The sequence below is a fragment of the Excalfactoria chinensis genome, chromosome Z (assembly GCF_039878825.1).
Source record: "Excalfactoria chinensis isolate bCotChi1 chromosome Z, bCotChi1.hap2, whole genome shotgun sequence".
Classification (NCBI taxonomy): domain Eukaryota; kingdom Metazoa; phylum Chordata; class Aves; order Galliformes; family Phasianidae; genus Excalfactoria; species Excalfactoria chinensis.
The window spans coordinates 33,967,496-34,111,674 of NC_092857.1; the positions used below are offsets into that span (position 1 = coordinate 33,967,496).

The 144,179-nt window shown below is 36.2% G+C and overlaps 1 protein-coding gene across 1 annotated transcript; it reads right to left on the reverse strand.

Moving 5' to 3' along the window:
- Positions 1 to 14,474: 14,474 nt before the first annotated feature.
- ALDH1A1 (aldehyde dehydrogenase 1 family member A1) lies at positions 14,475 to 66,469 on the reverse strand. The gene is made up of 15 exons (XM_072359347.1): positions 66,345 to 66,469; positions 54,325 to 54,395; positions 53,909 to 54,031; positions 44,728 to 44,832; positions 40,590 to 40,730; positions 37,471 to 37,600; positions 36,260 to 36,321; positions 34,190 to 34,318; positions 32,693 to 32,806; positions 30,755 to 30,857; positions 29,405 to 29,589; positions 20,208 to 20,372; positions 18,096 to 18,253; positions 16,073 to 16,147; positions 14,475 to 15,073 (listed from the first exon to the last, which is right to left on the reverse strand). Exons 3-15 carry the CDS (start codon positions 53,996 to 53,998, stop codon positions 15,001 to 15,003), a joined length of 1,530 nt encoding a protein of 509 aa, XP_072215448.1. The 5' UTR covers positions 53,999 to 54,031; positions 54,325 to 54,395; positions 66,345 to 66,469; the 3' UTR covers positions 14,475 to 15,000.
- Positions 66,470 to 144,179: the final 77,710 nt, after the last annotated feature.

A 144,179-nucleotide genomic window follows, 5' to 3' on the forward strand; every position in this document is an offset into this window, starting at 1 on the left:
CCATGACCCCTAGGTCCATCTCCACAGAGCTTCTCTTCAGCAGGCGGGTATCCCTCTGTGGGAGATAGAGAGGCTAGCTCGGCCTTGTCGTTTACTGACTCACTAATAATGAGGCTTTGGAAAGGAGACAGAAGGTCTGAACAGACAGGGATGTCTTGTACCTAGGCATAAGATAAACTCTCGGCTGATTATTAAGACTTGCTATGGGATTTGTTTGCATGTTTAGAAAATCAGCATGCTACATTTGTTTAAAGGAATCATATTTAAAGCATTCAGGAAATTTTTTAAAACAGCTTTTTTGCCTGTAGACAACAACTACAAAAAGACTATACAACTTCCAAAATGATCTTAAGCTTCAATAGTAACTAGATGAAAATTATGAAAAGGAATTTTTTTGCTTATTTGTTTGCTTTTTAAATAAGAAGTGTGCTTTTGTCAAGATGATCTTCAGTCCAGGTTAGAACAACAAAGAACTGACAGCTTTGTCTGGACTGCTGCTTCTCTCGTCTGCTGGATTAATCTCATGTGGATGGATATCCTCAGATCATAAACCGTGCTCTCAATAATTTTGTCTCCTAGGTGCTCCTTAGTACTTACTATTTTCTGTCCCTAAGTGACATCTTCTGCGCAGTGGAAAGCAATTATTCTCTTTCATGCACATGGGAAAGTGATGTAATATATAATAAATGAGATACTCTGGGCTTGGAATTCACAGTTTTCAGAGAAAATGATTGCTCAAATAGAGTTACTGTAATCAAAAGACAATATGTAGGATAAAATTCATCTCCCACCCCCAAAAAAACAATCTTACAGAGTCCCGTGTTGGCTTAGAAAATGGAATTCTTCAAAACCTTTGCTTTGGTCCCACAACACATTCTCATCACTAAATTGGAGAGATGCAGATGTAAATAATTGACTACTGAGCCAATAAAGACTTGGTTGGATGTCAAGTTGTTGTTTACCTTTCAGCAAGCCTTTTGACACTGTCTCCCATAACATCCTCATAAGTAAACTTAGTGTGGGGTTAGATAAATGGACCCTAAGTTGGATTGAGAATTCTGACTGGCTGAATTCAGAGAGTTGTAATAAGTAGTGCAGAGGTCTGGGACTAATCTTGTTCAATATTTTCATCAGTGATCTGGATGAAGGGATAGAATTCATATTCAGCAAGTTTGCTGATGAGCAAAGCTGGGAGGAGTGGCTGGCACGCCAGTAGGTAATGATGCCATTCAACAAGATCTGGACAGTCTGGAGAGCTGAGTACAGAAAAACATTATGAGATCAGTTGTAGAATTCTACACCAGGGGAAGAATAACTACACATCCCTACAGGTTAGGGTTTGACCAGCTGGAAAGGAGCTCTCTGAAGAGGGATTTGAATGTTCTGGTGGCCAACAACTTGCCCGTGAGCCAGCAGTGTCCCCTTGTGGCCAAGAGCGATAATGGTATTATAGGGTGTGTTGAAGAGAGCATGGCCTGCAGGTTAAGCAAAGTGATCCTCTCCCTCTACTCTGCCCTGGTCAGGCTACATCTGGAATACTGTGTCTAGTGCTGGGTTCCCTTCTTCAAGAAAGACAGGGAACTTCTGGAGAGAGCCTATCAGAGGACTAAAAGGTTATTAGAGGCCTGGAGCATCTTCTATTTGAAGAAAAGATGAGAGACCTGGGCCTGTTTAGTACTGAGGAGAAAATACTGATGGGGATCTTGTCAATGGTTATGAATATCTAAAGGATGGATATCAAGAGGATGGGGTCAGGCTATTTTTGGTAGTACTTAGGGACAACACAAGTGACAACTGGAACACAGTACATTCCATCTGAACATGAGAAAGAACTTTTCTGTAGAGGGTGACAGAGAACTGAAACATGCTGTTCAGAGAAGTCATGCAGCCTTATTCACTATAGATATTCAAAAGCTACCTGGTTGCTTTCCTATGCAACCTGCTCTAGAGAACCTGCCTAAGCAAGGGAGTTGAACTAAATGAACTTCAGAAATCTTTTCCAACCCCTGAATTTGTGTAATTACATGATTCTGTGTGATTCTGACCAGAAGGTTGTGATCAATGGTTCTGTGTTCAGCTGGAGGCTGCAGGCAAATAGTATCCCTCAGGGCATGAGAAAGGTACTCTTTAATATCTTTATCAATGACATAGAAAGTGGAATCAAGTGCACTTTTTGCATGTGACTTTCAGCTGAGTGATACAGTTAGTAAGACAGAAGGAAGAGACACCATCTGAAGAGACCTGGATAGGCTTGAGAATTGGTTCTGTGTGAACTCAGTGAGGTTCCACAAGTCCAAGTGCAAAAAGTTGCACGTGTTTTGGAGCACTTCCCAGTATGGATGATGAATTGATTGACAGCAGTCCTCACAGAGAAGAGCTTGGGAGTCCCGGTGGAAAAAAGCTGGACATGAACCAACAGTGTGCTCTTGTGGCCCAGGAGGCCAACAGTGTCCTGGACTGCATGAAAAGAGAGGTAACCAGTAGGATGAAGAAACTCTGACTTTTTAAAATACCTTATTTTTAAGATTCAAATAATGTTTTCTTTCCCCATGACTGCATCCAAATCATTTCCAGAAGATACAGCATTTAGTTCCCGTTTTGATGAAAGGTGCCAATAGCAGCAGTGATCTTGTTACTTCTTTTCTGCTGTCTCAGGTTACAATTCACAACAGAAGTGAGCTGAGCCAAGGTATAGGATTATAGTTATTTATTCTATGTTCAGCTTTCCATCGCTTCCCATATTTAGTTCCATGGTGCAATTTTGCATTACCACTTGTATACACATAAAGCTGCTGGCTATAAGTAAAGTTATCCAGACAATATAGATTTATTTTTGTGGTCTAAAGACAGTGTTCAGAACAATTGTAATGTATACTGAAAATCATTAGTTCTTCATATGTCATCTTATTTTTATTAGGAGAAGCTTCAAACTAAATTATGCTAGCAGAATACACTTTGTGCTTCTGTATTCCGGAGTGTTTTAATTATTTGATATTTTATCTCAGTAGTTCACCAGCTTTCACTAAAGAAAGATAAATTAGTTACATTTTTATTGTCAATATCTGAACTTAGTGAATTTGCAACATGGAATAATTCCTTGTCTTACTTTCAGCTCTCTCCCGAAATCTTGCTCTTTCCTGTTCCTTCTTGCTAGCTGTGGACTCACTTGAAGTTTAGTTCCTGCACAGTTCTCTCTGTTGCTACAGTCTGTAGGTGCACAGATCACAATCTATCCCTTAGGTATGAATTTATTATATATTTTCAATAACTGCAGAAGGATGTCTTAGAATTTTTTACTAGGTTCAATAATTGCAGAATTGAAGTTAATGTTAACTCATGAATAAAATGACTATGTTATTACTTCTGGTTGAATTTGCCTCTTCATTCCCCTCTCAGCCATTTGTATGACTCCCACAGGAGAGCTGCTGCAAAGCTTACTGGGATATTTGAATCCTATTAAAGCAAACATCTAGGTGTGGGAGTAAATAGTCATTTGTTCTGCTTATAGAACTTGCTGTAATATCTTTTAACTAACCCTTTAATTCATATTTGCTTAAAACCAAAATGAAACAAAACCTTACGTAACTTGATCTTTCTCCAGCAGAGGTCAGAAAAGCATAACATATTGCTCTACATCCACGTGTGCTACTATCTTAGGAAAAGATCAAGCAGTATCATTTGTACCTCTACAGGCTGACAGGAATAAGCATGCTGGTGGAGTTTCAAGTCACTTGTGAATTTGTGGGAAGGCCATAAATTTGCTGATGAAATATTTGGACCAATGCCAATAGCATACTCTTTTCTGTGCTGGAGAAAAGATTTGAAAGGAGCTGAAATAAATAATTTGATTGGCAATCTGAAATAGGACATGGGAAATTGAAAATTGCAAATAATTTTATCAATTTCTGGTTTAAAAATACATTGTTGAATCATATACTCTGACCTATAGGTATTTTACAGGCCAAAATATTCTGTCATGACAAGATGTAATGCTCAGCTGTAATCACTGTTTATAGGTATGTATAGAAGCCAAACTGCAACTTCATCTGAGCTTTCAAGTCAGAAAGCTCTTACTGGAAAAGAAAAATAATACTCTCTGACTCACATGTTATGTGAAAAATGACTTACCAACAATTTGGGTTTTGCTTATGAAATGCATAGGTATATGGCAATATTCATTTAACAAATTGTTATCCCAGATCCCAGATAATTTTGAAAATGCTTTTGCAAAGCAAAAATGTTTATTCAAAATGCAAGCTGTTCTTACTGCCTCGGTGAAAACAGCAAATGCAAAGAGTTCAGCATTATTCTGTCTTATGGACCACCTGTAGCAGCCAAAATATCACAATAAAGTGAGATCACGGGCAGATATATAACAGAAGAGAAAGCCATAGCTTTTATAAAATATAAAAAGAATGCAGTGGAGGAAAGGGTGATTCAGCCTCACACAAGCTGCCCATGAAGGCAAGTCAAACACAGCTCTCAGGCTGAGAAATTGGTTGCAGGGGATTACAGGTACCTACAGGTATCTACAGAAGATTACAGGTATCTATTCCTTTTCTATATCATGAGTGAACCAGGAATACATTTCTGTTCTCCGGCATCCTTCCCTCTTCAAACACAAAATGTGAGGGGGAAGGGTCTTACTTGCACTTCTCACTACTGTCATAGTGAGACAGAAGTGCAGTCATTGTCCCTGCACATGAGGTAGACTTTACTTACACTCCAGCCAGACTGCAGAAGACTCTGCTGTGTGGAATTGTCTTTGTAGTCTAGTTTCTCTTTTCTGGCTTCACATGTAAATGAACACATGACCATTCAAAGTGATTCAGTTGAGATCACTCTGCAGCACAGCCAAGGAATAAGTGATACAAGGAATAAGAGATACAAGTTAGGGATCTGTATTCACAAAAACAGAAATTTAACTTCTACTCTGATTATAGAAAGATTCTCAGATTAAAATAATAATAATAATAATAATAAAAAAATATATCTCTTTCTGGTTGCCTTCTCAGAAGTTACCTAAAGTTTCTGTGAAAGCATCTTTCTATTAGGAAGTAACTCTGCTATGAGCAGACCTGACTAAGACATGATTGATATAAGTGACAAATACTGTGTCACCTAGTTTGTCCCAATTCCTGAATTATCTTGGAATTAATGAAGTCAGATCAAGGCTTAAATCACCTCACTTTTGAGCATCTGATTGTTGTAGAATATGACTTAGACTGTCTGAGTAGTTGGGCCAGAATTTATCCTGGGATTATGGCAGCAAATGGACTTTGTTTTGTGATACTCCAGATCCGAATATCTAGTACCACATTCTACACAGTGATTTCCTCTCTGCAAGAAGTGCTGTTATACCTGTTTACTCAGTAGATGGCACTTCTTCCATTTCTCCAGTTCTTCTCTTGTATTAGAACTGTTATGTCAAAGAATGAGACAGGATGACTCCAGACCCTGGTGACTACAGGGCCTTCTCCCTGGGAACTGTGGGAAGTTGATCCCAAGTCTTCCAGGTTTAGTTGCAATACAGCTCCTGACTATTCTGTAATTGTTGGCTAGGTGCTTGATTTATATTAATTTTTAATTTCTAGAGTGTTCCTACACCTATTTGGATACTGAGATCCCAGAGTACCTTCTGAAAGTGTTCACAGGCAGAATAGTACTTTCCAGTTAGGAGCAGCAGCTCTGAGTAGGACAACAACTATGCTATTTTGCCAGTCTCCTGGGATTTCACAGATGTGTTTGTGGAGAGATACAGTGAAGAGTAAATGGAAAAACAAAATATGTTTACTTTTTAAACTCAATTTTACACATAATTTCTATGATATTGTGGCATAAAAATCATGATTCTCTGACAGGTGAGGCAAGTTAAAGCAAAATTTTGCCATTACCTTCTTCAGGCTATGAACATTTCCCTTATGTAAATCCTTCAGCAGATATGCTTTTGACAGACGATTTTTCTTTGTATATGTATACATATGTATTTGTTGAGGAAGTGTTTGCATTGGATTATAGCAATGGAAATATACATATACTGTGAAAACAAGATCTGTGACAAATGTCAGAACAGTAGAGTCAGATTTCTTAGGTAAGCATTTGTCCAGTGCTTTCATGAAATCCTCATTAATATCTACATCAAAGATTCAGCTAACTGGCATCCTACTGATAAGCAGGGTATCTGTGAATGACTACTTTTCTGCAATCTGTTTCTTGATTATTAACAAAAATGAAGAACATACAAGATTCTGTAAAATAATTTAAATGTCAATAAATTCATTTCTCTAACCAGGCTACAGACATTCTCAAATACTTTTTTCTCCTTTGCTTAGTAGGGAACATCACTGTAAATACTACAGAAGTTTAGGAGTTGTACTCTGTCTTTTCTGCACTACATAATGGCATTTCTCTTAAATCTAGTCTTAACTATGAATTATCTGTCCATTATGCTGAGTTCGTTAGAAGGAATTTTTGTCCTGAATTTTAAATAACTGCACATGCAGGTCTCTAGCATTGTGGTACATATATTCCTTAAGTAAATACACAAAGAAGAGCCATAGAATTTAGGAACTTAGTATAATATTCTAAGTTAATTTACTTCACTGTATTTTACACAATTTGGGTTATTTTTTTCTACCTCTTTAAAAAGTCCAGTATATTTTTCTGCCTGAAATCTATTACCTTTCATGTCTTTTCTGCTAATGGATGTTTTATATCACTGCTTCTTTCCCCCTCCACCCTCAAATTTACCTCTTAAGAAATAACAAATATTTTGGGAAACAAAATCTTTTCCATTTTATTCACCCACAAAATACCTTTCTTTGATTACTATGAACAAGATTTGACCTTGACTTTTATTTGCTAGGTAGTTGTAATCTATGTGCAAACATACACTGACATACACACTTGCAGATTTGTGCATCAGTACTTCAGAAAAGCAAGCTTTCTCATAGAGAGCACAATGACTAAAAAGTAAACATATATTTTCTGTTTAATCATGTAATGTCTTATTTATACAATAAGAATTTTAGTTTTAAATATTTAACTTGTTTCTGGATTCTCTCAACTGGTGTGCTCTTTTTTCTGTCCTCACATTTGTTATACATTTCCCTGGCTGAATGTCATTATTAAAACTCTCACCTTCAAAATAATTTATTCTATGTAGCATTCAAGAGAAAGATTAATACTGAAGTTGTCCATTTGATTTGCTTAAAAATTAAAGAGCTAAAATGCACCTTACAGATAAAACATACTTTTGGAAGTCAAAGCAGTAATGTCATGCAAACAATCCAGAGGCAGTAAAGCAACAGACTACGAGGAATAACTAATTCTTCTGTTCAGAGAATAGTGATGCTCACAGAAGATGTTTACCTGAATTATATGGATATCTGCAGCTGCCAAAAGTCACCTTAGTGATAGATTACACCCACAGAAATCTTCAGTTTAAAAAGTCCCAACACAGATAGTAATGAAATTTTTATAAAGACAATAGAGTGTTTAGGTTGCTGTCCACTAGTCTTGTGGCCGGAGTAGAATACTTGATTTAAGCAGTCAAAACATGTAATTCTGCTGGATTTGATGGTTATAGAATATTTTGGTCTGATAGGAAACATTCATTTGAAACAATATTCAGCTAGCTTCTCCCATACCAATCTTCATATGTCATGTGAATCTTTTCTTTCCACTTGTGATGGTGACATAAAATTACTTAAAAATCAGAGTTAAATAGATTCAGTCTATTCACCTCCTAGGCAGATGACTGAGAGATAGAGTAGGTACAGAATTGGTTATTGAATCTGTTATGACCATCACTTGAATAGATATTGTTGGCGTGAGGGGCAAGGTATTTGTTAGGCAGATGTATTCTTATCTTTTTCAGTCCAACATGTAAAGGTTTTTTAATTTTCCTAATACCCCACTATGAGATAAAACTCTGTTGTGCTCTATATATGTAAATGTAATCCATGACATGTACATCACATAAAATAAAGAAAGTGATTCCTGAGATACAGACTTTCACTCTGACATGATCTATTTTGTAACAGTGAATAAAGTAATGTATGGGCATTTTGCCTTTTGTTAAAAGTAATTAAGACTTCTCCAAAGAGGAGTAGAATGACACAGTGCAGGGTGAGGGAACATATTGTGAGCGTAACACACAACCTACGGACAACTTACTTTGTTGATCAGGAGATATGGGTTTCTAAGGTACTTCCTTCAGGAGATTAACCTCTCTTTATTGTTAATGTTACCAGTTGTTTGTTCATGATTGTTCGCTGAGGTCTAGAAAAAAAACATAAAATACCCTAATCTTCCCACCTGTATATCAGCAGAATGCAGGATATAAATGCCGTATGAAAGACTGTGAAGTTTCTTCGTGTCTATAGAGAGGGCTGGTTGTTTTACTCATTTATATAATACCACAACAAATTTCCCACAGAAATAGCTGTAGTGCTCTCAGTCTTCTTAAAGTTATTTCTCATGGCATTCAGTATGGAAAGCTAATTTCACAATAAAAATCTCCTTTAGAGTGGTGTTAACAGAGAAAGTAGTCATGGTGCATGGGAAAATAAGTGCATCAAGTAAAGGAGGTTGAAGTAGGGGAAATCTAACTGCTTTTCCCTTTGCATATTTGGTGAGACACCAATAAAGAAGCAACATGTGTCTTTCTGAAAAGATGGAATTTAGGTGTGTGAGCTGGCAGTGCTTCTCTACCTTCTTACTGCTCTTTGAATTTTAATATCTCTCCTGATTGGTAGTCATCTGAGAACAGGCAGCAGAAGCTGACATGTAGAAGGAACTTTGCGCCCAAAAGTTCTCTTTGCCCCCGAAAGTTCTTTGTAGGTCTGTTCCTTAGCTTGGTCTTGTAAAACATTTGATCTCTTCCACCTACATATATATATTTTTTCCTGTCCATACCTACAAACACAACAGCATTGATAGTGAGTGAATGTGTCTTTTTCCTCTTTCAAGCTGATGTGAAAACACAAGACATTTATTGCTCAGGATATTCAGAAATAAGTACTTTATTTTATTTTAAACAATTTTGACATAGAAAGAAGTACTTTCTCTTGAAATTTCCCACTTAGAGTAAACAATAGTAAAGAATGTTGAAGAGTATATTAATACTGATCTATTTGTGTTGAGTGTTTACTCATCATTACCCGCTGGTGAAGAAATCTGTTGACATATTGTGATTTTCTTATGTTCCTTCAACATCCAAATACACATACTGGTAATTTTTCCTTGTAGTTAGGCCTTGACCAGGGTGCTAAATGAAAGCCCAAAAATTATGGGGGGGAAAAAAAAAAAAAAAAAAAAAAAGTGTTACCAGTGAAGACCAGTGAAGATTTATGTGAGATAACTTCTGTTAATTATCTTCTCCAAGGATTTCTGGAGACAGTGGAGTTTATAAGATCTTATGTGTTTTGAAAAGCATCGACACAGCAGATAAGCAGTGTTGATGATTCTTTGTCTCACACTCTTCTCTCTACCAAGTATGCATTTTAGCATTATGAACTGCTTGTTTATGGTCAGTATCTGATAGTTTTTGTCTATTCGTCTGTACACCAGATCTAATTATAATCCAAATACAATATTCACTAACATTTCTTCTTTCACATACTTATTTTTATTTTCTTGGTTTTTGAATTTTTTGAGAATTGTTTGTTCTCACTAGGTTCACTTACCTGCCTGTCAGACATCCTTAATTTCCAATGACAATAAATCTCTAATCTTGCTCAAATTTTGCCAGTCTCATTCTCACTGTCAACGTATGTTGCGCAGCTCAGTCCTCATCATGGTTGCTATGTCTAATAACAAGCTTCATTTAGAAAGAGTGTAGAACCTGGAGTCATCAGCAATCTTCTAGGAGATAATACTTAAAGCCTTGATATTTTGCACTGTTTGGCAATATAAATATGCCACCTAGGTTGCTACAGCTAGATTTCAGCAATATGGTTCATACTGTGTTATCAAGATTTCTTCGTTTTATATGACAAAAGTACCTATGGCCAAGGAATTTTTTCTGCAGTGACAGTAATAGTGTGGTGCTCTGTTACAGTGGTTTAATTGGAAAGTTAGCCAGAATCTGTCAGATTGGTAAGGAGCATATTAAGCTTTTTTAAAATGTCAAGAAATATTGCCATTACTTAGTCACCACGTTATACTCCACATAGAACAATAAGAATCGTGAGTTAAATAAAATAAAGTTTTCTGAAACAAGCAACAAAGATCCTTTTCCTGTTACTCTCTATTCTTCTCTCTTCTCCTTTGCTTGATTCTCAGTACCTGTTATCCTAATAATTTTCTTATTGAAAGAGTTTGCTACTTCCTTTCTGCTCCCATCCAGAACAACCTTCATGCATTTTGGTAGAAACATCCTTACCAATTTGGCTAACCCAAGTCTTTCTTCATTGTCTAATAGCAATATGCAGAAGCAGCTGTGACCTCTCACTCTTGCGTAGGCAGTTTATTACACTATTTGTTAATCATCTTTGTTGCTGCCCTTTGACCAAATTTCACAAGTCAGAATTTCAACAGTCAAATCACTCAATGCACAATTATGCTCACTGGGTCCTTATACCCATCCTTTTTCTTTCTTTTTCTTTTTCTTTTTCTTTTTCTCTTTTTTTTTTTTTTTTTTTTTTTTTCATACAACAGTTGATTTATGTCCTTCCTACAAGACTACACAGCATTTTATTTGACTGAGTCTGTTTATGTTGTGCTTCCAGATCTTCAGCTTTTGTTTCCAGAGCAGTATATTTGTCAAGCCACTGTTTTTCTCTCAGCATAGCAGAGGTTATAATTCAGCCCTTGAGAAGAGTCTAAAATCTCAGGCAGGCCTCCCACCAAGTTAACAAGGAACTATTATTCCCAAATTTTCGGAGACTGTTCTTTGCTTTATTTTAAACTGAACCTTTCCTAATAAGGATTTCTTTTAAATATGAGTTTTCAGTAGAAGGATAAATGAAAGGCAATTTTAACACTAACTCACATGAGGAGAACAGAAGAATCAGGCAGTGAAAACACAATTTGACAGTAAATACAGTGGCAGTGGGAGCAGGGTGAGGGGGGCACTTAATCTGTTAAAGCTCTTCACATGAACTATTACAGAATTCTTACAGAGTTCTTACAGAACCTCAAGGGGACCCTCAGCTTTGCTCTAACTCTTTCTTGCACCCCTAATTCTGCTATTGTTCCATTTCTTTCTTCCTATTTTTCCTGCACTTGACTTTTCTGCACTCATTTTATGTGTTCCAGACAGAATATCCTACTCCTTTCCCCCCAAACCCTTTTGCTTGCCAAGATCTCTCATCTTTCAAATTCCTCCCTAAAACCTCCTTCATCAGGGAATTTTCACTCCTTATCCAAGCCAGATGCCTCTCTTGCTCTAAATATTTTTTTTCCATATCTTCTCTTGTCTGTCTTAAGACCTGGATATCTGGTAGTCTGGGATTATCAGTAATTTTCTTTCTTGAGACAGAATGAGAATTCCTTATTGTTTCATTGTTTTGACTGAAACAACCTAAGAGTTCTTCTGTCTTATGGTTGCCATTCAGTAGTTTTCTTCCTCTTCAGAAATTACTGCATCGGTGTCAGGCAAAGTTGGGGATGCTTCTGCCATGGCATAACTTTAAGTACCTCAGATTTCTAGGACTAGTTTTTCTATATGGTGTAAAATAGTAAAAAAGAGACAACTTTCCAATAAGTATGCTAAAGTTAGTCCTTTGTCAACCTTTCAGGAAAGCTGAAGGTATGCGTCCAATAGTATTAAAAGTTAGAAATTTTTATCCATGCATGAAATTATCCCATTCAATTCGAATGGGATTTCATTGTACATCTTATTTATTTATTTATTTATTTATTTATTTATTTATTTATATATTTCTCCCTGCATCCCTACCCCTCAGGTACCCACTGATATATTAAAAAAGCACTATTTCAATCCAAACAGAAACCATATATTTAGTAATTACTACTGATTATACAAAACAGCTTTTAGGATATTTAAAAGGAAGTGTAGCAAGTTCACTTCTCTTTTTAAATTTTATTCTCTGTGAAATGTTGGGAGAAATTTGCTAGCATTATGAACGTGATGCATAGAGATCAACTACTGCTTTTCGCATGTTTCATCCTAGTAAATTTCAGTGGTGTAATGTGGCAGTAATTTAAGCCCAGAAAGAAGGGACTTCAATAATCACTGTGTAATATTTGGAGAGTTTAAGTCATTGTTTGTCCCTGCCCAGACCATGGGATCACAATTTACTGTACACATGTGCATATAAAATGCAATGACAGCAAAGAATGGTGTTATGAGGAGCAGCTGAGGGAGCTGGGAATGTTCAGCCTGGAGAAGAGGAGGCTCAGGGGAGACCTTATTGCTCTCTGTAAGTTCCTGAAGAGAGGTTGTAGTGAGCTGGGGGTCGGCCTCTTCTCTTGTGTAATCAGTGATAGAACTAGAGGCGATGTTTTCAAGCTGTGGCAGGGGAGATTCAGGCTGGACATTAGGAAATATTACTTCTCAGAAAGGGTTGTCAGGCACTGGAATGCACTGCCAAGGGAGGTGGTGGAGTTGCCGACCATGGGGGTGTTCAAGAAACATCTGGATGTTGTGTTGAGGGATATGATTTAGCTGGGAAGTACTGGTGATGGTTGGACTGGATGATCTTCTAGGTCTTTTCCAACCTTGATAATTATGTGATTCTGTGATTCTACTTTATTTTGCAAGCACAGTTATGAACACTCTCAGTTGTGAATGGACTCACCGGTAAAACAAATTTATACTTTTTGTGTGTGTATGTGTACTAACTATATCTGTGCTAGTACTAACAGTGCATCCATTACAGACAGAAATCCACTCCTGACCTTCACTCTGCATCAGAAATGAAGTGGTCGTGGAACAAATGGGACTGTATTTCTGATATTCCAGGTACATTTTTGACATGAACCATGAACTGATTTTCTCCTGTTGGGTAAACTGGACTTACTGAGACCATGGTGTGTCTTTCTCAATCATATGCCAAGTGCTTTAGGCAAACACATATATACTGGATTCTTTAAACTTATCAGATGCCAAAAGTGTACCTCTTCATGCTGGCATCTCTTTGGAACAACTTCAATGTATCATCAGATTAACCAAAAGATACACTTGGTTCTCATGGAAATGTTGGGTGTTTTACCTCAGTTGAATGACAGTTTTTGTTTTTGTTTGCTCTCTCTCACTCACACACACATACGTGCTATGCACACATTGACACATTTCTCTGACACAGGATTTTTGCAAAAATGACCAATTAATGTAATTACTGGATGTTACATTTTGATCACCTTGGATTGTTTAACTTGATGAAAAGAATATCTTCAATAAATAACAGTGCAACAGTGGCTGAACCAGATTTTGAATATTGCTGAGAACAATATTAATATTCTCGGAGAATTGTAAAATATAAAACAAACATGCATGCAAGGGTAAAGTTGGTACTATTTGCATTTTTTTTTTACTATTTGCTTTTTTTTTTATCTCTACTTGGTTGCATTTCAAAGTCATTCTTTACTTGTGCTTGCAATAGCAGCTAGCATAGCCCAGTAGGACTGGACTTGCAGTTATATACGGCCAAAATACCATTCTGGGATGTGAGAACCAAAGTCATGCATACTGCCTAAAATTTTTTGGTGTGCTTTGTTCTTACAAGTGGGAAGAACTTGTACATAAGGATGCAAGTAGGGTTTTATTTCAAACTAACAAATTGACTGTTGAGATGAATTAGGACTTTAGTGAAGCTTAGACAACTTATGATTCAACTAGCTGTGGGCTACACAAATCCTCCAGTTGATGTCTGCAGACATAGTTCTTCTGTTCTCTGATGATGGCCAGCAGCTGCCAGAGGACAATGATGGCTGAGCTAGAAGAGAATTATGAGATACTGGAGCCACACAGATGGAGTGAGACTTTATGTGATTACAGTCAGATTGGAACACGTGTCTACAGGGGACTTTATAAGAATATACATATAAACAAACAGACAAAGATTCTAGGTAGAGGAATGAAGGAAAACAGATGGACTGGAGGATGAAAGACGCAGGAAAACTTTGAAGTTTACTTACAGATATAGGAGTACAAGGAAAATGAAGCAGATATGGATCACAGAGAAAACTCTCACCTTCCCTTCTCTCATTGTTTCCCATTTGTCATCTGTTAAGAATTTTTGACATATTTATCACTACAAAGCTAAATACTGTCTCTTAGCAAATGGGACAGTGTTCTGTGTGTTCACGTCCTTCCATTTCTGCCACTCAAAGAATTAGGGAGTTTAGTCTCTATAAAACCAGTGTGATATACTTCCAATGACCTCAACATACCACTGAAACAGTAATGCATCTTCAAGGATGTAAAATATGTCTTACGTAATGCCCAGTAGAAAGACAGTGCAATATAAAAGACTAAAGGAAAGACAAGTTTAACTTTTGAAGTTGGGTTTTAGCATTCTTTAATAGTATCCAGATTACATTTGTGTAGTACTCAATATGATGAAAAAATTCAACAGTTGTAGAAAGTCATCTAGAAGTCTATTCTTTTTGAAAGACACAAAATAGTATCTACCTGCTAGTTACTCATAAGTGCTTTTGTTAAGGCCACAAAGAAAAGACAGCTTGCCATCTAACATTTAGAAGACCACATAAATTCAAACAGTACCTGCAAGATATAAAGGAAAGGGAACATTTCCATAACACTATGGAGAGTTTCCACTGAAAATAAAAATAATTCTTAACACAAATATTAAAGGAGTTAGTAATTTTCCATACATTAAATTTTCCCTTTCTCAGTTAATTACATTAAATTTTCTACTTTATTATTTATATTGTTAATGTAAGCAAGTTTTGCTTTTACAATTGGAAAGCAAAAAGGTTAATGAATAATTCAGGACATAAAGCATTTAAGAATTCAAAAAGCTTTTTCAGGTTCACTTGAAGAAGCTAAATTCTGCACATCAAGAAGAATTATGAGTTCTTCTGTGGGATTTTGATTGTGACAGTCTTAACTTCAGTGTATTCCTGAAGGCCATATTCTCCCCTAGACAAAAGAAAGCCATGAGCAATACAGAGGTTAATAGGTTAATACTTATACAAATTATTTCCTTGTTGATATTTTTAGTGGTGCTTTTCAATTGGGCAGACATGTAACAGGGTTAATAGACATATCTGTAATCACTGATATAAATCTGTTCCCTTTGAAGTCATTGTTACATAATTTGCTATCAGGAGCATATTGAATCCAATAATAAGGAAGCAAGAAAACCCTAGCTTTTATCTCTCCTAAAATAATAATAAAATATCTGATGCCTTTCTCTTGCATTTCATAACAAAAGGGTGCTGTGACTTATGTACCGAAAAGCCCCAAAGCAAAATGCTATGGTGGAGCAAAAGTGTAGGTTATCATATCTTTAATGGTATAGCATATGATGTGAATCTAATGCTAGTATGAATATCAGAATGAATGTGGATAAAAAAAAAAAAAAAAGACGAGTCAATCTGAAACTGGATTAAATCTTTAGTCTGAAAAAAATTTGATTAACTTTTCATTTCTATAAACTGTTCCACTTCTTTTCCTGCTTCTATGGGAAAAGAGCAAAACTCTGGCAACTATACAGTTATATTTGACAATACATTTGATCAAGTTGGATAATAAATTCAAGGATTTTTAAATGTCTTGTGTTCTTAAAAAAGGGAAACTTAGAGGGCGTTCTATAGACTATACATGATTTCTGTGTACTTAGATGCATGTCAATGACACTTTCTATATATATGCAAAAAACTGTACACCATAAAGACAATGATCAGTCTTTCATTTCATTAGACTGCAAACTACTGCAAGCAGTTATTGTGAAAATTAGCTTTATAAAGGAATTATTTGCTTGACATTATGCCCGACAACATGAGGTTTCTGAATATTACAGAGTAGTTTGACAAAATCTCAGGCTAGGCATCCTAGCTGTCAATGTTAATAGCTGGAATTTGGAATTTCATTTTCTATTTTCTATGACTCTACAGTATTAAGTTCTTGTTTACTTACAGTTCTCTCCCATTTCCTGACATCTTAAATCCTCCAAAAGGACACTGAGCTGACAACGCACTATAGCAATTAACCCTGAGAGAAGACGGGGAAAAAAAAAAGAGAAGAAATTATGAACAAACCTTTTTCACTTCTGACAGGCCAGTGTTGTGCCATCAGCTATAATTTGTCTGTGGTGATATTTGTAAAATACATATGAGTAATGCATTTGCAAGAAATATGCTACTGTGACGAAGGATCTAATTGATCAAAGGTCTTCAAGCTGAGTGAAAGTCTCATCTTTCCCCTGATAGTAACAATGAATCTCCTTCCTAATTAATGAATCTCAAACCAAAGAATAAGCGTAGATGATTCTTCTACATGCATACTTCCAATAGGTAAATTCAGATCAATTAAAAATCTGTTTAGGAAGTTGTTTCTTTTTTTAATTCTTCTCATTGTTAAGCTATTCTGTTGTGGCTGAAAACAAAATGCAAGGTAATGAGTAAGGATGGAATGGAAATTCATAATAGCAAGAGTTTGGGCAGAATATGCATCCTACTTCATAGCTAAGATGCAATTTTTATTTTGCAACATTATCAAATCAGATATTCTCTAATTTACACATCTTATATTTTTTTCCCACTGCCAGACTAATGTATTATTAGGAGAAGTACTGGATATTAGGAAAAGGTTCTTTACCTAAGGCACTAGAGAAGACTCCTCAGAGAAGCAGCCAAACCTATTGGAGTGGCATTTGGATAATGTCCTCAGACATAGAGTTTAACTTTGGGTAGTCCTGTGTAAACCCAGAGTTGGACTCTATGATCCTGGTGGGTTCCTTCCCACTCAGCATATTCTATAACTCAGTAAAAAAGGTTCTTTTCACTGTTAAGAATTCCTAGACAGATCAACAATTGCATAAAAAGTTTTTTTTTTTTTTAATTTTTATTTTTTTTTTTAACCTTTCATCCTCATCCTTTTGGAGGAATGTTACCTCTTAGATCAAACTTGTTATCTTTTATAAAAGATATGTTTTTAGGTCACAGGACATCAGCAGAAATTTGTACTGATGGAAAGACCTTTGAGATAAAAAATACTAAGTATACATGCTTCGAGTTCAAGTGAAATTAATTGCTCACTTTCTAACAGGAAAATGTAGGACTCTTTGTCAGTTATTAGATAGTCTGCTGTTCCTTAAGGTTTCCACTTTTCCTTCTCCCAGACTTTGCCTTTTTATTTCCATGTAGGTAGCCTTTTTCTTTTCCATTTCTACATGACAGTTTTTTTTTTTTTTTTTCTGCCTTATAGTCCCCCTTAGTATCTTTTCCTTCCTACTTGTAACAGTCCTTAGAATTATAGAAATATAGAATCCTTAGAGTTGGAAGGGATCTTTAAAGACCATCTAGTCTATTTCCCCGGTAATGAACAGGGACATCCACAGCTAGATTCAGGTTGCCCAGGGCCTGATTCAGCTTCACCCTGATAGTCTCCAGGGACAGGTCATCAGCCACATCTCTAGGCAAGCTGTTCCAGTGTTCCAGTGCCTCACCACCCTCTCTGTAAAAGACTTTTTCCTTCTATCCAACATAAATCTACCCTCTTTAAGCTTGAGTCCATTTCCCCTTGTTCTATCACCACAGACTATGCTTCTTCCATCCCCTTCTGATTCTTATAATTTTTTGAATCACATTTTAGCAATCTTTTCCTTCACAGGAAGATTTTCTGCACAGGTCAAGCAACTTCAAATAATGGATTTATTTGCACAGAAAATGATCCCTGCAAACTGAGTATGTATTGAGTTATCCCCAAATTCTGAATGGATAAGAAAGCAGCACCTTTACTGTATTTCCTTTTGTTTTCTTTCCCTTTTAGTAAGTACATTTAATTTTTTTCATAATAAGTTCACAGGCAATTGTGTGAAGACCAAGAAGACATATTAATGTAATATCTCAGTAGGTAAGAGTTGAAATACAAAAGCATACAAGCAAAAGCAGTCTTCACCTGCATTTCTGAGGGAAGATTTAAACGAGTCACGACTTACCACACTGTCCCAGCCTGAAGAGCAGCTGCAAATGTCAGTGCTTTATCAATGTCTTTGGTAAAAACTGCTGCTGCTAAGCCATAGGTAGTGTTATTTGCCCTCTTGATGACTTCATCAATTGTTTTAAACTTCATTATTTGTTGAACAGGTCCAAATATCTGTTTTAGGCATATACAAACACGTGAAGTGGACTAATGTATCTCATTATTACAAATAATTTATACATAATAAAAAATGCTTCTTTCAGACAGTCTTGTTCCTAAGTTCATTCCGATAAGGGTACACATGTTGATAAAATGGATTATAAATTAATGTGGAGGTAAGATTTTTATATTATGGAGCAAATCAAGTTGGCCTCTTGTAAAAAGAAAAAAGAAACATGAAGAAAACAGTAAAACAATAAAACAATAAACACATGATGAAAATAAATAAATAAGATGAAGAGACACCTGGCATAACAGGTATCTAGCATGGAGTCACATTTTGTTACAGACTTATACTTGTGACCAGCCAACTGATATTTCTTCAGGAAACTCCAATTTTAAAGTTGAAAAAGATATTCAATGTATCTCTCTCCTAAACTTCAATTAGACTTCCTTTTCTGCAGATACTGGCACAATTAAACATACACACCAAGCATATGTATTCTGCTGTCTTTCTGGGTTCAATGTGAGAAAATATTCTATTAGACTTCTCTTTCTCACTGCTGTCTCTCTGGGTCTGCAGCTGTATATGAACATGACCTGCCACTTCATGCTAATACTGTGTAGGGCAGGGGGGCATTACTTCATCTAATTACTTTAGTTCCCATTGTTTATGAGACTTCCATTTGTTTGTATTGGAAAATATTTATTTCTAATTAATAATTAGTTACTAATTGGTGTTGCATGGAATCATTTACACTGATTACAAAAACAGTGAACGTTTCTTCAGTGTTCAAGCCTCAGATTCAAAATCCAAGCATTCTTTAAATTGCCTTTTCTCTGTGGGGTTAAGTTACTCAAATGATTCAAAATATTGTGAGAGGGTCAGTTCTGATTGTTCTGCTGAACTAAAGGAAACAAAAAAACCTGTGAGGAAATGTCTCTGTGATGACTCCTGCCTCTTTTACAGATCAGAAGAAACACTTCAGATTACTTTTTGGGCAGCTTCATCCTGTGCTTTGGTTTTTGTTATTTATTTATTTTTCCCCCACATTTGTAATTAGCTGTAAGTGCCCTGGTGTTTATTTGAACCAAGCCTTTTCAAATTTTGCTAAACATACATGCAGCAGAATGCATTAGCAGTCTTGCTCACAAAAAAAAAAAAAAAAAAAAAAAAAAAAAAAAAAAAAAAAAGTAACTCTTAGATTTCTAACAATTTTGAAGGAGCTTTCTAGCATGAAGAAATATAACAGAAAGTAATTGCACCAGTTATTAATCCAGACAAATGAAAACAAAACAAAACAACACAGAGAGTGAAGAGGTCATAACTTCACTTTGAGACTGTGCTTGCAGGACAGCTCTGTGTGCTTAACCATTTTCCTTCCAGCTCATCATTGCTGACCTATCACTGCCCCCTTAGTTGGTTCAGTACAAGCCCTTCAACACTGTGTGGGTACTTCTGCAAAGGAATTTTGGTTAAGCAACCCTGCAGAGGAAAAATTCACTGTAAATGTCACCAAGCAAAACGCCCGTGGAAGCACAACTCATTGCAAAATAGCTGTTTGGTGCTTATTGTGTCAAAACTGCAACTTGAGCCACCCTTTTAGGAGTGCAGAGTTCACAAGTTATGTTTTCAAAGTTTGTTTCTCTGTTACAGTTGCCATAGCTGATATGTGAGACATGGGCAGTATGAGGTGATGTAATTAACAGACCCAGCTTTAACATTTCTTATCTCTTATCTGCTTAAGGTGGTGCCTTTGCTGGCAGGCCAGCCTTGCACTCCTCTAACTGACCTCTAATGGGCTGGTGAAAGGGGCATAAGGAACCAAGAAAAGGACTTTAAACACGAAGTTGGAACAACAGATTTACTTGGAACATTTTCATACGGTCACTTGACCTTCTGAATGGATATTTTGTACACACATTTAAACAGAAAATCTCCAGTATTGACTGCCAAGAATTTATTTACCTCTTCTTTGGCGATGCGCATATCATCCGTAACATTAGAAAAAACTGTGGGCTGGATGAAGTAACCCTTGTTTCCCCATGGACCTCCTCCACATTCCAGTTTGGCTCCTTCTTTTTTCCCACTCTCAATTAGATCCAGGATTTTTTGAAACTGCTCCTTATCAATCTAAGTGAAAAGATATACAGGGATTAAAACAGTGTCTAACTCACAACTTAACAATGTACCAGCTTTGTTCAACTGCATGTGTTGGAGAAAAGCATCTGGAGAGCCCGGCAAACATTCTTGTCAATAACTTCTGAAAAACTATTCACATAAATCAGTAATCAGAAATTTTCACATGGAAGAATCAGTTGTACAGGGAGTGATAGTGGTGTATCTTCAATATAACTGGAAGAAAATCTATAAGATAAACATTACTGATACTTTTTTTCCAGCTGTTTTCAGTTGCAAGTGCTTCATCCAAATGAGAACTGACGAGCTTATTTCTGAAGTTATAACAGAGGGATTGATTTACCCTGCAGGATTCTTCTGTACTTCACTGAGGCTGGTAGATTGGCCCTGCTGTTTTCCTAAATCATTAAACAAAGTTAAGAAGAAATGGTATGATAGAACTGAAATTCAATACTATTTTTAAGTCCTTATGAGTTGTTAGTAGAATAAATGCTCTTAGCTTTTGTGGTTTAGGAAACATAGATTGCAGCTTTTATTTTTTTATTTTTATTTTTAATTACTGGATGAAGCCAATCTCTGTTCTTCTTCCCCAATTTCACCAAGAAAGACAGCATATGCCAAACATCTTATGATTTAGCTACAAAAGAGATAAAAGCAAATATTGAAAACTGGATAAGAAATAGCTCACATTGCTTTTTTCTTCTTCCCCCTTTAAATCTACTAATCAGCACTTTGTGCATTAGGGAGATCATCTACAAAGTAACATTTATTTCAAGAAAAATTCAATGGTATGGCCTGTTAGATTGAGGCATACAATACAACACCTCTATTTTTATTTATTTATTTAAATGTTTAGGGTCTGTATTGGTTTTTAATGTACAGATGGAAACAAAATGTACAGAAGGTATATAAGTGAATAAGTAAAGGAAAAACTCACCAATGGTGGTGCCTTGACTGAAGCAGCTGGGGCAGTCCTCCCTGGTGAGCGATCTCCAAGAGATACTGCTCCAGTGGGAGTCAGCCCTTAAATGAGGTCTCAGAGGGGATGGAGTCAAACCCCTCCCGGGAGCACAGCTACATCACTCTCACCTGTGCTCCCACAGCTGACCCCATACTTGCCTCAGCTGATTAATCAGAGGTTCAGGCTGTGATTACCAATCTCCCATACACTCCACCCCTTCACAGCGTGAACCAATGATTAGGTGAGTTTTCCCTTATCACAGAGACCCAACGCGACGCTGATACAATTTCCCGTCGCACCGAATGCTGATGTTATTCAAATGATGATTGGATGGGTATTCACGATCTTCCGTGGGCCAGTGCTTGATAGATGTTACTGGAGACAAGCCATCTCGAGGTGCAGGTCCATTTGCGTTTCATCAGTCCACACAAATTGTTCTCTGATGGTCCTAGAGGCTTAGAATCTTAGGGAGAGTAATACAGATGTTTCAAGGGTACCAGGAGAGGAAGGTCTGCCCTCCAGGGCAAGATACAGGCCGTATTCTTGTCTTGGGTTAATACTTCTGCTCGCACCGGATTATGTCCCGGCCTCCGATACCATACCCTCTGGCCAGATATCTGTGGCTGTATAACTATATCTGGCACCAGAGGAGGAGTCCTGATCTGCCATAGGGACATGATGGGTGTCCCTTTAGCAATAAAGACCGGAGTATTGACCACGATGTCAGTAGGCCATGTACCTATCACCGAGGGGGTAACTGAACCTCCCACCTCCAATAGTCTCCCCCAAGGTGCAAGTAGGCCACACCACTTGGGTCCTACTTGCACCTTCCAGGGCCAATTTATCTTATGGATTCCTGGTTTTAGATTCTCAGGGGCAGGGAGCAGAAGATTATTGTCATTACCAACCTGCGGTTTTACCTCATTATCAGCACCTGTAATTTGAATCCTAAGAGGGGAGGCCCATATAGTGTGTAACATTTTCAGAGCACTGGGTCTGCCATCCCGAGGTCTTTCGTTCAAGTCCCGCAGGGTTTCGTATAATCTTTTTGTCCACCCCTGCAGGGACTGGGAGTCTGTCTTCAGGGCAGCCTTAAGAATACCATTGTAGCGTTCAATAAGGCCTGCCCCTGTTGGATTATATGGCAGATGGAATCGCCATTCAATGTTGTTCTCTTCTGCCCAGCGCTGTATCATCGCTCCAGTAAAGTGAGTCCCTTGGTCGCTCTCGATGACTTGAGGTGTCCCATATGCAGACATCAGTTTAGTGAGTGCCTTAATTGTATATGCTTGATTTGCCTTTGGTACGGGATAGGCTTGCAGCAGTCCACTTACAGTATCAACGCAGGTCAGGGCATATCTCGCCCCCTCAGACCGAGGGAGGGGCCCAATGTAATCAACCTGCCATCTCTGAAGAGGACTATATCCTCTAGCAATGTGGGATGTTGTTTCAGGCAACGGTCTTGGTCTCATCTTCGAGCAAGCGTCACAGTCCTGACATGCTTGGACGATATCAGATAGCTGTACAGGCAGCCCCCATGCTTTAGCAGCTGCCCACATTATCTTTTGTCCAGCATGCCGTAGCTTCTGATGTAACCATCGGGCAATATTTTCGGATTGTGAATTCCCAATCCATCGAACTCGGGCCAGTGTGTCCGCTTCATCGTTTCCTGGTGACTGCAGGGGTTGATGACCAGAGACATGGTAGACACATACCGTCCTGTGTTTGACTGTATTCCAAATGTCTACCCACATGTCTTTCCCCCAGATCGGTCGGGCGTGGATAGTCCATTCCTGGGTAGCCCACTGCGTAATCCACAGAGTAAGCCCCCGGTACACGGCCCAACTATCCGTACAGATGTTCAGGATGCCATCACCAGGTTCTTTAGTTATAACCATCCACACGGCTCGTAATTCTGCCCATTGGCTGCTCTGACCATCCCCCTCATCAAACCAGATTGTCTCAGTAGAGGGATGGTATGCTATAGCTCGCCACTTGCTCGGGTTGCCTCTGCTGGACCCATCCGTATACCAGGCATCTTCAGGAATAGGATATCTTCCTTCCTGAACAGGGCTCTTCTCTGGTGGAGCGACCATTGGTTCTTTCGGCGTATCACTGCGATATGTCACTGGGCCTAGGATCTTCTGTAATTCCTCCTTGAGTGGAGACGAAGACAGGCTGCTTCTTTGACTTAGATAGGCGACCCATCGTGCTACCGTCTGTGCTTGGGCCACCCCTGTCTTAGGAAGGTGAGTTAGATCTCTTACCCACCCCTGGATCGGTAATGTAGTTTTAACTATAACCTCTGCTGTTTGCGTTATTGGCTCTACCGCTTGTAACGCTGAATAGGCAGCCAATAACTGTTTTTCAATCATGCTGTATCTTTCTTCTGCTCCGTGCCAAACCTGAGACCAGAATCCAATGGGGGTTCGAACAGAACTCTGGCGTTGCCACAGGCCCCAGCCAAAACCATCCTGGGTAACATGAACGTCTAGTTCAGCTGGGAGGGTCGGATCAAATATACCCAATGCCTGGGCTTGTTTAACTGCCAGCTTTGCCTGTTGGAAAGCATCTTGTTCTACCTTCCCCCAGTTCCACGATTGACCCTTCTTGGTAAGCTTATACAATGGCCTCAACAACTGAGCTAAGTGAGGTATAAAGGAGCGCCAATACCCCAATATACCTAAGAACTCTTGTAGCTGTTTCGATGTTGTAGGGACTGGGAACGCTTGGACTTTATCCACTACTGCACTGGGTAGTACTTTGGTTTTTCCGGACCAAATTACTCCCAGGAATTTTACAGATAGCCCCGGACCTTGCACCTTCTGTGGGTTTATAGCCCACCCTCTCTTTTGCAGATAAGTTATCAATAAATCTGCTGCTTGTCTCACCGCCTCTAATGAATCGGATGTTAACAGGAGGTCATCAATATAATGATATAAATTTACATTATGTGGCTTCTGCCACTTAGCCAGATCACGCGCCACCAAATTATGACAAAAAGTAGGTGAATGCACATACCCTTGCGGCAGAACCTGAAAAGTCCACTGCCTGCCTTCCCATGTGAATGCAAACTGGTCTTGTGATTCTTCACTAATTGGAATACTGAAGAATGCATTCGCTAAGTCTAGGACACAGTGATACGTTTTAATTTCTCTACTTAGTGTGTCCATTAGGGAGGCAATATTGGGTACAGCTGCATGAACAGGCGGCGTGACCTTATTTAATTCCCTATAATCCACTGTCATCCTCCATGTTCCATCCGATTTTCACACTGGCCATATTGGGGAGTTGTACGGGCTATGTGCAGGCCTTATAATACCCACTTTTTCTAATTCCTGCACTGTTTTTGTTATTTCATCCTGCCCACCTGGGAGTCTGTACTGTTTTACATTAGTAATCCGACGTGGCTTGGGCAGACAAATAGGCTCATGTTTTGCATGGCCTCTCAATATTGTCTGAATTGCCCGGATACTAATGCATCTTTGCCGCAACCGGAACTCTCCCACTGTTGTGTGGAGAGCCAGACCCCACAAGATATCAATTCCCAATATGTATTCCGGAATTGGAGCAATAGATACCTTGTACTCCCGTGGTGGGAGGCGCCCGACCCCCAATTTTACCCAGGTTTGGGTGACTGGAACGGTCTGTCCCCCAAAGCCTCCAATCATTACTTTATTCCCTCTGAATTTTGTTGGGTCCCCATATATTATAGATGTTTCTGCCCCAGTATCAACGAGGGCCATAACCTTCTGCACATTCTCTCGGGACCAATATATTGTCAATTCCACATAGGGCCTCTGGTCCCGTCTAGAGGCCCTAGGGTGACTGACGTCCCTCATCACGCCATAAACTGGGCCAGATTCAAGTCTTTTACCTCTGATGCCTCTGGTATTGTGACCCGAGGTACCTGAGGTGGCCTCTTTTTCCTATTTGGCACGACAAAGTCTTCTAGATTCCAAACTGTTGTTGGTCGTCGTTCTATAAGCCTTATCCCCGGTCTTTTGGGGCGGTTTTGAAATTTTTGTTCATCCTTCAGCTGTTTCCACAACTGAAGCAGAACGTGATTGGGCTGCCCATCAATTTTGGCAAATTGAACACCTGCTCGGAGTAGATCATTAAACATTTGTTTTCGGGACACCCTAATGGGTCCCGCCCGAGGGGTTCGTGGAGCCGATCTCCTGGCTCGGGCTATTGGAAAAACTTCAGAATCTTCAATTACTCTGATATTGCGCTTGGTTCTCAGGCGCTCAGTTTCTCCCAGGTCCGCTACCAATTGGGCAGCATGCTGGACTGCTGCCTCTGCGGCCACTAAAGGATTTAATATAGAAACCAATGTTCCATACATATGTGAGGGAGCCTGCTGTAAGATTAGGTCCCTCATTCCTGCGGAAAACTTCACCATGTCTGGACTAACAGATGCATCTTCATAGACAGCCTCTCGCATGCCTAGTTCCCGGATATAATTCTGTAGGTCTTCCATAGAAGACCACATTCCTGTATGTATTGGCATGTCTGTTTTATTTGACCATACCATACGGCAGGCAGCCATTATCCAGTCTACGATTGAATGATTCTCTTCAGGGAACTGGGACCCTGAGTACAATCTCTGCCTCAGGGCAGGATGGACTGTTATTGTTGCTAGTTTAGATACCTCGGGGCCGCTAACTATTACACTTTCTGCTCCCGAGTCCCATAATCGTAGCAGCCAGGCTGGGACACTTTCCCTCGGCCTTTGCCTGAAGCGCTGTACTAGATCCATAAGTTCGGTGGGTGTGTATGGACGTGCTGTTACGTGTAAATATGAGTCAGCAGGGGTCCATTGATCAGGAGGCACCCCTGCTGGTCACTCCTGGACTTTTTTTGTTTTTTGAGTTACCATAGGACGGACTTCTAATAAGTCCGTCTTAAGTGGCTCTTCTAGGTCAGATTTAGTGACCTTAGTTTGATCCGATGTTTCAGGATCCCTACTATCATCCATTGTAATATATCTAATTTGGGGGGTATTTGAAAAAAATGATGAATTTTTCCCCGTTAACAGACTAATTTCGCCCTCTAATTTTTCAATGCGGGCTTTTAATAATTGATTTTCATGCTCAATCTTATTTGATTTAATCTCTGCCTGATTTAAAGCATTCAATAAAGGCCAAGCTGCCATGGATGCAGCCATTTGCCTTTCCTTGGTTGTCAAAATATCTTTTTGCAATCCCTGAAAGTATTCGGTTAGATAGTAAGGGGACATATTGCCCGTTACCCGTAAGGGCCCCCATTGTTCGATAATCGTCGCTAATTGAAAATATGGGGACGCCTCAAACCCTGGTATTTGTCCAGGGAGGGTTTTCCCTAAGGGGGTGATCTTCTCCCCCTTGAACCAGCTAAACACATTCCATAGGAAAGACATTTTTTTTTTTTCCGATATTTGCAGGCTCCTGGCTGGCTCGCCAAATGTATTGGTTTTTAATGTACAGATGGAAACAAAATGTACAGAAGGTATATAAGTGAATAAGTAAAGGAAAAACTCACCAATGGTGGTGCCTTGACTGAAGCAGCTGGGGCAGTCCTCCCTGGTGAGCGATCTCCAAGAGATACTGCTCCAGTGGGAGTCAGCCCTTAAATGAGGTCTCAGAGGGGATGGAGTCAAACCCCTCCCGGGAGCACAGCTACATCACTCTCACCTGTGCTCCCACAGCTGACCCCATACTTGCCTCAGCTGATTAATCAGAGGTTCAGGCTGTGATTACCAATCTCCCATACAGGGTCGTAGAATTCTTAAGAGATGGAAGGGACTTTAAAGGTCATGTAGTCTAGCTTTCCTGCAATGAACAGGGACACCCACAGCTAGATCAGGCTGCTCAGATCCTGGCAGAGCCTGGCCTTGACTGTTTCCTGGGACAAGGTTTCCACCACCTCTATGGGCAACCAGAGAAAAGGATTCTTTTTAACAATTTCATGACTCTTCAATCTGTCAGAGTTCAGCCTTTCAATGACTAGCTAATGAGGACAATAAAATTACTTCTAGGGGAGCCCTTGCACAGAAGTTGCTTCTCTATGTCCAAACTCATCACTCAGTGAAGTAGATGTAGACATACATCTTATTCTCTTATTCATGCAATTAGGAAGGTGGCATTTCAATTAAACAACAAATACTGCTATTTCAGTCATAGAACAACACAGCATTTTACAAGGTCTGGGGGATTCCTGGATGTATATTAGACTAAACAGTTACTCAACTAAAGCTATGATAAAAGCTTATAATTTTAGGGATATTTATTTCTAAGGATATTTATAAGGAGGTGATTTTTAGTTCCATGTGCTCCCCTTGTCATTACACTTTCAAACAATTGCCTTAGTGCATGCTGAAGACATAAAGTTTCTGCTACCCTGGTGGCCAAATATCTCTTGTGTATAAACATCATGAAGAGAACATGTTTAGATGACACAGCTCAATTTTCTTTTTCAGTCATTCCTTTGTTATTGTTATCATCATAATTTTTCTTAATAATCTGTGAATTAACATATGTGTGTTATTTTACATTTCAGCATGGGCTTTATATTTTCTTTCATGCCTGCTGGGCAAAGCACTACCCAAACTTGTGGCCTGAGGGAGGTGCTCTCCAAGAATGCCTATGAACTGCTGGAAAAATGTGGCTTTCAATGAAGCTATGTAACACATGAATACAGTGAATCAGTTCACATTTTGAAAGAGAATTGGGCAAAAACCAGCATGGAATGTAAGACAGATATTTGAAGCAACTGCCATAAAATAAATTAATCTAAACAGCTTTGATGTATTTTTTTCCATTAAAGTGGGACCATAAGAACAACACAGATAAAACAAGAACATACAATTTTAGCAGGAGAAACTTTGCTAACCTGTGAAAATCTTAAGATTTCTACTAAAGCTTGCTAAGAAAAAAAAGGAGATCAAGAAAGGCAAATGTATTCACTAATTCCTTCTTTTCAAATAACTTCAAATAAATCTGCTTTTAAGTAAAAGATTACTTTTCTTTTGCATTTAAATTAACACTCTGAATTTCATACTCAGTAAACTAGCAATCGTATGAAACTGGATCCCTGTTAGCTGCTAGCTGTACAACGGATAATAGATACAGATCTGAAATCCTGAAGTTTCCTTGTTAGAAGCTTCCCATCATTTGACATTTAGATTTATTTAGCTTAGTATATTAGTTCAATAGCTAGACACTTTGCAGATTATGAAAATACTGCTTTTTACAGTTTTTACATTCTCCAAAAATTTTAAGGCTTAGAATGCTATTTTCCAATTTAATTCATTTTTCTGATTACATAAAATGACTATGAAAAACAATGAACAACATATAGCATTATCAAATGTGTGGAACTTTCTTTCAATCTTTTGCTTTGTCTCAATCATTTGCTTTGTCTCTATTACAGCTCCTTTGTTCTGTGATGATCAAATCCTGTAGTGTAAATATGGGTACAAGACTCAGGATGAAACTGAAATTAGCAGTATTCTAATGTGACCAAACAAATTCACAGAATCCAAAGCACTATGACAATAATGGTTTTTAATGATGCATTTTGGCCTTCATTTAATGGGGAATCTGCATGAATAATTTCTTAACAGTGATAGAAAAAAATACAAAATGGTGAATTTGATTGTGTGATATTCTAAAACTGAGATCAGTGTAACCTAGCACCTTGAAAAAGGGTAGGAAATGCTCTCAGCTTTAATTTCCTCAAATTATTCATTTATTGAGGAACCAGTTGAATACAATGCAAGCACTCTAATATGAGTGATCAGCTTGCACTTTTACAGCTGTTGCACTGGAACTTTCTCAAGGCATAGAAGTTCTGTATCATTGCCCCCTTTCCACACCAAATGGATCTGGAAAAGAGAATGACATCATACTCCTGTCTTACTGATTCTCTTATGGTAACTCACTCCAGTTTTTCTTCCTGATTCACCAGTCTAGTCACTAGTCAGCAGTTCTCAGTGTTAACACTAACATAAGAGCAGACTTAAGAGTACATTAATGTATGAAATTCTGCCAAAATTAAATGAGAGACATATCATATTACTCACTTGAGGGCCTTGCTGTACACCAGGTGACAGAGGATCCCCAAGAGTATACTTCTTTGCTCGTTCAATGCTCCGGCGAACGAACTCATCATAAATAGGCTCTTCCACAAAAATTCTGGATCCTGCTATACAACACTGTCCTTGGTGATAGAACAGACCAACATGTGCAAATTCCACAGCTTCATCCACTGCAAAGAAATACAGAGTTCATAAGTCATGAGCCTGACTGGCTACCTCATAAATTACTTGTAGACTTTTGTCATGTCATCTCATTTCTCTTTTTACCATTTTTTATATCCATGGTCATTTAAATTAAAAGAATTCATTTTATCAATGTCCAAAGATACTCATACATAGTAGCACAGTATTCTGAAAGAAAACACACTCAAATACTTTAAGTCAAATAAAGAATGGTGTGGTGAGCAGGACTAAGGAAGTCATCCTGCCCCTGTACTCAGCATTGGTGAGGCCTCACCTCGAGTACTGTGTCCAGTTTTGGGCACCTCAGCACAAGAAGGACATGGAGGTACTGGAGCAGGTCCAGAGAAGGGCAACGAGGCTCGTTAAGGGCTTGGAGAATCAGCCCTACGAGGAGAGGCTAAGGAAGCTGGGGCTGTTTAGTCTGAGGAAGAGGAGGCTGAGGGGAGACCTTATTGCCGTCTTCCAGTACCTGAAAGGTTCTTACAGTGAGAGTGGGGCAGGTCTCTTCTCACTACTGACTTGTGACAGGACGAGGGGAAATGGCCTCAAGTTGCGCCAGGGCAAGTTTAGGTTGGATATTAGAAAGAACTTCTTTACAGAAAGAGTGGTTAGGTACTGGAATGGGCTCCCCAAGGAGGTGGTTGAATCGCCATCCCTGGATGTGTTTAAGAGCCGTTTGGATGTGGTACTCAGGGATATGATTTAGCAGAGGTTTGTTGTTGTGGTATTGTTTTGTGGTTGTTTTTTAAGAGATAGGCTACTGGTTAGTCTGCGGTTGGACTTGATGATCTTCAAGGTCTTTTCCAACCTGAGTAATTCTATGATTCTATGATTCTAAATATTGGTTCAACATTGCCATGAGAAGTCCAAGTTAAAAAGGAGGAAGTTAAAAAAACATCTATCTAGTTTTGGTTCTGATTTCCTCTTGCATTAGAATCATAGTTATAATAAGTAAGTGTTGGCAGACTGTCAGATATTTCAGTCCAGCCAAATGTCCAGCAACTGCCTGTGACAATCTACTTTAAAAGTACGGCATTACCAGAAACAAACAAAAACACATGAAAACTCTTCTTTAAGCAGACATGAGTCATTATTTACAAAAAAAAAATAAAATAAAAAGTAATCAAGTTATGTAATGAAAATGCTACTAACAGTCTGCATCTGCAAATATAATGTTAGGACTTTTTCCTCCAAGTTCCAGTGTAACTCTCTTCAGATTGGTTTTCCCTGCTGCTTCTTTGATCAATTTGCCAACCTAAAAGTTAGAAAAAGGATGTTACTTTAATATTATTAATATGACCCAGCAACATTCAGAAATCATAACCGCAGTTCATAGCTGAACACCCAGTAGTTGCATAAATAATTAAATGCAGAATTAAAAATAAGAAGAAAAAATGAAAAAGTAGAATTGGAAGTGTGGAAGTGTGCCCCGGTGGTGCACGTGGTAGAAGTGACACTTGCAATGCCAGAGGCCCGGGGTTCAAGTCCCCCCTGTGTAGAAGTGCTGCTATGCTACGCAGAGGGCTCGAATCCTGGGAGTTGGACTCGATGATCTCTAAGGTCCCTTCCAACTCGCACGATACTGTGATACTGTCATACTGTGATACTGTGAAGGGAAGTGTCAATATGTAGATGACTTTCAGTCTAGAAACCAACAATAGAGCAGCTTTCCAGAGTATGTTTCCCTGGAAATGTTATTGCTAGCTACCAAAGATATATGGCTTGTACCCGTAATCTGAAGAAATTTCTATTTTGTACTTTGCCAGGCTCTCAATAAAGTGAATTTCCCCTGTTTCATTTATGGGAAAGAATTTTGATGGATAACTTGTATGAGAAAAGATGTAGATATCCACAGTGCCAATTTTTACTCATAGTAGTTTCTCCCTTATCTGTAATAAGGAGTTCTGAATGAAGAAGAGGAAATGGGCATAGCTAGACAGAAATCCTATGCTGTTCCTTTCAACCAAAGGCATAAGTAAAGGAAATCTTTGAATATGAAAAAATGGTAGGGAAATTTCAGAGAGAAAATATTGAAGCACTTGCAGCTTTGGCCTAAAACTGCTAGTGTGTAGCAGCCATCCCTGCTGTGACATTCTTTCTGTCTTTGGGAACAGCACTTCTTCCTGCTAAATTACATTGCCAGAAGTAAATGACAGGAATGAAAGTCTGGAAACATGTTCCACTGTCCACTTGACTATGGAGGTATACTGGGCACTAGGAATTTTAGCTGTAACAAATGGGAACATCTGTAGAATGTTTCTCAGATCTCTTTGCTTTGGGTTCCTTCTCGTTTCCCACAACTTTTGTGCTCAAAGTTTCTGAGTTTTCTCGGTGTGTACTGACTGTTGTTATGAGGCAGTGATATTTATCTGTGGAATGCACATTCAAGAAGTTAAAAGACCAAGTGGCAGTATTTCCATTAAGTATGTATACAGCTAGATAACGTAAAGTACTCAAGTAAGGATAAAGTTTTATAGTGACAGCAAGGACAAATCTTCAGTCATATCAATAACTGCTCCTGGAGTAAAGAGTAGGGAAAATTAACAGTGACCATCTTATCAATTGTTGAACTGACACACACTCAAATAAACTTCTAAGACCACCCCTGTGATCATCCATACAAACACAAAAATGCCATTGCCTCACCTAAATGAGTGCAGGACTAGGGATGAGATTTCCGAACTAAATACCTACCATCATGTTTTTATTAAAGACAATACAGGACAGCTTCTTTCAGTTTTTTGCACTTTTTTGGAACATATTTTTACTAAGAACTGAACAAGAAAAAATCTATAAAAAAGTTTTGTCTTTAAGGGACAAGCCTTAAAATAGCATTAATACACCAGAACCTATTGTATGCCATGAAGTGCCTTTGTTTGAAGGGTTTTTCTGCCATACAAACATTGTTTAAATACATTTAAAGTTAATAGTAACCAACAAATCATTAAACAGACTTTGTTTAACAAACCAGCAGCCAAAAGAAAGAAAAGAAGTTAAAACAGTTACAGAGAAAATGTTAGACATTAAATCATTACTGAGAATCAGTGGGGCACAGTTCCTGCTTATATTTTCTTGCATTCGCTATAATACCTCAGTAGAGCCTGTGAAGGACACTTTGTCTATGTCCATGTGGTGAGAAATTGCTGCTCCAGCAGTGGGTCCAAATCCTGGCACGATATTCACAACTCCAGGTGGAAATCCTGCCTGAATTAGAAGAGAGAACCCCATAAAACCAGAGAAATGATAATGACTAGGAGACTGCCTCCTATAGTCTGACTTCCATTTTCAGTTCTCAAGCCACCTTTTCCTTATTGTACGTTTTGTTTCAGCCTGAGAAACCCAGACACATTTATTTCTTACACAACTTTCCCACCCATCCCCACAGATTTCTTTTTTTGGCCACTGAACTTGCTCCTTCTTAACACCACCCTCCCCCTCCCCCCCCCGCAAAACATAAGAAAACAGTATATTATTTTAGTATATTATTTTATTCATTTTTCAACACCACTGGCAAGAAATATATACTTTTTCTCCTTCAGTCGGGCATATAAAGAAAAAGGCTGCAGAACTCAGTTACATTCTATGTAAACTTGCCTTTCCACATAAATAATTTTTCTAATATTGTTATAGAATAATAGAAAGTGTGTATTAGATCTTTTATTAAGTTATCCCCCTGTCCCACTAAAAGGGCATTTTCTATGAGATACAATGACATCAGGGTTTAGTTTACTCTTAGTACTCATTTAGTTTGTATGAAACAGCAAAAAGGCCCAGGTGCTTTGCTGAATCATAGCTCTGAAGCAGAATAATAAAATGTGCTAAGTCATTGCCACTAACATGCTGCAAGGTTACTGATCTAGCAATGATTGAAGTCCGTGCCAACTTTTCAAACATTTTAGATTACAATTGTTGATCTTATTGGGAAACAAGATAGCTAAACTATTTAACTGCTCTTCTTTGGGTGTTTACTGGGCTGAGTACAATCGCCAACGTTACTTTGGAGCCACTGGATAAACTACAACACTCCTTGTGTTCAGAAGCACAAAGTGTACTCTGCCATTTTCAGTGTGAGGAGAGTTCACAAGTTTGGCATCAGTCGAGCAACACAGATTTACAGCTCTCTGTTAATTATAAACCCAGGTGGGTGAAAGGTTTGTTCAGTTAAAAAATAATAATAATTACGTGTACAAACAGGTTCTTTTCTGTGATAACTATGCTAATAAAGTCCTTGCCATTTACTTCTAAATACTCCGCTCCTGACTTAATGTTTACTTTTGACTTTGAAAGGCACTGTGCAAATACGTTTGCCAAAGAATGGAATGCAGTTTACTAAATCTGTATTGTCTTTTTTTTTTTTTTTTTTCATACTCTGTTTGTGGATGTGTATGAGGCTGTGCACATGCATGCTTTTGCCCTGGATTTACTTAACTGGTTTACAGTAGGGTAAGCTCCATAGTACAAGGCTAGACATGTAATGAGAAGTACTTGCAAAGGACAGCTTAGCTTATATTACCTTTATGGCATTTCAGCTGCAGTGTTCTATTACATTTCTGAAAAGAGCAAAAAGCTATGCTGTTACCAACTTACCTCTTTAATTAAGGATCCCATGTAAAGGGCACTCAGAGGTGTTTGTTCTGCTGGTTTGACAACCACCGTGTTTCCACAACAAAGTGCAGGGGCGATCTTCCAGACAAACATAACCAATGGGAAGTTCCACTAAAATACAGATGAGAATGTGTATCCGATTACTAATATATAGCCAAAGCATCTTTGTTTTTTTCTATGATTATAGTGCAAATTGCCAAGTGAATGGTTCAATTTTTTATTGAACTCTTTTCAGTGTGAAGATATTTTGAGAAGGCAACTAGAAAGTCACATTGTACAAAGACCAGTGATTTTGGTATATGTGAGTCCAGGGGGTAGGAAACTACAGCTCTAACAAAGCCTGACAGAAAGTTGCTGGATTAGTGGTAAAGTTGGCAGTTTTGTTATCTTGTTTCTTGAATGATCTATCATCAACTCAGTTTTCAAAGAGAGACAAAGTAATAAAGCATAATACTGCCCCTGCACTCTTTTGTGGTGGTTTCACTGTCATCTCTCTACTGTTCTTAGTTCAGCTGCAGTGCAGAGCAGCTGACTCCTCTGGACCCCATATTCAGCAGAGGGACAAAAAAGATGGGGGAAAGATCTCTGCCCCTTTGAAAATAATTTCTATTGGCTTAGGATGCATTGAGCCTGTGAGACTCAGAAGAAGAGACGTGAGAGAAAGTGGAGGAAAAGGCAGTTAACAGTTACCTATTATCTCGGAAATGCTTGTAGAAATATAAATACATCTGTTCTTTATCTCTCTGCTTATCTCCTTTAAACTCACCCCACCCCCAGAAATAACAGGAGCACAAATAACTCAGAGTAAGGGATTACAAAGCTTTCTGAATCTTCCTTATTGAAGCAGAACTGAGTAAGTGGAAGGGAAATGCTGACCAGGCAAAAGTATTTTGCAGTGTTCACGTAATCCTCAAAGGTTTCTTTATGTAAAGACCTTGAGCTTGGCTTTAAATTTCAGTTCAGAGAAAACAGAGGTATACTTAGAAGTCCTTGAACATTTTGTATAGGAAGATAGCATATGTACCTACTGCCCATAGTTCTAGGCTGCAATTTTACATATAAATTTGTCTAGTTCTTTAACATGTCTCGACTTTTCTTTGCATGAAATATCTCGTGCCTGACCTACAAAATAAACGAGAACAATGGTTCCTCAAGTTCTGCAAGAAGCTGGATCCAGATGATGTTTTTCTGAGATGCTCTGTAAACCAGTGTAGTGGTCTAAAGATACAGCAAGTCTGCCAGGTCAACAGAAAGATATCAGGAACAAGAATGGGAGTCACATGTCTGAACAAGCCTAACAGACAACCCGACTATTTTAAAATCTAGTAAGCTGTCAAGCAGGTCAGAGCAGACTTCCCAAACCTTGCATGTATGAAAAGAGATGGGTGGATGTGGATCAGGAGCGTCTAGTGCATGTAACTACTGTCACAGCTACTTATCAAAATTATGTAAACCTCAACAAAGAACTTGATTTCCTCAGTACTTTGGATGTTCAGACTCAGGTAGGTCTTCTCAAACTTCACTTAGAATAAATAAATAAATAAATAAATAAAAAACAACAAAAAACACTGAGCAAGAGCTTGGGAACTTCTGCCTTAGCATTCACCAAAGATACTCTTCACACTGTTGCTTGCACTGTCACCAAAGTAACTAAGTCATAATTAAAGACTGCTGTAGTCCAGACGCTATACTAAACAGAATATAGATATTCCAGGTCCCACGGAGCTTATTGCTTATTGGCTATAAATCTTACCCTCTCCGCCTAGTTTATTTCCAATTCTTCCTGTTCCAACAGAACACAGTTTTGTGTTTCAAACTAATTCAATCTTTTGAGATTGAAGTCCTCTGTAATACAGGGAGGAGAGAACCAAGGCTTAGCTAGACTGATTCTACAAAACTCAACATTAAGGAGTCTGAAGTGTACTCAATAATAATAATCTCTACTTTGGGAGCAGAAAGTTTCTCATTGGTAATGTATGCACAACCTATAAAAGTTCAAAAACATGTTCATTTACAACATCCATGTTTTTTTCAGAAAAGACTCCAACTTACAGGAATAATTTGTCCACACACACCAACAGGCTCATGTCTTGTAAATGTGAAAAAGTTTCCATCTAGAGAAAGCAATAAGTTAGACATTCAGTAAACAAGTTTGTGAGAAAGAGTTAAATCAAAGGAAGATAAAGTTGGATATCAAACAGTTAAATACAATTTTACTTATAAATGATATTTTCAAAACCTTAACTGTGTAACAATCATGAACTACATCTGGATTCAATCTCTGCATTCTTTATAGCTCCAGCATTTGACTCTGTCATTATGACTGACTTTTTGCAGTGATAACTCTGCTTCTCAAAGTGGTATGCACAGCATACCAACAAATATTCTTTGCTTCTTTTTTCTCTTGTCACCTTTTTCTTTTTTTGGAAAATGCTTTTCTAAAAGGTACTTGCAGTCCTAGGTACATATCAGATATATATATATATATATATATTTAATGTTATTATTATTATTTTAATATTAGATCTTCTTTTAAATGAAAACCATTAAGTAAAATAAATTCTCTTTGATTCAAATAAGCATGTGTTCCATTAAGCCTGGTATAGGGATCTACGTCTTGCCAGAATTTGGTAGTATTTATCACTGCAGTTTTCCTTAATTCCTTCTTTATTACCATTCCTTGTCCTTCTGAGAGAAGTCAGCTAGAAACAATGTTATTGTAGAGCTGCTTAGTTGGAGAGGAATCAGTAGGAAAATTCAGGAAAACAAGAGAAAGTTTCCTCATTCTTATATCTTTGTATTTTTCCTAATAAACTATCTGATAACTGAAACAAATATTATTGCTTCTGCTAATCATAGCCTTAATAAGCAAATACTTACTTTCATTACTGTACCATTGCATAAATAACCCACTGTTGCACAGAGTACCCAGTGAGGCTTTCTAGATATATATATAGGCTTAATTTTTCCTAGTCATTAAAACATACTTTGTAGTTGTATATAGAAAAAGAATATAACAATAGCAATAACTACGGTGAATGCTTATAATTAGCATTATGATAGATGTTAAATAAGGTATATTAAAAACATTCTAAAATATATTCCATTAATAATATATATATATATACACATATATATTTGGTACTGCACAACTTCTAGAAAAATATTGTGTTTTTTTTTGTTTGTTTGTTTGTTGTTTTTTTTTTTTACAGGTTACACTACTTATGTGTGTTATATACTTTTGTTATCTCAAAGCTACTCACCCATTGGAACAGTTCGACCATGAATTTTATCAGCCCAGCCTGCACAGTAGCGTATTGTTTTAATACAGGCACCTAAATCCATTAGGTAGGCAGTAGAAAAGAGTTTACCTCCATCAATAGCTTCCATTGTCTGTAGACAACAACAAATACAAATTTAATGTCAAATATTGATAAGCTTTCCAATATATGTACTTTGTCATTTAGCACGTGTTTGTTAGTTCAGAGGTTTTTAGCAAGTACTAGTATATAGAAGATTAATTTCCGTCTAGAAGAAAAACCCAAGTTTTAATCTACAAACAAGGAAAGTTAATGATAGTTTATTCTTAGTTATCAGGATCATTTTACATTTGAAGCGCTTGCATGTTATGAAAAAGAATAACATTTTTCCCATCTGAAATCAGATAAAACATTATAGCTTATACTAAGTTTTCTACAAGTGCAGATGGAAAAATCTACAGCCTGGAGTCTGTGGGTTAACTAATGCAAACAATGTGAGTGACCAGCACCTCTCAGCCTATGAATATTGACAACCAAGATAGACGGTACTTTCCTGGCAATATCTGTCACTGTCACCACTGCTAAAATGCACCTTGTTCATTGTACTCACATCAACAGTTTGGTCTCCACAAATGTTTAGCAAATGTCAACAAAATTCATCAGATGCAATTTTTTGCTATGTGGAGAAATTTATTTCCACACCTTTGCTTCACACGCACTTTCATGTCAGATGTAAATCTGCCAGACTGCCCCTCAGCTGCCATCTATTGCATGGCAACAAAATTGCCAGAATATTGGTGGAAGGTTAATCTCTGTGTCCATGTCACCAATACTCACCTCTGATGTTGTGGGATATAATGAAATAGGAGGCATTACTTTCAGAGATAGCCTTGTTTATGAAAAATTATACTCATAGCATGGAATACAAGCCCCAGACAAAAGCTGAGTCTCCTCATGTGCAGAGGGAAGGTTTGAGCTATTGGGAACTCAAGAGAGAATAGTTCAACACAAAAAATAAAGATAGAGAAGGCACTGTTTTTGTTTGTTTGTTTCTAGCTAATGATCGTGTAAAAAAACTGGTCTTATTTGAAGACCAGCCAACAGTCCATTCCATGACTCTCCATGCTAGGAAAATGCACTTTCTAAATCTTTAAAACAATAGTCATTAGGCTTCTATTATTTCTCAGTTGATTAACTTTGTGATTTGATGATCCCTTAGGGACACTAACACTAAATATGGCTGATATCAAATCTAGGGAGTACATCTTGGATTAATGTCATTTTAATAGCCCTAAATTTTATGACATTTTGTTAAAGACTATGTGAAGTCCTTAAATATTATCAACATGCTTACACTGATAAATTGTTTTCTCAAGTTTCCTAGTACAAAGACAGAGGGAACCTTCAGCTTTTTGAAGAATCTTATTAGGATGTTCAGGATAAAGTATTCAAACAATAGTTTCAAGAACTAATCACATCTTAGAAATATTATTTTCTTTTCTAAATTTGTTACTTAATTGGTCCAGAGTTCCTTCAGTCCTTTACTACTGGCTCTGTTATTAGATAACTTGAGTGGAGAAAACCTCTTCATTTTGATAGTCTGGAAAGCACTTTACTCAAGTACACCTTATCAAAAAGGGAAAGGTTTTCTTATTTCTCATTAATGTGGGAAATATGTGGAACATAAAAACGAAGTCAGCAAAATAGAAGCTTGGGAGGGAGAAAAGGTATGCTTTCATACTACAAAAATGGCTAGTAGGAACAAAAACTAAGTGCTCTGACTTTCCTGTGGAAAAAAGATTATTTCTCTATCCTCTTTGCATGTGTAATGCCTTAGGCTATATAACAAAGAAGTAAATGCCACTTTATCTGGTATTTAACTGACAAGGGGCCATACCATTCCTACTAAAAAATGTAGCTCTCTTAAAATTTACTCTCTCACAGCTCCAACAGATTTAACACTATCAAGGATACAAATTATATCTACCCAAGTTTACTCAAGGTTATCACTCCATATCAAGATGGCAAGATTAATTTGTGAAAGAGTGTTGCTGAAGAGAGTGTAAATCTGAGGGTAGTAATCTTTCGAGTTTAAGGAAGTAGCCACAGCTCTTTCGAATTTTTCATTTCTCTTTTAAAAATGTGTTTGAGATGCATGCAAATGTCTTCCTAAAAAAGGAACAATAATGATGCTAGAATGGCTAATAGATACTTTGCAGGTTTTTATATTTTGGAGGTTTGAATTTTATTAACTTGTGGTTTGTAATTAATGGTTAAATACTTAAAACTCTGATTAGGTCAGTCTGAGTGATGATCCTGAGCACTGGATGTTCCTGATACTTTTTGTTTTCTTTGACACTGCAGGTACCAAAGCAGTGTTCATCTTCAGGTCAATATAAGCACTTAACATGCTTAGTCTTTTATCCCAGATTGTGCTTAAACTTGATGGTAACAACAAGCAAGTAACATCCTATACAAAACAACTCTGGGATACCACACTTACCAAATAATTACACCTCTGTTTTAAAAGATCTTTCTTGCATTAGTACACAGATAATAGACAGTGATAACACTTAAGTGTCTGTAGATGAGCAGAAACATGGTCAAAAAGCAGAAGTTATTAAGACAGGAAATCAACACCCACCATCCCTGTTCTTCCTAATGTCAGATAACTTACTGTTGTCTTTGGTTCTGGTAAAGGTTTTTCACTGATTGCTAGCTGCAAACTGGAGTTAGTGATAACAAAATATATACCCACAAAATTTAAAATTTCTTCAAGTTCTAACCTGCCCTACTTATAAACTTTGAGCCTGGCTTTGAGGTTAGGCCTTGATTCAGGCTTTAGTTTAGACAAGTATTGATCATGGGGAATCAGCTACTGAAGCTGCATGGACTGTAGGCAGCTTAAGCATTACCTTAAAGCGAACTAAATACCAAAAAACTTTGTGGATTTGGGGTGTGAGTAGACCTGAATTTTTATATGGTCCATTTTGAACAGAGTAAAAACAGTTACTGGAACAGACTGACTTCCCAAAGGTTTAGTTTGTCACTTTTGTTCATATCTTCCTTTAAAATTTCAAATACTGGCTTTTTTCACCTTTTTGTTCACATATTATACTCACAGCTAAAGTCAGTCGATCTCTTTCAACTAAATCAGCTAGTTTATTCAAGAGCCTTCCTCGTTCTGAAGCATCCATGGTACGCCAGGGTGATCCAAGCTCAAAAGCTTTTCTAGCTGCTTTAACAGCCTTGTCTATATCTGCCTGTAAGGAAAACAGAAAAACATTTTAAATCTGTCATCCATGTTAGTTTCTAAACAAGCAAGGTGCTTTGCATCCCAATCTTATCACAGTTGGTAAGTACATTAATGTTAGATCTCTTATTTCCCTTTAAACACTTTTATTATTGTTTCAGCAATGTGAAGTTCAATGAGAAACAGATGCATTTTCAAAACTTCTAAATTTAAAAAAAAAAAAAAAAAAGGAAAAATAATATATATATATATGAAGAAACTCCATCTCTAAACATTCTGCCTTTTAATATCTCTGAAGAGGGATTCATATACAAATTGCAATACTAAATAAAATACTAAATACTATATACTATATATAGAGATGCCAAAATCTGTAAGTTAATATTTTAGATACTGAACACTATCTAAAAATATCTAGGGGTGTGGTGAATACCAGCTTAGAAAAATCTGTTCTTTAAAATGTTACGTAAGATGAACACAAATTTACTATAGAGGAAAATAAATAAATGCATTCATTTATAAAAGTTTTAAGGGTTATTTTTATTTAGTATAATAATAGCAAAGGACAAATTTACCAGGTTTAGAATGTTAAGCTTGAGCCCTCTTTATTCTAGGCAGTGTCTAAGCATTACAGAAGCTCATTTGTCCACTCATTAATGTTTTTATTTGTTTTTATTTATCATTTGTCTTTCACTGCTGTGAGATAATGTACCACAAATTCTGTGAAACTCTTTTGTGTGCAAATGTGTTCCAGGATACACACATATATAAAATAATTAAAAAGAAATATCTTGAGAAATAGCTTTCATTACTTGGAAGATTTCCATAATTTATGAATCATGTAAAACGTTTTCCAAGAAAAACAACTAAAATGAAGGTTTACTATGTTTTTCTTTTTCTTTTTTCTTTATTTTCTTAATAAAATAAAATAAAAAAGGAATAATATATGACATGTTTTTCCAGTCAATTGCTTTCATGTACTGTTTGAGGGATTATTTTTCCCCCTTCTCATTGCTAGAACCTCATCTGTGTAAATCACTTTAAGGCTGACTAAGCCAATAAAAAGTTGAATAAATCAGTACTCATATCAATTTTTCTACATGTAGACCAGTTTCAGAAACTTTAACCAATGTCAAAACCAGATAACTAATTCTCCTTAGAAGGGGAAAACGTAGAACCAAAATATAATCTGTTTTTGAAAGACTGCTGCAGGCCTACTAGACAGGAGACCCACAGAACTTCCTGGAAAGAAATTTGGGAATATGATGGGAAGGATTTTACAGTCATTACTGTAGAGTAGTAATGACTCATCATCTACATTAGGTAGCTGAAATCTACAAAATTAAAAAAAGAAAAAAGATTTTTACTGATTTTTGTTTTGTTTTTAGAATTTTTATGGAGGTATGTACACCTTTCATCCTACTGACCACTCAAGATGTTTTATTAGTACTACGGACCTTTAAGATTAGTGAATGTAGATTGAAAAAGTCAACAAACTTACAGAAGAAGAGCTCCAATCCACATGTATATTTTGTAGTTTCTTATTTTTATTTTTTTTTCCTTAAACACCACTTTCATAAAACATTTTGTCAATCCTTTTGTGTACACACAAATACAATTCTTACAAACTCCTAAGTATCTAAAATCTTAGGCTCTAGAGTATTAGGTTCACAGTGATTGTGCAGTTCACTACATTTGTACGTTTTACTTGGTGAGTTAGTTAACAGCAGTTGTCATTGGTCATGGTTTTGCAAAACCATGACATCATTACACATTAGTTTGCAAAATTATTGGAGAAAAAGTAAGTGTGTGTGTCAAACAATATCTCTCTATTCAATGAGTTGTGGGATTGCTTGTAAAGAATGAAAGCTACAAAAATTATGAATGTTAAGTAAATAGTTGCAGATCATGAGTATTGTAAATTAAGGATGTTCAGATATTAAGCAATCTTCATTTCCTATGCAATTTGATTTTCAAACACTGAATTAGACAAGAGCAAGAGCAGAGTTTGACATCACAAGAATGTGTAATGCTTGCAGTATACAATATGGAGGATAATGGCATGCTTACAGAATTTTTTGCTTGAGGACAAAATGACCTATAAAAAATCTCAGTGACACAGAGCGCCATTTGCATGTAACATGGACAGAAGAAAAACAAGAACAAGGCATCTCAAGAGCACCTGATCAGAATCATGCTATCACGAAAAGCCAGGTTCATGAAGATTTTTCCAACTGTCTTTGTCAAAAAAAAAAAGAAAAGAAGAGAAGAAGAGAAGAAAAGAGAAGAAAAGAGAAGAGAAGAGAAGAGAAGAGAAGAGAAGAGAAGAGAAGAGAAAAGAAGAGAAGAGAAGAGAAGAGAAAAGAAAAGAAAAGAAGAGAAAAGAAAAGAAAAGAAAAGAAAGGAAAAGAAAAGAAAAGAAAAGAAAAGAAAAGAAAAGAAAAGAAAAGAAAAGAAAAGAAAAGAAAAGAAAAGAAAAGAAAAGAAAAGAAAAGAAAAGAAAAGAAAAGAAAAGAAAAGAAAAGAAAAGAAAAGAAAAGAAAAGAAAAGAAAAGAAAGGAAAAGAAAAGAAGAGAAAAGAAGAGAAAAGAAAAGAAAAGAAAAGAAAAGAAAAGAAAAGAAAAGAAAAGAAAAGAAAAGAAAAGAAAAGAAAAGAAAAGAAAAGAAAAGAAAAGAAAAGAAAAGAAAAGAAAAGAAAAGAAAAGAAAAGAAAAGAAAGGAAAAGAAAAGAAAAGAAAGGAAAAGAAAAGAAAAGAAGGAAAGAAAGGAAGAAAGAGAAAAGTTTAAAATGTATCTTTATATATGTCTTCTGTAAGGTTATTAATGTTCTGTAATGACTGTACTGGACAGACAGCACTTGAACACAGGAAGCTCTATGAACTCATTTCCTATACATTTCTCGAGAATATTTTATCTCTGCACAATAAAGTAACTATTGCTAAAGAGATCTTACTTATTATATTGATAGATTGTTAGTGAACATCCAGCACAAATAATCTGCTAAGTATCCTACTATATCTCATGGATAAAATGGTGTTCAGTGAACATTCTAGTGCATTTTTTTATATAGTTGTCAGCTGAAAATAGAACATTTATTTCTCATACTGACTTTCTCAGACTTTATCCAAAAATTTCTCTGCTTATCAGTTTTAAAACTGTTGAAGTAAAATTGTCTTCTATCTAAACAAATAACTAGTCTACTCAATAACATACATTTAAGCTCTATGGTGAAACTAAGCTGAAAATACCTAGTACAATGAGATATAGAGCTGCATGTATGAGGATATAGATGTTCATTATATCTTTGATTAGATGGCATTTATCTGTAATATTTCGAGGAATAAATCTCATATATGTAAAATTGTTTGTTTATAAGTGTCAGAGATGCTTTCACTCCTCTGCTTAAATACATCAATTCAACATGCAGAACAGAAATCAGTTTTGGTAGAGTTAGTGTCCATTTTTTAGATGACCTTCATCTTCAGGGTCCATTTCTGGACCATTTTCCTTTGTGTTCTTGACAAAACAAACAAACAAACAAACAAACAAACAAACAAACAAACAAACATATTTTTCAAGATGATACTACCAAGAAGTCAAAGTCTCAATTGAAAATGCTGATAGCAATGAATAATTTTTCAGAGTCTGCATGGAAAAACATCAATATTTTTCCACTTTATGGTATCTCTAATGAAAAGCTTTCAATAAATATGTAATGAACAGATTACATCATTGTATAGGGAAGAGCTGGAGAATGAACAACAGAATAGCACAAAAGTTATTAGATACCACTGATCAAAGACAGTAGAAAGAATTAGCATTGTTAACAAGAAAGTTAGCAAAAACCATTTCAATAGATCTTTCTTGGACTGAAGCAGAAGAAGGTATAGGATAGCATAAATATTTGAGGTACTATTTTACATCAACAGAGATGGATGTTCATCTTCCTACTTCTAACATAAAATTGAATTGATAGCTAAGAATAAAAGCATGAAAGAAAATCCTACCTTGTCACCTTCTGCAACCTCGCAGATTTTCTCTTCATTTGCAGGGTTAAAGACTTCAAATGTTTTACCGCTGACTGAATCATGCCATTCATTGTTTATAAATATCTGAAAACAAAGAAAGTTCAGTACTACTAATAAAATTTATACTATTGACTCTTCTCTAAATTTAAGAATATATGCAAAGCTCTCTGATGAATTATAGCTGGACTTGACCTCTTTAAGGTCCAACCAGAGCAATTCTATGATTCTATGCTTCTATAACAAGTACTGGGGAAAAAAAAATAAATAGAATAGATATTACTACATAACTTTGTTGAGAACAGTGAACATATATGAAGTTAAACACACTGTAAAAATTACCTTCTTCGGGGGAGAAACCACTTTCTTTCTCCATGTGATATTTTTGGCAATGTTTCATATTATAAAAGATACCATTACACAGAAATACCTCCTCCTTCAAACCAAACTCTGATGTACAGCAGAGGTACATTCCTAAATGATCAGCCTCAAACTACTTCTCTTTCTTGATTTGACAGTATTGGTAAATATATATATATATATATAAGTAGTACATGCAGTTTACTGGGGACCACCATTTAATTTGGCTTTACTTTGATTTCTCTTCACCTTCTCCTGCCACAATCCCACAAAAGAAAATCTAATAACACTTTTTTTTTTTTTTTTTTTCTGAAAGTCAAGACTAAACTAGTTCCACTGTCAACTGAAAACAGAAATAACCTCTTAAGCAGAGTAAAAAGTAAGCAGGTGTATTTCTCTACTTCCATGCTACAGGAGAAAAATAATCAGGGATAAGTTTTCTCTTATTATTCACAAAAACTCTACAGCTTTGTGGATTTGTTCCTCATCTAATGTGTTTCAAATCAAGACTTGAATGCAGAAAGGTAATTATCCCAATATTCTGCAGAAACACAGCATTTATTTCATTAAACAAATGTAGAAAACAAAAATCAAGAGGAATTAACTATAATTGTAATGAATAATTGTATTCAACATAAGTTAACTGCTAACAGTCATAGGAGAAACCTAGTCTGTTCTTTCTTATAGCAGCTAGTACATTTCGTAGTGACACTCTCTTGTAAAAACACTTAGTTGCATGTACTGGAAGAAGAGCTCTGATCTTGTGACCATAACGTTGCATTCCGTACATGATTATAATCACAATAAACACTTAGCAAATGTTGCTGCTGACAGTGCAGGCGACCACACTGATTTGACAGGATTACAACTGATGGTTGTGAGTATAAGGGGTTCTTCTGTCTCTCCTCCCTGAATGCCATTCACGCCTTTCTGGTTTTGGTTTTCAATATGTGTTGCAATTCCTGCTTTTAAATAGAGAAACTACTTTGTATAACTTCAGGCTTTAGTGAGATGGTCCTTTGGTAAAAGATTTAGTCGTCATTGCTTTACAATCAGTATGACTATCTTTTGTTTAAAATGGTCCTAATTACTTAGTGCCATTCATTTTTTATTCAGCACTTTCTATCAATATTCTGAAATCTCTAGTTTAGATTTATAAGGTTTATTATAAGGTTTCAGCCTTGTAGTCTTTTGTTATCCTGATGTTAGTGCCAATTCTCCTTCTTCAGGTAATAGACATAAAATGCTAATGCTCCATTTACTCTGACTATTGTCAACAATATGTCTATTTTTGTTTGAACTGTGAGGGGTATTACAGCAAATTAACCCTACTTGTCCCGCTTGGTATTCTTCAACCTTCATTCCAACTTTAAGGAGCCTCAACACAGATACCTCTCAGCAGACACCACTTCTCTTGATTTTCCACCAGGAAAATCATATTTTTACCCTGAAAGGGTTTTGAATATGTCTGATAACAATAAAATAAATTTTCCTCATTCTTCCTATGTTATTCTGTCTTTGTATTTAATATCTCTCTATTTCATCTACTTCATAAAAGAACAAAACACACAGTTAGCAACTAGGAATCATGTAACACTGAAAATTGTGTAACAGCTGGCCTACATGAAAGTTAATTACAATTGATTACTCAACAGCAGTGAAAATGATATCCAAAGCTCATTTAATTAATTACAGTAACTGTGTCCCTACTCAAAGATTAAGCTTTTATAAATACTGAGTGAAATTAATATCCAAAATTCATGCAATGAATAGTAGTAACGGAGTTTCTACTCAAAGATTAGGTTCTTACATAGGCTGAAAAGCACAGTGTGTACTAAATTTACACTGTAACATTTGATTGTAATATTTGTGACACATTCAGAACAACAAGTAAACAAGGGTGTTGATTTTTATCCCACTGAACATTTTTTAAGAACTTTTGTGATATTGAACTAAGAATTCAAAACTAGACACCTTTATATGTAAAAAGGTAATCATCAAATACATCATTACAACTGAAGGAAAAATTAAAGCACTTTTTCTTCAGTTTTTTCTGTTATGTTAAAGATGATATCAAAATTATCACAGAATCACAGGAGGGTTAATTATGGAAGGGACCTCAGGAGGCCATCTGGTCCTGCTCAAAGGGCATCAAGCAAGTTTCCCAGGTCAATGTCAAAGTGACTTTTGAAGATCTCTGAGGAGGTGACTCTAAATCTCTGGGCAAACTTTGTCAGTGGTCTTTCTCCCATGCAAGTGTTGCCTGATATTTACACAGAGCCTTGTTCCAGTTTGTGCCCATTGCTTTTTGTTGTGGGCTCATTCATTAATTGCTGAATGGCAGAGAATAAAATGATCTACTAAAAATGGCACTAATATGCAGTTTTTGAGAAGTTACATAACAATATGAAGTTGTGAAAATTTATTAGTCAGCTAAATGAAGACCCATGGAAGGAATGTGAGTTATTCTCTTCCATTTCTATATGCAAAATTGAACCTGAGCCTGATCTATAGGCCAGGTTTGTGCTGCTCCAGAGCCAGAAATCTTTGAATCTACACAGGTGAAATTGTCGAAGAGAGTTATCTTTTACTTTCAGATTCTGCAAGTTAGTCTCTGAAGAGAAAGGAAACATCTCTGGGAAGGCCTGATACACCACACAGTATGAAAAGAGAAAAATATGTGTGTCATGGAGTTACCTCTAGATTGATCTGCATTTGTGACAGGCAGACAGCAGGCCCACAGGTCCAAGAAAGAGAGGTGGGGAGAGAGAAGGCGCCAACAGTTTATGGGCCACTTTGTCCCTGTTCTGTGACTAATGAGGCAGGGAGACCCATGAGCCCACACCCCAGGAAAGAGGAAGGGGAAAAGGGAATATGAGTAATACACTCAATGCCATGTTGCCATAGGACTTGTTTCTCATGACCTAACATGGTTTTAGGTGGTAGTACAATTGCAAAAAAGAGATTTTGCACATGCTCATCATTAAAAATGTTGCAGATTGTGATTATACTGGGTATTTTTTGTTCAACCTCTGTCAGTTTTTGAGGATCCTGACTGACAGAAACACCTTGCCCTGCATCTATTCACTGATTATAACCATGCAGGCAGAAGCCTGAGGACCTGAGTTTAAAATCAGCTGTCTAATGAACTAGTGGAAAATATGTGATTTCCATTTTCTTTCAATCAGTGCGAAGCACCCACTACTGCTTCTCACAGCATCAGGAGTTTCTAACTCCAGATAGAAAACCAGATTTTTAATAGAAAACCAGAACATAATTTGGGGTAGCCAAATCAAAGCAAATGACACTTGATGCAAGGCAGGAAGCAGGTAAGGTGCTATAACTGCAGGATAAATGTGTTTTGTCTCACGGCACTGATATAAATCTTAGAAACACATATGCTATCAATACATGACAGATTTCAAGGAATGTATTTTTTGCATACTATTGACATTACTTACATTTTTTTCTCTGGGTGGTTCTCAGTTTGTGAGTAGGATGGTAATACTTTAATGACTGACAAAAATTTCTTTAAACATATATGGTAACAATTTCCTATTACTATATTCCTATTACTATATCCTTTTTCTCTTTGATTATATATGATGGCATCTTCTATGCAGTCTCATCACTGCCTCTAGCCATCAGGGCAGATCAGCAAACTCCTGATTTAAGAAAAGCTGTCAGGGAAATTAAAATGCAGGTTCCAGAAAGTTTTGAATGATAGAAGTGATGAAGCTGACCATAGCAGTATCCACCCAAGATGCTGGCTATTATGAAGGGGCAAAGCAGCAGTTAAGTAGTTAAAATGAACAAGCCATCTTTAGTTACATTGCCAAGAAAAGAGACAAAGTAAAAGGTAAATATTAACATAACACTGCTATGATGTTACAGCATGCCAAATTCATATCTGTCTGTGAAAGGAATAATAGTAAAACATACCATTTTTGGAAGTTCTGAAAGTATTTGTTTAAAAACTGTATTTATTGCACCAAATAGTATTATCCATGATATTACTTTAGAATATTTTTCTTATTAATGTACCTAATACCATTACCATTTCAAACATAACATCATTACTTTAAATATATACACAACATTGTATCAGGATTGTATAAATCAAACTATTCAGATGTCTTTTTCAAAGTAGACAGCAGTCTTATGAAGGTATGACAGACAGAACAGAGGAGGAAAAAGTCAAAATTTCCATGTATACTATGTTATATACATTGCAAGCAACTGTGCTGAAATGTGCATGCAGAGATTTCTATATTTTCAGTAAAACACCCAACCAACCAACCAAAAAATTCAGCAGAAACCAACCACCACAGACAAGATGAGGCTCTGTAAATGCAGAGAACAATTGTGCAATCCAAAAGTATTCTCCGTCATTCTCCGTCAGCTCCCCCATCTTACTAAGAAGTGAATCCCTGCAAAATTGGGATCATCTTGCAACAGGTCACACTCTTTTGTCTCTCAAGTAGAACTCCTTCAGCAGCTTGTATTTTTTTTTTTTTTTTTTTTTCTTCCCTTGTTTGTCAGGTGAAAACATAAAAGACTAATTTTTTTTACTGTGCATGCAATGTAAAGAGAGTTGTTTGGAAAACTATTTTGCGAAGATAGATGTTTTAGAGGTACGGTTGCTGTCTCTTTGCTACTTCATTGGTATTTTTAAGTGGTAAAAGCTTTTATTTCAATAACCTGAACAACTGATGACTTCCACACGTTGCACTGGACCTGGAAATACACATACATACTCTAACACACCTTTTCATTTAAACTAAGGCTACTGTAGTCAAAAGCCTTTGACTGGCTTTATTTCCCAATGTCAGAGTGCAATAAAATCTTGATTCACTGAAAGGACTGATTTCAGTTCAGAGATTCAGAAGCTGCTCTAATAGTAAGAGCAGAAGTTACACAGACAGCTTCAGTTTTTCTGTTTTGGTTTATACAGTTGATTTGACCACTCAAGTGATCTGAGCAGAGAACTGGGAGAGAGGACCTGTTCTTTGTCTGCTATCTTTTGTTTGTTTTTTTGTCATCCTTGCATGTTGTTTTTTGTTTTTTATTTTATTTCCATCCTTGAGTATTTTGGAATGACTGTGAGTTCATCTTATAACATAACTGTTAGAAAGGAAGTGCCATACTAGTGTCTGTACTTCATGAAAACTGAACTTGAGTAAGGACATCTTTGTCTTAAATTAACTGATCATACAATGGCTCTGTTGAAATAGCTGTTAAGAGCTGAAACAGCTCTGTTGAAAAATCTCTATGCCAGATGCCAGTACCTTATGAAATATAACTTCTTATGCATCTTCCCTGGAATGAGAAACATCTTTTAATGGACTCTTTATTGTACAGTATTTGTGATTCTTTTTGCAACAGTGAATTAAAAGTGTACATTAGGGAAGAAAATGCTACAATTTTCTTGCTAAAAGTATCCTATACACAATTCAGGATCTGCCTATAAACTTATTCTCTTCTTTAGGAAATAATTTTCATGTAATTCACTATTGCTGTTATAAACTATACTCTGCACTACAGAGATGAAGTCAGGAAAAGTTTCTATATTTTCTAAAATGGGGACAATCCCAAAGTGACATGAGGGTCAGCCTTCTTTACATAGAGTGAAATGTCTAAGCTGTCTTCTCTTTAGCCACTATAAACTCTTCCAAAGTTACACAGATACATGAAAAACGGCAACTTCTTCCCACAATACGAGCTCCCAGACAGCTCTTCCTCTGATAAAGTTTTCTTGATGGTGCTCTTTAAATGAGCACAGTTACCTGTTATACTGTGCTGAAAGCAATCACTGTTTTGAAAACTGTTCAGCTGACCACTCACTACCTCTCTAGTGCAGACAGTAAACCATTAAATGACATTACTAGCTTTTTGGGGTGGCCAGCAATAGTGAAGAGCTGTGGCTAGGCTCCTGCTGCTTGCTGGAGGATGGAATTCAGCATCACTCAGGTGAGGGGAAGTACAGTGCTGAAAAAATGTCCCCTGCTCACACATGCTCTTGTAGAATATGAGTGCCAGTTAGATGAATGGCAGTAAGTTGGCACTAAGTCTTACATTCACATCCAAGTCTGGCAGAGATCTGTGGCCCCAAAACATTTAATATAAGATCTTTTTCTCATTAGAATTTTGTGTTAAAAGAAATGCATGTATAAAGCAACTTTATCTTACTGCTGAAACAAACTAATGATTAGAGAAGATACCCATTCTATTCATTGTTTATTTAAACTTTTGGATGCATCAGTTAGTGCCTTTGTATTTACTAACTCATTCAAGTTTAAACAAAGAAGATTTCTATAGTTGCTTTCTTGCCAGTGGCCTCTCCCCAGGTATTCTATATCATTTTTTGCACTTTTATCCCTCGACTTTGTGTAAGTAGTAATTATACCATAAAGGATACATAGCTATGATTTTTCCTCAATCAGGGTGGTTTACTCTTTCACACCATTTCACACACAGTTTAGCAAAATAATCTGATGCAGTTTTCTTACCCTTTTGTAATTCAACAATCGAACAATCAACTAATCTGAGTTCCTGTGATTAAAGGAATGTTATAAGGCTTAGTATATTTGAAAATATTAGAAAAAATCATGGGAGACATCTTTTTTTTTTTTTTTTTTTTTTTTTTTTTTTTTTCCCCAATCAGTGTCTAAGTCCCAGTGATAACTAAGTAAAATATTTACCAGTACATTTGTAACCATCTACCAACACTCATTCAGCACATTTTACAGCTAAAGTGAACAGAGCAATCTGAAATGCCAACATATACATCCATAGAATAGAACAGAGTAAGCAAATTCTTGAGGGTATTATCCCCTGCATCTTGAACACAAGCTATCACCCATCTCTGAAGGCAGCCTATTCCAGTGTTTGACCACACCCCTGGAAATGCTTTCTAGTTAAATAATCTGCAAAAAAATCCTAAACTGATCCTTCTTGTAGGAAACAAAATAGTGTGTATTAAGTTTAGAGCAAAGCCCTTGGAATAACTCCTGTAGACTTTCCTCCAGAAGCTTGTGTGATGACAGTTTTTACACTGTCATTGTAGATAATGAGAAGTGGGAGTCTTTTGAAGAGATGAATCTTCTGGTGTCCATGGTATGTCAGGCAGAAAGTTAAATACCACAGTAGTAATTAATGCTTCTCTCATTCTGACTCCTTCAAGGTACATAGTCACAGCAGTCTCACACTCCATGTGCTAATTTGCATAGGAAAGGATGGATAGGAGAGGGTGAGAAAGAAGGAAAGAGTACAAAGGTAGCATTAAATTCTAGGAGGACAGCTGGATATAGATAAATTTATATTATGTCAGTTCCCTGCCCCTCAGTTCACTCTTACGGTTTCCAGACAGTATTTTGTGATATTTGAAGAGAGGAGAAATGCATCACAAAAAGAAAGCATGTGTTTGACTTCATCACTTGTATGCACATAGTTTTGCAAACAAGTGTATTGATTTCCTGCAGAGATATATTGTATATTGTGTTTAAGGAAATAGAATTTGTATTCTGGGCAAAAAAAAACACCAAACAACAACAAAAAGCACCACATGAATTTGCTAAGTGCCACTGTCCTTAATTAGATACTCAGGAAACTTTAAACATACTATCTCATTAATTTCTTTTTGTGTTACTAGTATAAGGTTTTGCTCATTGACAGAAATATGCATACATTCTCTATGTATTGATATATTCCTAAATTAATCTTTTTTTTTTTTTTTTTTTTTTTTTTTTTTTTTCCCTTTGAGACAGGAAGAGCTATCACATGGCAGAGCTAGCTACATAGCTTTCCTAGCCTGTTAAATATTTACAAAGTAAGGTCCTGCATGATTTATTCAAGAAAGATATGCACTGAAATCTGGGCAGGTTTTCCTTGGAAAAACAAGATAAAACAGAATTCAAAAGGACTAATCTAGATAATTGCAAAACATCCTTGTGTTAGAAAATAAGTAGCATTTCTAGGAAAGGAAATAATTATTTATTTTGCAGTGGTAATGAGAAAAAATACACCATATGAGAGAAGTCCTTTCTGATCAATTGCTCCACCTGAACATTTCAGTGGGCAGAGTTTCTATCTATTTCTGTGAATGGTGTCTGCAAAATTCTTGCAGATATCTGTGTACTACAACCAAAGGATCCTTCTAGCTGTGAACAAAAATCTGGATTCAGACTTTCTTTGCTGGTGTGTTTCTAGCTGCATACACAAATAATCTGCCATTACAGAAATGTTTTCAAAACCATGTTCATTAAAAGTATGGTAGACTTGATCTCTTTTATTGATAGCTGCTTACTTAATGTGATCAACTGATTCATTTTGTCTAATAAAAAATAGGTGAGTGGAGTGAACTTTAGTTTCATTTTTACATGTCCTTTTCCACAGAAATGTATTTGGCATAACTATGTAAATCTGCTTGTAATAGAATGTGACATTCTAACACTTTAACTTGTTCTCCTTGTTCTGAAAATTACTGTAGCAACAGAAAACTCTCCTTATATGTTACATTTATAATTTTTTTTTAGGAACTTATAACTGCAAAATTTTGATTTTAGGAGGAAAACAACACCCAACTCATATGAATTATGAAGTGAGTCTCTGACTCTTGAACACTTCCTAAAATATTTATAGTAAAAAGATAACTAAACATTAATTACAAATACGTACAATATCAGAAACAGGACAGGATAAGCATTTTAAGTACTGAGTTCAAGTTGCTTCCGTGGTACAAATAACTTGAAATTAGCAGTCATTGAATGCATAAGAAAAGTTAACAAACACAAACACTACTAACCTTAGTGTATTTAATTTTCAGATCTTTGAGTGGTTCTGGCAGAGCTGGCAAAACTGGAGCAGGGTTGCTGTGTGAGCCTTGCTTCTTCATGCTGTCAGGTGAGGAGTTTGAGTACGTACGTTCCTGAAACACAGGTGAAATGAGGTATCAGGGAAGCGCAGTGATTTTTGTCCTGCCTGAGCCCTTAGCTTTATTTGTGCCTTTTTTTATATGTACCAGCTACGGTATATTTGCATACAAGAATATGATTGGATGAAAGAATTCCTTGCAATGGGAAAACAACACTACATATTTTTAAGACCAAAAGTCACAATCTTTTCATTCAGCTTGATATATAATTTCTGCTGAAACGATCTGCATAGCCAGGCACTCTGTGTTTCATACTGAAGAATACTTTTAAAGCCTTCTATTCTTACCTGTAAAATTACTTTCTCTCAGAAGGCAGGTCACCAGGTTTAATTGAGGTTCTTCACTTACTGGAAGGCAGCTATGAAAATAAACACACACTTATTAGCTCTGGAAACAAACTGAGCACTTCTCACAGGACAGCTAATAAGAATAACTGCCAGACCATGACAGTGTTCATCAGGAAACAAGCCACTCCAGATTGTGCCCTAGAATGTTCAATGTAAATTCTTGTAATTGATGTTTTTGTAATTCTTGTAATTACCTATGTTTATCACATAGGTAAGGGATGATTATCTTGGTAGACTGTCCTTAATATGCTTTTCAAAAATGTGAAAGTTGGAAAAAATCATTCAGAAAAATGAACAAAAAATCCCACACTTTTCTGGGTACAGCCAATCAAAATATTATTATTTTTCCAGGTAGTGGCATACATTGTAAGGACAAAATTTTTATTGTAATGCCTGCCAGAAAATCAAATCTGAGTTTTTGTCTTTCTAAAATAATTATTTGACAGTCAGAAAATTCTTACCTAGGGTGGAAATTACCAGGGTACATATGTTTCATTCTGGTTATTCAATGACAGTCATATCTCTGGTACAAAGACTTAAGAAACTGGCCTTTAGAAGAGTACAAGTAATTTATAGATAACTGAAAATCTCAGGAAAGTCTTCTCCCGATAAAGACCAGTGTGGACCTGGAGGGGTCTAAGACATCTACTCTCTCTTTTGATCAAGGTAGTCCCCTACTAATTGTTCAGATTTAAATACCTTAAACAGAATTCAATGGCAGTTGTAACAAAAGCCCACCTTTGTGCTAAAACCACCTCCTCTCCCAGGTGAGAATGTCCTGAATACATTTTTATATTTATGTACCATTGTATTCCTGCTTTTTTTTTTTTTTTTTTTTTTTTTTTTTTTTTTAATCAGTTTACAAAACAATTGTCATAAATTCTTTGAAACAATGGCCTTTTTCCTCTTCCCATATCTTTCTATAGCCTGAAATCTGCTTAAAAAAGTTCTGATTTTTCCAAACACACCAGTCAAAACTGCTATATATTTTCAGCATCACTCATTCATTTGGCACAAGCTTTACCACGTTTTTCTTCCTTTATGTTTCACTCTTTTACTCCTGGATTGCATGAATCGCCTTCACTACCACAGATTCTGAGAGTCCTTTCTTTTCTGTTAAATCTTCGTGTGCTGTTGAAAACATCTCATCTCTTAAAAAGATTACCTGCTATCTTGAGTTCTTTGCCTGTCCTCTCATCTAGTCTTATTTACTGAATGACATTTTCTCTAAGCATTAACATTAATACCATTAATTCCTTTAAATACTCCAAGTTCCCACATATGTGAATGGCAGACTCTTCTCCCCCCTTTCAGGAAATTCCAGGTACTGTTAAGATTAGATGATCACTCCTATGATTTCCTACTTCCCATAAATTTTCTATTCCCTTCCAACCTAAGATTCATGCTAAGATAGTAATTATTTCCTTTTCTTCACTTTACACATTCTTGCTTATTGCAGTTTCTTACTTCACATGCTCTTTTTTTTTTTTTTTTTTCTTCTGATACTGCATCATTATTCTGAGACAATTTGCCTAAATAAAGATAATAAAAATGTGCATTTCAATAGCTGTACCTTTAGTGGACTGCTTTATTATTTAAAAATGGGTTAAGTAACAGTCAGATACTAAACTTGGAAATTTACTTAGTTTTATTGCTATTTCCCTTCTAACAATGTAAAAATTAGATTTTATTTAGCTGTTTTTTTTTTTCCTTTTCTTTTAGTCACTGTTTTGATTGTTATTGTCATCTTTACATCTTTGCCACTATAAATATTAAAGAAATAAATGATGTACTATGTTACTATGTGATAGTGAGTCCTACGTTTTAATGCATAACTTTTCTCTTGATAAAAACTACTGAGTTTCCCTACTCAATAAAAGAACAAAGAGGATCAAAGGTAAGTTAGTGGTTCATCATATAAGTTGTAATTAAGCTATGAGATACTTTGCTGAATGATATCACTGGTAATAAAGTGCAGGACTTAGGGCGACATGGACTTTAGCTCAGTCTTAAGTGATTACATCATGTCACTATGTATGCTGCTTAGCTGAAAGAAGCTGTAAATCATTTGTACGCGTGTTTCAAAAGTCACGAAGTTTTAAAAAATGAGTAACTAGCCAAACAGTGTTCCACAGAAAAAAATTACCTTTCTCTTCAGATGCAGTTATACAGTGAGATATCACCAACATTGTTGTTCTTTTGATAAGGCTCATTGCAATTTTGGTGGGAACACTATTTGTTCTATACTCTTAAGATTTATTGTACCGATGTATTCTCTATGTGAGATGGCACAGAATAGCTGGAGCTTTTAGTTGGGTTTGCTGTCAATCTGGTCAGAGAAGCCAGTGTATGACAAGAAGCAGCTAAGTAACATGTGACTGGATTTAGTAAACACAATAGTAGTATAACCTGAAAAGCTCAGGAGTATACTAGCTTCCTTGAGATGGCAGTCCAGAAGAGTGCTATAGATTTTATGTCACCTTACCAATTTTTATCACTGTCATCTATACCCTCATCCAGCTCAAATGACACCAGATATCATTTGCTAAAGAAATGGCTTCACAAGAAGTGATGACTTAAGGTTTATGACTGTATTTACTATTTGTATACAAGCTTATGCCAGGCTGCCACCATCTGCAAACTGTATGTTTGCTAGAGAAATTCCCCTCTCAGCTTTTGTTTTTTATTTTTTTTTCTTTGCATGTTTCCATTTTAATTATAGCATAGAATATTATTCCAAGAATATGGGTTTCTGTTGGCTTGAAATTACTTTGATTTTTAAAGGATCAGAAATTATTATGCTGGTTTTTCTGTCTCCCCCCTGTTTCTCTCATCTTCTTAGATGATCTTCATTATGAAACTATTATGACGGGGAAAAAAAGTGCACATTTTTCTTTTTTTAAAATCACTGCCAAACTGTCTTCCCAATTCCCACTGTCTTAGTGTCTCCATTCCCAAGCAATAGGGGACAGGTGACTTCGTTTTTGTGTTAAATCAGATTACAATCAGAGCAGTAAGACATTTTGGCCTTTAAGTTTCTATAGAGGGACACTATGTCCTTCAAAATACTTAAACTTTATCATTAAAGAAATTTGGCAATTATCTTGGACTAGAAAAAAAACAACAAAGCTCAGTAGATCTGACAACACTGCTTATATTTAGCTTACCTACCTCTAATGTAGGACAGTGAAAGGATTCCATCAAAGCTAAACAGTCAGTAGAAGTTTTCTACTTTCAGATTTTGTCATTTGTAGTTCTGTGAATGTTCCAAATTGAATATCTTTATCATTTGATCTATCAAAGTTACTCCTTTGACTGCATCAAAATTATGTTTTCTAAAAAGTTTAATTATGGTCTAAGTAAGCTGAGAAAAAAATATTTACTAAAATTCAAAACATGCTGAGTAATCTTTTGTAGTGATATAGGATTGTTGTCAAAACTACTCTGGAAGAGGAAATGAACAAAATCATATGCTGTACTTCACAATTTTGTTTTGGTATGGTAACACTTGTACTGACTGAAACCAGAGTTGTTAGTGCTTAAAAATATTTACATTTTATAATGTAAATTTTTATAAAACCATGTCTTAAAAAATCACTTGAAAAATCTCTGTTGAAACAAAATGGTTGTGACAACAAATCTTTAGTAGATTAACCACTTCCAAACTCAAATAACACTCGGAGCTAAGGAATTCATGTGAAGATACTACTGGTACTGACAGAAACTGCTATTAATTTAGGAGTGGAAAGTGAGTTTCAAGAACACCAAAATAGGTTAAGGAAGGGTGAAGTCACTGAGATTATTAAAATGACTGGACCTTCAATCAGAATTCATTTTTTGACACTGTTAATCTTTCTAACGACATTCCATTAATGGCTTCACAGCAGAAACAGAGGTCATCATTTAGCACAACTTGGAAACAAAGCCACATCAGAATGAACTGATCTGAATGATGCACAATCTTCCCACTTTGAACTGGGAGTAGAGGGATGGGCAATATGAAGATCTGAAAATTCTAATCATGGAAAATGAAGTATTCAAGTAAAAATGAAATGATATTCAAGACTACTGATAAATTCTTTTGATTTTGAACTATCACAGATTTCTGACAATAAAAACATTCTTTTTATTTAAATAGAAGTATTTCTGAGTACAATTAATTATTCTTTAGTCATAATAGCACTTCTGTGAGGTATAAACTCATGGAGTGAGGCAGCTGACAGATACCTAAGTATTTAGTTGAGTTTGAAATTTGAACCCAGATTAAAATATTTCATTTTTGCTACATGGACAGTAACAGCATATGAAGAAAAGTCCCAGAAGATATTTCTCCATAATGACTCCACAGACAAGTCTGAACACATATCTTAATACCAGCCACTGTTTGTCTGATTCACGCAAACACCTTTGCTCCAATAATAGCCAGGTTTAACTTGCTTTGGTTCAACACAATAAGAACAGAGGCAGAGCAAGAAGTAGAAAAACTAGTGCTACCTATTTCATCATCACATTATCAAAAGATTCTGAGTAGTTTCTTGATGTATGTGCATGGGTTGCTCAAGAGGATGCTGCCATGGGGTCTATTTTCTGTTAAATCCATAGTGACACTTTTGGCCCTAGACACTTTCTGCAGGGGTGGAAAAGATTAAGTGCGTGCTCTGTTCCTACAGAAAAACAACATCAACAGAGTATCCCCACCTAATACTAGAGCATTACCATTTCTACTGATTCCATGCACTGACCAGGAATCCTCTGCTGGACTGTATGCAGAAAGAGATTTGAAACAAATTTAATGAAAATTTCATTTTTTCATCTGAAGTACCTTCATAACAGCCAGCAAAGTATGGGAAGAGACCATGACAGAGAAGAGTATCTAGAAAGCAACACTGAAACTCAGAGGGAAAAATACACACAAAGCATAAGCAGCGTGCGGCATTTCAGAAATCCTGATCAGATGGGGATCAAGGCTGCCTTGTGCAGTTATGATTGCGCAAAACATCTAACTTGCTGCTGAAAAACAGTAAAAACCTACATTTAGGAAAACAAAACAAAACAAATCAAAACAAGTTTGTTTTTTTCCCCCCCAATCTCTCAGGCTTTCCTGGATGAAGATGATGTATTTTGATTAGCTCAATGACATGGGACATTCTTCAACAAATTTACATCACTTCTGTACAGCTATTTGCTTGTGAGCTAATTGTAGAACAACTCTTTATAAACAGTGGAGAAAGACAGGATATTTTACAGCACAAATCCTCTCACATCAAAGCAAGTATTTAATATAGGTCAACTGAGTAGCATCCCAGAGGTGAATAGCTATCATTGGTGACTGTGGAAGAATTTTTATTTTTTATTTATTTATTTTTATTTTTATTTTATTTTTCATCTGGATTCTAATCATTTATGAAAAACTGTATTGCTTTTTTTGGACAGCAAATAAAGCTTAACTATATCCTTCCTTGAATAGCAGGCCCTCAGGAGAAGATAAACATATCCTCTCTGTTGAAGAGCCTTCGCACTTTGAAAGATTGGCTGGGAGCCCAGGAATATTTATTTAAAATTTAGCTGGGTTTATCCAGAGCAAAATGTTTTATTAGAAGCATGTACATCAGTCTAAACACATTTTCAAAATCCTCACCTCTCTTCCCTTTACATCTCTTCATTGTCTCTAGTTACTATATATTTCTCAGTGTGCATTGTTTTTATGGTCAAATAGTCTTTTATGAATGGCAATTTGGTTATAAAACAATAAGTTCAATATAATCATAAAAACAATATCAAAGAAATAAAGAAAAATATTAAGGGAAATAGGTATGTTGTGGATTATTTTTTTATCATGCTGTTATTTTTATTCCAAACTAAACTGAAGAAATCTAAAATGAAGTCATTTTGCAGGTGTCAGAATGACAAAGCTACTCCTGTTGAAAATAACTTTATTTCCTTTCAGATTTCTTTCTTTTTCTTTTTTCTCTTTTTCTTTTTTTTCAATATCCAGGTCAGATGAAAGCAAGAAATAAATAATTAAATGACTTAAAGTTTCCTCAAGTAATTGTTTATGAATAATGAGGCAGATTTTATGCAATAGGTCACAGATAAAAGAACTTATCAGTGAACAAAATGAATTTGATTCAAATCAATAGCATTCGTGCAAGTGCAAAACTAGTCAGTTAGATCAGAATCAAGTCCAACACTAGTTATTAACCTGCATTGTTAGCAACAATTGCTGCCAAGTAGTTTTCATTTTTTTCTTCATGAACCTTTGTTTTAAGGCCAAGATTTAGACAGCTTCAATTGGTTTTGCATAATTGCTATGTGTGCTTTATAAGCCTGTGTATAGTGAATGTGTCCTTCATTTATGAAAGTCTCACATGTGGAAATATCTCTACTTTTAGAGAGCTTCTTAAAAAAGTTATTGTACAACTACAAAAAGAAGAAAATGGAATGGGTGCATCTAATACAACTTTTAAATTTCATTAAATATATTTTTTCAAATGTATACCCCCTTATTTCCATGTATTACTTTTATTTTTCCTAATGTTTTATATTAATTACCAGTGTGACTATAATTTGCAGTGTTTCTGAAAGATTTACTCTTTCAAATCTGTTCATGTACAATGTAATGGGCTCTGGGGTTTGTATTTTAGAAATGAGAAAATTCTTCTTGCTCACAAGCTAGGGTATATTTTTCACACGAGTCACGGTAAACAGGTAGGTTGTGACATGGAAATTCCTATTTGCAGATGAAATCAAAGGGAAGTCTACTGATGCTTCAACATCAGTAGTAGTTTTGATTTTAAACTGATACTGAATCAGTAATTGTGTACATTTCCCCCACACCAAAATTCCGATTACTGTGACTGTTCCCAGAAAAGTCCTTCAGATTTTTCTCGAAACCACCCATGTCAGTAAGAAATCTTGAGATCAGAACTCAGGTTTATGATGTTTGAATTAGAATGATGAATGCCAGGATAGTGCCATACTTGCATTAGGAATACAAGTTATAAGAAATAAAAGTTAACTTGATATAGTGATTAATCAGTCGTACAGTGTTTATGAATTAACTGTGACACTGAACCATTTTTGTTGAGTCATAACACCAATGGAGGATTTCCAGCTCCTCTATTTCCCAACTGTTTAGTTTATCTTAAACAAACAAACAACTTCATGAAGCAAGACCTCTCCTTGGTTACAGAGTTCAGGGAGGTTTCTCTGGATGCTGTCAGAGGGCAGTGTTTCTACTGAAAACTAGACTTTAATAACCAGATTGCATATCTGTGCATACATATGCTCTAGGGGATTTACAATCCAAATCCCACTATAGAATAAAACCTTTGCATCACTTCATAGTTGTCTCTGTTTTCCTGTTACAGCCTGCTCTCCTTCTGAGGTAATTAGTAAGACCTTATCCTGTAGTTTACACCTTAATTTCAAGTTTAAGTATAGTGAGTTAACTGTATTATATTGGCATTTGTAATTCCCATTTTTCCCATACTTTGTCATGTTTATGACCAATTTTTAATATATTTGTTTTTAGGAAGTCTGTCCAAATGTACATATGCTACTTATTACCATCACTAGTAAGTGAGAATTGACAATTAAAATCATTAAGACTATGATTTTTGGAAAGATGATGTAATTAGTCTTGCTCACTCTGAATGCTGTGGAACACTTTCTCTTCCAAGTAACGATGTTAAATCTTGTACACAGTTTAGTTAATATTAAATATTTAATAAAAAGGGTTGCAAGGTACTTGAAAGTGTCCACAGGAAGTCAACAAATCCATTAAAAGGACTGGAATGCATGTACTATGAGGAGACACTGATGATGCTTGGGCTGCCTAGTCTGGAGAAAAGGAGGCACAGATAAATTTCATCAATCCTTACAATTGTCTGAACAGGGAAACCATGAAGTGCTGATGTCTTCTCCCTGTCACTGAGGAGAGGACAAATGGGAGTAGCACAGACTGGTACCAGGGGAGGTTCAGATTGGATTTAAGGATAATTTATTTACCATGAAGGTAATCAAACAGCAGGATAGGCTTTCTAGAGAAGTGGTTGATGCCCCATGCCTGTCAGTGTTTAAGAAGAATCTGAACAATCTTATCAATATTATGCTTCAATTTTTCTTTATTCTTAAAGTGGTCAGGCAGTTGAACAAGGTGATCCAACTAAACCATTCCATTATTAATGGTTGCATTTAAGGAGGAATTTTATTTTGGAGCACTTTTGAAGTATGCCAGTAATTTAGGCAAGATTCCTTCAAATCGCAAATGAAAATGATGATAGCCTTGGACAAGAATCAGACAACATGTTCCTTGGGAACTAATTTCCTTCTTTGTTACAGAAAATGTTACAGAAACACTTTAGCCAGCTGATTTGCAAATGCATGTTCAATTACATTATAATAAATAATACATTTATTGTATTAGCAGTGTATTGAAGATACAAAAAAAAAAAAAAATCCTTTTTTTTTTTTTGTTTGTTTTTCCTGATTGATTCAATAAATGCTTCATGTTTCCATTGAGAAAATAACAAGCAAAAGAAAAGAAAACAGAAAAGCAACCCTTTATCTACAAAATGATATGATGTGGCCCAGGAACGGTGTAGTCCAACAAAATATACTGGTACATAGTTATTTTGCTGTAACTATGAGAAAAAAAATACTGCTATTGGTTATATTCAAGTTGTTAAGTGTTTTATCAGCAAACTAGGAGGAAAAAATATATATGCTCTTTTAGCTCTTTTTTTTTTTTTTTTTTTTTTTTTGTTTGTTTCTGCACTTCTTTCCATATTCAGATTTAACAGTGACCCATACCTTTTAATCTCAGTGTGTATTTCATCCTGCTTGACTTCATTTTATTTAGGCTACTTTCCTGAAGCTGGTGTGGATCATCTGTGGATCCAGGATGCTAGGAATCTGTATAATTAAGGCTGTAAATAAATTTTCTTTTTTAACGTCATTTGTGTGTAGCATCTGCTTGATGATGCCAAAGGGTCCTAAAAAGCAAACTCAAATCTCTGAGAAACACACTATCTTTACAGAATTTTAAAATAAAATGAAATCTGTTGTTGTTTGACTGCACCTTTTTATAGCTTAATAGAATAGTTCACTTTGGGTAAAGAGATTACAAATGTTGAGAACATTAAGGTTTCTTGCTCCCAAGTACAACCAACATGTTTCTAGCACTTCAGTGCACTTTTCAGCATGCTGTTGAGGTGTCTCAAGCACATGTACTTTGACTTACTGTTTCGTAAGAGAGTGTTAATATTAAGCATTATGCACGATAATTGCATTCAACAAAAAGTTCTAAGAACTGTGCATTACCTGGATGATAACTCAAAGTTTTATTCTGTGTTTGTGATAACAAGAGCAATAAACTGCAATTTTCCTTTAGCAGATGCTGGAGAGTCAAAACTATGTTAAAGGTCTTAGACAGGGACCAAAAACCGAGTTACTATTTAGACCTTTAGTTTGTTGTTGTTGTTGTTGTTGTTTTCTTTAAAAAAGAAATTGCTTGTAGCTAAATATGTAAACTGGGCTTCAAATTAAAATATTGCCATCCTTTATTGTTAATTTGCCAGACTGCATGGATATAGAAGTTGTGCGGTCTGTCAGAGACAGAATCTAATATTTCACAACTAACATAATTTCACAGCATAACATTTGCATGAAAAGACTCCTTTCTCATCATTCCCAAGAAAATTCTGTTACTTTGAGATTTCACTTTGACTTTTGTATTAGTTCTTTACATTGAAGTATAAAAAATTTACCAAACCAGAAGTTAAAAATCAGACTGACAGTCATGGGAGTAAAAGATGAAAAATGAGAGATTATCAAACTACATGTGGTTTAAGCTGCTGCCTGCGGCACTGGAGGGCCCGGGTTCGAATCCCCCCTGTGGCGCAGGGGTAGAAGTGCCACTTCGCTACACAGAGGGCTCGAAACCTGGGAGTTGGACTCGATGATCTCTAAGGTCCCTTCCAACTCGCACGATACTATGATACTATGATACTATGATGATACTATGATACATGCAAGCTAAAACATAGAACACTGAAACTGATAGTTTGATAAGGTAAAGGCTCAGCTACTGTGAACTGAGATATTCATTAAAATACAAAAGAACTGTTTTAAAGAAAGTTTTAAGTAAAAAGAAAGAAAAGAAAGTTTTAAAGTAAACTAAGAAAACATAAGCAAAATTCATTAGAAACGACTAATGGGGTACTTTGGTTTCATTTACTCTGATATTTTCTCTTTATAGTTTAAGGATGGTCAAATCCTTTCAGCAAAAGCAGTGAGAACACACGTAGATAATTCACCTTCTTTTTAGCATGTGTCAGTACCTTTGTGAATGGTGTAAAACTGATCAGTTGCCTGGGAGCTGAGGCACAAATTGTAGCAATCAGTTTTTTTCCGTTTTCTTCATAACTGTTAATAGCCATGGTTTGTTTATCAAGACCCCTTTGACCATGATTCAAAGGTGATTTATGATTCATGATTTAAAGGTGACAGACAGAATATGCCTTTTACTGAAGTACACTCCAATTTACTCTTTTCTCTCAAGTCACTCTATGTAACATTGTAACTAAACAATTGGGCTGGAGTTGGTTGTGCATCTTTACACTTTGTAGTTCATTTTTGACAATTTTCTTCCTTTTTTTTTATTCTTGCATCACTACCAGCTATTTTGTACCTCAGTCCACTAACAAAGCAGTACTGATAATAATAAATAAATAAATAAATAAAAAGTAGAAAAAAAAAGGTATAATTTTTGTGTGGTAGCTGTGCAACACCTGTCTAATATCTCACTAACATTTCAAGTTCACAGAAGCCTCTTTGCCCATTCATTTCTTTCTAAAGCATTCTTTGCCAAGAATACTTAACAAATAGTGAAACAGAATAATTCCATATTTCTGAAAAAAGAAAAAGAAAAAAAAAAAAAGAAAAGATATTTGCTACTCAAGATCATTCTTAGAAAAACTGCAGAATATCTGTTCTCTGAGAGGAAATCAGATAAAATTCTAGTGTGGTAATTCGCAGAGTGAAGAGGAAAATGAGAGCAAGGTTATCTAAGAGTTTAATGCAAGTTCATATTAAGTCAAGCAGGACTATTAGAACATCACTTAGTATCCAAGTAAATTTATTTATATGGAAGCATAAGCAATGCAAGAAGCTCTGAAAGACCAAGTGCATGAGTTATTATGACTATATTAGGCTTAAGATTTGTTTTCCCATTTCTCCTCCTTGTGATGGTGCATAAAATAACATCATAAGAACATTTTATTACATTGTGCAATAGTGCAATCTCTCTGTTTTTAATGTAAGTACAGCTGTAAAGTAATGCGTTTACATTAAGGGAACAACAAATCTATTAAGTTTTTAATGCTTGTTTATGAGGATAGAGGATAGAGAGCTGCCTCACCACACTACCTCTGTGGAAGCTGCAACACTGAACTTAAAAGCAATGATGTTTTGATAAAACATTTCAAAACCATTCTATCATCTGTGTGATATTCATTCCATAAATTTTCCTTGAAGTACAGGTACAGTCAAAGAATACCCAATGAAAGCACATTCTTAGGGCTATGTATTTTTTGCATGACATTTCACTGCTTGGTTTATAAAAAGACCACAAAGAATGTATCTTAGAATGAGCCAAAGCAATTTGTTTTGGAAACAGCTGTAAAATTCCAAACATGTGAGAATGTCATAACGTCACAAAAAGCTCCAAATAAAAGTTCTCGGAGTTCTTTTCTATTTTTCCCCAGTTCTGACCACAAAATAAGAAAAGTTTCTACTTTGCTTGCTTCGATAAAAGGTCTCTAAACTTTCTTTACTAGTTGTTAAATAATGACTAATGCTTGCGTAATTTAGAAACAAACAAACAAAAAAACAACTGTAATTTATTTACTCAAATTCAGGCTTAAGTAATATGCTAACAATCAAAATAAGATACTAACCTGAGAATTATGCACAGACATTTTGTCAAATAGGTTTGTGCCTACAGCCAGTACAGAAAGTTCGGTATGAATATTCACAGCAGAAAGTGCTTTATCTGACAGGGAGCACTTGCTGAAGCAGAGACTCTATGTAATGACATGCAGTGGATTAAAAAGGGAGTGTTTGCATAAAGGGACGTTCAGATTACAAAAAAGGAATGGTTATTTCAGAGGGAGCATTCCATTACAGGAATAACTTTACTCCATTTTGCCCTAATAATTTCAGATATCTCTCTGCATGATTGGCATTTAAAAGTAATCACGTTTCTATTGATAAAAGATGGAAATATTTTCTTAGAAGATTTTTCTGTTGCTCTATGAAGGAAGAAAAATACTGTCATCTGAGACACAGACACCAACCAATATTTAATGACTTAACTACATCTAGAAATGTATGGTTCTTTTTTCTGTCAAAAGATGAGTAAAAACAGACAAAAAAAAAAAAAAAAAAAAAAAAAAGAAGAAATATAATAAAATTCATAGAACAGTAAAAACAAACAAACAAAAAAATGGCATCATGTATCATCAGATTTTACTTTACAGAAGCAAAACACTGTTCAGGAGACAGGACCATGCCTCGGGTCACTGTCAGTAAGGTAAATAGTCACTGTCACCCTTTATCTAAGGGTGTGGGTGGTTCCCTTACCTGTAGGGACTTTGCAGTTCCTGGAGTTCTCTGTTTTGTTTGTGTCATTGCTCTCTCAGAGATTATGTAAATAATCTGTTCAGATTTAAATCCTGAGAAAGGCAACACTAAGAGATCTGGAATAACCACTACTGAAGGAATATACCCCACAACTGCTGCATTATTTGAGCACACAACAAACTGTTCTTAAAGCCTTCATCCTTTGTCAGCACCCCTTTTAATATCTTGCCATCAAAGTTTTCTGCTGCATTCCAGGCTTCTGAGGAAATTAACAACCAGATTAACTTTCTGCATATTCTTCAGCACATTATAAGCATCTGATCATAGTTAAACTTCTGGGGTTAACATGAGCAAAATCGTTGAGATCATTAATTGTAACACTGCAGCTTGAACTCCATGAGCTTTTCTGCTTTCAGCAGCTTTTTCTTCATTTTTTTTTGTTTGTTTGTTTTGTTTTGTTTTTTTTTTCTTTTCTGGTTTTCTTTATCTAGGTAGAAGTATTTTTAATAAAATGCCTATGCATATGCAACGTATTTTAAAATATTTCTTAATCTGAATTTTGGTTCTGAGGTGAATTTGAGTGTATTATCAAGTGCAAAAATACCGTTGTTTCAGCTATCAAAATACTAACGGTTTTCACCCTATCTGTGCAGTTTGCTTTATAAATCTATCTAGAAGTCTCCACATATGGGTAAAATCAGCTGCAGCACAAGCATAAACATTGATGCCAGTGTGCCAGAATATAAAAATAACTCAGTTTTCAGTACCAAAGTTATTAATCTGCTTGAAGCAGTGTATCCTAAAGGGCAGTTTCTAAAATTGTTGTTTTTATGCATTTGTAATGTTTTCAGTTATAGAAACGTTTGCCACTGACTGCCACAGGACACAAGATGACATGTGCTACTTTGCATATTCTTGATTTACTTTGCATTATCTTGAATTTTTTCTTGATTCTGCAGCTGTTTATTTGATGCTTTCTGTCAGTTCCTGCATTCTCTAGCTTTGACAAGATTTCATACACTGTGCAGGTGGAGCTCAGTCTGATGTGAAATCTCTACCCAGATTAAATGTCATGAATGACACTGAATCAAAAACATTCAGCAATGTGGATTCTTCTTTATATTACATTTATATTACATCAGATTTTCTAGCATAATTCCATTTATGTTGTTACAATATTCCTTCCCTAGTTTGTTACATATTGAAGTGGTTCCCCTATGATAGTAGCACTTTCTTGTACCCTTGCCATTCCCACATAGGTTGCTGGAAGCTGTGGGTTTTTTGTGCAATACTCTGAAACATGTGCTCGTATAGGCACGGTGCATTTTTGAGGCATACCCAGTTTTACATGGGAAAAGCAATGAGGAATGACAAAAACTATGGTTCTAGTCTGCTGCTTTCAGGCAGATAACTATGTTTACTCTTATAAGCCACCAGTTTATTAATTATATGTGCAGTAAAGTGGTAATTATTTTCTACCCTTCTAATGGTATTTATTGCTAGATTTCTGTTAGAAAGATGGTAGATCAACTGATTTTTATTACTTTTTCTACTATTTTCGCTGGTTTTATGTGTGAATTTATATTTTTCTAATGACTTCTCAATGACACATCTTTAGGCATGTATAATTTGTACTGATGTAACCTCAGACATCATAAATTAAATTATTAATAGCACCTACAAGTTAATAATGTCCTGAATTATGGTTAAATCACAAATTTATACCTTTGTTTTAAGGAATTCTCACATTGTGATCACATTGTAGTTGTGGTTATATAAAAATACATAGTCTTAATTATTCACGCAACATTGGAGGTTTTACTGTAAGTTCTTTTAACTCCATAGAGATAGAAAGATATTTTTTATTTGTGGTGTGAAATAGATCAATGCATTTTTGTGTTCTTATATAACACAAAAATCAAACAGGGTCATTATAAGGACCTTTCTCTTTTTTTCTTTCTTTCTTTCTTACTGAATCTAATAGAGTTTGATCCTAATTGCTGCATTATTTTGCAAAGTATATAGCAAACATATTAATAACAGTAAAAAACATAAATTTCATATGGCATCTCCTTATTTGATCTTATGTGGATTGTGCTCAGCCAGAAACTCCCTCACAAATCATGAAAAGAAACTGTAAGGCTGTCTTTCCGAATGGATATCTTCTTTAATGCTCAAACATTCTTGTATCTTCTGTTAATCAAGCATATACTTCATCTTTCACTGCATGTTCATTTCATACCCCTTTAATCTGTGGTAGTCTTCTCCAAAATAAAGAGATGTCTTTGTAGAGAGGCAATTGATTTTTTTGCACACATAACAATATTTTGTTTGCAGTACTTTCAAAATGACCCTTTCTTTACTCTTTTAAAAACAGAATTTCATTCTGTTTCCCAGATTTCAGAATACAAACAAAACAAAACAAAATAAAAAAACAACTGGAATTCTTTTATTTTGAAGTGTACATGCATTAACACAGCTAGTTGATGGTTAGCATTTTAGTAATAATTATACATATCTTCATGTGTATGCAGAAACTTGGATACAAAATTAGCAACTAAATCTTGCCACTGCCCTATATCTGTTGCTTGTTCATCAGTGTCATATCAGTGTCTTTGAAGACAAATTTTATGCATTTATGTCTCACACAGATTTGTATATATATACAAGCACACACAGATATATGTTTTACACAGGCATGTATGTTTGTATTAGGTGCACAATTCTCTTTTCTGCGCATGCATTTCAACCAAACAGTACCATATGTAGTCAATCAAAAAGGCCTTACCTTTACAATCAAGGCTTGATTTCCTAGGTCTGTAATATTTCACTTCCACTGCACACTCTGCCCTAAGGTCTGCGATCAGCACTACAGTCAGAGTACCAGTCATGACCTCTATATATACACGATTCAGTAACAGCAACAAATGAATACTTAGATTCTTACTTCAGTTCCACGTTTATCAAGTGATATTACTCACAGAAAAAGATCCTTCAAGCAAACACTTAATGAGTATTGAATTGAGAGTGATCTTGATGATATACTTTGAAAAAAAGAGCTTATTGTACAACACAGCAGATGAAAATACCCACAGCCACTGCACGTACCACTCATTCTGTTAACCATGTAATATACATTGTCATTTTGACGTGTAGACTGTTTCTCTTCCTCTATCACCTCCATGTCAATCCAATTCACTCATTCTTGCCAATGATGAAATGAAGAAAAAAAAAAAAAAAAAAAAAAAGGAAAGAAAAGCAAGGAAAAGAAAAGAAAAAGAAAAGGAAACACGATCGAAAGATTGTTATCCTAGATCTGCATTTGTGGAACATTTTAAAGACAGTTAGATTAACCACTGGGGAGATGTTAGCCTTGATAAGAGAATCCCCACTGGTTTTCTGTCTCCTTTAGACAATGAAATCACATAGTTGTGTCTGTGTCTCTCTGTTTTGGATTGTTCTGTTTTAACACATAACAGATTGAGGGCTGCCTACTTTTCCTAATTAACTCAAGTTAAACTAATGAGAGAGAGAGAGAGGGTGGAGGGAGTGCCAAAACAAGAAAAGAGATCATGAGTTGGAAGAGACTGAATTACAACTTAAATGGGATGGAGAAAGGAAAAGAAAAATGGGGGAAGGAGAGGAAGTGCAGATACTGCTAGGCTACAAAGAGGGTGAGAAAAGAGCCCTGTGAATGGATTTGCCTTTAGTTTCCAAGACACAGGTTCCCTGCAGAAAAAATTGGGGAAATATACTCAATCCAATGTTGTACTGAACTCAGACTTTTGCTTTTTGTTAAGAAATACTTCAGCACCCAATGGAGAACAGCTCAGATAACTATTGCAATGCTATCAACAGCCTTTTCCACAATTTATTGGTTCAGTTAATTCTGTCAGCAAAATACCATGTGAACTACTCATGGAAGAAAGTGGTTTGTTCTTTTCCTTCTTCCAGAGCTTAAAAAAAAAAAAAAAAAAAGTAAGGGAAACATCAGGTTTTGTTAGATTGTACTATGCAAAACTAAATGCAGTTTTCCTAGTGCTAGGAATTAGAAACACACAAAATAGGTGGAAGAGAACGATCCCATTGTGAAAGAAATGTACTGCTTTCTGAACCTTGAATAATATCTAGATTTTATGCTTGTTTACAAAGATCTTTACATCTAAATTTTCATGTTATAATTTATTTTGTGCATAGACATGTATATATTGAAGGTATTATAACAGTTTTTTGAGTACTGTTTTTTGACAGAGCTTCTTTGGAAGATTCCTATGCAAAAACATGAACTTGATGTGATCTTAAATACGTTCAGTGCTGAGCTGACTCTGACCTTACTTCAAAACTACACTTATATAATTTGTTGGGTTAGATAATACAGTGCTTAATAGAACAACAGTAACCAAATTTAACAGACCAAGGATGAAGTAAAAGCCAGGTTTCAGGTGTGTGCACGATGTAGGTAATTTAGTGTTTAGGCTCTAGTGCCGGAAGACCTAGCTAACAATCCCACATTTCTGAGGCTTGGGCTCTCCTCTCTCCATACCCAGAGATGAGAAGCACATGAGGATGGGTGTGTAGTTGAGGCTGCAGGATCCACCACAGGCAAGATGTCTCCACTCCATATTCAGGTTGGGGGGGAGACAGTGGCAGTAAGTGTTGGGGAAGGGATGGGAGAAGAGGTGGCAGCACTTCCTATGGCTAAGGCATAAAGGAAAGAAGGCAGGGTGTCACAGGGAGTTGGGCTAGGGAAAGAGTGTGGTAAAGAAAATGTGCTTTCAGATGGAGTAAGGGCAGGAGGAGGAAGAAGCCAGACTGAGCCAGACCTTCACATTGGGGAAATGTGGGGAATAAAATGTGGAGAGATGGGAGAGGCTGAACACAGAGCACGGCTGAGCAAGGAAGAGCTTCAGCAGGCAGACAGGGAGCAAGCAGTGATAAGAGGGGCTGAGGCAGGACTGCAGCCTGGCCCCAGCTACCTGTGCTTTCTCAATGAGTTCTTGCAGGGCTCCCTGCCCATCTGGCTGCATGCACAGGCTTGTGCATGTCTATGTCTATACTGGGGCCTGGCTTCAGGTTAATGAAGGCAGTGGCTGGTTTAAGAAAAGCCAAGAGGATGTGACAGGTAAGCAGTAAGGAAACTGCTGGCTCCTTCTGGCTGGCTGTAGTTGTTCCCCTCTAAAAAGGCCAGCTCGTCTCCAGGCTCTGTGCAAATGAAATGAAGCAACGGGTTGCAGCAGGGCAAAGGAGGCGCCGCGTCCTGACAGGCTGAGGTGTGACCTGACAAATCCTAACCACTGCAGACGTCCTTGGGCACATGAGGGGAGGGCTGGTGGGAACGTGGGGTGCAAGGGAAGCCAGGCCTGGGAGGGAGGGCGGGAAAGGGGAGCTCTGAAGCACCTCATTCCAGGTTGAGGGCAGAAAAGGGGGCTTTAATTAGGAACCCAGCTGCCAGGATGCATATTTTCCTAAGGAGAATGCTTGCTTGGTTCAGCTTCCCAAGGACATTTTCCAGGCCATAAAGCTTTTTAAATTCTCGCATCTTCATTCTGTTATCAACAGAGGTTTTCTTTTCTTCTTTTCTTCTTTTTTATTTTTTTTTTTTTATTTTTATTTATTTATTTATTTATTTTTCTTCAGATAGGGAGGGTGCATGCTGCTGGAGGAGATGGAAGCAATTTCCTTTCAAATATATTTAGAGATGTGGCCAATTGCTAAACAACCTGACTTCTAGGTCCTAAGTATACAAGCGCTTGTATCTTGGTACTTACTTTCTAACTTCGAGCATACAAATTATTAACATAGAACACTGACAGGAAAGTATGGCTGCAGTGGATCATCACCTGAAGGTGTTTATTGTGTTTTTGCAGTTATAGGAATACTCTTTCTTTAATATCTGTATAACTTTACTGACAGAGAAACATACCTTTCTAAGAAACTTTTACAAGAGACTGTTGAAGATAACTGAAGAGGTTTAACAGGTGTATAATTTTATGATTTTGATTAAAAAAGAGAATGTGAATCATAAATTGAAAATCGTAAGTATTGAGATCCTGAATGCCTTCATGCTATTCTCTTGAGAAGTACCAAATATCCACTGTTAGGATTTAGAAGCAAGCAAAGACAGATTGGGAGGAATACATACACAACTATGAGATACTTGTATTTTGCTTCTCTGTGTATTGTAATTCCTCCCCCCCCTCCTTCACCCCCCCCAAAATCAAACAATAAAAAGATGTCTGAAAAATAAAAATAAAAAATAAAAATATGCCATATTTACTATTCCCAGTAATTCAAAATCAGTAGAACCCACTGAGTAGTCTTAATTTTACATTCACCTCATGGTGATGTTTCAAAAACAAAAGGCTATGCTGCAACATCGGGTAGGTTTAAGCAGCTTAATTTTACTGTTCAAACTTGGACTAGGAATTAGTATGTTACAGAAGTCATGTTATGATTAACATACAATGCTGCTTGGAGGGAAAGACATCTGGGTGCAAGATGCCAGAAAGCCATTTTACCACTTTTTTACTGGATTACTGAGAACAGAACACATCTTTGTTCTTTCCAACATTCTGTTTCTGCTCTGGAAAACACAAAAATTGTAGCACATTGTTTCCCAATAAATATTAGGAGAATACTGAAAATTTTAAATGCATATGTATGAAAAAATTAACCTTTCTTTTTACTAGTTTCAATTGAAGAATCCTATTATTCTGCACCTTCTTTGTATGCAGAGCTAAATGAGAAAGATTAAATCTAAAAAACTGGAAATTAGCTTCTCTCCAAATTCTGCAGTATATATTCACTTTTTTTCTGATTATACATGGAGAACTTTGCATTTTGCATATGACATGAAAAACTGCTTTCCTCGGAATACAGAAGGAATATAAGAAAGTGATAATACTTTGGCTGCAGTCCCAGCAGAATAAGGCAAAACACTTAAGACCTGACTTATATCTGTTATATGCACACACTGGATTACATATTTACATATTTACAAAAGTAATGCAGACAGTCTTTTCTCACATAAAGGTAGGCTGAGTATCACTCCTCTTTGATACAAAGAGGCTGTGGTGCAGTTCTCAGACTGCAAGTACCACAGCACAATAAGCTGCCAGCAATGTGGATATTTAAGTCCCATGAGACTTTGGAACACTGAGTGCCATGGGATTAGTCACTGAATGTTTGATCTCTCTAGTTCTAAGGCAGTCTGTAGGTCTGGTAGCATCTGTGTCAAGGACAGGGAAGAAAGAAGGCTGAGAACTTGTAAAGAAGGGAAGAAGGGAAAAAAACTCAGGTTACCGTTCTCCATTCTAGAATAGCTTGCTTAATTAGATTTGCATCTGCCTTCCAAAATGGCGAAATAACAAGAATGATTGCAGAAACAAAAATCGTCTTGAAGAATTAAATATTTCCAAAATATGTAGAAGTAATAGCCCAGTATTACCTCAAACAAAACAAAAGAGAAAGATCTTCACTTCTGGAAAAACAGTCCAGATGGAGGGAAGAAAATAAAAAACAAAATCAAATCAAAACAAAAACAAAACAAAAAACCAAACAAGTTTTCTTATTATCACTCAGTGTAAATAACATGAAACTACATTCATGTACTGGTATATGTGGGAATCAAGTTATGCTAGCTAAACCTTTCTGTCACAGTTAATATTGTCACTTCTACTTCTAGCAGTCTTTCACTGCAGCTTGAATTAGAATCATAGTTTCATTTCGAAGGGACCTTGGATACCATCTAGTTCCAACCCCCTGCTGTGGGCAAAGCTGCCCTCCAGCAGCTCAGGCTGCCCAGAGCCCCATCCAACCTAGCCTAGGGCATCTCCAGGGATGGGGCACCCACACCTTCTCTAGGCAGGCTCTGCCAGTGCCTCACCGCCCTCCAAGTTAAGGTTTCTTCTGAACATTCAATCTAAATCTACTTTATTTAGTTCATAGTTTTAATTCCGTTGGTTAATATAGAATTCTTCATCTCTCCATGTTAAATCAAGATGATTTTTTTTAAAAAATGGTGTAATTATCTTCACATTATTCAAAAACTGTGTTTTGACAAAGGTGCAGAAGCATCAGTGTTATTTCTTGCAGAATACTTGTCACATGCTTCTTGTGAAAATCATTAAAGAATTAGATTTTGCATTCAAATTAGATTTTGCATTCAAAGGACAATACGTATTCTTACTAATAATATGTTTGTATGGAAATATGTGATAAAAAAAAAAAAATCCCACAAACATCATAACCACAAAAAATTCACTTTCAATTTGTACACTAAATCTGTGTAAGCAAAGACCCACAGATAATGTCATCACTCAGCAAACAAATCTATGTTCTATTTCACATTTTTCCCTTTGCTTAAAAAAAGCTACACTTAGAAAAACCTGGATCAAGATTCCTATTGAGTCTCCGCAAATGGGCCATTGCTAGCAACTTCAGAGAGCATGAAAAGAAATCACTTTAAAAATTGTTTACTACCTAATTTTTATTTTATTTTAATTTTTTTTAATAATTATTGAGGCTTTAACATCTAATAACATCTAATATTTTATTATCTAATATAATATCTAATATTTTAAAAAATGAAGACACTGTAGAATTAAATGTCTTTAATTTGAATTACTTATTGGATTGCAAAGAATTCCATTTTATAGCAGCAGGTCATATTTTGTTTTTTACCACTATGTACCAGCAAGAATTTTCTAAGGATGTTGGTTTAAATTCAGGGATTCCCAAAGATTTTCATGTGAGAATAACAGAATTGCCATACTCACAGAAAAAAAATGCTTTGGAACCATTAATTCATGCAGCTCTATAGCAGCCAGCACACTGGGAGCAGACTCAAGGTAATGGGCTTATGTGACTTGCATGAACATGAATACACTCTCTCCCAAGTATCTTGATGAATGCTTATGCCCCGAGTGACCAGCCATCTTAGCAGGGCACTTTTGAGTTATCATTTAAGCCCTTTACTATTCTTCTATCTGTCCTATAAATTATGCCTGTACTTGCCTACTCACTGACACAGATGCTGCTACGCTTCTGTATGTGCCTTGATTACCTGCATGGTGCTGCATTGCAATGCAGGACATTTGGCAACCCAGCAACATGTTTTAAATATATTTGTTGCACATAAGCCCTTTCTTTATCTTTGTTTTCTTTCTAGCCTTGCAGCATGGCAAGCACTAAAATAGTTATCAGCACTCAGTCTAGACTGATCCCTGGAGCTAATATCACACCAGCTTTACATAATTCAGTGCATTTAGTCAAGTTACTGTTAAATTGCTCCAGCAGTAGAAAAAGGTCAGATCTTCATAACAAGAGATGATTTACATTTTAGGCATGCTTTTTAAATTTGGTTTGCACATATTTTCATAGTTTGCAAATATTTTAACACCTTTTGTGTTTTCATTCATTCTATTATAGATTCCTGAGAAACATAAATGTGGTGTAATATTATGCTCAGAAAAGCTGAATATCTCCCTGCAGACAGTAATACATTCTGAAGAAGGAAAGCAATAAATTACATATGGAGGAGTTGCCTATTACTCATCACCTTTTGACTCAGTCATTTGCAGATCAGTGGAGGATGGAGGACGGCTGAGCACTTGTCCATCAATTTTGATTTTCATTCTGATGTGAAATGTGATGTCAGTCAAAAAATCAAACTAACAGGAACTTAAGGAATTCTGACAAGTCCATCCACTAAACGATGTCAGGCATGGCTGAAGCAACATTTGTGTCATTTATCATGGTTTTATTTCAGGCATAATTATGCCCATGGCAGTAAAGCAATGTATTTTATTTTGGAGGGGATGAAACAGTGGTGCAATATAGTATAATACTGCTATTACACTTTTACAGGGCTAAGCAACCTCTTGAACTGAACTCTATTTTTTGTTGCACATTTTAGTCTCACATTTCATAAGATAAAAACATACATTTTATTGTGCAACATAAAGATTAATGTTTATTTTAAATGTATCTTTGCTGGCAGTTATTTAAGTAGCAATCACTGCTCAGTTGTTCGTGTTTCTGTGCCACTCTGAAGTATGCTTACTAAACAGTCAGGTAATACAAATGTTTAACATATGCCACTTTTTGTAATGCATGCAATTGAAGGCGAATACAACTGTAGGATCAGAGAAAAAAAAAATTAATCCAAATTCTTTGAAAGTGAGATATTGAAGAAATTCAGGGTGAAGCTCCTGGAATGCAGCGGTGTTCAGACTATAGCTGTAGTTGAGCAGAAAAGAAATCTCTGATGTGCTTTTTTTTTTCTAGGATGCACAGATTTGCTCAGGACAGATGAAATCTATTAAGTTTTCTGTGGAAGAATTCTTGTCTTAAAGATGCTTTGGAGTTTGAAGTTTTTTTTTAGGGTTTCCTTTTTCTTTCTCTTTTCCTTTTTCTCTTTCTTTTTCTTTTTCTTTTTCTTTTTCTTTTTCTTTTTCTTTTTCTTTTTCTTTTTCTTTTTCTTTTTCTTTTTCTTTTTCTTTTTCTTTTTCTTTTTCTTTTTCTTTTTCTTTTTCTTTTTCTTTTTCTTTTTCTGTTCTTTTTTTCATTTTTCTTTTTTTCCCCATTAATTTATTGTTAAGGAAACATGAGTTAATTGTGAAGGTAGCTTTCAACAGTATGCATGGTTGAACTGGAGGTAACTGAGTTTTAAAGAACCTGTCACATGAAGATTTCTTTTTTTTTTTTTTTTTTCACATGAAGGAACTCTTGATTTTTTGAAGGGCTACCTTTTTACTACCTGCTGTAAAATAAATAAATAAATAACAAAAAACAAACAAAAAAGCAGTTATTGTTGTTTCTCCCCCCCCACCCCCCCCGTAAATGACTAAGTGAAAGTCATAGAATCATAGAATCATATAACATAGCTAAAGAAGAGCTTTTACTTGACGAAAGGATTTCCTTTAAGTGGCTGTTTAGTTACTCTTTAGGGTGCATTTTTATTACCTTTTACTTTCAAGAGACTTTTGAGACTTTTCTGAAGATAGCTGCTTTACTAGAAAAGCATTGTTTGCTTTTGATCATTCAAATCAGCTGCTCTCTATATTAAAACAATTTCTGTATTGAAAGGTTTGCTGTGCCAGGTGAACATCTGAACTAAGTTCACAAAGAGTAAATTAAAATATATATATATATTAAAACTCTGTACTCAGCTAACATGCATTGCTACCTGATTTGAATTTAAACATTCTTTGTAACTAAATGCCATTAGAAGTACAATAGAGAATCTATAATATCATGTCATTGGTAATTGATGTATCAACTACAGCAATGTTCTTGCAAAATTTTCAGTAACTACATCATTGATTCTCCATATTACTGTTATGTTTTCTTTCAAAATGCATTCACAAATTACTTCAAAATTAGATTTACAAATTGTTAAAATAAATTATTTTGCAGCCTATTTTTAATGTCAATGCATTTATTCACCAACATCAGAAAACTGAATAAAAACAAACAGAAAACTTGAATTCAGGATCTAACATTATGACTCAACTCATGCAAATCTACTAATGTTACTTGAATGAGTCCATTAGTAAACAGTCATATAGTGCCATTTCATTACTGTTCATGCTGTTAGACTGTTTGAAACGTTATGCAGATGTCAGGCAGTAACCTCTATAGTATAAGAGAAAACAAAGTGTGAGAGCTTTGCTGAAAGTAATATATCCTGTTCTGTTATGCTGGTCCACAACATCAGAGATGGATGTTGGAGTTTTGGCAGAAGAGGATTAACTTTCTACCAATATTCTATTACATTTTGTTACCGTGTGACAGATGGCAGCAGAAGGGCAATCTGACAAAATGGCATCTGACCTAGAAGTGGGTATGAAGCAAGGGTGTGTCCTTGAATTCCTCCATGTAGTAAAAAAAGCACCCACTGTTGTTCACTGATGCTTGCTGAACATTTCTGGAGACTAAGGAGTGGATGTGAGAACAGTGAGACAGTGGATGGTATGTTTCAGCAGTGGTGAAACATGAAATACAAGGCATGTTCTGGATGGCCATGCAGATTTTTATGAGCATAGAATGTAGGCTCTGGTTCTTTACTGGTGAAAGTGCATGCCTAATCGTGGTGAATATGTTGATAAATAGAGTTTGTAGCTTAGAATTTGCTCCATCAAAAAGTGTTATTTTGCTCTCTGAATCCATTCTAGTTTCTATGGAAACAAACAAACAAAAAAAAAAAGGCATTACTTTTGGAGCAACCTATATCATTTAGGTATCAGTTCTTGTTTAATTTTCATCCATACATAGTAAATCCACACTAACAGTGGTGTTCTTTAAGTTTATATAATGATCAACTAAGATTTAGGCCTTAGGTTTTTAGGTAGTGAAAACAGTTGTTTGGATTTTGTGCTACATTATCACAAGTGTTTTGATTGGATTCCCATTTTTTAACAATTAACTGTTGTTTTTTTTGTTGTTGTTGTTGTTGTTTGTTTGTTTTTTCCGTTTTATACGAGAAATCTCTTGCAGTTTAACATTGTATTAGTAGTTATTGGTGTGAATTTTCAAATGATATCCAAAAAGCTATCTTAATCCCATGGATATTGTCACTATTTATTTTATAAATATTTTTTTAATTAATATTTTATATATAGTTGCTCAATAGTTGCAGTTGTTTTTCTGAGGTTACATCTGTCACAACATTCTTCTACTTTCCTCCTTCAGGTACTGTTGCTCTCATTAATGATCTATAGGTTCCAGCAGCAACTCAAGCAAAGAAGATTCAGCAATGTTTCCTATTGTTTTCTTTTGCTTTCTACTTCAGGAAAAAATGCAGTGGCAGACATGGCAGAAAAGAAAGTGCCATTACAACCTCTACTACCTTTACACTGTTCAGTTTCAGTGTTGTAAACAGGGTTCTAAATGAGCTGCAAATAAACCATAAGAGAAGAGGGTTAGTGTCAAAGTGAAAGAAACTTGCAGTTTCTCTGCAAGTTACTCCTTGCAGTTATGAGGTAACTTATGTTTACCAAATGAGAAAATAAGAGTCCAGTCTTAAGTTCTAGTTTTTCTTTTGATGCCCTTAGAAAACACAGTAAAGAACTGTTAGCCTGTGACCAATTTTGCAGCTTGTCTGTAGGCATTAAAAAAAAAAAAAAAGATGATTAAAATTTCAAGGGAATAAAATGTTATCTTTGTTTTAGAATTGCAAATATGAAATAAAAACATGTTACAATATTAAATCATAATTCAGCAAATAAATTAACATTTTCCAATGAATACAAACATGTTTTTCTTTAAATCCCGTGTCAGGAGGAGTGAGAGATCAGTTAACGATTTTGTAGAATATAGTTTTGAGTCATGATTTCATACAGAAAAATTAAGAATGCTTGATGTACTATGGGGATTAATATGATTTCCAGTTAATTGACTGTGAATGTTGCTTAAGCAAGGCTCACACTTGCCTACTTTTCCTTGGAAGAGACTGGTGAAGGCTTGAAAACAACTGACCAAAAATAAACTTTATTTGGATTTTTATTTTTTAATCATAGTCAAGGCCTTAACAAAAATGTGTGCCTTAGGTTATTTTGCTTGCTTGTTTTCTGTGCACAATGAATCAGAAGCAGTTGAAATTAGTTTTTAGAGAGAACATATTTCTCAAACTTTTTATATAACCTAAAATTCTTTACTACTTTACTGTGGAGCTTGCACCACTGGAGTCTTGTTTACTTTCTCTCTATTGTAACACTCTCATCTGGTAAGCAATTGCAGAGTTTAACTACTTCAGCTGAAAGATTTCCCCCATTATTTCATATATTATTATAATACTGTGTGCCTTTTTTCATTATTATTTCTTCTTGCACACATTTGGGGCTATTTTTATATATATAATAAAAATGCTAATATGACTTTTCATTCATTCTGTCAAATTCATAAATTCAAATAAAGTTTTAAGCTGTGGTATTTTCTTTTGAAATTAATGAGTTTTCTGTATATTGATATCTTTGTCCATTGTTTCCTTGAAACTGCTGTTTTAATGGAGAATTCATTTTAAAAGTGCCCTTCCTTCTTCCTACAGAAATGTTCTATGTTCTTACAGAAAAAAATAAAAAGTGGAAGATTTAAAATAAAAATATGTTCAGACATAACCTGATTTATTCTATAGTACTTCACTTACTTCAGCTGTAGTGTGTATTGAAACTGATTAGCTGTATTTTGCTTTAAAGACTCTATTTCTTTATCTCATTGGATTTTCCTGTCAGTTTGTCCCTTCCATTTTCTCAATAAATTTTCTGAACTTTCACTGTTTTCTTGGCTGTTGTTAAAGTTAATGCTCACTAATGTGAACAGATTAATACAGCAAATGGACACGTGAACTTTTCTAATATGAACAAGGTACTTTCTATAATTCTATTTTTTTCATTCCTATGAGAATTGGTTTCTTAATGAACATATGTTTAATTAAAAAAAAAATTAAAATAGTTTGCAAAACACTGTAGACACTGGTCAGGCACTTGCCACTCTCAATTCATAAAATAAGCAAACAAGCATGCAAAAATGCAACAAAACCCTATTGAACTGTGAGCTGCAAAAACTGAAATTTTCTGAATGTATGTAATGTAAACAGAAAGCTGACTTTGGCTTATCTGACTGAAAGACGGCAATAGATATCGATACACAAAATAAGATACTTCTTCCTGTTTTGCAACTCAACTCAAACACCCGCTTCTATAATTTGGAGAATAAAATGTTCTCAGTTCTAACCCCATGACCCTGTGGTCCCAGAGAAAATAAATTTTAATGGATCTCCTATTCTTTCCCAGTACTGACTATTGCTACTGAAGCCCTTCAATACAGGGTACTAAAACTTCTCAACTGCGTGTGAATACTTCTCTTTCACTGTCTCAGATTCCCAAATGCCTGCAATTTAAGGAAGATACTTCTGAGGGTCTTAAAGGTCATTTGATTTCTGGCTACTCAGTACTAATTTACTCAGAAAAGAGTAAACCTTGCAAAGAGTTAAATGGTTGATGTGTAACATTTTCCTTATGATTTTGAGCATTATGATGCATTATTGGGGGGATGGGGGGGATGGGGGGGGGCAGAAAGAAGTGCAGATAATTAGGTTATTAAGTGAGAATTACTTTACACAGTGGCAATTCTTTTGAAATGTTTTTGTTTGTTTGTTTATTTTTGTTTTTGTTTTTTTCCAAATAATTCTACCTTAAAGAACAACAACAAAAAAACCCACAAAACAAACATAGAAAACCTCATTCACCGTTCAACATGAAAGACCATCTTTAAACTGGAAAGCTATTATTTGTCAACGTGTCTGATGAGAAATAAATGACAAACTGGGGATGACAAGTTATAGTTTCAAATGGTCTTACAGTCTTTCCAGTGTTCCTACTGTGTTTTACTTCATGGTTTGCAGACATGCTTCCAAATCCTTCTAACCCTTAGAATCCACTGTCATGCAGGGGGGAGGGGGGACTGTCTTATGGTGAAAAGAGGTTCTACCACTGACCAAGGAGTTTTCATCAGCTTCATTTTGCTCTGCTTTTAAGGACCTTATTTTATTCCTAGTCTCCCAGAAAAATATCATAGGAATTCAGAATGAAAGATAAGCAAGTTAGCAGCTATTCAAAATACTTTTTATCTTTATCCTGTCTGCAGAAGTGTACATTTTACTGTATATATTTTCAGGTTTCTTCTGAATATTGGTGTCTAGTCGTTTATAGTTGCATATTCTGCTTGTTTTTATTATGTTTCAGAGACATCTAGACTGTATTTGAGATTGTACAGAGACAACAGAACTGTAAAGCTACCTGTCTGCTTAAATTTAGCTTAAATGCTGCTTATATTTATTAGCAGCATCTGGAAATCATGCTGTAAGCCAGATCTTTACATAAATGATACACCGTAGGAGTGACATTGATGTAGTGGTGTGATGAGTTTAGCTACAGTTTAAGCTCTGGTGCTAGTATAAATAAAACTGAACTTTGTTCTGCATAGTGAAATGGTATCGCTGCTTTATCTGAACAACATCTGGGAGTTCCTTAATCTTCTCGCAGAGTAATTTCATGTTCACAGGCCGTTAATGATTTACTTGCCTAATTGGACTGTCTTCTGCATCTGCTTTTTGTTACACCACCAAAGGCTATACTGTTTTACTCTGATTTCAGCTTACAATGTGGTACATTTTTAAACTTTAAGTGTTGTTTGTATGGTTTTTCTCTACGTCTGTTAAATGACTGGGTAATGCTACTATTCAACAGTTTTAAAATGAAAAATTGATTTAAAAGATGAGAACCATGCTCTATTACTCTGATTTTCTAAGCAGAGTTATGCATTCAGTATAAAAGTAGTGTAATGCTGTAATGAATCAGAAATGTTAGTGTTGATTTGTGGCAGACCAAAGTAAATAAGAAACTAGATTATGCGATACATACAAGTCAACAGAAACTAGCACTGCTGCAACACCTTCTCCTCAAAGGAATTGTCGGAGATTTAAAGTAATCTGTGATTAATTGCTGAAGTTAAAAATCCACTACTGCATAACTTGCAGACACACAACCAGGGGCTCTGCTCTATGAAGATCCCAAAAACAGAGCTCCTCAGGGAAAATGAGACTTTGAGTGAATAATTTCAAAGGAGAAAAAATGACTGTTGCACTATTTCTTTTTTGAGGACTCTGAGAATAAAGAATTTCTTCAGGAATTAAAAGGAATCTTTTATACTTTATCTCATGGTGGTTAGTTGTGAACAGAATGGATTTCATTTGAGCAGTTTGCATTGCACTGCTATGAAGAATAATTACAGTATGACTATGCATATTTGATCTGTATAGAGAATGAAACACCTTGGATTACATCCAATGAGGGTGTGGTACAGTTTGTTTCAGTTAAGGCTGAGTAATGCAATGCACTGTGACCCTTCTACCAGAATGACTGAAGAACTAGTTTGACCATTAGTTTGCATTTTCAGCATGGATACATCATTTGAAAAAGCACCACAAAAATTTCAGTTTCCAAACGTTGAAAAGGGACTACTAGAATACACAAAAAGAATGCCACAACTGTGGAAGCATTAGACTTGCTTTTTTAGTTTGTGGGGATACATTATCTTGAGGCAAGATTCCTCCGAGAAGTTCTCTCTCTATCCCTTTGTCAAATGAAAAAAGCTCAGTCAAAATGTTTCTATACCAAGACAAAAGGAAGAAAAAATTCTGCCTGGATTGCTGATAACTGGCTTGCTGGAGTGCTTAATCTTCCATAGCCTCTGTAAAATGAGGATTTATAAACCTGAAAGCCCTGGTCACTGAAACTTCAGTCCAATGCTTTGTTTAGTATGGTCTATATTTTTTATTTAAGTAACCTACTGTGTAGAAAAAGATTTCCTCTCCTTCCTCTGTTTTTCCTGCCATCTGTCATTCCACAGCTTACTCTTACTGAAGGTAGGTTGGAGCTTTCCATATTAATTTTTTTGATAATATCATCTTCCAACCTCATTTTCCTCATCACCAACTTATGTCATGACACTTTAAGTAATCTATTCCAGAGAAACCTTGACCCTTAAGCACAGTTTTTTTACAACACTACATGAAACTAATCTTTGAAGTCCAGAGGGGCTACAAGCATGTTGGGGATGGGTCACCTGTGAACTTCAGCTTCTGTTTTCCATGTGTACAGTTTTAATCCAGCTTTCTGAAATAATGTGAGTTTGTCTTTCACTTCTCCAACAGTATATATATATATATATCAGCATATATATATATATATAGGATATTTCCTTTGAAGGTGTATTCTAGATCACACCTGGATTTTGTGTCAGAAGAAGCTCAGGATTTTGCTCCAGAAGGGAGGCAGAAAGCAAACTAACAACTGAAGTAGCTGAGGATCAACCAATGCAGCAGAGAGCTCTTTGGTAGTACAATTGTACCTGAATATATTGCTTCTGATATTCCCAAACTGAGTTTACTTTAATATATACTTCCTATCTCTTCTTCCTCAAAACATCTGTATTTTTCAGTATATATATATATATATACATACATATATTTCATATGATAAAGAAGTACTTATTTCCAAATATTAAACGTTTGCCTCAGATGTATGAAATTTGAGGACTGAACTGTACATGCAATGGTTCATCTCTCTGATTTCTCACTGCTATTTCATTCATTAAGAACATTAAGGCAAAAAGTACCATTTATTTTATGTGCTGAAAAATGATCATATTATAACTGCAATCAAGAAGATAAAACTTCCACATATAGTTCTCCATCTTTGTTCAATGCTTATATGAACACAAGAGATAATGGGAGCCACTGACAAAGACAGAGGTACCTCCCCTGGTAATTGCAGCACTTAGCTCCACATAGGCAGAAGTGTTACTGGAGTGATATCCAGCAAGCATCAGCTCCTAGCTGTGTTAGAATGCCATCTCTGCCATGTCTGACTTAGAGTGAGTGGTGCTTTTGTTTATTTTAGAGCGAGGGAAATGCAAGCAGGTCCCTGTAAGAAAATACTAATGGTTCTGATTTGCTTTGGTTATCCAGTTGTTCCAGTTTTCAGATGTGGAGAGCACACACAAGTTCATCTTCAGCTTCCTGCAGACATACTGTTTTCTTTTAGGGTAGCAAAATAGATACTGGTACAGACCTGTTGAGATGGCTTTTCTCTACAGGCAAAATGTTCAGTTTAGCAATTAATGGTTGCCACTGTCAGGGAGAATTCGTGATTTGCACTAACTTCTGAAATATATTAATTAACTTCAAGTTGTGTTACAAGAAGAGTAGGTATTGAAGACAGATCCACTATTACCACATTGGTAAGGTGCTGCACCTCTGAGCAGCAAAACAGGAGACACCATGCACCAATGTGATTCTACAAGTGATTGTTTATTCCACTGTTTCTTTAGCTTTCATTACATCCAAGCAGCATGTGTTGTTCAATGATTGATTACCCGATCTATTTGTTCCTTCTTGATTGGATATACATATTTAGCATATTAGGCTAACTACAAGTGGACTGTTTATATTATTTGCTTCCTTGCTCTGCAAGCTCAGATCTCTGACTCCTCCTCATGCTTCACCACATCTCAGGTCACGCAGTGGCACTATACTATGTGATACCTATATCCCAGTATGCCTGGCATCTCCCCTTCTTTTATTTCAAAGGACCATAGGCATATTGCATCTATGTAAGAAGATTTTTTTTTTTGCAAATAACATAGATGTAGATCTTGTAATCACGGCCTTACGTATTGCAAACAGCATGGAATGAAAAGCATCAAGCAAAGAAAAAACAGGAGCAGCAATCTTGTACATTTGACAATCTCTTGAAATCATCCTCCTAGTCCCAAACTCCACAGCTACTTATCAAAAGCATTTGTTTCAATGTCTGTGTGTTTCATATTGTCAGATAGCTGTGCCAACTGCTTATGAATGGACACAGAGTGATCTGATAGATTCATACAACACATATCTTCGAAATCCTCACATCTGTGCCCTTGTGATGAGAAGGAAATCTATAGCAGCCCAATTCTGTGATACCGCATGTTGAATGCTATTGACATTGGTTAACAACTCTGAAATCATGTTGGAAGTTAAGCTGGAACTGCTTCTGAGCCCAGAAGGCCATTTCTCATATATTGGCTGTGTTCTTTGCAGTTGCCAACCCTGACATTAGCAAAGTTGCAAACACCTGAGCAGGGATATCCCATACTTGAAATTCATTGTTACACTGGCTAGTAAAGCAGAACAGATCTTTGTTCTTGACTTCATTGACTTGTTACAAATTTTCTGCACCTGTACAGAGCTAGGTGTAAACATAGTGAGGTGCCCTAAATGGCATGGTCCTTCATATATGTTTCTGGGAATGCCATGCCAGGCTCAATTGCCACAAATCAGAAAATACTCTGGTGGGAGATCAAACCCTACCAGAAAGCTGTTAGGAGCTGATGTAGAGGAGCAGGGTGAAATGCTATGACCTGTTATACTCTGAAAATGAGGGCCAAAATATTTTGTTATCCCAACTGGCTACTAGTTGTCCCCATGCTCCTCCAAAGGAAATGCATCCAGTGCCATTAATAAATTATCCCATACCTTTGCCGTAAAAATAGGTAGCATTTGGGGTATAGTGGCAGTACAGTGAGTACAAAGGGTTGTTCTTATTTATGTTACTACAGTTTAACCATGTTGCCCCTAACAAATTAAGCTCCTGTGGGGGACGCTTAGAGACATTCCACAGGTTTTGGACTCAGCATAATTGCTCGTAAGTGGTGTTGTAGCTAGAAAACTGTGTAACAAAGTTAGCTATGTGTGCTTTGACAGCAGACAAGTTAGCCAAATGGCTAAAATTGATTCCATTCAAAAAGGGAATGCCAATAAGGCAAGTATGAAATGGATCGCTGGGGGTGGCCATAGATAAGCAGAAGGCAGACTGGCCTGTTTGGTTGGCCCAGGTGACCCAGGTATTCTGCTGAGGATTGATGTTAAAGATAGTGGAAATTAAAGGGAGGATCATTCCAATTAAAAAAAAAACAAAAAACAGGTTTGCCACAGCATTTCTTGTACTGGCATTTTTTAAAGCAGTCCCCACAGTATGACTGAGTTACATGTATTCAATAAACAATAGATTGTAAAGCTACGTATTGCAATAGCTGCACGGTTGGTACCAAGAGCACAAGGTGTGCCTGGTTTTCAAAAAGCAGTGCTAGGGGTAGTGAGGTACTCCCTCCCTCCTGACCAACTCTAGTCCACTGGCTCTCATCAAGTAGGTCAGCCGGCTTCCTGAGAAAACCCCTCCATTGAGCAAAATGATCCCTGACTCGTGCCACATCTCAGGTCATGCAGTAGCGCCATACCATGTACTGGGATCCCAATGTGCCTGGCAGTATGGAACAAATAGATGGTAATGATAATGAATGCCTCTGGAGCAGTACATATCATGGAGGGACAGGGAACAAGGTACTACATCAAAAAAAGGGTTGCAAGTTCTTGTGTTCACCAGATAAAGCTTTTTGTTTGTTCGTTTTTGTTGTTTGTATGTCCAGGCTCATTAAATTCCTCTGTGAAAATATGAATAAGAACACATATTTCTTTTAAGCTTATTTTTGCTTTTTCAGTACATGTAAAGGAAAAATGCAATGAATTTTATTTAGTTTTGTTTGTGAGTTTTAGGGTTTTGTTTTTGTTTTTTTTTTGCTTTTTTGTTTAGTTTGGAGATTTTTATTGATTCTTATGCAAAAGGTGAAAGTGAAATCGGGGAAAATAAAACTAAGTTAAAGCATTTCTATGTGAGTTTGATTTCATTTTTCTTATGAAACCCATCAGAGAAAGATGAAAAAGCAAACTTATGTACTCAAATGTTAAGAACAAAGTTTCAAAATCAACCAAATAAATTTGAAAACAATAGAAACAATAAATATTGTTTCTGTCAGGAAAGAGTGAATTTATTAATGTCAGGAATTTTAGAAATAAGCAAATTTTGATGTGCAAGGAACAAAAGTGTGTATAGCCTTGCATTCTCTATTGCATAGAGAAGCTGAGTGAAAAGTAACTGGGCAACGTAATCATGTGTTTTCAGACAGGGTAAATAGAAGAAACAGTAAAGCTGAGTTTTGAGAACAGATAGCTGAAACAATGAAAACCAACAACTACCAAGTATGCGGAGAGGTGTGAGAGGAAAGTGAGTAATGTGGTCAAAGTAATGTAATAGCTAAAGCACTATTTAGTTGAGCTTTGGAACAAAGATATCCCTATCTCAGATTAGTCTTGTTAGTGTATCTTTCAAAGGAAGAGCAAAGAGAGATTTGGGATAAAGGACTGACTGAAAGAAGCACAAAGCTGAGGACAAAAGTAAAATTACTCAAATTCTAAGCAAAATGGCACATATTTGAAGCTTTTGTAGATATGCTAAATGGTTTTGTTGAAGTCCCTCCTTCTGACTTCAGGTTTTCTATCTGCTGTAAAAGGTGAACAAGATAAAAGATGGTAGCTGAATCCTGAAGATTGGTTAACTGTACAGATCTGAAGAGGAAAGTATAATAGGAGAAGAGAAATAGGAAGTGAGCTGAACAATGAAGATTCTTGGGAGTCAGCAGACTGAACTTGAAAAATAGCAACTGTGTATTATTATGAAAAATCTTCTGTCCCATCCTGTAACAGAACTATGTGTTTTCCGTGCTCCTTGTCTTCAGTTCTATGAGTGTTTCAGTCTACAGCAGATATTTCAGTGCATCATGTTTTCAACTTCTGTGTCTTCTGTGAAATTAATTACTAGTGTCTTCTGTGAAATCAATTACAGTTGATTGCTCTTACAGAAAGTTTACATTAACTATGACCAGGATGGGATGGTGAGTACACTTGTACAAAATCAAAGAGCAAGATTATGACAACTGGTAAAAAAGTAATGTAGATTTTTATTGATGAATTCAACAGATTGACAACCACAAATGTTCTTTGCGCTTACCTTGCAATGCTGAATTGTCTCATGATCCTTATTCTTTACCGTAATTATTTCCACTTAGTGTGATTTCCACATTTTGTACAAGCCAAAAAATTTCAGAACAGTGGTTTGGATGTTTCCGTGAGATCCATTTTTTCTTTCCGTATGTATACCAGCAGGGAGCGGGATGTGAGATTAGAAAGAAAACCGAAACACTGATGAGAAAAAAAAAAAAAAAAAGAAAAAAGTGGATGTGATTACACAAAGAAGAAGTCACAGTTACACAGCTAAGATCAAAAGAAAAGGAACTTAGACCTTCAGTCTAGGGTAAAAAAGGAAATATCAAAGAAAAGTATGAAAATTTGCGGAATATGAATAAGCATTAAAGGTGTGGAAAGACCACTGCCCTTCTTCCTCCCCCCCCCCCAAAAAAAAAACAAAACAACAAAACAAAACAAAACAAAAAACAAGCCAAGCCAACAACAAAATTAAAATCACAAGAATAAGGCAAATATTTATTAGAGAAGACCAATTGCACCTCCTCGTGGTGTAAAGAGGAACAGTGATTAGCCTTTGTCATTGTTTTCTCTTGTATTGATACAAAGACAGCAATTCTTTTACAATAGAGATGTTACACACAAACACAAAGTCTGAATACATCTATTTTTTATTCTTATTTTATGTATCACAGATCCTGATGCAGATTATTGCAAAAATGACAATGAATGGAGATGCATAATTTCTTGGCTTTCTGTACAGATGTTTTGCTGCAGGAGGACATTGCTGGTCAGTGCCAATGTATCAAAATCAACAATCAAGTGTTTCCATTATTGCATAAAATTATGTCCCAAAAGTTGCTCACAGCCCTAATCTTCTTATGAAAGAATCTTTTGCTGGTGGGCATTCATACTATGCTGACCACCACAGTGGAACTTGCAACATTACAGGTTATAATGTGGGCTGCATACCATACCCACAGGATGTTCAAGGATCCAGTCCTATTCATACCATTCCCTGTGGTCAGGGTTTTATTACTGACTTGCCTTCCAAGCTGCGGACAAAACCAAGATGTAGAAGATGTCTCTAGACAAATTATTTCCCTCCTGTGCAGCACAAATCCTGAGCAATATTTAACAAAATAGGTTTGTGTTTCTCTGGAGTTCTGTATAGGAATCTATTTTAAATGAAGCTCGCTTTAGAAGATAAACATCAAAACTTCATAAACTTACCCAAAATACCCCCTGATGGAATTCCAGAAACTAATTAAAAAAAAAACAACAAAGCAAAACAACACAATGAAAATAGAGAACAAAATCTACAAAATACGCCAATTGCTCCAAAGAGAGAAAGATTAAAAGAAAAAAGATAAATAAAAGAGGAAGCAAATGAGCTTTGAGCATCAATTTATGTATTTTTGGAAGTGGACTCCCTTTTAAGATTATCTCTATTTGAGTTCATGTCTATGCAAAATAGAGATTTTACTCTAATGTTTACAACAGCGCTCCAGAATATTGCATTATCTTGGAATTCACTGACACAGAGGGAGAAAATAGGTTATCAACAAATGTTCCAGCACACCTTGTTTATCAGAACAGCACACCTTAAAGATATGCTTATTATTTTGTTCACCAGTACTTCATCTTGAGATCTTCACCTTTATAAGCAGTCATGGTAGAACAGCCCTTCAATAGGGAACATCACAATACTTCGAAGAAAAAGTTCAGCCTGTGTTTTGAATTCATAGGCAGTGGATCCAGATACTCTACAAAAACATGCCCTACCTAAGGATTTCTCATCAGCTTCATTTAGCTCTGCCTTTTAAGGAGATTGTTTTATTCCTACTCTCCCAGAAAACTATCATAGAAATTCAGAATGAAAGATGAGCAAGTTAGCAGCTATTCAAAATACTTTTTATCTTTATCCTGTCTGCAGAAGTGTCCATTTTACTGTATATGTTTTCAGATTCCTTCTGAATGTGTTATGTGCTTGTAACCAAGGAAGACAACTGTGTCCTGGATTCCATCAAAAGAAGGAAACATGGAAAGTAGGATGAAGGAAGTGAGTCTCTCCTACTTCATTCTCATAAGATCCCACCTGGAATACCAGAACCCCCAAACTCAAAAAGAATGGCATAGATCTATTTTAGTGAGTCCAAAATATGGCCACGATAACCAGAGGGCTGGAGCACTACTCATACAAAGAAATACGTAGATATTAGAGGTTGTTCAACCTAGAGAAAAGAAAGTTCAGAGCTGGCCTTATAGTGGCCTTCCAGTATCTAAAATGGACCTATAATAAAAATGAGGAGGGACTGTTTAACACAGAATATAGTAGGAGGAGGTGGTTTTTAACTACAAGAATTCAAATTTTGTTTAGACATTAGAAACTCTTCACTATGAGGGTGGTGAGGTACCAGAATAGGCTGCTAGAAAAGTTGTGGATGACCTATCCCTGGAAGTGCTCAAGGCCAGCCTGGATGATGCTTTGAGCAACCTGGTCTAGTGGAAACTATTCCTGCCCCTGGCAAGGGTGTCAGAACTAGCCAATATTTAAAGTCCTTTTCAAGTCAAACCACTCTATGATTCTATTTCAGATACTGTGGTTGTATGAAGACCAAAAATGTCTAAACGGTGAAGTTGTGTTTTCAAATTAGATCTTTTCCACAGTAGATGACACTTTTGAGGCAGATGTGCTTACTTTTAATAAAGCCGGGATGAATTTTTCTTTCTAAGAATACTGATATTTTTATTTTCATCATTTGAAAACATTTTCACCATTAGTCAGTGGATTTTTTCCCTAAGATTTCTATAACATTTCCAAATAATTTTATGTTTGTTATTCTGTGATAAGATACAGTAAATGAGCTGAAGGGAAAGAAAATCATTTTTTCAGCTTTCAGTTTTCGTTTTGTAACAACACTACTTTGTGAAATTTGACATAATTTAGTATTCTTAAAATGCTGAAGTGCATATTGGAAAGGAAGAAGTAAAAATGAATTTGAATTAAAATTATTATTTTGAAAAGCTTTAATAATTTGAGAATTGGAAATAAATTAAATATTATTTACATGGGAAATTTAATTGCTTTAGTTTAATTAATTTTAAAAAGTAACCCAGTAATGATGCTTCACCTTCCCAGAACACAAATGGAAGTTTGACTGAGTTAAACATGAGTACCTCATTCTGTTGCTTCCATGCATCCTCTGTACTACTGAAGACATTGAATTAGGCAGATAGTTTTTTGCCAAAGACATGTGTGTTTTCATCAGTCTCCCATCTATGAATGTAAGCTGAATTTTCTTCAGTATTACATTTATATGCTATAGGCTCTTGGTACTGACTGTACTGAATATTTACAAATATTCAGAATCTCTTGTTTTTCTTTTGTAGTTGTACTATTCTTCTTTTTAAATCCAAAGTAAAAAAAGTAACACAATTTCCATTGTTGTGTAGTCTATCAGTATATTTGCAAGAAATCTGAGATGAAATTATTGCAACACACCATTAAGAATGATGAAACTCTCAAATCTGTGCTTCTCCTGGCATTCTCAGTATCAGATATGCTATGGTTATTTTTTGTCTACTTTCCTGTTCTTTTGTATTTGGAACCTTTCCTATGTTAGAAGACTGAAACTAAAAACATTTCCATTTCTTTTTGTTAAAGAAAATAATAAGATAAAATCTGTAAAGATAAAAACAGATGCCTCCTTACTTAGATTCACCCATCATCTACAACTCCTATTTCAGTTTTTAAGCCTGTACTTTCTTAGTAATTGCAATCAGTGGGGGGGGGGGGGGGGGGGGGGGGGGGGAAAGAGTAATTTCCTACTACTTTTAGATTTCATTGTGGCATACACAGATTATGAATCAGTAAGCATTTCCTAAGTAGTAAAAAAATGTTTTCCACAACTAACAGACAGATAATAGATCCTATCATAGGAATAGAAATTTAGAAAGTTAAACACTGTTTTGTGATTTTTTATTTTATTTTAATTTTTTAGAACATTATTTTAGAATATTTTAGAACATTATTTTTAGAACATTTTAAGAACATTTTAGAACATTATTTTTAGATTTCTCAGTGACAACTGTCAAATAATCGACGATCTGGCTGAAAAATGAATAAACTCTGGGCAGGGCATAAAAAATGTTTGGGAGACAGCTTTGTTCATGTCAAAATATTTGTCTCAATGGTATTACTGTGACAACTAACAACAGTTCAGAAAGCCAGAATTTAATTTTTTTCTATGAGTTTTGAACTAGCAATGAAAGTTAAGCAGCTCAAAATATCATTTTCATTGAGAACATTAATTTCAATGCATTTTGACCCAAGTACTACCCAGGCTCATTTGACCCAAGTACTACCCAGGCTCAGGCATGTTTGCAGAACTGACTATGAGAAACAGAAGGTATTTAAACTTTGTATCAAATGACCTTTTTCTTTTGTTCTGAGCAAATGTGTCTTACTTGGAATTTTAGTTTTGCTGTACAGTTCAAGGATTTGATAAATGTAGTACTGTAGATCACATTAAATTTTCTCCTAACACTTTTTTCAGTTCAACTTTTGCATTGAATAAGAGCTTATTTTTGTGCACTACAACAGAAATTGCAGTTCATAAGCAGAAATGTAGAAAAAAAAATAAAAACCTTTATTCTAAACTCACTATTTAAAGTAACACAAAACAGACATTAGTGAGATCTTAGAATTTGTCTGTGGCCTATAGGCCTTGTTCAAATAAGACGATGAAAACAAAGGAAAAATGAGGTATGAAATACATATTCTGTATATGGTAGTATGGATTTGGTCAAATGATATCTATCAGTATGTTTGAATCTAGGTACTAATTGATGCAGCAAAGTGGAAAGAGAAACTCCTTTAGAGAAATATTATATAAAAGAGAGATAAAAGCAAAAAGACAGCAAAAATGTAACTTTTAAAGTTACATTTAACTTTAAATGTAAACAGCTTTAAAAAACAGCTTATATTTGCTGAAGAAGCATGATGCCATCATTCCTATGGCTAAACAAACAAGTACGTGTACTGTCATTTGCTCATGGGTTCACTCAGCTTGGAGTATCTGCTCGAGAGTGAATCATTTACTTTTAATACTGAACAGAATAGTACCAATGGATTACAATGAATTCATTCAAATATAAAGAAAAGATTTCAAATTTCAAACAAACTCAGTTTAATGTTATTAATAGTTATGTATTACATTTTAGAGTGTCCTTTGTAAAGAAAGGATAAGCAATTGTATCTTGCACACAGCATATGCATATGAATGAAAACATCCTTAGCAAAGGGAAACTTCAGTTTGACTGGCATAAAATTTCCAAATTTGAGTCTGTCAGATGAGTACTTACTTTCGATATCTCATCTTCTGACTCACAAGAGAACAAAAGCATGCACAACCAGATGGGAATCCCATTACGGCTTTTAAAGAATAATAATTTCTGAAGTTTTTTTTTTTAATTATTATTATTATTATTATTATTTTATTTATTTCCCCCCCCACCAAATTATTTGTCAACATAACATTGCATTTGGCTATCTTATAGAAAGCAGAAATGCTTTTAACCTTCTTTTTTGCCTTCTGTTTGGATCATGATCATACCTGTTACAAAGCAACAGTATTTGAGAAAATACAACAGTTGTCCTTTCTTGGCATTAATTAAAAGTAGCTGTATTCAGACTCCTAGCCTCCCAAGAAATGCTGGCTGTGATCACTGAACCAAATCTACCACAATCTCTCCAGTAAAAGGACTTGTCACAGCAAGAGGCCCGTAATTTCTCTGGCACTGCAAGCACATTATAGACATGAGGTATGCTTTCCCTTGGAGTATCCAAACAGTTTCACAAAGAGTGCTCTGTCACATGGTGAAGCTTGTTTGCCTTGCAGAGCATGCCATTAGTGTCCTGAATTGTTTGTAAGACCAGGGACAGAAATTAATTGCCTTCTGCCTGTAGCCAACTTTAAATTATCTAGTAAAGTTCTGTGTATTTCAATGAGTTAAAAATGATTCCCTTTGTTAAATGTGCAGTTGTGACTTTTGCCAAAGGGTGCTGAAATGGAGGAACAAAGGATTTCAGTGAGTGGTGGAAATGAAATGCAGTTGACAGCAGGAACTTGGTGAGTAGAGAAGGCAAAGTAATGAGCCACTGATGTAATGAGACAGAGACAGAAAAGGTAATGGTGGGAGAAGTGACCTCCAGCAAATCTGGATTAGTTAAATTCATTGCAAGGGTGAAGGCTAGGAGAACACTCCTCTGGTAATGCTTTTGAGCTCACCATAATGCAAACAGCAAGGCTACAGAGACTTCAGGCAGCTTTAGTGCTTTGTTTGCCCAGGGAACAGGACTGACCCCATGGCCATGTCACAGTCTGTTTCTGAAGGGGAGGGAGGAAGCTCAGGTAAACCTCATCTCTGCCTCAAGTACATAGGAATAGCAGCAGGCAGCTTTGTTTGGTAAGGCTGAGACTGATACCAGAGGTGCTGTAGGAGCAGCTGGAGTACACATCTCCCGACCATCACTGCTTGAGACCACAAAATGAAGAGAAAATTCCCATTTGCTTCAGATTTATATTTGTATTAAGGGACACAATGCATCTAATATTTGGAAAAGATAATTTGTCTGATGCTCATTTTCAGCTATAAGCTACTGTAGCATATGAAATTGTAGATGTACATATGTCACAAATCTGTATGTGTGTTTCTGTAACCAAACTTTTTAAGAAAATCTCACTGAAGGATATCTTAAAAGCCTTGAGTTACCTGAATCCCACATACTTGCATCTCTTTGCTTCTGAAATTACATTGTGCTGAACTGGGACCTCAGGCTACGTAAAAGATTATATTAAATTGAGCAAAATGCCTAAGCAGTTATTAAATGCCTCTCATGAAGTAGCTGGTTCACCAAGGGACAAGTGCACTCTCACTGTACAGACTCAAAACAAAAATGTACCCGATTTTTATCAAGAGCAATCTTTTCTGATTGCCATCTTCTTTTCACTGTGCATTTGGTGGATATTTATATACTCTGAGCTCCTCCTTTTCTGTGACTCTGTGCAGCTCAGCTTATTGATAGAAATATTTTCCTTTATTTTCCTCCTTTCTTTTTCTTCTTCTTTTCCTTCATTTTCTCCCTTTTCCTTTTCTTTTTCCTTTTCCTTTTCCTTTTTCCTTTCCCTTTCCCTTTCCCTTTCCCTTTTGTATGTAATGAGTGACTTGTGTCTTTAATTGTCAGAACTGCTTCTTATGCCTGTCATACTTGTTTTATCTGGGATTCTGCTTTATGAAAGTTTATGAAACACTATGTATTAAAATGGAATATGACTTTTAGTCATACTGGAAGTGTTACCCATGACTTTGTGGAGAACAACTTGAACATTTTTTCTTTCTGAGTTGTTGTCTATGGAAATACCGTTTCAGGGTTTTATGATGCTATTCTTTATAGACATTTGTTTGTTTGTTTGTTTGTTTTGCTTACTCGTCATACAATAAATACATATTTGTTCCCAGAACTCCTGTGTACATCTGTCTTCTAGTAATACCACTTCTTGATTTCATACTATTAAGCAAGATGTACCTGCACAGGAAATGCACAGGTTTTATTTCATAACTTCTAACCTAGAAATGTTCAAAGTAATGTAAAACTAATCAAAGCCTCTTTTATTCTTTAGATATTCAAAACACAATAAACTAGCTTTCATTTGTGTTTCTGCAGATATGTCCTGTGTTAGAAAGGTCACATCCACGCTGAACTAGTAACATTTTTATGTACACGGAGTCATAGGAAGTCTAACAAAGTAAGCCTAGGAAAAAAAAAAAAAGGGGTGTGACTTCTCATATAAACAAGTTCTTTGTAGTCTTGTACAACAAAATCTACATGAATCAAATGATTAAAAAATGTCCAGGCAGATTAAATTGCCTACAACTTCCAGCTCTGACCAAATGTTGTTACTAGTCTATTTCTTTTAGTAAGAAGCATTTCAAAGAGTGATTGACATAAGGATACTAAGATTTGATCCATAATATAACATAGTAAAAACTAATGTATATAATAATCTTTTGTTTCCACACATTCAATGAGTTTATATTCATTTCTATGCTGTAGTAATTACTGTGAGTCAGGGCATATTCTAAAAAACGTTAATTGATCTTGCAGGAATAACTGTAGCAGATAAGTAGAAGGTACATGCAGTTTTAGAGATCTCATGTTTCTCAGATTGCTGCAAAGGTTATTACAGGTGACAGAATGCCATGCAGAGGTTTTTGGACTTTTTTTTTTTTTTTTCCCCCCCATTGCTGGGAACTTGTTTGTTTGTTTGTTTGTTTTTTCATACACACCTGCTTTTTGCCATTCAACCTCATTGCCAGATATTAATCATGTGCTTACATTCTGTTACTTTTACCTTGTATTTTGCCACCAATTTATTTATTTTTGTCCAGAATCTAATATTTTACTTAAAAATGGCTAGCAAATGTTTACCAGATGTCTACATGCAATTTCATCGATGAAACATAAATATGTATTTAAAGTATTCATTTTTTTATGAATTGGATTCAATATTTCTGTTTGATTTCTTCTGTGTTAAGAAAATTAGACATATAAATCATTTGCAACTCTAAGGATTCTATGTTCTCTGATTCTTTTCAAAAGAAAACAGAACTTACATTATTTTCATATTCTTAATTATTTATTTATGGATTATTGGTTGATATAATTAAAAGTATGTAACAGTTATATAAGATACTATTTTGTGAAGCTGTAACATTAAAATTAATACTGATGTTAAAAATAAGTGAAAACTATTGTCTTATAAAGAAACTACTTCTACATTTGTGCATAATTATGAATATATGTAAAAGCTATCACAAAATTGATTCTGTAATCTTGCAGAGATATGGATAAAGCAAAGGCAAGATTAAATCTGAGATTTATAGTCAGACATTCATACAATTTATAAAAAGAAGAGGAATCCTGCAAACCTTCACTGTTACAAGAGATCTTTCTTTAATGAAGCTAACCAAGTTAATTAAAAAGTTATTTCTATTTGTAGAGTTATATATTTACTATATATATATATACATATATATACATGTGTGTGTTGTTGTTGTTTTAATATTTAAAAGTATTTTATTTTATTTGCTTCATTTTGTTTTACTCTGCTATATGTATATAAGTTGTCTGAAAGTTTTATTTCCATGGAAATTGCAACAGGTAAAAGTGGCACAGTAACACTATTTGATGGAGTAAATTCTCAGCTACAAAATGCTGTTTTTCAACATAGTCACCACTATTAGTTGTGTATTTTTCCAGTGATGATCAAGAACCTGCAAGCTGCACTCTAAAAACCTGTACCAGCAGAGATGACCCACTGTCACTGCTGCCACTGCTGAAATGTACCACTTGCCACCTTGCTATGCTAACATCCACTGTATGTGCTAACATAAACATTCAACACGTGCTGATGACTGTCAGTGGCTGCCATTTTTTCCTGCATGGCAGAATTCATTTATACCCCTTTCCTTCATATGCACTTTCATGTGAGACACCATTTTGTCAGACTGCCCCTCTGCTGCCTTCTGTTACACGGCAATAAAATGTAATGGGAAATTGGTGGGAAGGTTTGGATTCTACTGCCATACAACCAACATCCACCTCTGATGGGGCAAAGTAATAATATAGGAGGCATTACTTTCAAAGAAGACCTTGTATAATATTTGTCTGCCTTACACTGGATAGATCAGTAGCTGTAGACTGCTAAAAAAGCTTCTTGGACTCATAACACATCTCCAGCTTACTTCAAGACTTCAGTTCTTTAAAGGTAATTTGAAACTGCTATTAAGTATCTCATCAAGATTGTAACTGCTGCAGCAAACCAATTGGTGATTTTTATGTACATCCCGTCTGAAATTAGCATATAGTTTTTTGCAAATATTTACTGTTTTGTTTTGTTTTATTTATTTATTTATTTTAATTATTTTTTTGATCCCCTAGTGGTGGATTGGCATTGGGCTAGTCTCGTCTAATTCTTGGTCTGGTGGTCAGTGGTGCTGTATCCTGACGAGTGATGTGTTCATCATGTTGCACTCAAAATTACCCTTTTTACCACCTACACCAACTGGTTTTCACTTGAGTATCATCACCATAATGTATCTAAGTTTTAGTGAAATTTACATCCTTGTTTCTTTTCTTTAGCATTCCATCCCAATGGTCTTACTGCAGAAAAGCAAACAAACAGCTCAGTTGAAATAGGCCATAATTATATTAATGGCACTTGGGAGCAGACATTGTGTTCCAAGCATTATATATTTACAATACACTTATCAAATTGTTTGCATAAAAACACTGTCATTGGCATGCTTCTGCTGTAGAGTGTTCTTTTTAGAGTAAGTATTTCAGATTAGAAGAAGCACATAATGAACAGACATACAGTTATAACGGAATATAAGTTTTAGTGCACAACTTTTGGAATGACAGATCAGTACTTTAATAAAACTGGTATTCAATTTAGTGTATAGGCAGTATCACTAGGGAGTTGGCTCAGCTGACTAGTACAAACAAACCACACAGGTACCTACATTTGACAGCTTTTTTGATTCTCTGATTGACTGTGATTAAACAGTATTTCAGAGCTGTCATTTCTTTATTTATTTTTAATAACTAGAACTTTTTCAATTTGTCAGTGTTTCAATTCAGTCAAAATAATGACCGAATGATGTTTTGAGCTCTGATGGAGAGAAGTTTATTTTGGAACCTTTTCTTGCCTTCAGATTTATTTATTTATTTATTTATTTTGGAATATACAATTCTCACCAGCTTTGTCTCTAAAGTTCCTGGTTTTGTAACAGTCATCTCTGTAGAGAATCTGTAAAATTAATGTCAGCAGTATTTTGAACAGTGTAAAGGAAATGATAGTTCTTTGTTCAAAACTCAGGAGTAGGAATACTTTCCTATGAATGATTTAAGAAATGTATTTTCCCTACTGTGTTTGATATAATGTAATTTTGTACAAAAGCTTTGACATTTAATTAACACCTGTTGATTATTTTTTGTGATATTTGACATTTCTCACCTTTTTGATGAAATCAGTGCATTTTTATACTAATTGGCTTCATTTGCCTGGAAAATGCACTTGCGAGGAAAGAGCAGGGTATGAATAGAAACCTGAACAAGGTAATAATCAGGCAACTGAAGTATTTTCAGAACAGTGGGCTACATTCTTGTCTGAGGCAGAACAGCAAAAAAGATGCCATGATTTGCACGTACAGTAATTCCTGAACTCACATTCACTTTCTCTCACAAAGATACCAGATATAAGTTTTGGGCCAACAAATCTATGTAGAGCTTCATCAGATCTGTGTGTAGTGTGGAGCACTGGACACTTTCTGAAAAGTCGAAAATAACAGGTATCATTCATGAAAATGTTCCCTAGAATCTGGAATGAAGAGTTGCCTAAGTGGGAGCAGGATAGAGCTGGTTGATCTGCTTACTTCAAAACATGTCACAAGTGAAAATGGAACTGTAAAAGTAACTAATTTCTTCAAGATTTATACCATGGAGGAGGAGGTAATACTATCCATAATAGTTAATAATAATATGTAATAATACAATCCATATAGTTGCAGTCACTGAGGATTTTCTTTAGGAAAGACAATTTTGTTTATCTGGCTAGAAGATGACAGCTTTCTCTTGAGCATGTTTTTATAATATACCAGATTGTGTTACTGCGTGCATATAGTTGATAGAAATGAATTTCAAGAGTATGTGGCCACTTTCATCTACTGGGTGCTGTTAAGTCTTTACTTATAATTACTTCCCCACAAGTTGTAAAGCTCTTGAAGTGAACAATATTTCAGTAAGTAAATTGACTATGAGTTATGTTATGTAAGTCTGTAATGGCTCAAGCTATAATGGAGAGAACCAGCATATGAAATGATATATAATGAAAAAAAACATATTTCACTAGTGCAGTGTAAGAATGACATTTGATTAAGAAGAGACTAGCATTGTAGGAACACTTCAGAGTATTCAGAATACTTTAGAGTAATTCAAATAATGTATTCAATCTAAGACATACTTAGAATTTGTACTTTTTCTGTGCTGTTTTGGAGCTAGGAAAACAGGCCAGGGAGGCAGGAAAGTGCATGGCTCAGCAAGGACCTGTTGGTCAAACTGAAGGAAAAGAAGGGCATGCACAGGCAGCAGAAACGTGGATGTGTCATCTGGGAGGAATACAGGGATGCTGTCCAGACATGCATAGATAGAATTAGGAAAGCAAAGGCACAGATGGAACTGAACCTGCTGGGAGCTGATAAAAACACCAAGAAGGGGTTGTATATGTACACTGATCATAAACTGAACCTGCTGGGAGCTGATAAAAACACCAAGAAGGGGTTGTATATGTACACTGATCATAAGGGACAGACCAAAGTATGTGTACCTCCTCTGCTAAACAAGAAAGAAGAACTGTCTACAACAGATATGGAAAAGGCTGAGGTACTCAGTGAGTTCTTTGCTTCAGTTTTAACTGGCATCCAGGATTCTCACATTTTTCACTTCACTGAAATTCACATCCCTGGAACTCTTGGTGGGAACCGGGGGAGCAAATTGCCCCCCAGTATAAGGGCAGAGGAAGTCCAAGACCACCTCATGAGTCTGAATGTGTACAGGTCTATGGAATCAAACAACATGCATCCTCAGGTCCTGAGAGAGCTAGTTGATGTTGTTGCTGCCACTTTCCATCATATTTGAAAAGTTGTGTCTGACAGGAGAAGTCACAGGAGAAGAAACAGAAAAAGGGAAACATTACTCTCATTTGTAAGATAAGGAGGAAGGAGGTCCCAGGGAACTACAGGCTGGTAAGCCTCGCATCTGTGCCTAGGAAGATTGTGGAACAGATTATCCTGGAAGACATATTTAAGGAACATTAGGGATGAGCAAATGAATCAAGAGTCAGCACAACTTCACCAAGGGCAGCTCACACCAGACCAGTGTGGTAGCTTTCTATGATTCAAAGAGGGCATTTGTAGACAAAGGGAAGGTCATCTACCTGGACTTCTGCAAATATGGATATGGAGGTAACAGATATGGAGATATGGATTTGAAGGGTGGAATATTTGGTAGACAAGGAATTGGTCAGAAAGTTGCAGCCAGAGGGTTATGTTCAGTGCTTCTATAGGCAGGTGGAAGCCACTGATTAGTGGTGTACACCAGGTGTTTGCATTGGTAGCTGTACTCACTAACTTTATCACTGACCCAGGTGATGGGATTGAATGCACTTTCAGTAAGTTTGCTGCTACCAAGACGAGTGGTGCAGTTGATACAGCAGAAGGAAGGGATGCCATCCAGAGGAATCTTGATGAACTGGAAGGGTGAGCACATGTGAACCTAATGAAGTTCAACAAAACGAAGTGCAAAGTGTTGAATGTGGGCTGGGGTAATCTCAGGTATGCATACAGACTGGGAGAGTAGCCCTTCTGAGAAGGGTGGATTCTAGAAGATGAAAAATTTAACAAGATCCAGCAGTGTGCACTTGTGGTTTGGAAGGCCAGTGGTAGTATGGGTTGCATCAGAAGAGAAGAGGCCAGCATGGCAAGGGATGTGAGTACTCTTCTTTACTGTGCCCCTGCAAGGCACCAGCTGTATTGCATCCAGGTCTGGTGCCCCAACACAGGAAAGATGTTAAGATTTTGGAGAGGTTCCAGAGAAGAGGCACAAAGACTGGCTGCGGGAACTGGGCTTGTTCAGTCTGGAGAAGAGAAGGCTGCAGGGCTGAAGGCATTATGGCCTTCCATAATTTAAAGGGAAATTATAAACAGGAGGTAATCAACTTTTTACAGGGATAGACTGTGATAGGACAAGGGAGGAAGGTTTTAAACTAAAAGGGGAGATTCAGATGAGATGTTGGAAGAAATTGTTCACTGAGAGTATTGTGAGATGCTGGAACACGTTGCCCAGAGAGATTGTGGATGCCCCATCCCTGAAGGTGTTCAGCACCAGGTTGGATGGGACCCTGGGCAACCTGTTCTAGTACTTGATCTAGTACAGGTTAGGACCTGGTGATTCCTGAAGTCCCTTCCATCCCAAGCCATTCTATAATTCTGTGATTCTGATTCTATGAAAACTCTAGGTTTAAGCTGACAGCAAGTGTCTCTAGATTTCTTTTTTCCCCTTGTGCTCAAGGATCTCTTCTGTCTCCTTTTTAACTGATTTCTACGTAGTCCTGTGTTGTGTCCCTTGATGGTTAGCAATCCAGCTTGTCTTGTACTCTTCCATACTGTCATTGATTGCTAGAGTGATCACTTATCACGGAAGTTTCTCTAGATCTGTCTGTGTCTGTCACAGGGGGACATCACGTCCACAGGCCTGACAAAACAAACAAACAAAAAACTGGGGGTGGGGCAGAGGGGGGAGTGGAGAGAGTTGGTGGTTTATGGCCCAGTTTGTGCCAGTTCTGTGACTAACAGTTCAGGACAGCCATGGGAAAGGAGAAAGGGAAGAAGGGGGAAAGGGTAAGGAGATGGGAGATGGGCCTGAAAACAGAACAGGGGTAATGGTCTGAGGAGGAAAGTTGATATACTCAATATGATATTGGAATGCAAGATAACACAATATAATACAAAACTGAGGCTAATAAATAAAATGAGAGTGTCCAAAACTGAAGGCCTTACTCTGAACTGAAGGTAAAATGGCTAGGGGATGTCAGGATGACCAGCAGAAAAAGTTACAGTCTCATGATTAGCCAGAAGTTTTATCGCTCCCTCTGAAGGCAGTCCTCTGGGGTATGTAGTTCTTTTTCCCTTCTGAGAACCAGGTACCTGGAAAATCGTCAGTCCACAGGAGTGGGGCATTAACTCTTTAACTTTTAGTGCTTTACATAATGTTTTGATCTTAAATACCAATAACAAGAATCGTATACCATGACATCAATATATAAAAGCATCTGTTTGAAAAAGAGTCTGCTGTTATATACTTTCAACTCAGTCCACATACAAAATTCACAGCTGTGCCATAACACGATCTGTCAGATACGGTGTGGTCCACTGTGATTCATTCCCTTTGTTTTATTATGCACAGAATTAAAACGATGTTCCCACTACGTAATTACTTTAAAAAGGGAAAGACAAAGAAAGAAAGAAAGACAAAGAAGTCCCATGTCAGGGACTTCCTTGAGGAATTCCATTTGTGTGTACTAGCTGGCTATGCATCTTTCAGCAAGGTCTTTAAAAACAAACATAATTTTCCTTTTGTGTACAAATGTACTTTTATTTGTCCAAAACATTTAAAGCTTAAGAGTGCATCTTTTAATTGGGAAGAAAAAAAAAAAACACCAACAAAGAAACAAAAAAAAAAACAACAAAAAACCAACCAAACAAACAAAAAAAAAAACCCCAACACCAAAACCACAAAACAAATAAATAACAATTATTTTGTTGTTTTCCTAGATTTTCCTAGATTCATCTGAACAGATTGAGCTTATTGTTAACATTTTAACACCCAGACAGCAGTTCACCCCAAAGCCTTCTGACCATGGAACAGAGCTGTTTGTGCTCTGTGGAAAAACAGAGTTTGGAGCCATCTCTCTATTCTTATAGGTACATTTTAAACGCACAATCTTAGACACTGGAAGTTTAGTGAGATGAATCCCATCCACTTACAAACAGATCAGTATCTGCTTAAATAAAGTATCTAGGCCCTTTAGTTTAGTCTGACTCTTTCAGGACATAATAGTGGGGGGCTTTGCGTGTGTGTGTGTGTTTTGTTGTTTTGTTTTTAAAATTGAAGTATTTCTTAATGTGACTAAAAGTTTCAAAACACTTCTTTCTCAAAAGTTTCAAAAAACCCCTAGAAAAGTCTATTGAGAGTGAATAGTGGGCTTGAATTTCTTCCAATTCTTTTTTTTTTTTTTTTTTTTTTATCACAAAGCTGCTGTAGAAAGTGCTTCTATTATCCAAGACGTCCGTCCAGTGTCTCAGTTTAAAACAGGAAACTTGTTCCATTGTTGGTGTGTTTTTTACTGTTCCATCATTTTCTTGACCACCTAAAAATATCAGTGACGTAATTAATAATTGTGAACATAAATATTTTGCTGCTTGTGTACATCACTTAATAATGAAAAAATTCTGTGTATTAATTTAACTTGATAGCTTTTGTATTAATGCCAATGTAAAAGAAATATTTTATGGGAATTTTTGGAACTGTTCAGCTTGATGTCCAACAACAACAGTGTATCAAGGCACATATTACACTCTGTTTTCTGTTGTATCATTAAAGTACAAGTACTGCTCTGAAAATAATGCCTCCTATTTTGTTATGTTACCTCACAGCACCAGAAGCAGATGCTGGTGTTATGGCAGCAGAAGTTGAGCCTTCTACTGATATTCTGATATTCTGTTACATTTTTTGTTGTTGTGAAACAATAGCAGTAGAGGGGTACTCTGACAGAATGGTGTCTGATGAGAAAGTACATATGAAGCAAAAGTATGGAACTGAATTCCCCCATGATGAAAAAAAGTGCATCCATACTGACCATGCTGAAGGCTTGAACTTTCTGAGTTAGGCCAGGAAAGAAGATAAACTTTATCTTATAATAAGATGCAAGGCCCCATATCAGTTTGAAGCATATTGCCAATCTTGTCCGGACTATCCTAACACACCCACAGTATCCTCTGGTGAATTACGGACTGTAATGGCAACATTTTCCTATCAATGACACCATCATACCAGCTGAGAAACAGTGGTTCATCTCTATTGGTGGAGATTTTTATGGTCGTGATGCGCAGGTTCTTGTTCAATGCTGGCAATATGCAATCCCAATGGTGTAAAATAAGAGTTCCGCAGCTTAGAATTTGCTCTATCAACTAGTGATATTGTATTCTTCCTATAGAAGGCATTACGTTTGGAGCAACCTACATATATTTTGACCTTGAAGACATTCAAGGTCAGGTTGGACCAGGCTCTGAGCAAGTTTATCTAGCTGTAAATGTCACTACTCATTGCAGGTGAGTTTGACTAGATCACTTTTAAGGGTCCCTTACAACTCATAAATTTCTATGATTCTGTGAGTCTGTGATTCTCTGATTCTATGATTCAGCTTCAGCAGAAAAAAGTCAGGCACTTGTCTGCAGATATACTTTAAGACATACTCCAGAGAAAATCTCAAATCCCTTGAGAATAGAATAGAAAAGGATGGAATTTTTTGTTTAAATCACTTAAAACCATATAGTTATAGATATAACATATTGTAATATGTTACCTTCATTTCCATGTCATACTTTTGCATTGTTTCCTCTGAATGCTGACTTGACTCTTTAGAGCATACATCATTATGGTCTTCTGGCCAGTTCCAGTAAGTATGTAGTAATATATGACAAAGACATATCACAGTAAATATCTTAAATCACAAATAATAATTCTTAAAATAGTAGTCATAGATCTTCCTTTTTCCCTGTCTAGACAACCAAAACTATGCTGTGTTGCAACATCATAGTAAAGACCAAGCAAAATATTGGAAAATCATTCCTTCTCATTAGAGCCTAATGTATTAAATTCATGCAGTACATATTTTCTAAGATTTTTCAGTAGTGGATAATATCCTCTGAATTTTGTAATTCCCATTGTGCTCAAGCTAGAGGATTTTCTGGATCTGTCTACTCTGAACACACACTGAAACTGATAGACACATTGTACACAATACATCCAATTTTAAACTGATAAAGACACCAAAGAAAAGATGAGCAAAGGGGAACAAATATGAAAGCAAAGTCCCAAATTTCATATGGTCATTAATTAAAATGAACATAACTGAAGGTGTTTCATTAGATATTATATGGCATTACTACAGTATGAATTTAAATTCTACTGCTGTATTCTGTTTTCTTGTATCAAAAATTAAGTTGGCAGAGGATAATTAGCCTTCTCTGAACTGATGAAAGGATTTCTCACCTGTCAAGGCTACACAAAGGCAATCCCTTTTAATCCAGTTGGGGATTTCCCCTGTCTGGATACAATCAAAAACTGTCTTCTCTGTTTCAACAAATTCTAATTCAGACTTTTCTCTCTCAACATTTCTGAAAAGCTTCGTTGACAGCTGTGTCCTGTCACTGTTCAAAATAAAGTGAAGAGTTTGTAAGGAACTAATTATTAAAACTACAAGAATGGTGCAATTACCCCTGAGTATGAAGAAAAAACATCTTGATAAATGTAGAAAAAGAAGTTGTTGATATTGTAACCATCTTGCCAAATAAGCTTATTTCAGAATATTTTATGACACCCTGGTTAAAATTTGCATAAGACAGATCTGCTGAATTGTTTTCCGGCTCTCTGTAAAAGGTGTTTTTAAGCTCCTTGATTTATTTTTTAATATAACAATAGAATACTTTTTGTTTGTTTGTTTGTTTGTTTGTTGTGTTTTTTGTTTTCAATTTCAAAACCATGCATGAAAATTAAGATAAAAGTCTTTAAAATGTATTTTCTCTGTATGGAAACAGCCCATTACTTTTTAAATATTATTTCTACTTTTATTAACAGTCCTATATACCTTTTGTAATCCATAGGCTCATTTCCATAAAATACCTCATAAGACAAAATGTCAGCCTGAGCGTTATTAAAGGCTCCTTTCCAATCAGCCCTTTCAACCTCGTTCTTCTTGACAAGCTGATTGATGTACTGCTGTGCCTCAGGGACATCAGAGTATATGGTGTGAACCTACAATAGATCAAAAATAAGATTAAATTTTCTACAAAACTGATATGCCTGTTTGCAATTCATGTTGTTCAGATAAGAACTGGAAGGAAAGAAAAACACATATTATTTTTCCTGATGACATTTTTGAGTTTCATTAATTTATATTTTAAAACAGATTATTCAGACTGGTCTAATCAGATTTCTGTAGGCTGACTTTCAGTGAGGGTCTAAAGATCTTGAATTCCATGTATAATTCTGAAAATTTCAAATTAGCCTTTAAATCAATTTGTATAAAATATTTTTTCTATTTTTAATGCTAACAATAATTAATGAAAACGAAAATACACTTTCCCCCTTCCCCCATCCAGTTGAACTTTGTAAACTCAGCAAATCATTTTTCACTTTTACTGAGTGTGCTTTCCTACCTTCTTGACCAGATTTTGCAAGAGTACTAGGGCTGTAATTTGAGGTTTCATTGTTTTGTTATATCTTCTTTCACTTTCTAGGAGCTCAGTAACTTCTCTTTCTTGTTTCCATAAAGACTCCTGTATCTTTTGCAGGATGGCATGTGCTTGCCAAAGAGGTCCCATTTCCACTGTGCTTTCAGACTTTTCTTTATTAGCTACCTGGGAGGCAACAAAGATATATCTTTGCTAATGCTAATCCAAGATCTATTAATCAAAATGATTTTTCCAAGATCTTCCAAGAATAATATCAAGATATTATTCATCAAAGCACAAATGGAAAAAATCTAAAAGAAGTAGATGTTGCTTACTTCCAGTTTTCAGTGTATAGTTTTTACAATTCATACTAGAGATCTGCAAAAGGCTTTGCAGTAAAATGTACACAAACATTATAATGAAGACAACAGCACACTGTTTGGTTCCAGTAGAATTAGACTCCATTTTCATATTGAAGTACTTGAATTATTCATCACCAATTTCTCATTCTTAAACCAAATTTATACTTGCCTGTATTTTCTGTTGTCAATTAGACTTCTAGCTCCCTTCAGCCTTTCTAGATTTAGTCAGTCTAACATATTTTGAAACAACTGAAAGAATTCTAAAACCAAACAGTTTAATTTCCATTCTGTTACTCACTTGTTCTGATTTTAAAATTGTCACATCTGCTTTTTCTACTTCGGTATTTTCGTATTTTTGCTGAAGAATTTTAATCTGGAAATTCATGAGGTCTGACACTCTTCCCACATGTAGGCTGATGTTATGAAATTCCTGCAAAGCTACATTGAAAACAGTAGAAAATGTAATCAATAGAATGTTGAGTGTTTCTACGACTATGCACTATCTGCAATATTGTCTAAGTGTACTAAATGGTTTCCATTAAGAAATCAAGAATTTGTAATACACAAATGAATTACGACAATCATTCTGTTAGAGTATTCTACTCAAATGTTGAAAGAAATCTCAGTCTTCCTGACTGGAATAATCCAGTTAGGCTAAATAGTTTGGAGTATTGATAATCATTTCTGGCTCTAACATTCTTCTTTAATTTGATCTGAAATACAGAATTCCAATGGAAGAGCTTATACTGATTTTATATTGATTTTGTCTGGTATACACCACAGCATAAGAAAATCAAGAGGGAAAATAGGAAGATCAAGAAGTTTGGTGTCCAAAATACAAAACTCACTCAGTGTATGCTGGGTATAAAGATGATTGATTTTTTTAGACAGATTTTCAAGAATCCAGACCTGAAAAGCAAGAAAAGAGTCTCATATCTATTTCCCTTGTGAGTATACATGTAGTAATTAATAACAATGGAATAATGTTGTCAAAACCTAGAGAAATGAGTAGTAATTGGTTGCTGCTGTAAAAGAAAACAGAAAAGAAGTAAAACAGAGACTTCTCAGAGTTTACGGCTTTTGTGATAAATGAATGAGAAAATGCACCAAAATGTCCAATGCTTATATTTGCCTACATTACTAGAATTAAGGTAATAAAAATTATAAATTTTGGTCTCCCAGAAATTTGAAGAACTAAGTCCTTTGCTCACAGAATGCAAAGTCAGCACACAATAAAATTTTGTTTTCTTCAGATCTTGATAGTTTCATAAAAGGTCTTCCTTCCTGTAAATCTTAGAAACTCTAACTTCACTGCTTGCTGTTCTTTGTTAAAATATATTACTTTTCAAGATATTGCAAAAAACTATATTCTTCACTGCTTGTCAACTGGGAATCTGCAAATAGTGAGATATATAATAAAACATAGGAGAAAAAAACTTTAAATACTGATGCTATGCAAAATTTCATCAAAAGGTGGTGCTGCACAGTAAAAAAAATGCTCCTCCCTATTTTTCACTCTGAAATACTATAGGAATCTGCACTCTACTTTATAAATTGAATCTGACTTTTAAGACTTTTTTCTTCCTTCAACAAAATCAAATGATTCTGATTGTAGTACAATGACGGTTGATATAGATATGATGATTTAAAAATTACAGAAATACTTGCATATAATATGTGTAATAACATACTCAGAAAATAACAGACATTAATAAGATCATGCTCACAGATTATATTAGAAACAAATGAACAAACAACAACAACAACAACAAAGCACGTTATTGTCTCAATTGATAAGAAATTTAGAATCTATGGTTATTCTGAAATGCCTTCAAAATCAGAAGAGAGGTATATAATAGTTAAATCTGAAATATACCCTTGTGTTTAATTGGAAAGCATTCCTGAGAAGATATCACTAAGAAACTAGCAGGTCAATCTGGGCAAAATTGTACAATACACTGAAAATCATTTCAAGAACAAAAATTTTGATTTCTTTTTGCAATCTTGAAACATTTATCGAAGTGGAAAGCATGGATACATGTTTTTCACTTTTCACAGGACTGTTTAGACAGTTTATTGAAGTGTATAAAATTATTTTCCATAGCTTGGGCTGGTACTACACTGTACCTTCCTCGTGTGCTGGAGCCCGGATGTGCCAGTCTGTGGGGCAGAGCTGCCAATGCGATGGCATGAGGTACTATGAGGCTGTAGTGTGAACTGTATCAGGCTGCAAATGGCCCATGAGCTGCAGGTTGGATGTGCACAAAATAGCACATCTACCCTATTTCCCCAACCCCCACTTTTAAAAGAATTATTACAACAGAAAAAAAAAAAAAAAAAAAAAAAGAAAAAAAAAAAAAGAAAAGGGGGGGGGGGAGGGGAGAGAGAGTGCTATGCTCTTGCAATCCGTATTTATTACCCAAGGCTTTTTTTTTTTTTTTTTTTTTTTTTTTTTTTTTTCCTGTGATAGACTATTTTCTGTGATAAACAGAAACATCTGACAACGATTCAATAAGAACAAAGTTTGAGTATTACTAAACTGTCTGACAATGTGGCTGGAAATACAGTTTAGCCACAATAAGAAGGGTGGAAATGATTATTTTAACCCACTGCTATAGGTCTTACAGTTTACTGCTTTATACAGGCTTTTTCTGCACCTGCAGCCACCTCAGATCATTAATAAACTGGAACTGCATTATTAGGAAGAAATATTGCACAGCCCGCAGAATTTCAATCATGCCCCTTTTTCATGGAAAACATCATTCAAGTTATTTTTGCTGCTTAGGTCAACCAGCTGCATTACAGTGTTGTAATAGATGAATTAGATGATTTAGATGTGTGTCTAAAGGCATGTTGTTTTCAGGACCCTTAGGCTGTTGGGAACAGCATGAACTGGAAATGGAGATGAATGCACAGTTTAACTTCACAAAGAAAAAACAAACAAGCTGTTTTCACCTTTTTTTCTTCCCATTTCTCTGTTTGTTGTTTCATTTGGTAAAGAAGATCTTCCTTCTCTTTTCTCAGTTGATTGTTACTTTCCCTCAGGCTCTGAAGGAAATAGGATAAGGGAAAGTAATTAAAATTTCTATACTCGGCCTTCAAAAAGATCATCAGTATTTATTTGATTCTTTGTCATTTTTCTTCCATACAAATTGAAAAATTTTAACATTTGAACCAGAGTGCCAAGTCCTGGGGATCTTGCACAAAAATAAAAATAGAATTGACCGATTCAGAAGGCAAATGTGATCAGATTCTAAATGCAATTCTTAAATTCTGGGACATGCAGAATTTTTTCCTTAGTTGTAGAATATAAAGAAGAACGGGATAAACTTTAATTTCTGATCATGACTAAAAAAGCATTATATATCCTTAATATTCAGTGAATATATTTACATGATTATTTCATAAAACCATAATTGTTCACAAGTGTCTAAGTAAAATAGCATGGGGGAACTTAACACCAAGTTTTCGCTGTGGATATAAAAGCTGTTCTGAAAACAGACTGTGTAAGGTTTCACTCATCTCCAGACACAGACAGCTATGGTTTTGTAGTAGTTCCACAAAATGTATCTTCACTTTACTGCCACTAAAAAGAAAACATGACATCTATAATTTCTTTCTCCATTTCCTGTAGGCTTCTGTTGCTCATATCTTTCTGTTAAAATTGCACTTCTTGTTTACCTTAGCTGTATTTTGCCAGTATTGTCTGTTCTTGTACATCAGCTCTCGGTAAGCTTCTAATTGAGACTTCAGACTCCTGATTTTGTCGCCATACAGTTTTATGGTAGTTAATGTCTGTTCCTACATTAGAAAGGATTATCGAGAAAATGAATACAGAGTGAAAACAGGAAAGCAAAACATGAATAACAGAATATTTTTTACAACAACAAAATATTAGTTTTCCTTCTCCAATTTTTGTTGTTGTTTTTAATCTCCAAATTTTTGTGTTGCTCATGGGAGGTTTGTATCTTCACAGGATATAGACTTAAGGCAAAAAATCCTGCTCAGGTAATTATTTTTTCTACTCTATTTTGCAGAAGTCATAAGTCTTTCTGAGAGAAGAACCTAATGAATTCTCTCTAGGCATGACTAAGGAATTTTAAATAAATTTAACTTTACTAAGGAAATTAAAGCTGGGAAGTTAAAGACAAGCAGTAAGGAAAACAGCTCAGCAAAAGAGTCTTTCTAAATAAGTCATCATAACTGTGTAATAAATATAATCAAATCAGAAATCTGAAAAAATATGAATATTTACAGTACTTCTATGAACTATTTTGCTCTCAAAGATTTTAACTGAAAACTCATTATAGTTCCTGTGTTTCTGTCTGCGCGCAGTAGAATAAAAACTTCTGAATCTTTCCTCTCTGTGTACTCTGGACAGAATGAATTTTATTTTTATGGAAAATATCCATGTAACCAGCAAATAAATGGCTGACTTGATCTTCACTGGCAAGAGAAATAATCTGATGAATTAAAGAAGCAGGGGCTGAAGAAAACGTTTTCAATACAATCTAGACAAAGATGTACATAATTCAGATTTGGGGAGAATTACTGACTAATGAAATGCACAGGTGCTCCTACTAGGGAAAGCATGACACTGTGGGGCCATGATCACAAGAGTGGTGCCTATGGATCCTCACTGTAGCCTTGTGGACATTTACAGGTGGAAGGATTCTGCATTTTCTAAGCCACATTCACATAGCACTAAAAGACAAAACTGAAACATCTATAGAGACCAGTATCTGGGTCTGAATGCTGAAAGAACCAGTTATATGAAAATTACTTTGTGTGTCAGCCAAGACTCAAAGCAACAGAAACAATCTTAGTCATATTTTGGAAGAAACTGAATAATTGTAGTTGTATAACACCTTACTATGAAATGTGTTTTGGGGTTGTTGTTTCTTTAATTTTATCCTCATTGGGCTCATTAACTTCATGAACTTCACAAAAATTGTCACATGCTAAGCTAAAGAGAGAATAGATTTAATCCTTAAAGATGGAAGAGGAGCCAAGTGTAAAGTAAAGGAGAACATGACCACAGAGGAGAAAGCTGAAATACCTTTCACACTGGCAACGACAGCCTTTTAGGAAATGATCATTCTTGACAGATACAACTGATACAATTGTGTCAGTCATCAAAAGAAAGTGACATTTAACAGGAAAATTTACTAACTGAAAAGTCTACAAAATCTCTGCAAATACAAGACCATAAATATTCAGAATGGGGAATATACTAATATATTCAAAAAGACTGAAGAAATAGTCATTTGAGGAGATAGGATGCAGTGTGCAACTAAGGCAGAAGCAAATGTGAATGAAATAAATTTATTCCCTAGTTTTGCCCTCTATGTTAAAGACCAGATCGACTGTAAGGAGCTCCCTCTGAGAAACAGTGAGGAGCAGGTAAAGAGCCTCTGGGTTGGAAATAGGGATAGGACTAAGAAAGGGCACCTGGTAGTAGGGGCCTACTACTACAAGCCTCCTGATCAAGGGGAGCCTGCTGATGGCCTTCTTCCTTCAGCTGCAGGAGGCATTGTGCTCACAGGCACTTGTCCTGATGGGGGTTGTCAACCACCTGGATATCTGCTGGGAAAACCACACAGTGTGATGCAGGAGATCCAGGAGAATCCTGGAGTGTGTGGTTGATAACTTCCTGGTTCAAGTTTTGGATAGACTGACCACAGGAGAAGCACTGCTGGATCTGGTGCTCATCAGTGCAGAGGAGATCATTAAAGATGTTAAGGCTGGTGGCAGCCTAAGTTGCAGTGACCATGTCCTCATTGAGTTTGTTATCTCAAGTAATGTAGGCCTGGCAAAGAGTGGATTCAGTACCCTGAACTTTGAGAGAATGAATTTCAGGATGTTTAAGGAACTGCTGGATGAGATAGATATCCTGGGAAGCTGTCCTTAGAGACAAATAAATGGAAGAAAGCTGGCCACTCTCCAAGTATACCCTTCTAGGAGCTCTCCATGCCACAGAATAAGAAAGTGGAAAGGGGAGGGAAGAAACCTGCTGGTCAGACTAAGGGAAAGGAACAGAATGTACAGGCTGTGGAAATTAGGGTGTGTAACCTGAGTAGAACACAGGGTTGCTGTCCAGACTTGCAGAAAGGTGATTAGGAAAGCCAAGGCACAGATGGAACTGAACTTGGTAAGGGATGTTAAAAACACTAAGAAAGGATTCTATAGGTACAATGGCCAGAAGATGCAGGCCAAAAAGAGCGCACCTCCATTGGTAAATGAGAAAGGAGAACTGGCTATGACAGATATGGAGAAGGCTGAGGTACTAAATGAGTTTTTGCCTTGGTCTTCATTGTCAGCCAGGATTCTTGTATTTCGCACACCCCTGAATCTCATATCCCTAGGCTTCTAGGTGGGAACTAGGGGAGTAAATCCTTCCCCCACTCCCCTCCCCCCCCCAGCTGTAAGGACAGAGTAAGTCTGAGAATGTCTCATGAGAATGAATGTATACAAGTCTATGGGGCCAGATGACATGCATCCCAGAGTTCTAAAGGAGCTGGTTTATGTGGTTGCTGAGCCACTATCCACCATATATACACATGTACCATTTGTTGTGGCTGTTGGGTGAAGTCTCCAGGGACTGGAAAAATGGAAATGTCTCTGCCATTTACAAGAAAGAGAGGAAGGAGGACCCAGGGAACTATAGGCTGATGAGCCTAGCCTCTGTGCCTGTGAAGATCATGGAACAGGTTCTCCTAGAAGGCATGTTAAGGCACATGAGGTGGTGATCTGAGACAGCCTGCATAGCTTTACCAAGGGAAGGTCATGCTTGACAAAACTGTAGGCCTTCTATGATGGAATGATGACACTGGTGGACAAAGGGAAGGTAATCACTGTCATCTACCTGGACTTGTGCAAAGCCTTTGATGTGGTCCCTAAATATATCCTTATCTTTAAACTGGAGAGATACGAATTTGAGGGGTGGACAATTTGGTGGATAAGGAATTGGCTGGAAAACTGTAGACAGAGGGTTATGTTGAATGGCTCTATGTGCAGGGGGAGGCCAGTTATGAGTGGTGTCCCCTAGGAGTCTGTCTTGGGACCAGTGCTTTTCAATATTTTCATCAGTGGCATTGATGACAGGCTTGAATGTATCCTCAGCAAGTTTGCTGATGACACCAAGCTGAGTGGTGTGGTTGACACCGGGAAGTGAAAACATGAAAACATCCAGAGGGACATCAACAAACTCAAAAGGTGGGCTGATGCGAAACTAATGAGGTTTAAAATAGCAAAGTGCAATCACAGAATCACAGAATTATAGGGGTTGGAAGGGACCTCTAGAGATCATCGAGTCCAACCCCCCTGCCAAAGCAGGCTCCCTACACCACGTCGCACAGGTAGGCGTCCAGGCGAGTCTTGAATATCTCCAGAGAAGGAGACTCCACCACCTCCCTGGGCAGCCTGTTCCAGTGCTCCGTCACCCTCACTGTAAAGAAGTTCTTGCGCACATTCGTGCGGAACTTCCTATGCTGGAGTTTCAGCCCGTTGCCCCTAGTCCTGTCCCCACGCACTACTGAAAAGAGACCAGCCTCGCCACTATAGCTCCCACACCTCAGGTATTTATAAACCTGGATCAAGTCCCCTCTCAGCCTTCTTTTCTCAAGGCTAAACAGACCCAGTTCCCTAAGTCTCTCCTCGTAGGGGAGATGGTCCAGGCCCTTCACCATCTTTGTGGCCCTCCGCTGGACTCTTTCCAAGAGATCCCTGTCTTTTTTGTACTGGGGAGCCCAGAACTGGACACAGTATTCCAGATGAGGCCTCACCAGGGCAGAGTAGAGGGGGAGGATCACCTCCCTTGACCTGCTGGCTACGCTCTTTTTAATGCACCCCAGAATGCCATTGGCCTTTTTGGCTACAAGGGCACACTGCTGGCTCATGGCCAACCTGTCGTCCACCAGGACGCCCAGGTCCCTCTCAGCAGAGCTCCTCTCCAGCAGGTCTTCCCCCAACCTGTACTGGTGTATGCAATTATTTCTACCGAGATGCAAGACTCTACACTTGCTTATGTTAAACCTCATCCGGGTTGCAATGTTTTTCACTTGGATTGGAGTAACCCCCGATATGTATACAGACTGGGGGAAGAACTCCTTGAGAGTATCCCTGTGGAGAAGGACCTGGAGGTGCTGGTGGATGAAAAACTAAACATGAGCCAAAAGTGTGCACTTGTAGCTCAGGCCAATGGTATCCTGGGCTGTATCAGAAGAGGGGTGGCCAAAAGGGATGGGGAGGTGGTTTGCTCTCTCTACTCTGCCCTCATGAGGCCCCACCTTGAGTATTGTGTCCAGGTCTAGGGCCCCCAGAACAAGAGAAATGTGGAGCTGTTGGAGAGGTTCTAGATGAGGGCCTTGAGGATGGTCAGAGGGCTGAAGCACCCCCCCTGTGAAGACAGACTGAGGAGCTGAACTTGTTTAACCTGGAAAATAAAAGGTTGTGAGGAGACCTCATTGCAGCCTTCCAGTATTTAAAATGGGATTATAAACAGGAAGGGAATCAACTTTTCACTCAAAGAGATAGTCACAGGACAAGGGGAATGGTTTTAAGCTCAAGGAGGGAAGGTTTAAATTGGATGTCACAGAGAAATTCTTCAGAGAGGTGAGGTGCTGGAACAGGCTGCCCAGAGACACTATGAATGCCCTATCCCTGGAGGTGTTCAAGACCAGAATGGATGGAGCCCTGGACAGCCTGTTCTAGTATCAGATCTGGAAGTTGTTGGCCCTGCTTGCGGCAGGGGGTTTGAAACATAATGATCCTTGGAGTCCCTTCCAACCCAAGCCATTTTGTGATTCTGTGATTCCATCTGTTTTACACTGACTAATAGTATGACACAACAGTATTCATGCTCTTGAATAATTACCTGTTTTTCATTTTTTAAATTGTCTAGTTGTTTGATTATCTTCATGTGTTTGCTTTTCATTTCCTGCATGTCTTTTACAACCTGCAGAGGATGAAAGAAATGATGAACTCAGAGCACCAGAAAATGAACTCCAATTATAATGAATCATCAGACAATTTTGATGTACATTTCTCAAAATGACATAAACAATACAGAAACAAGTCGGATCTTGAAAGCATGTAAATAGCCTGGACTCTAGACAAAAACAACAAGGCTCAAACGATTGGATTCAACTCAACAACATAGGTCTGTTTATTCACTTGATTCACTTGAAGTGTTTTTGGTTTGGTTTTTGTTTTTTGGGTTTTTGTTTTGTTTTGTTTTGTTTTTTATTCATTTCTGTTTTTCTAGAATATTGATCTGGATTGAATATAGAAGAAAGTAATTACAATTATTCTAAGTTCCTGAAAGACAGTATTGTGAAACTTATTTCTGGGAAAAACCTAATAATAATAAAAGAAGGGTGAACAGTGGAGATTATATTTTTCCACTTAAGAGTTAGATAACATAAATTGGTAACATACAGCACTCAGTTGCATTCGGTATGCCATTAAGGTAATTTTTAAAATGCTCAAAATTGGTATAACTATAAGAATCACTGTAGTCATTTCTCATTGACTGGTATGTACATAGGGGACTGGCAAAGTGATGCTTTTTTCTCATTTGAAAAATGAGTCATTTAAGCTTAAAATTGCCTCAAGATCCTTAGTGACTCAGTTTTATTCATTCTATTTCATAATAGTCGCAAAAGGAAAATTCCACTATTTCCCATCCCAGTTTCTGCTACTTTTTGCATCCTTGTCTTGCTGGTGCAGTGTAGAATTATGTAACACTGATACGTGTTGCATTTTAAGTGAGTCTGACAGATATTACCAGATGAATTGCAGCAGTAATGAACATGAGTGTGTAAAGTATAAAATTCTAGAGCTACTCATAGTTATCCTTGGTTGCATTTTAATGCCAGACAGATTCTTCTGACAGTAGCTGACTAAGTAAAACCGAAAAGCACCAGTATAGCAAAGTACACTGCAAGGGGGAAAAATATAAACAAATAGAGATCTGTGTGTGGCTGTAGGGCCATGATTTCATTGTGGTAATAGAGACATGGTGGGACAACTTGTATGTCTAGAATGCTGCCATGGATGGCTCTGTGCTTTTTAGGAAATACAGTGAAAAAGTGAAATGTTACAGGTGAGAATTAAGGGACAGGCTAGTATGGGTGACACCATTGTGGGTGTTTACTACAGGCTGACTTATCAGGAGGAGAAAGTTGGTGAGGCCTCATACCCTCATGATCCGGGCATTGCTTCTCATGTGGTACTTCAGTCACCCTGATATTTACAGAAAAGAAATCCTGCCAAGCACACAGTCCAGGAGGTTCCTGCAGAGCACTGATGATAACATCTGTAAGCAGGTAGTGGAGGAGCCAAGATGGAGAGATTGACTAGACTTTTTTTTAACAACAAAGAAGGTCTGGTTGGGAATGTGAAGACTAGTGGCAGCCCTGTCTGCAGCAACCACAGAATAGCAGAGTTCAGGATCTTGTGTGGAAAAAAAATGGTAGGTAAACAGGATTGCAACCTTGGCTTTTAGGAAAGCCAACTTTGAACTCTTCAAGGAAGTATTCCATTTGTTAGAACACTGAAGGATTGGAGAGACCAAGAGAGTTGTTTAACATTGAAGCACCACTTTGTCAAAGCTCAGTCTGTGCCTGGCTGCGTAGCCAATAGACTCCTACAACATACAACACACTTCCTGTCTCACCTGCCCTGCCTGTCCTGCTGAAAGAGTTCAGAACTGTCCATTGCAACATAACACTTAGAGAGCTCTTCCCAGCAGGGTTTGCTTATGCCATTGATGTCATACCTCTAAGGCTGAGCCTAAACTCCTAGCTTCTCTTGCTTGTTAATCATGCTGTGTGCATCACTGTAGAAACACTGCAAACATTTTACGTTGTACCCAGCACTTGGTGAAGCGTAATGAAATGTCTCACTAGAGTGCAGGCCCTCATATGTTGGCAAGTTGTACTATAGCTTGGATTTCATCCTTTTCCCTCCTTTGAATCTAGTTTAAAGCTCTATTGATCAGCCTTACCAATTCCTATTCTAAAATCCTTTCCTCCCTCTGAGAAAGGTTCATCTCCACAGCCTCCAGCAGGCCTTGTGTTGTATATACTGTCACAGAGAGAAAAAACCCAAAACATTAGCAGTAACACCAGCTTCAGGGCCATCAACAGAGTGTGCCTGTTCCTTCCAATGTTGTTCTCTGCTACTGGAGAAATAGAGGAAAACATTACTGGTGTTCCTCATACTTAGCCAGTTGCCCCAAGGCCTTGAAGTCCCTTTTGATTGGTCTTGGACTTCTCTTTCTCACTTTATTGGTGCTGACATGAGAAACCAATAATGAATAATAAACAGAGGGCTGCATAAGGCTAATGTGTTTTCTACTAATGACACCAGAAATGTTGAAATTGAAGCAAGACCTTATAATGCAAATCAAAAACCAATTGTAGCAATCAAGTGTCATGGTGAGAAATACAACATATGAAGACAAAGGTTTTCTCCATCCTATAGGGATGTGGTACTTTGTTTGTTTGTTAACTTTAGACATCTACCTGGTAGAGGCAAAATTAAGCAATTCAGTATCTAATTTTAGCTATGATAGCATTTCCTTTTTAACATTAAATTCTGTGTTCAAAATTTAAGTGTGGACTTCTTAATATGAAGAAAAAAATCTACTGAGCAATAAAATAGTGTAAATTAGATTTCTATAATGAAAATGTTTATGAAAGGAACAATGTGTCTAGTACATCCTATGCATAGATGAAATTTAATTGCTAATTTTTTTTTTTTTTTTGTATTGTAACTCATTACTCATTTTTAATTTTTACTTTTATTTTACCTTTAAAATATACAGTGTAGCTAGTTTGTATGGGATATATGGCAACTCTTCTTTGGTTTTACACTCTTCCAGGTCAGTAACTTTGTGGTCAAGATCAGAACAAACTCCAGATGTGTTTGGATGATCTGTTTTATGACAAAAAAAATTATATTATCAACTGGAAGTAAGTAGCTGTAAGTAATTTCTATCAGCAAGAACTGAAATGCACAATTGGAACAGCAAGTGTAGTTGTAAAATATATCTATTTTGCCTGATAGCAAATGAAATGGGTCTTCAGGAGAAGAGTTTTAACAACTCTGACTTGTCAGTTTTGACCAGTGGACACTGTTTCTCTTAGCTGTTTTGTTTGACAGTTAATTGTCCATGTTGACTCTGATGTTACAGATATACACTAAAGCTACAAACAAAAACTGAGATAAAAGCTAATGTAGAAAAGTGCTACCTCCTAATAAAACTCACTTTTTATCACAGCTAACACTTCAATACCTTCAGTAATCTCAACATTTATGTAATGTAGTAAATGTAAATGTTCCAGGAAATAAATAAATAAATAAATAAAAATAGAAATATACCTTTTTCTAGAGCTCTGTTTTCATCCAATTCACTCAGGGAATTCAGCTGTGACCACTTGTTTATACTCATTCCACATCTGTGCAGCCAAAAATTTCCCTCCACATCTGTAAAACAAGCAAACAAATAAATAAATTACATAGAAAAATTGAGGGAAAATCTTTGCAACTCTCAGATTCTCTTGAGTAAATCATCAAATTAAAATATGGTATGTGTTAATTCTGTTGGGACTAACAGTATTAAATGAGTATTTACTTTTATTTTTAAAAGTATTTACTTTTTAACTGGGAGTACTGTAACAGAATATACTACCTTAAAATACAATTTATCCAGGTTCTGGGTGAAATCATCAGCTCGTTATTTCTATAAAACTCTTGTTTTCTGAAACCCAGTTTTGATGATACGTAAAATACCAAATAAACTAACTAAATAAACATGTGTTGGAAGGAGTGCCCTTTATCTGATTTTTTTTTTCTTGAACTTATCATTCACATCGCTGTATATTATGTACATTGTTATGTATACATTAGGTTATATCTTCTGAGATATGACATTAAAGAATGCATGCTAAAATAGAGAGAAATTACTTCTGGAGAACTTCATCATTTCACTAATGTTCCTGTGCTTATTTATTTGTTTGTTTGTTAATTATTTGACTTTCTCTACAACACATTAGAGACTATTTGAAACCATAGCTGATCTTGAAAAAGCTCTCCACTTTTCATAATCCTGCTTCTGGGAAAAAACAAAAACCAAACAAACAAATAAACAATAAAACCACGTGAGCATCAGTGATTGCAAGCCAAGACTGAAGGTTCTATCTTCCTGCCTGAAAAAGATTAATCTTGAAGCTTTTAGTGGAAATCAGATGTGGTGCATTGTTTTGTACTGGAAAAAAATGCAAACTGGAGTTTGGTGTAGCATCTGCTGAAATGACTGTAAAGTTATGCTGTGGTCTACAGTACTCCATGGTGAAGAAGCATATCTGAAGCTCCCACAAGTTAACTCACAGATGATAGATGTGAGCCTATATCCAGCTATTCTTTAGCTGAGCATGTGTTAGACATTTAACTACTTAATATATGCTATCACAACTTTGTTGCACAGAATTCTCTGATACAACATTGACTACATATTTCTCTAAATTCTTTGTCTTTATATTTGATGCCATCTTTAAGATGAATATAAAACCAGTGTAACCATAGGCAGATTAATCCCTTTTAAAAGCATAAGTGTCCTCAAATCAGAAGTCTTTCATTTCTTACTGTATAACTAGAATCAAAGTATAATGTACTTTTTTAAAAAAAAAACAAAACAAACAAACAAACAAACAAACAAAAAAAACATGTCAGGTGGGTAATATAATAAGCTATTTGCAAACAGTTGGTTTTATCTGGCACAGTCTATATGACACAAACTAGCCAGGAACATTCTTTCTCAATAACTAAAACTGTATTTTTTGGTAGTTTTTAGAATCTGTCAGGTTAGACACCTTGTAGAATTTATAGATAAACAAGAGATAATAAAGGTCTGTTCTCCAATTGGCTTTGTTTTTAATGGGCATTAGGCCAAGAGGCATCTCTTCTTTACAGGGACCTAGAGAACAAGTTCTAGCACCTGTATACTGAATCATAACAGAAACTCTCACACTGATGATGCAATATGGACTATAACGCTTATTAAATTTTACTACTTCTGCTTTGAGACTACAATGGGCCACTCTTTAGTGGGAAATAGTACATTCTCAATCTGAATGTCTAAGAAAAAAAGTGCTGCTCACCCTGCACAGGTGTCTCTTCCATCATAACACTTTTAATCCCACATGAAGGATTTTCTTGAATATCTTCTGAAAAATTCATTATGCTGCCTGGTAGAGGAGCTGATGAGTGAATTATGGCCTGTGGTTTAGGTTCGGGATCACTTCTTACTAAATCTTCAGGAATACAAGTGCTTGAAGGAGTAACACTTTCCGTCCATGCTTCTGGAAAAAAACAAAAACAAAACAAAACAACAAAAACAAAACACCAAAACAAACAAACAGAGAAAAACAAACAGAGAAGTAATTGCTGGTAATGAAGTCATGTCATTGCAAAGTATCCTGATATATAGCTATAGACTGCACTACTGATATTTGCTCGATGCTTGTTGACATCACACTTAGCTTAAAATCCCTAAAATCTTGGCTTAGGAACACTAAGAAGGCCTTTAAGTCACTCTTCCAGAGGTAATGAATGCCAAGAAGAATTATGATTTTGGCAAAGTAAATGATAAAAGTTACATGGACTGGATGAAGTTGCATCTATCTATCTAGCAAAGCAGATGCAACATTTTCATGCTGCAGATTGAGAAATGCATCTTGAGCAGGTGTTGTGCTTTCTAAGGATAAAATGTCCTTATCTGATCTTCTCTTCTAAAAAGGATAACACTCATATCTAAGCTCAATACACTGCTCTTTCATAAAGAGCTCTTCAAAGTATTGCTAAATGCCTTTCTGGTAAACCAACTAGAAAGAAACTGAATTACCTTATTTCTTGACTGGGTGATTTCCTATTCTGAGTAGAATCTATCTATTGTGTATGACTACAGAACACTGAAATACAACACAAGAGAGCAGTTGTTAAAATACCATCCACTACTTCATCTTTTGAAGATCATCCCAGATTGCCATTTTATCCTCTTGCATTGGTATGTGCTGTAATGAATGCAGTTTTACCATGCAGACTGTGTAATTTAAAATCAGATGCAACCCTGACCCAAATTGTAAACTCCACTAACAGTAGACTTTTAATTTTTGTTGTTAATGCTTTAGCAAAGCAGAAAGATAGTTCTTGCTTTCTTCGTATATCATTCTTGTAATTAATAATTTTTTCTTCATTATATGGTGTAATTTTATTTATTTATTTATTTTTATTTTTTGAGACAGGTGCACAGTTTATCACTGTTAATAATTTCCTAGGGAGAACACTTTTGTCTCTCAGGGCTCCATTACAAGATTTCATCACCTTCTTCAGACAAACTACATTCAGCAATAAATCTCTTGTCCTACTGCTACTTTTTCTCCTTAATTAATACAGCTTTTCTAGAAAGTCATATAGGATGATTTTCCTCAATAATTAAAAATGAACAGACTTTTTGTAATCTATTAGAGATTAATGATAATAATCACAATATAACAAATATGGGACTGCTTTCTCTAATCCTTTCTCCCACAGTCACAACAGTCAGCCATATTTTTCATGTTGTCAGTAACATGAACCAAGGAGACAGCAGATTAATATGTTCTTATAGCTTCTGCTTCAGTAGTCAGCTGAGCATTATGCAACCATACTACACAGTGTCATGGGTTGAGACTACAAAGCTGATGTTTCAGCAGTGCCATGAAACTGGGGCTTCATCTCATGTAGTGGTTACTCAAGAGAAGCAATGCAGTAACAGTTAACATTTCCCCTTCCTGCTTTGTTCAGTTTTTATCGCTGAGCAAAACAAGTGGAATATCACTTTAATATGCTTGGGTCTGCTGTTCTGGAGGTGTTCCCCCTTCACCTTCTCAGGTGTCTTGTGGTTCTTCCTTGCTGGGAGAAACAGAGAAGAGGCTCTTTGTAAGTACGGTTCAGTAACAACTGAAGTATCCCTGTGCTGTCAGCTCTGTTTTGGTCACAGTTCCAAAAGTCAACACCACACTACCTACTATGAGAAAAAAATAACTCTTTTTCAGCCAAAATTAGTACAGCTTTCAAGCAATCTGAAATATAAGGTGGGAGATGAGTGAAAAATTACTGAAGCTGGAACCAAGCACTGGTTTTCATGCAAGATAAATGTAATAAGAAATACCTTAGGGTAAGAGGTAAAGGGTTCAGGAGCACAAGTTGTGTTCTCCTCTATCCATCCAGTTATAGCGAATTATGAGGGACTAAATATGATGGGCCAGCAGATTAATACCTGGCTCCAAGCCTGGTGTGCCTGTCAGGGGTTTCAGTTTTTTGACCTCTGCTCTGTTTGCGTAAGACCAGGCCTGGTGGCATCCTGGCTTGTATCAGGAATGGTGTGGTGACCAGGACTAGGGAATTAAGAAATCCTCTCCCTGTACTTGGCAATGGTGAGGCCTCACCTCGAGTACTGTGTTCAGTTTTGGGCACCTCAATTCAGAAAGGACACTGAGGTGCTTGAGCAGGTACAAAGAAGGTCAACAAGACTTGTGAAGGGCTTGGTGAATGTGCCCTATGAGGAGAGACTGAAGGAACTGGGTCTGTTTATTCTGGGGAAAAGGAAGCTGAGGGGAGACCTTATTGCACTCTTCTAATATCTGAAAGGTGCTTACAGCGAGAACAGGGCTGGTCTCTTTTCACTGGTGACAGGAAGAGAGGAAATGGCCTCAAGTTGCTCCAGGGTAAGATAAGGTTGGAGATCAGGAAAATCTTATCTACAGTAAGGGTTGTTAAGCACTGGAATAGGCTCCCCAGGGAAGTAGTTGAATCACCATCGCTGGATGTGTTTAAAAACCGTTTGGATGTGGTGATCAGAGACATGATTTAGTGGTGGGTTGTTAGAGGTTGTAGGTAGACTTGATGACCTTGAAGGTCTTTTCCAACCTGAGTGATTCTATGATTCTATATAATAAAAAAACTGAAACATAAAAGCTCTGAACAGAAATCAAACTCACACAGAATCTGATGCTGTCTCTATGAGAGTTTGAGGAAGGCAACACTGAAACATAAGAGTTTAATTCTACTGGTCATGAGAGAGAGAGAGGCACTCTCACAGAAGAAGAAAACATGAAAGCAAGAGAGAGCAAGAGAGAAATAATGAATTTTAAGCTATGATTAAAAACAAGAGCAGCTTCTGAGTACAGCATTTAGCTGTAGATTTTTTACTCCCTTTTAATAATAGTAATTACAAAATTACATTATATATACCTTAATCTAATTTCAGTTTCATTTCTGTACCACAAGTAATAGTGATTTAGAAGGAAATGAATAAATCTAATTAGCTTTGATATTCTTTTTCATTCTTGCCATCAGGAAGTTCCCTCAAGCTAAATGAACCTCCACCAGGCTGACTAGTCTGCAGTCAATGGGAGTAGTTCTCAGGACTGTTCATCTCAGGATGAGAATTTACTTTAACTGAAAGTAATTTTGCAATGTAAGAAGTTATCTAGTTTTTTTTTTTTTTTTTTTTTTTTTTTTTTTTTTTTTTTTTTTTTTTTTCTCCTAGACTGTAACTGTAAGTACATAATTAGAAATTTGTCTTCTTTTTTGTCTTCTTTTGTTGTTGGAGAGGGTCTCACCATAGAAGCTACTTACAAAACCAGACAGTTTTCCTGACAAAGGACTTTAACCTGATCTTGCCTGTGTAAGTAAAAAATTTCACCAAAAACTTCTGAAAATAAAATAAAATAAAATAAAATAAAATAAATCCATGTTTGATCTAGCAGAGCAAGATGTTTGGAAAAAAAAAAAACCAAACATCTGTTTTATCTGTATAATAAGGATACTTATAGTCACTATTATTGGAAGTATTCTGTAATTCTGTTTATTATTTTCTAGGATTTTAGATGTAACACTGGGACTTGAGCTGGAGGATTGGCTCATTCTACAAAACTGCATCTTACCATCACTTTCCTCCTTGGTATATCATCTATTTCCATCTAGCATTGCTTAAGCTGTGATTGGTTGTAATGTAGGTAAAAGGTTCCTTAGGGTATGATTTCAGTAGCTTTGTTTTCTTTTAAGAAGGTTAATTTTCACATCACCTTTACTCCAAAAATTGAATCTCAATATTCTATTCCTTTTCAGTTTTAAATCTCTGGTTCCACGTCCAAGATTATTTTGGAGCTTTTGAGAGGTATAATTTTTATTTACAAGGTTTAATTCTCACATACAATTTCAGTTCCCCTTTCCATACAAGAACTTTGTATCTGTCTTCTGTGCATGGTAATTCAGCACATAGTATTCTTATCACTCTCTCCTATGTGTTAGTTGTTGCTCTGTGCAGATATCCAACTGCTAAATGTTTTATGAGAAACATAAAATGTTCTCACATATCCAGCCATCACATCGAGGAGTAATCATAACAGCTTTTGCACTTGTCACAGAAAAAGTGCATGTGATCAGAATCAGTATTAGAAAATCCTTATCTCATATTTTCCAGTTGTGTATAAAAATGTTGAAACAAAACTGTTAAAAAGGTATGCATGTATGTTCAATTTGAGCCATGCAAACTAGTTCATTTTGGATTTTATCTTATCTATTCACCTTCTAATTCAGACTTGCAGTTCCTTCTAATATGTATGCTGCATGAATCAATACTCTAAAAATGTAAATTACCGGGTTCTGGAAATCTTTTTATCTTGCTACTTTTCATTCCCCAGGTAACATATAAGCTTTAAGAAGGAGGTGTTTTGTTTGTTTGTTTGTTTGTGTGCTTGTTTTTGTTTTGTTTTTTAATATATTATTATTATTTTAAATCCTCACTGATAGAGCAATAAAAGTTAGAGCCTATCTCCTCCTCATCCTCTACATTCATGTGGTCTAGTAAATCCTTATGATTTCAAGCTTACAAATCCAGCCAGAGTTAAAGAATAAACACCTACTGGAGCCTGAAGAGACTTTGATCAGTTATCTTTCTATGAACCTAGAGGTTACTTGTAACTATTATTTGAAAGCCATAAGATTTCACTAATAGTGACCAGAATAGAATTAGGTACTTCCTTAGAGAATAGAATGAGGAAGGATCCTTATGATTCTGGATCACACCTTACAAAGATTCAAGGGACAGACACAAAAGTTCTGCCAGGCTTTATTCCTATGAATAGAAAATCTAGTGTCCCATGAAGACCTAGTTTGCGGTGCTGCCTTGGCTACAGTGTTGCTCTATGTTTCACAGTGATTCTGCAAGGCCACATCTAAGCTAAGAATTCTTCCCACTTTCGCATCAGTCAGACATGAGCTCTTTACGCAGAGAGAGGTAATCATTGCATAACCAGCCATGGCAAGAAGATGAGGGAACATTCCTACTGGGATAATTGGGGACCTTAATGTCAGGTCATGTTGAGAAACATAGCTGTGTGTGTTAGATAAAATCTTACTTTTTATTTTGAAACTAATGCCTGGAAAGAACAAAGAACTTGGTTTGTGGTCTCTCTCTCTCTCTGTCTCTCTCTCTCTCTCTCTCTCTTTTTTTTTTTTTTTTTAAATTATTTTTAGTTTTTATTTATTGTTCCCTCTTTTTATTAAAAAGCATGTTTTAAAATAGCAGCATTCATTCCTGGCATGCCTGATTTATAGCTAGGCCACTCCCCAGTAATATTTAATGCTTAAGAATTCACACGGCATTTCAGATGCAATTGTACCTGCGAGTTATTGTTTCTCTGCCATGCTATTTCTGTGCTTTTTCACACCAAGTGCAAGAAAAACGACTGCTCTAATACCTGGGAGTTACCCTATACATTCTGAGATCTACCTTGTACCTTTATCACACCCCGTGTGTACTTTCAATTGGCTTTTTTTTTTTTTTTTTTTTTTTTTTTTTTTTTTTTTTTTTCTATAGTGACTTATTTTGTACATTTTTTACCAGCACGGACTCATCTTTGGTAGAGGATTATTTCCTGTTATATATAAAAGTGGCTACTAGCAATTCTGATAAATGTAAAAGACAGAAAATACTACTTAAAGAGAGAAAACAAAGTTGAAGAGGGCTACTTCTTTGAAGAGATGTAACTCCCAAAGTCTCATAGTTTTTATCTCATTGTTACAGTACCAGAGATGTTTTCCTTAAAATAATGGATGTATCAAGGCATGCCAGCATGGAAACCATGACATAATTATATGACTACTAAGTTAATACTGTTATTTTTTGCAAGTAAAGATATATTTTTCTCATGATAGAGAAGTATTTGCATATCAGAATGTTCATTTTTAAGTGATCAAAATGAAGGAGAACCTAATACACCAGTGCACTTCACTCTCAGTTTCTACTTTCATCCTGACAGATGGGGGAACTGATAAAGCAGATATGCCATACTGTGCTTTGTTATAGAAGGAGAATACTCCTGAAGGTATCAGAGTGAAGACAAAAGGCCTAGCACTTGCTTTCTTTGTAATCAAGAAATATTCCTTAGGTTTTGCATCCTTAGTAGTATTAGTTGAAAGATAAAAGCATTGCTATTGCAGTTGCACAAATACTCTATTAAGAGGTAAAGGAAGTTGGTAGCATTTGCTTTTGTTAGAGAAGAAGAATTGTGTTTTTAAGCACCAATACAGTATTGATAAAGGGCTCTAATTTCATATTGATTGCCTGCCATTTGGCTTTTCTTCTAATTGAAAACACTGAAGAGTAGTCATACATTGCAGAAAATACAGAGATAACACCCAAATTTTGCAGAAATTGTAAGATAAGAGCAATCAGACCAAATTAACAGCAAAAGAAAATCAGCATAGTCTGTTTTATTATACCAAAAGCATGGTAAATGAACACTTAATGCCTCCTGTCAGAGCTGAATTAGCTTTTCTCTCTCCCACTAACTCATATTTGAGATACTTATGTGAACACCCTGTTAAATCTTACAAACTTCAGAGTCATTACTTTTTAAGTTCAGAAATTTGCTAACCATGAAGCAAAAAGGATCATATTTTGAATTGGTTGCATCCAATTACTTATTATGTTAGCTATATTTATACTATAATACTTATTATATCAAATTCAGTGTTTGATTAAGACCTAAATTTCCCTCCGTGTCTCTTTCTTTCATCTTTTGAAAAGAAAAGTGATACAAGTGTTGTTTCTTTATTAGTATATATTCAGTTTTGGTTTCACAGATTCGCAAAATGGCAAAGCCCTCTGAAAATTTCTCAATTCTAGTATTTGAAACAGTATGGCTCACTGAGAGAAACATATTATCTTCCTCTTTCAACTAATCTGAACCATGTAGTTAGGTCACTTTTATGCAGCTGAAGTGTCTGAATTGTTAGGTCTTAAACCAACCTCAGGGGAAGGCAGAGTTATATGTTTAACAGGTGTGTTATTTACTGTTGTAAGACTAGTGCAATATTATTACACGTGTTTATATGGGTGGCAGGTATATTCATGTTCTGCCCCAAAACTACCTAGGGACCCGCCTAGCCTGGCTAGTTGCAGCACGTTGACCATTTCAGTGTACCAAGTTAGTCACTGAAACAAATGCTCTTTCACCCAGAGACAGAATTTCTTACTTAAGTGACATAATAACTGCTAACACACAATCTTCTAGCCACAATACACAAAGACTGATCTGGCACACAAAACTAAGGATGGTAGAATACAGCAAAGCACAACATAGAAAGACACTGATAAGTTATTCTTCTAGTTTACCAGTCTCATAGTCTGTCTATCACTACATCACAATGCCAGTTAGTGCCTGTTAGTGTCATTCTTGTCAAGTCTGAAACTAGCAACTGGTATGTTACAATTACTGTCTACTCATCCAATTTATTCGTTTGTTTGTCAAATTATTTTTTCTTTTATTTCCCCTTCACTCACACAATGAGATATAAGAAAAGGTTGAAAAATTGCCTGGGACCCTGAAATTCAACTAGGACAGAATGGATTAGCGAAACAAAAATTAGACTATGTGAGTAGTGTTTCAAAAATCAGAGGTATGATGCTTACCTTATTGTGTTGCCTCCAGTTTAAGAAGCAAGAGATTCCAAGCCTAAAACCTCCTTTTGTGGTTTATCAAAGATCTCCATTCTGGTTCAACACAGTATTTCCAGATGCAAATGTACTGGTCTCCACAACATAACAAAGGTGTTAAAGTTTAAAATGGCTGAAGGTAGACAAAAGTCTAGTAAAGGGCTGGAAAACGTGTTCTGCGAGAAGAGACTGAGAGCACTCAGATACAGCAAGGAGAAGGCCAAGTGGCATCAGCTGCAGTGCCCAGATAAGGGCTGGCAAACACAGAGTTGCATGGCCTTGCTCCCTGGTCTGCAGTGACAGGATACACTGGAAAAGCACAAATGTTTGCCATGTAAAGCTCAGGCTGGATATTGGGAAAAAATTCTTTACTAGGAGAGCAGTCAAGAAATGGAACAAGAGAGATGGATGATGCTTTGTTCCTGAGTGTGATCAAGAGGCTTGTGGATAATGCCCTCAGTAACATGCTGTAACTCTTATTTAGCTCTGAAGTAGTCAGGCAGTTGTACTAGATGACCTTTGAAGATCCCTTCCAATTTACTCTATTCTATTCTATTCTATTCTATTCTATTCTATTCTATTCTATTCTATTCTATTCTATTCTATTCTATTCTATTCTATTCTATTCTATTCTATTCTATTCTATTCTGTTCTGTTCTGTTCTGTTCTGTTCTGTTCTACTCTACTCTACTCTACTCTACTCTTCTATTCTATTCTATTCTATTCTATTCTATTCTATTCTATTCTATTCTATTCTATTCTATTCTATTCTATTCTATTCTATTCTATTCTATTCTATTCTATTCTGTTCTGTTCTGTTCTGTTCTGTTCTGTTCTGTTCTGTTCTGTTCTATTCTGTTCTGTTCTGTTCTGTTCTTTCCTGTCCTGTTCTGTCCTGTCCTGTCCTGTCCTGTCTTGTTCTGCTCTGTTCTGCTCTGTTCTATCCCATTATTGCAATTAAAGCAAAAGGGCTGTACAGCCTATCTGCCAAAGAGACTGATACAGAATATCAACCAGGACAATTTGAAATCTTTTTTTACCAGCCCGTGCTTCAAAAAACTGTACCATATTGCTTAAAATGTTCAACAGATAATTAGAAGTCTAACACTTCCATTACAGTTTACATTATATTACCATTATTTTGATAATTTACTAATCATTTGGTGTTTGCAAATGTTTGTGAAGAGGCTAACATTACCAGCTTTTCCTTGACTTTCGTCAGTAGGAGATACAGAATTCCTTTTCTTCTTCCAGAACCAGGGTACTAATGGCAGGGGAATATTTTCTTCAAGATATGAATACTGGTCTAAGTAGAAGTGGAAAAGAAAATAATAATAATAATAATAAAATCCAGACAATAAGCATAACTAATATAATAGAAAACAAATTCACAAAATCTCCAACACCACATATAACAGATTATTTGAAGAAAATGTCCATAGAGCGAGGTTAAAATTAGTAGTTTGATTGTGGTAGAGCACAGTCATGCTCTGCACAAGGCCATGAGAAAAAACTACTGTTGTAACTTCACATAGAGCTTTTGTATCTTTGAACCAGTTTTAATTTAATGCATTATCACTCATACTGCAGTGTAGGTTACTTTGCATGGAATAATTCCAGCAGTAGAAATAGTTCAAAAATTTAGGAGTAAGAACCATCTCACTCATACTTAGTCTTGCTTCTCCAGAGGTTCCCTTCACAGCAACTTCTAATAAACCTTGATATTTTAATGCTAACTGTTCTACACTTCTGTGCTGTATCACATTAGAAACAGGGAAATTTGTCTGTGTTTTCAAAACAGAAGGAATTAAGCTTCAGATCTACAGCCTGTGCAGGCCAACCTGGATAGCAGAGTTCTGAACATCTTTGCAAATCATTAAATATGCTATTGATTGAAATTACAAATGCTACGTGATTCTCAACTGCTGCAGCATAAGGCACAGCTTAGACTGCTGAGAGGTGCTCCTGACATTAAAAAAAAAAAAAAAAAAAAAAAAAAAAAAAAAAAAAGGAATCTATAAAGGTGTGGAGAAATCAACCAGGCTTATATGATATCTGTCCTTCACTCTGTAAATGCAGAATTTATACCAATAATGTATAGAGTGAAATATTCTTGCATCTTACTAAATAATCAACCCCACCCAAATTAATTCAGGACTATGGCAGAAAAGGAAAACAAACAAACAAACAAAAAACAACAGTATTTAATCTCTCATGTGTCTCATGACGGTTTATGTCAAAATATCAAACACTGTAATTTTCATTTTAAAAAGCAAAATTATTTGACAAATTTGTTTGTGGAATGATTTTAACAACCACAGCAACTTATGACATTTGTGATTTCAGAGGAGCAGTTGCAGCTATTAGTCTAGGTCGTAGTCCCACGCTGGTGTTGTTAGTAGTACCTCTAATTTTACCCATTCATTTTATGGAGGTATACGATAAATAAATAAAATAAATAAGCAGGTATTTACATTAGATTTTCTCATAAATGCACCAGACAGTTGAATAGAACCTTTCCCATCCTCTGTGACTTGTTGCAAGAAGTAGTAATGCAGAAAAAGAGAGGACTCCAAGCACTGATAACAGTGTCTTTTATGTGTGGCTCAATAGAAATACTGTAGCAAAAGAAAAATCTACTCCTTTGGCTCAGGCAGATGCACCAAGTCTTTCTGTATTAACCAGAAAATGAGGCATGAAACCTGAAGTAGGAAAAGAATAATAGCTCTCCTTAAGACCTGAACAAATGGGCAGTGGCAATCAAGACCACATTAATTTTCCTTGTTGCTTACAATGAAGCACAAATTGTCATTTTTACTGCTTCTGCTCATCTCTTCTACAAGCAGTCAAGTACCAGAACTCAGGTGCAAGATTCAGTATATTTCAATGGCTGGAAATTATTCATTTGTGGACTCTTCCCATGATTATGAAGGGGACAGTGTCTGCTTCTCTTGTTTACCTGCAGAGCATGTGGTTTTACTAACTAATCTATTCCTCCCTTCTTACCAAGTTCTGCACCATGCTGATATCGACTTACTGTAGAATATTAAAGCCTGCAGTTCTAACAAGGATTGCAGTTACTGTATAATCATATTAATTTAGATTTGATTTTATTAAGCTGAAGATTCATGCATTAATAAATTTTCACACTCTGGAAGGAATATCCTTTATAATTCCATCTCATTTCCTAAAAGTAAATTGAAAATGAATTTCTGAGGGCATTTTACAGATTTTTCCAGACAAAACTGCATTGTGATTTTTTTCTGCTTATTCATGCTGGTCAAACCACATATTTTTCTCAATCATTCTCAGGTTACACTGCCTTAAGCAACAGTCTTGCCCATTGGCATTGCCTAACAGAGCTGACAATCAGCGATGTTGTTTAACTTGTCATTCTCAACCTAGAGTTTATTGCACAAGAGTAACATAAACAAGCAGTTCGTTAATACTGTTAAAACTGTTGAATTATTCTATAAAGACATACTGGCATAAAGAATAGGACATATAGGAACAAGCAACAAAGATAGTGAAGGGACTAGAGAACAAGATATATAAGAGGCAGCTGAGGCTCTGTAGTTTGTTCAGTTCAGAGCAGGGCAGGCTGAGGATAGGCCTTGTGGCAGCCTACAGCTCCTTACAGGGATTGGAGGGGTAGTTCTGAGATCTGCTCTCTGGTGACAGCGATCTGGTACAAGGGAATGGCTTGGTGCTTTGCCAGGAGAGGGCTACATATGGGTCTAGGGAAAGGCTCTTCAACAGAGGGTAGTCAGGCACTAGGACAGTGAATGTTTAAACAGTGCTCTCAGAGTATTGACTTTAGTGTAGCCTTGTGTGGAGCCAGCAGTTGAGCTTGATGATCCCTGTAGATCCTTTCTCACTCAGAATATTCTATGATTCCGTGAACTAAGAAGTTACTGGTTTTGAAAAAACTTTTGCTATCAGCAGTTAACATTTTGCTACCACAAGTCTTTTTCTTGATGCCATTTATCCATTTTATGTTTATTTTTCTCTATGAAGGAGTATGTTTCTGATGATAAATCACCGAGATATTGGAAAAAAAGACAACTGAGAATGTAGATTTCCTTTGCACTTATTTGAAGACTTCTGCTTCATTTAAGATAAGATATTTAAGATTAATACTGTACTATTTACTTCTAAATAAGCCATGATGAGCTTTAATTTTTCATTTTGACAATACATTTAAATTTAAAGCATGCTACTTGAGAAGTTTATTTGATATCTGAGCACAAAATAGTTTTACTAATATGGGCTGGAAGGTTTCAACCATGGTCTTTAATAACAGGTAAGAACAGATTGTTCCATCATGACTTCAGGTCAAGTTCTGCAGGTTACAGAAAAAAAGCCACAAATCTTTCTCTTTCCGTCATTCAGCTTCTCAGCAGCCTGCTCCCTACAATGGAGCAAGGCAAACAGTCCTGCTTTCATTACCAGCTTTGCATAGCTTGCATGTTCATCTTTACTATAATTACATACAATTTAAAAGGACCCACATAATCCTACCTTCTATTTTCACTTACATATTCACCTCTATACATTTCTGATAAGTCCAAAACTAAAAATGGTAGCTGATGCTAGCTATTTTAATTTTTGTAGCTCGGTTAGGTACCTTAGCTTTTGCCCAATATATGGCCATCTCAGAGCCTGATAAAAAAAGCAAAGTCCTGAAATCACTACACTCTCAGTAACATCTTGTAAGAGGTATTCTGTGTAGCAAAAATTATGAGAACATATGCTATTTAATGATAGCTCTTTACATGTCATGATTACGGTGTTGTCTCTGTGGAAACTCTACTAGAAACAACAAAAGACTCAGCAATATTCAATTTTTCATCCTTTTTTTAAAGCATTACATTTTCATATTTGAGAAAGAATCTTCAGGTAAATTACTTGCCTTACAAATTATTATTACTATTATTATTATTGTTAATTATTATTTTTCTTTCAGGAAACATAGAATTACTATTCCAGGAGAGAAATAATCATCAGAAAGAGTTCTTAGCTTAAAAGAAAATAAATGTATATATCATATATGTAGATAAAATACATGATACAAAAGAAAGTACAAGTACTGTTAACACACTTTTAATCACGACTCCAGTTTTTATTAAGCATCCTTTTAGTTAGCACATTTTTTGCATAATGTACAAATGAAATTCCTTAGTTTTATATCTGCTGCTTGCCTTACAAATTCATTGGATTTTTGAAAATTTCTGAACTTAATATTCTTGTGCTGTTAAAATACTGAACTCACTTTTCAGTCTTGAACAGAAGCCACTGTCTAAGCCCTTTATTAGACCCTTGCACAATCTTTTCTGTTCATTTTCTAACATTGTATGTCTTATGATTGCATGCCTAAATGACAGTACAAAAGTATGAGCATATATTGTCACTTGCTGTGGATGAAATAATACTCAGTGTCTTGTTAAGCTTCAGAAACTTAATTCTGTTTTTCTATAACTTCACAACGTATTTCTAGAGACCAGAGAAGCTTTAAGCAGAAGAACTTCAATTATTACACCTTGTTAAACATTTATGAAGATAAGTATACAACTCTCTAACTAATCACTCGCACCAGAACATATGTATTTTGAGGACAGACTTTGAAAAATGATTAAATACACTTCAGACTGTACTCATCTATTGTTCTTTGACTATTGCTTACAGATAAGAAGTTTAAAAATAAAATATCTTTAAATTTACCTCATTTTCTTAAATATAAAATTTGTCTGGCTCCACCCTTTCACTCTCATGAACTGTTTGCTATAATTCAAGATAAATAAATCCCTTTCTTTCCTAAATAAATTTTAAGCATTAAAAATTACCTTCATCCATTGTAGCTGATCAGCTCTCAGGGCCAGTTTTGCCTCAGAGGAGTGAATTACCATCTGCTATTTGCTGTCAGCCTCACACTCTATGTGCTTAAATATTTAATCTACAAAAAAAGATACAAAAGCTTTTCCAGGCAACAGGATACTTGTAGAAAGTAAAACGGGGGATGTGGATTGGGTTTCCCCTCACTGTTTTCTGTGGCTACCAATGTCTACTTTGCCAGGGCAAAACTTGCCAGATGAAACTCAAAGCAGTAACATACTGGGCTAGTATTGGGGTCTGCCCTGTTTAATACCTGTACTGATGACATGGACAAGAGGATTGAGTACACTCTAAGTAAGTTTGCAAATGCTATCAAGTTAGAAGGAAGTGTTCATCTGCCTGAGGGTAGGAAGGTGAAAGGCCTGTGGAGTCATCTGGACAATCTGGATAAACTGTGCTGTAGCCAAGGGGGTGAAGTTCAACAAGACCAAGCGCTGGGTCCTACACTTTGGCCACAACAACGTTAGGCAATGGTACAGACGTGGAGCAGATTGGCGGGAAGACTGTATAGATGAAACAAACCTGAGGGGAACTGACTGATGCCCAGCTGAACATGAGCTGGTAGTGTTCCCTGGTAGACAAGGCCAGTGGTGTCATGGCTTATATCAGTGTTGCCAGCAGGAGCAAGGAGGGGATTATTTCCCTGTATTCAGTACTGGGGAGGCCACACCATAAGGAATATGTTCAGCTTTGGGCCCTGGAGCATGTTCAGAGAAGGGCAACAAAGCTGGTAAGGGGTCTGGAGTGCCATGAAGACCAGCTGGGGGAACTGGGATTTGTAATTCTGGAGAAGGGGAGGCTCTCTACTACTTCATGAAAAGAGCTAGTGAGGTTGTGGCATCAGCCTCTTCTCCCACATAACTGGAGATAGAACTAGAGGAAAATGCCTCAAATTGCTGTAGGGGAGATTCAGGTTGGACACTGGGAAAAAAATTTCTTCTTCTGAAGAGTGATCAAGTGCTAGAATAGGCTGCCTAGGGAGGTAGTAGAGTCACTGTCCCTGGAGCTGTTGAAGAATGTCTGGATATTGACTGAGGGACATGGTTTAGTGGGGAAACATTGGTGGCAGATGGGCTAGTTGAAGGTCTTTTCCAATTCTGGTGATTACTTGATTCTATGAAAAAAATCTAAAGACATATGTTATATAACTGAAAGCACAACTATTCACAAGATTAGGATGATTACATTAACATATTTAACAAAAGTCTATACTTCCTTGTTTCAGCTGAAAAAAACCATGTGAAATATGGTACATTTACTACATTTCCAGTAGTTACAAAACTTGTAAAGGAAATCTGTAAAGTAGAGTTTGATGTAATTTCAGCCTAATTTCACAACAAGTTTATAAAACATTTACTGATTGAGTACATCAGAGCCAAGTTTGCTTTGCCTTATAGTAGCATAAAGTCCACTACTCATGTCTAATTAAAGGTTAAACATATTTATCATCACCATTAAAGTGCCTCAGCTAATGAAGTTGGTAGATTGTTTTGAGTGACAGGCCAAACATACTGTTCTCTTAGAATAACCCAGACACACAATTTATGATTATTCCTATATTAATATGAATAATGCAGCTGCAGGAAATGGGAGAAGAAAGTACTACTCAGCAGTTGCAAAAGCAAACATATAATAATCTGTTTGCAGACTGGTGTGATCAAGCTTAGTCAAGTGAGACTAGTGGCTCCAGATTTTTACTATGCTGCTATTGTTCCGCACCCCACCCTTGTGTCAAAATGGATTAAGAATGAGAGCTTGCATTTAGATTGTAGTTTAAAAGGGAGGTTTTAGTATCATGAACTCAACAAGCAGTTTCACTGTGGGTTATTTGAAGACACTTTTTGTTAGAAATCTTTCAAATAATACAAAACTAATTAATTGTATGACTAGTTTCCCTGGAGTTCTATTTTGAATATACTGTAGCTAAACTGGGTTGTGATAAAAAAAACAAAAACAAAAACAACAACAACAACAACAAAAAAAACCACATGATATGGAACTTACATAAAAGATTTCTCTGGAAAAATTATTTTCCTATATGAAAGGAATTTTCTTGTGATCTTTCTTTTCATGAAAACAGAAATATAGTAGTGTTTTTTACATCTCCTTTCCCCTTTTTTCTCTTGCTAATGGAGGAAAAGAATAAAAGAGGTGAAAAGGAGAAAAGACATGAGGAAAATAATCCTTTGAACAACTGAAGGTATTTGACTTTTCCAAACTTCAGTCTTAAACAAATACAAAATTGAGTTTGACAGATTGTATTTTCAGAAGCTGATAAATAAATAAATAAATAAAGATGTAAAATTATATTTAACCATGTTCTGACAGTTTTCAACTTGGATTTTTCAAAATCCTTATAACATTTATTTATTTACTTAAACTTTTCAGGGGTGTATAATTTCTAATCCTCAACTTAGTTGTGCTGGTTAATAAACAAAGTAAGAGACTGTCAGTGGCACAAACATCTTAAGATCACTTTCTCATTCCTCTCAGTAATCAATTCCACATCAATACATATTTTTCTTAAATCTCTGTCATCTTTAGACTGAATTTTTCATTCTTGTTGTTGGTGTTTGGTTATCAATAATATTTTATGCTCAAATATAGGAAGATAAATTTCTAGGGCTAAGAAACTCATATTCCTTTATGTATATTCCCAACCTATTTGGTTCTTTCAAACATCTAATTGCAACTCCAGGATTAAATAAGCTACCTTAGTATAAAATTTGGTCCCATCTTACATGCCACATTTGCATCTTTCCTCTTTGAGGAAATGCGGCTCTGAGTAATGGACCTTTAGTCAATTGTATAATAGGAAAATTACAACAAACAGAAACATGTCTTGGAGTTTCTTCTCTTTCAAATAACACTAAGACTAATGCCTTTAAAATTTCTCATGAATAATTGTGACTAGTACTGTGTCATCCATTGTGCTCTTTAAATGATATTTTTTCCCAAGCAACAGCAGCCTTGGATCAACCCAGTGTAGAATAAAACTGAAATATGAAAACTGAGGGTATTTGAATTTTTAGCTGGAAACTCTATATTTCTGCTGTTCAGTATTTAAATGCAGACCTCTGGAACAAATATCTTGAAGCAAATTGTTTTGATGAAAATCAAACAGTAAATATCCTTAAATGGATGCGAAATATATAGTGGAGAACAACAGAAAAAATACAACAATACAACAACTTAGATTTTTCTGTATCTGTATTTTGTCCTTTTGGGGTTTTTGTTTGTATGTTTGATTGATTGATTGATTGATTGAATGAATGATTTTTATGTGTGTGAATGTTTAAGGGAAAACCACAAGATATGTTAAAGTTTTTTTCTAAGGTGAAACTATTCTAATGTTCCATAAAAGTCAGTTTTGCAGTCTGAGATTTTGAAGTTAGTTCTGACTGTTCTGCACAGACATCTTTCTTCTAGTTTTTCTAGTTTTGCCAAATAAGCTACTTTGAAAATAGTAATATTCAAGATGTCTTGGATAACTTTTCCAAACTGCAAAAATCTCCCATTAATAAGTGGAGGAGCTGGTATCATGTATTTCAGAAGGAAATGAAATGTTTAATTTCCTCAACTTTTTTTTTTTTCCCCCCTAACATTTTCACACTGTGAATGTAGACAATGAGCAAAACATAATTTACTATTATTAATTTATCATGTAATTCCTGTTCCAGAGCCAAGCTAGGGCTGTGCCACTTTCAACAAGTCTCAGCCTGACTGAAGTGATTCTGAAGTTTCAGAATGTGATACTCCTCACTGTAGATAAAGAGTTTTATTTATAAATATGTTTTATTGATTTAACCTGGATGGTTATTGTCAATACATCTGCTACTGTGTATTAATTTTAACATGCTAAAACAACCAAAGTGGAATGGTTTGCTTATGAGATGGAATCATAGAATCATCACATCATCAAGTTTGGAAAAGGCTTCTAAGATCATCCTGTCCAATCATCCACCTATCACCAATATTTCCCACTAAATGTCCCTCAGTACAACATCTAAAAGTTTCTTGAACATCTCTAGGGTTGATGTCTTCACCATCTCCCTGGGCAACCTGTTCCAGTGCCTGACCATTCTCTCTGAGAAGAGGTATTTCCTAATGTCCAACCTGAATCTCCCCTAGTACAACTTGAAGCCTGATCATCCAGCCAGTTCTCTACTCAGTAGCCTTTGTACCTGTCCAAACCATGGGCTGCTGACTTCTCCAGGAGCTTTGCTGAAGTCCAGGCAGACTACATCAACAGCCTTTCCCATATCCACTGCATGGGTCATGAGATCATAGAAGGAGATCATGTTGATCAAGCAGGACCTGCCGTCCTTGCTGACAAGGCCTAATGCCCTGGTTGATCCACACATGTCATGTGATCTCCCTCAGGATTATCTGTAACATAACCTTTACTGGCACTGAGGTCAGGCTGACAGGCCTACAGTTCCCAGATGCTCCTTATGGTCATTTTTGTAGATGGGAGCCACGCTGTCAAGCCTCCAGTCCCCCAGGACTCTCTGATTGACCAGGAATGCTGATAGATGATGGAAAGTGTCTTGGCAACCATCTCTGCCAGCTCTCTCAGTACCCTCAGGTGGATTCCATCTGGCCCCATGGGTTTGTGGATATCCAAGTGGAGTAACAGGTTTCTAACAGTTTTTACCCAAATCATTGGGGGTTTATTATGCTCCCCCATTCAAGATTTCAAGGAGAGGGGGTAGGGTACCCCAAGGATAGATGGTCTGACTTTTAAAGACAGATGTAAAAAAGGTATTGAGACACTTCTTTTCCTTGTCCACATTGGTCATGTTCCTCTCTGCATCTGGTAATGAATGGAGATTCTCCTATTGTTAATATATTTAGAAAAGAGTATATTGTTCCCTTTTACCCCAATGGCCAAGTTGAGTTCAAGCTGGGTTTTTGCCTTTCTGATTCTCTCACTGCACATGCTAACAGCTTCTTTGTATTCTCCTTGAGTTGCCTCTCCCTGCTTCCGCAGAAGGAACATTCTGTTTTTCTCCTGGAGCATTGGGCGAATCTCCCTGTGTATCCATGCCTGTCTTCTTCCCCATTGGCTCATCTTGTGACACAGGGGGATAGTCTACTCCTGTACTTTAAGACTTCCTTCTTGAGGTATGGCCACCATTCCTGAACTTCTTTATCATTCAGAACTGAATTCCAAGAGTCTCTCTCTGACAGTGTTCCGAATACCTCTAAGTCTTTCTTCCAGAAGTCCAAGGTAGTGGATTTGCTGCCTCCCTCCTGACTTCACCAAGAATACTATCATCCCTCCTTCCTCACCTGTCACTTCTGGAGGGCTTATAGCCATCCATTGGAGCACTCCAGTCTTGGAAGTGATCCCACCACATTTCTGTAATGGCAGCTAGGTCATAATTTGCCTTCTGCACAGTGGCTTCCAGCTCAAATTGTTTGTTGCCCATGCTGCATGTATTGGTGTAGATGCATTTCTACCTCACCCCCAATCCCATCAGCATTCCTCTAGGCTCAACTCTAGCAGGCAGATATTTTGAAATGCATCATGTATTAATTTTCTTTAAATGAAAAAAAGAGATCTTGAAAATAGCAGTAGATGTAAAGCTAAGTTGAATGAGCAAATCAATATTAGAACTGCAAATAAAACCCAAGATAAATAAATCTAACCTACAAATGGCAACAACACAGGCTGTTTACTTGTTTGTTAACTTTTTGTTAGTGTTGTCATAGCTACTTTGAAGTTAAAACAACAGAAATTTGTAGTAGAGTTGAATCTCTAAGATATGGAGCACTGTCCACAGTCTTTTTTAGGCTCAGAAGAAAACACTGCTCAATTCCTACCCTTCTAGGTCTCCTTTTTTGACCATTAAAGACACAGAGATTTCCACAGAATTTACAAGTAGTTCAATTGCTTAAAGTTCTTTCATTTGTATTCCCTTTTCTTGAATGCCACTTCTGTTACTACAAATGCTCCTCTGACTGGCATTATAGACTGTTTAGGAGAGTAAAAAGCTTGTGTGTTTCCACTTTCTCATCTAACATAGCACTTCCCGCTGCATGTGTACTACATTAATCCTTCCTCAGTGAATTACTACCATAGTTGCAACTTTATTACCATAAAGGTTTGCTTTGCTCTATTGTGATTTGGAGGAGGATTTGTGCAACCAGGATTTCCAAAGCTTTTTTTCCTGTAGCTTTCCTAGAAGGTCAAAGAATTTCTCATATAAATTACTTTGGCACACAACCAGTGATTTCAGAGCTTCCACTTGGAAGGCAGTCTGACAAGTCAAAAAAGCTTTTAGAAGTGTTTCTCAATATGCATCCCGAAGATAATTCCTGGTTATATTAAATGGCTGATAAAGTGCTATCTCATTTAAGATGAGTCTAATTCCTAAAATGATGGCATCTTGGCATTACTTCACAGGCAGTTGCTGTGCCTGTTTCTTTCTTTCTTTTTTTTTTTTTTTTTTTTTTTTTTTTTTTTTTTAGGGGAACAGCTCTCTAGCATTTTGTATCTTCTGGAAGATTCTTCTACATTTTGTACATTTACATTTTCTTAGAACTATGAAAAGGTATTTACTGTGACTAAATAAGTAGTAAGTGTTAAAGATAATTAATGACAGAAAGTGCATGGAGTTCCTGTTGTTAGAGGATTCTGTGTTTCATTACAACTTTATTAACTAATCCAAGATGAAAGAGAGAGATTAATAATAAGTATTTTGTGTGGTGTAAGAACAGAATCCCAGTTAGAAAATTCTTCAAAAATATTTATGAACCATTTTGGATTGGTATCAACACAAATACATCTGTTGGCTAATCTTGCTTATTTACAGTCTTGCAAAGAGGCCTGCATCTGAACCATGAACTTAACGAGAAATTATACATTAATGAAAATAAATTCTTTAACAGATAACACACAGATAAAACACAGTTTTGTTTAGCTGTCTAATACATATTATTTTTTAATTCAAGGATGACTCTTACAAAGAAGATATGTCTATGCTGAAACTCTATACCACCCAGCCTATGACATCAGATAATATGGATACAAAACATCACAGCCAGACTGTAAGTAGATTGTCTATAGTCATATTAATTAGATGTGAATGAATAGATAATATAGCTATTTTCTCTACAATTGAAGTTTAATCTAATTGAAATTTAATGTAATATTAAAGTAAGAGATAAAATCTGAGAAGGCAGTACTTCGGTACACAGAAAATATATTTTTCAGAACAATGTAATTGAGGCTTGCTTTAAGAATTTAGTAAAGTAGTAAAAATGTACTAATGAAGGAGGCACT

What these genes read in the sequence shown, in the direction of transcription:
- ALDH1A1 (XM_072359347.1), bottom strand. Translation starts at nt 53,998, where the DNA reads ATGAAGAAGCAAGGCTCACACAGCAACCCTGCTCCAGTTTTGCCAGCT. An exon ending in TGGGATCCTTAATTAAAGAG is followed by an intron (nt 32,807 to 34,189) that starts GTAAGTTGGTAA and finishes CTTCTAATTCAG; the next exon opens with GCAGGATTTCCACCTGGAGT. An exon ending in CCTTCACAGGCTCTACTGAG is followed by an intron (nt 30,858 to 32,692) that starts GTATTATAGCGA and finishes TCTAACTTTTAG; the next exon opens with GTTGGCAAATTGATCAAAGA.